Source organism: Apus apus, chromosome 16, assembly GCF_020740795.1.
Source record: "Apus apus isolate bApuApu2 chromosome 16, bApuApu2.pri.cur, whole genome shotgun sequence".
In the NCBI taxonomy this organism is placed as follows: Eukaryota; Metazoa; Chordata; class Aves; order Apodiformes; family Apodidae; genus Apus; species Apus apus.
The window spans coordinates 348568-488817 of record NC_067297.1 but is presented as its reverse complement, the minus strand read 5'-3'; the positions used below and the strand labels follow the sequence as shown (position 1 = coordinate 488817).

At 53.7% G+C, this 140250-nt stretch overlaps 4 protein-coding genes across 5 annotated transcripts; all 4 read left to right on the top strand.

The window, feature by feature from the left end:
• Window positions 1–68541: 68541 nt before the first annotated feature.
• On the top strand, window positions 68542–80894 carry PRODH (proline dehydrogenase 1). Its single transcript, XM_051634070.1, has 14 exons — window positions 68542–68832; window positions 69258–69466; window positions 75401–75435; window positions 75763–75912; window positions 76028–76092; window positions 76501–76617; window positions 76780–76859; window positions 77090–77171; window positions 77400–77492; window positions 77600–77746; window positions 77910–78085; window positions 78170–78268; window positions 78651–78739; window positions 79911–80894. Exons 1-14 carry the CDS (start codon window positions 68542–68544, stop codon window positions 80096–80098), a joined length of 1821 nt encoding a protein of 606 aa, XP_051490030.1. The 3' UTR covers window positions 80099–80894.
• A 5009-nt stretch (window positions 80895–85903) lies between these two features.
• SCARF2 (scavenger receptor class F member 2) lies at window positions 85904–105331 on the top strand. The gene is given in 13 exon segments (XM_051634121.1): window positions 85904–86040; window positions 86042–86114; window positions 86116–86306; window positions 91454–91512; window positions 93340–93441; window positions 93723–94242; window positions 94352–94570; window positions 94965–95093; window positions 97112–97215; window positions 97299–97416; window positions 98749–98870; window positions 102810–102962; window positions 103348–105331. Coding segments are annotated over 13 exon segments (3087 nt in total). The 5' UTR covers window positions 85904–85936; the 3' UTR covers window positions 104541–105331.
• An 11513-nt stretch (window positions 105332–116844) lies between these two features.
• LOC127391444 (protein DGCR6) lies at window positions 116845–124017 on the top strand. Its single transcript, XM_051634220.1, has 5 exons — window positions 116845–117010; window positions 117079–117239; window positions 117743–117843; window positions 121221–121361; window positions 123196–124017. The coding sequence occupies exons 1-5, from the start codon at window positions 116865–116867 to the stop codon at window positions 123277–123279; spliced, it is 633 nt and encodes a 210-aa protein (XP_051490180.1). The 5' UTR covers window positions 116845–116864; the 3' UTR covers window positions 123280–124017.
• Window positions 124018–131514: 7497 nt separating this feature from the next.
• SLC7A4 (solute carrier family 7 member 4) lies at window positions 131515–137467 on the top strand. Of its 2 annotated transcripts, none has more exons than XM_051634402.1 (4): window positions 131515–131577; window positions 132637–133687; window positions 133796–134472; window positions 135824–137467. In XM_051634402.1, exons 2-4 carry the CDS (start codon window positions 132706–132708, stop codon window positions 136583–136585), a joined length of 2421 nt encoding a protein of 806 aa, XP_051490362.1. In that variant the 5' UTR covers window positions 131515–131577; window positions 132637–132705; the 3' UTR covers window positions 136586–137467. The 2 variants fall into 2 exon arrangements, with proteins under 2 accessions (XP_051490362.1, XP_051490363.1); XM_051634403.1 differs by lacking the exon at window positions 131515–131577 and adding an exon at window positions 135215–135323 and having other exon boundaries at window positions 132616–133687; window positions 135824–136055.
• The last annotated feature ends 2783 nt before the right edge of the window (window positions 137468–140250 follow it).

Below are 140250 nucleotides of genomic sequence, written 5' to 3'. Positions count from 1 at the left end.
CCATTTCAGGAGGACAAGGAGGTGTGTTTGACACCCAGCAGCCTCTGAGGCACTCAGCAGAATTCTCCTTGACATACCATCCACTCCTGGGGAAACCTGTGCCATCCTTGGGGAAGCACCAAGGAGAGACAGACAGAGCATTTGGATGTCTGCCTTCCACTGAGAGCCCAGAACACACACCCGGGCACAATTCCAGGGCACTGAAACAAAAAAAATAAAAATAAATGTTAAAACTGTAAAAATAATAAGTTTTAAATAATAACAATAATGATACCTTCTGCTTGCACAAGGGGAGCTCACTGGCAAAGGAAAGACTTTGTGACAACTGCCTGCAACCAGAGGACTTTAGACTGAATTTGAGAGGCTCCTTGCTGCCCCCAGGCCCCTTGAATTGGACAGCACACTTGAGAGGTCTGCACCAGCCCCTGGCTGTGTGCTGCCACAAAGCTGTCCAGTCAGTGATGGGCCAGAGACAGACCTGGCACAGGTGCTGGGCAAAGCAGGCAGGGTGTAAATGGACCCTGCCACCAAGGTCAGATCCACCTCCCTCCAGCCTTTCACCAGGCTGGTGGGAGAACTGGTCCTTCCAGGAAGTGTGGGGAGGAGCCAGATGAGCTTCTTCGGTAACAGGGCAATGCTTAGAGTAGCTATTTATCCTTAGTCCTGCTCCACTAGGGTTTGCTCTTTCAAATTCCTCACTTCCCTTGTTTTACTCCTCCTTTTCCATTGGTCCTCTCCACTTCCTGACTTCCAGGAGTTTCTATTACAGTTGTTTGCATCCATGTGCTTGCCAGTGCAGGGTGATGTCAGGCTCATCCTCTCCACGCTGGTTTATGACTGCACCACACTGAAGTGGATAGGCTATGCAAATAAAGGTTTGCAAATATTTTTACCAATAAAGTGGCCCACATAAAAATACATCAAACTATTGATATTTCTCCCACAAGAAAAAACAAGGCTGCTGTTGGAAATGGGATTAATGCAATTTCTAATACCTGAACAAATGAAAGCAGAAACTGAATTTTTACATATATGTATATATATATACACTTGTATTAATTTATGTGATAGATATTAAACAATGGCAATGTGTTTGACAGAAAGATGCCATTATAAAATAACACTGATGTGACAGCTCTCAGCAGAATTGTATATTGTGGTTTAATTTTAAATCCTTATCTGTCTTCCACAGTTCTTCAGGGCTACTGAAGTTTGACAGAGAGCATCCTTGCCATGGGATCAGTTTTCTCTGCCCTGGCATGCCATGGAGGCACAAGAGATATGAGCCTGTGCATGTCCACAAAAAGCACAACAGTGTCTGTGCTAGAGCTGCAGGCTCTGAGCTTCCCTGCTGTACATCCCAGCTTAGCTCTTCAGCCTGTGCTTAACCCCTAAGAGGTGTTCAGGTCTCATTGACACGCAACAGCAGAGCTGGCAGTGAGGTCTGGGAGTGGAACTGCACCTTGGGACACTCATGGAAAGGCTGACCTGCTGGCACAGCTGCTCAGGATTGCTGCTGCTTCTCTGGGTTTTGCACAACCACAACGAAGGAAGATTTTTTTCCTCATTTCCTCATTCACCTCACAGCCCATCACTCACTGTCAGCTTCTGTACTCATGTACCTGAATCCCCACACACAAGCATCAACTTGGTGCTGGAGGTGCTGGTTCCACAGGTCATTTTGCCCAGATGTTGTGAAAATGCAGCAAAACAAATGATTCTGGGAACCAAATGACAAACAGAAAAGCCAGTGGGTATAACACCAGCTCCATTGGACAGTGGACCAGGTGCAGACCCCAGGTATTCAGAGGAGCCACAGGGCCAGATCTTTGTCCAACTCTGACAAAAGCCCTTTCTCATCCATGCAGAGTTGGGCAGGGAATGCTTCAGGCTGGTTCTTTCAGGCTCTGCACTCTCCATGTGCTGGGACAGGTGGAGGGAATAGGGAAAACCAGGCTGTGGCTATGGGGAAGCAGAGCCTGGTAACCAGGATTGTTTTAAAGTCTGCCCCAGCTCAACACCAGAGTCACTGGTTGCAGTACGTCTGCATGGCTTGTATCCCACTCTGGGACCTATTTCCAGACTGGTCAGAGGTGGGACATGGGGAAAAGAAGTAGATGTATGACTCCCATCACCGGGGATTGGGAGAGAGAGGAGGGTGGCTTCCTCGTGGGTGGAGTGCTCAGCCTGGCCAAGGATCAGGTGATGTCTTTGTCTCATCATTGCCAGCACCCTAAATCTGCACCACATTTGATTTAATCTCCACAGTGCACCCAAACACTCATGGGCCAGCCCTCCACCTGGCAACTGGTTCATACAACATTGTTCCAGCATCCCTGGCACAGAGCTGTCCCACAAGCAGGGTGGGGGCACATCTCCCTTCCCAGTGCAAAGAACCTCCTTGGTGCACCCTTTACTGGTAACCAGGCTGGGGGGTGGACAGTTCTCCTGAGCTTCAGAGGAGGCACCTGACCAAGCCCCAGGGAGGAGATGCCAGCAGGTTCTGTACCCTGCTCCTGAACACAGCATTTAGGGTTAGCAATCAGGGTTTGACTGTTCTGTATTAATAGAAACTTCTCCTGCAGAAGGTACCCCAGCCCTGCCCTGGTGAGGACTGTGAGGTCCCACAGTGGTGATGAGGTGACACAGTCCAGTCCTACAGAGGAACATTGCTCCTGGACTTCACCTGGGGACTGATTGCAGATCACTGGTGAAGGGGAGATTTCAGCTGTGCATAAAAAAGGAGAATCAGTGCTGAAGTGACGTATCAGTGAATCTCCTGGAGGGACCTCAGCGCCTATCCACAGCCTGCTAAGCCTGGAAGCAGTCTGGAAACCTTATTTTTCAATTGCAGGGTATTTATTTTAGCTATTCTATGTTTCCTGCACAACCTCACTTCTGGCTTTTCCTCAGTTCCTCACACTGCAGTTCCCAGGATCCTGCTCTGAGCATGCTGTCCCCAGGGAGCACAACTGCATATTTGCTCTAGAGCAATGAGGTTTCCTCTCAGCCTCTTCTTCTTCAAACTAAACAATCCCAGTTCCCTCAGCCTCTCATCATAGGGCTTATTCTCCAGATGTTTCACCAGCTTGGTAGCTCCTCTGGACACACTCCAGCAACTCTATATCCCATGCTCCGTGCCTAAAGGTTCATAACTCTGTTATTTATGATATGACTTTCCTCAAACTTGGCAGCAGTTCTTGTCCCATTTGATGTCTAAGTGCATGGCAAACTGAGAGACTCAAAATGGAGCAGCTTTCAAATTATGTCACAACAGAAGGCTACAATCTTCTGAAAAAAAATCTGCCCATTTGTTCACTGCTGCATAGCCAAAACCTGCTGGATTCAGCAGAACTTTTCAGATTTTTCAGTTGGGAGAAAACTGAAGGCAAGAAGCAGGACAGCTGGAGATACAGAGATACAGAGAGAGATGGGCAAGAAAGGGAAGGAGAGGTCACCAAAAAATTGGTCCTGCAGCATCAGTTGTGGAGTCACATCCATCCCTCTGTAATTACTGTTGGTCTTGTCTGGGTGGGCAGCATGTGGCAGCTCCACTGAGAAGTGCTCTGACAATGGGCAGGAGGATCTACATCCCTCTGAGCTCCCAAAGATCCCAACGACTTTGTCCCCTTTGCCTGCCCAGAATGTGTTTGAAAACAGTTAATTTCAGTTAATCTGTCACTGATAAACTGGCAAGGAGGAGGGTTCCCTGCCAGCTGGGACCCACTGGGCACTCTGCCAAATGCCTTTAGGACAATTTAATTTACATACCTGTTATATTTATGATATAGAGATTCCCAGGGAAGTGTCTACGATTCAGATGTGTCTTGGTAGAGATGGGAGCTCTGGAATCCATACCTTCATTTCTCTGGAGACCTCTTGAAAGCCGCAGGCATGAAAATCAGCAAACTGAGGAAGAAAATGGGCACAACTCACCCAGAGCAGCTTCTCCGCTGGTTCACAGACCCTCCTGCATCCTGGAGAGGGCCTTGCTGTTTAGAAAGATTTGACATCATTTTTATGAGCAATTTGCAACCTGTGGGCTGCTGCAGACTGCTTTTATTGCTCCCTGCTAGCAGCTCTGTGCCATTGATGTAAGGGTGGACTAGTCCAGCCACACATTTCTGCTCCTCACATGTCACCTTCACCTCAGGCGAGGTGATGATTATGTAGAAATTCATGAAGTTTATGGGACTTTAAAGCTTTTTTAATCAAATGTTCTGCACCATTATAAACATTCTTCAATCTCATGGCCCTGTGAATTTAGCAACCCCAGAGTGTCCTGTGTTATTTGCAGTCAGAGTGTTCCTGTGTATGCAGTTGCAGCTCACCTTCTTGCTTTACCAGAGTTGTGGCCATCTTCAACCTGACAGAAGTTAAGGAGAAAATCCTTAACCCAGCCTGGCCAAGCAAACCTGCAAGAGGAGGGAGAAGGTGCCATCTCCTGCCATGGGAAGCATCACCACTTAAATAACCAGGGTACAAGTAGGAGCAGGTTGTACCCAGTGCACGGGGGCTTCCCTGGCACAACCACCTTGTGCCAGCAGGCTTTTCAGGGATCTTCCTTATCCGTACCCACCACATCAAGGAACCACAACAGGTCTCTCCTGTGGTTCCTGCTAAAAAACACAGGGAGAAAACCTAGTTTGTTTTTTTGACACCGATCAATGTGCAGGTGCAAGTGAGAGGAGCTGAAGCTTGGCACTGCAGAGGTTTTGGACCCAGATATGTCTGGACAAAGCGAGTAATAATAATGACAACAAATAAGGGAAGGAAGGTGCTGCCTGGTAAAATGTGGTGAGTAAGGCTGAGGAACCATCACCTGGTCTTTCCTGGCCCTGTAGAGTACGTGACCAATGGCACTTGGCACATCTTTCATCTGCCATCACTTCATTATAACTCCAGCCAGACTGAGCAGACCTCCCCTTCACCAATCCAGAAGATACATCTGGTAAAAGAAGTGGCTCACTAGGGTCTGCTAAAGAAAATGCAGAGTTACAGCACAGCACCACGCTTCCAGCAGAATGAAAATGCTGCCCTCCTTCCTTTCTTTTCTGTATTTTTTCCCTCTCTTAAAAAATTGCTTCATTTTCACTTCAGTGAAACTGGAGAGGCAGGAAATAATACAAAGGCTCTTTACAAAGCCTGACTTCTTTCTTCCGTGGCATCTGTGCTGAACTATCTGTGATGGTAACAGCCTCTGCTGTCTCTTAACAGAACTCAGCTTCATCAAACATTCCCTCTCTTGAGGCTGTGCCAGGCCATGGTGGGATTCCCTCTCCCAGCTCCATTGTCTTTCCAGTCACACTCGGAGCTGCTTACAGAGCTCAGGCAGATAAAAAGGAGAAGCAATTCTGCTTTCCTTCTCCTAGAGAGGGAAGGAAGGGGCTGTGGTGGTGGTTTCCCCCCCACTCACCAGGCCCCCTGTCCCCCCAGGAGGCCAAGCCTGAGCAGACCACAGCCATGGGCTACCCAGAGCAGAGGAGACCCTGGTGACCACGTTATCTCCCTCAAGTACACTCAGCAAGGCAGCATTTTCCAGGCATATTTTAACCCCGTTGAGAGTACTCTAATCGAAATAATTAATCAGCACAGAGTTCTTCTCTCCTAAGTTGCCAGGAGTGGTGGGAGGGCAGTGGGGGCTGGCTCTGCTCCCCCACAGCCCTGCTGCAGGCACAGCTCCACCAGCACAGCCCCTGCTCCCCTTGGGCACCCACAGGTGGCTGTGCAGTGCTTGGCAAGTTCATCCCAAGGGATGCAGGGGCTGGCAGATGTGAGGGGGCAGCACTCACTGTCCCCCATGACCACACCCAGCTGGTGGCTCTGCTTTACCTCTGTGGCAGGTGATGATTGCATTGGGCTGGTCAGCTTGGAGGTGAACCACCCCACTGTCCCCACAGCCAGCAGCTCTGCAGTCAGCTCGTGACACTGCCCTTATCTCCAGCCACAGTGAGGGCATGAGGACAGCCAGCCAGGCACAGACGGGCACTGAGCCATTCTGCTCCCTCCCTGTGAGCCCTTCTGAAGGGCAGGGAGCTCATCAGCCCCCAACCAGCACCCCTTGGGAACTTCTTCCCAGTGAAGAGCACAGACAAGAGACTAGGGATGACACGCAAGAGAGGGGAGTGTTCCAAAGTGTCCATCTTTCTAAGGGAGGGAATATAGCAGAAGAGTGGGGAGGGCACCATGTCCTGGGCACAAGGAGGTTCCACAGGAGCACTAAGTATCCCTGCACCCTTGCTCAGCATGTGAAACCAGACCCTGGGTACTCCCCAGGTCCTGGAGGCAACACCAAAGCCACAGCAGCAAGCTGAAGGTTGATGAGATGACCCTGCAGCAACATGTGCTGGGACTTTCAGAAGGGCAGGCAGTATCATGAGGTCCTGCAGCTGCCATGCCACTTGTGTGCATGCAGGGATACAACCCTGTGAGGGACTGCTCCTGACTGCAGGATCTCCTCCACCACTGATCCAGGAGCTGCAGAAGACTCAGTGAATGGAACGGAAAGGTTGTGACAAAGCTTATTGAGCATGGGAGGCTGAATGTGGGCTGCAGGTGGACCAGCTCCCATGGAGCTCCTGCCCCAGGGGGATGCTCTTGCAGAGCTGGCAGTGAGCACCAGGTCCTCCCCGAAGGCAGCTGAGGTTACACAGCACAATGCCTGGGATGATGGCCAGGCTCTCGTGATCTCTCTGCCACTGCTCTGGCCCATCACCACTCTGGAAACTCTTGTCTCTCTGCCCCCACACTGACGCCAGCCCCCCAGGAGATCGCACTCATGCTGTTTTCTTGCAGCAATACCATTTTCATAAGAGAAGTGCTGCTGTTTTCACCTCTCCCTGGTGTGGACACTCTCTGTTCTTCATGTTTTAATTAAGTCTCAAGTTCCTCTAGTATTTCCACTGTAAAAATTAACTCAGAACAGCACATTTCACTTCTTCCCACAGCACTGCACAAGGGCAGGTTCCCTCTTCAGGTGATGGAGGAGGACTTCCCATAAACCACTCACTGTCCCTGCCCTCCGCCAGACCTGTTCCAGCCATGCTCACGTTACCCAGGCAAGAGTGAGACAAAACTGGAGCATCCTACCCCAGGGCACCCCTATGCACACCCCAGAGACCCTCTGCTTGGTCCAGGGAGAACTAGTAGTGGGCCACATAGATGAAGAAAGGTCAGAAGCCACCTGCAATCTGCAAAGAGGATCCTCACGCAGCTGATGGCAGAAGAGACACAGATGGGGGTTGGCATGTCCAGTCCTGTCCTCATAGCTCCTCCCTGCACCTCTGCAGCCCCAAATGTGACTTTATCCCCTGGGAAGTGTCAGCAGAAGTCACATAGAGCATGGCTCATGTCCAGCCCCACTGGCCCAGCAACCACTCCTTTGTATTCCCAGTGTGACCCCACATACGTGAAGGGCCAGACTGGCCCTGGCAGAGCTGGGCAAAACATGATGAGAGGGTTTCAGGGTCAAATCCAGCTTAGAAAAAACTGACTGAAATAGAAGCTTTTAAAACTATTCACCTGCTTCCTCATTTACCAGTTCTGCCCTATTTTGAATCACAGAATCACAGACTGGTTTGGGTTGGAGATCACCTTAGAGATCATCTAGTTCCAAGCGTCTGCCTTGGGCAGGGACACCTCTCCCTAGACCAATCTGGATTATTGAAAATAATCTAAGAAAACAAGTCAAGAAAAAAGTAAAACTATTTTTTTTTTTCAGGACAAATATCTTGGTTTTTTGCTGTTGTATAAAATCAATGGGTTCCTGCTCACAATCAACCTGTGTGGGATCAGTCTGTCCCAGGAAGGCCCCAGGCTGCTTTGAGGAAGGAGCAAAAAGAGGAATTGACCCCACAAAAACAGCTGGACTGGATCCAATGACCCAACAGCAGTGGACCCAGTGACCCTCTACTCCTCTAGCTCTGCACCCTAGACCCCACCACGATGAGCTGCTGGTGTGCCCAGCAGGAGCCAATGCCACAGCCAGGACACACCATGGGGCCTGACCCCACCAGCCAAAAACAAACAATTACAAATCAATCAGCTGCACAAACACAACGACTTGCACAGTGAGCCCCTGCCTGGCTCATCTGCTGTAATTAAGAGCTGCTAAGCCCTCACCTTCTCACCAGGAGAACAGGGCTATGCAGGAGTCTCACCTGTACCATTGACCATGTCCCACCATGGGCATCGGGTCCCCGAGGGTGTCCCCATCTCAAAGCCTGTGTGGGGTCCTGTACCAGGCAGCACGGCTCTGCCATCAAGCTGACATAGCAAGAACACAGGCACACACCAGCTCAGGTGGGAAAAGTGGATGCAAAAGTTGCAGCACAGGAGAAAGTGTCTCATGTGTCCCCCGAGGGTGGGACTCCAGACACTAGGAGCCAATGCAAGAACCAAGATGACCTCCACCACATGCTCAAAAGAAACAGGGCCTCCAGGTGCAATCCTGGCTCATCTGTATCACACACTGCATCCTCCTGCAATTACCTAATGCAACAACATTACAAGGTATTTACATATTTATGGAGTATTTACCCAAAACCTCATAATACCACAAAAACACCCTGATCATACAGCTAGTAATTTAAATGAAAAATTGTTATTCATACGTTTTCATTGTAATGTCACATGCCACAAAATATTACAGGTTCACAAGGCAACCTGTGCTCTGCTAATAATTAGAATACATTATCACTTTGATAAGGCATTTCACACACAACTGCAAAACCATCTCAGAACTGCCAAGATGCTCCCAGCACCCCAGTTAGGATATGTCAGAGGTTTTTATTTGTTCTATAGGTCGTGCAGCATAAATCACACCTTTTGCCTAATCCCAGATGCTTTCCCCACTGCAGAATGTATGCACCATCGTCTCCTGGTCCTCCTGGGGGTGCAGGGGCTTGGGCCATGAGGGGTTGACAAGGCTGGCTGCTCAGACAGCAGCCATGGCAGTACCATGAGGGACCCTTCCCCCCAGGAGGTGCAGAAGGTCTGAGTGTGACTGCAGACCCAACCTGGGAGCTCTGCAGATGGTTTCTGGCAGATGGATGGGCAGGACTCACAAGGGTAGATGTGTCCACACCTTCCCTCTCACCTCTGCTCCCTCCATCCCCCTGTACAGCCCTACTGCCCCCTCTACCTCATTTCCCAGCTTACCCTGTGTTACAGCCTCTGCTCCTAGTACTCACCTCCTTCCTGTATCACCTTCTGCAGCTCAGTCCATCCTGCTGGTCCCTTCACATAGCCATCCCACCTTCTTCTGTTCTCCAATCAGCCTTCCAGTCTCTGCAGCCCTATCCCAGCTGTATGTTCCCCAACATTTGAACAAAGAATCACAGAATGGTTGGGGTTGGAAGGGACCTTAAAGATCATCTAGTTCAAACCCCCTGCCATGTTCAACCTGGCCTTGAACACTTCCAGGGATGGGACATCACAGCTTCTCTGTGCAACTTTGGCCAGTGTCTTGCCACTCTCACAGCCAATAATTTCTTCCTAGTATCTAATCTAAATCCCCCCTCTTTCATCTTAAAACTGTTCTCCCTCATCCTGTCACTAACAGCCCTTGTAAAAAGTCCCTCTCCAGCTTTCTTTTAGACCCTCTTCAAGTAGTATATCACTCCTCCTGTGTGGAAATGAAGATCCAGGATATCAGGTCCAACTCTGCCTGATCCCCTCAGTGATGGGGGTGACAGACTGGGGCTTTCCACTGGGAGCTGGTGGGGTTAGGACACCCCACAACACACCAGCTCTCTGCTGACTAAGCAGATATCACTATGCTCACCACAAGCAAAGGCTTACAGACCATTTCTAGGCAAACTGACCTGTCACATATTAGGCTTGGTTCTTTTGGTAGAAAGGGAGCTATGCATCCTATTTACCTGGCCACCCATCCCCAGGGCATAATCTCATCATCAACTTGACACAGTTTGCTTGCTGAACCCAGCTACTGGGGTCACCTTCTGTATCAAGGGGTGCCCAACCCAGCACCCATCCCAGACCATCCTCCCAGCAGTGCAGCCAGCTGCCAGCAATGCCACAGTGCAGGGAAGTGAGATATCCGGTGGAGAAATAGATTTAAGTTTAGTCACACCTTGAAGGAGCAATTACAGCAACAGATAGTGCAGCAACGAGCTGTGAAGTGATGACAAATGCCCCAGCAACACCCCTCTAATAAACAACCAGAACGTGAGAAGCAGCAGGGAAACACCAGCTGAGAAGAGAAAATGTGCCTGGAATGTCTCTGGAAAGCATCTTTCACGCTGCGGGGTTCATTCTGGTGTTGGCTTTTCTTCACACTGCTGGAAGCCAACTGAGCTGACCCTGGGGAGCTGCACACCCTGCTCACCAGCTGGCAGCACGGCTCTGCTCCTTCTGTCTGCCAAGTTCATGCTCACAGCAAGCCTGGGGTCCCTGAGCAGCAGGGACATGGTGGTGCACAGGAGAAGGGATCAACCAGAAATAAAAAGAAGGAGGAAATAAATGGCCAGAGCAGGACAGAGCTGAAGTGTGTCCGAGGCTGCAAAGCCAAGAGATCCCACAGTTGATTTCAGCTCACCTGGTGGCTTTTCGTACCAATCTCTTCTAATTTTAAATACTGATTCATTAGGAAAAGGCTCTTCACCAAGATGGTGGTTGGTCACTGGAAGAGGCTCCCCAAGGAAGTGGTCACAGCACCACCCCTATCAGAGTTCAAGGAATGTCTCAGCAACACTCATAGTCATATGGTTTAGTTTTAGGTAGTTCTGAAAGGAGCAGGGTGTTGAACTCGATGATCCTGATGGTCCTTTCCAACCAGAGACATTCTATGATTGCATGATTCTACAATTCACATGGCTGTAAATGAAGTCTGCAGATGTGTTGCCTGCTGGCAGCAGAAACAGTCTGCCAGGAGTGGTGGGCAGGAGCCAGGAGTTCCCCACGCTGTGTACACTGTGCAAAAAATGGGCTGAGAGCCCAAAGCCCACATCTCGTTGCTGGGGTGGGATGGGGTGAGTAGCAGGTCCCCTGTGTGATCAGATGCAGAGAAGAGATGGTGCTGGAGGGGCATGGGGTGAGGGACAAGTACATGAGAAGGCACAACCTTGGGGGACCCCCAACAGTAGGAGCTGGATTCTCTCCACCCACCACTGCCAGCACGTCCATGGCACTGCACAGCTCTCCAAGGCCCAGACCCGGAGTGTGGCAGGTCTTGGGGAACACACCAAGGGTCCACCACCACTTTGCCCCTCCTGCATTTCCAGGGGCTGCCTGGTGCAGCACTTCCCCCAAGGCTGTCTGTCCCCTCAGCCTCACCAGGGCCTCAGGAGCCAGAGCCACTGTCAGAGTAGGAGACAGCCACATGGTTGTGATCCCACCACAGGTGACAGTGGGCAGGGCAGGTGCTATGCAAGGGCTAAAACAGGCTGGACCTATTGCCTACCTGAATTGTGGATGGGACAGAACCAAAATACACCCTATGGGAGACACCTGAAGGGAATTGTGAACTTAGCACTGAGACACTGGGTGATACTTTGCCACTGCCAGACAGGGACACATCCCCTCGAGGGTGGATTCTGTGCCAGTGGGTTTGCCACAGCACAGCCAGTGAACCCTCAGTCTCCACAGTGTCATTCCCCTCTGGAATCTACCCAGGGTCTACAGTTCTGTTTTTCACACCTCCCCCTTGCTGAAGCCACACATCCTGCTGCCTTTTGTGCCACAGTTAGAAAGCAAATGATCTCACATTGTCATTAGGAGTAGTGCCTCATGCAGAAACTTTTATCAGAGGTCTTTACTTGCATGTTGTAAATGTACCTCCTGGGAGTTATGGCACCACAAGAAACATGGGGTCAGAAGGGAACAGTTGGATGCTTGCCCTCTGAAAAGCAAGATGCCTCTCAGACACAGAAGCAGCACTATTCCAAGAGAAAATATTTCCCAGACATTTAAGGTTTAGATGAGTCTGTAGGAAGAGAGAAGTGTTTTATTTAGGATCAAAAAGGATGACTCCAGAGATCCTTTCCAGAATCTGTAAACTACATCATAAAATTGAAATAACTTTTATTCAGGCTTGAAAAAAAAAATATATATAGGTTTCCTGTGCAGCTTAAAATGACTCTTATTAAAATGAATCAATTTCATAAGCATGTTAACACCTTTATTCCTCAAATGTTAAGAGGAACATTTAGAACTGGAGAATGTATAGAAGAAAACCTTTCTTACATTTAAATTCATGTTTCTGCTTAAAGGTAAAAACTTTTCTGGTTGTTCTTCCCTTGATAAGTTCCTTCAGATGTGTCTGTTTACAAATGATCGGCTTCCATATGTAAGCCTCATATAAAAACTCCCCTTGCTTTTGTTCTCAGTGCAGGAGATGGATGTGTACAAGTGTAGCAAGGCTATTTGGTGTGATAATTGGATCTCAATGCAAGCACTGTTTGAGCACAGGAAGGAGTAGAAGTGGGTCCAGCCCACTAGTGCTGTGAATGCTTCACCTGGCACACAAACCTGTGGCACCCAGGCTGCTGCACACAGTTGGCACAAAGTCCCCCCAGCCTTTTGGGGACCTTCCTCTATTGGTCATAGATGCTCTCAGGAGGAAAGGTGCTGCAGGACAAGGGTCACCTTCAAAAGTTTAAATAGAAAAGACAACAATGTCTGCCAAGAGTGATGATCATTTTGTTTCAAAACTCTCTAAGAATTAATTTTCTCAAAAAGAGTAGTTATCCTGAAGAATCAGAGAGCAGAGATTTCCCAGGAACGCAAAATATCAGCTCCTTTTAATTCCTGATGAATTCAAGGAACGTTTTAGAAAAAGGACTAAATCAGAGAAGTGAAGATGCTCTGGGACTTCCCCACCACAGCACAGGTTACATTGCACACATACAAATGTGCTCTGTGTCCATGAGCCAGGAAAGGGGAAAACTGTAAAGCATCCAGCCAGTGGAAGGGTGACAGAAACTACATTTTCCTTCTAGCTCAAGCAGTTAAATTTGTGCAGGTAGCAGTGGTCAGATAGCTAAGGTGGAGAGCGATGAGCAAAGAGGAGTCATGACACACCAGGCTTTAATGCGACACACCACATTATTTCCTCAACAGTGGGAGCAATAGGAAGTTGTCAATATTCTGGCAAGGAATCAGAGTTAATGTCTTCTCATAATTAATTTAATGGGATAATGAAATGCTGTTGTAATTGAAGGTATTAACAGCTTCTCCTGTTAAATACCAACTTGCTTAGACCATGTGTTTCTTGAGGAAAGACATGAGCTAATCTTGATAAACAGACAGAAAGAGTGGGATTTAATTTGGATTTAGGTCTCTCAGTATCCAGTCATTTGCTGGTTTTCAAGGCTACTCTTTTGAGTGACTTCTTTTAAGTAACTGATTTAAATGCTTTCTTTGGTTGCACTGGATTTAGCTAAGATTATTCAACTTTGCATATGCAGATACCATTAAGATTATGTGAGATATGCAAAGAGGATTCACCAACCCTTGAATCCAGCTATTGTGCCCAACTCTCTGCTCTTTTAATTGTCTAAAAAGGATGAGGGAGGACTCACCAGCAGTTCTGGGAGAGAATGTGCTTTGTTCTTGGCTTGCAGGAGGAGATGGACCCTCTGGGCACACGTGCCCTCTGCCCACACATCTCAATTATCAGCTCCCAGCAGAGGTAAAGGCTGCAGCCACTGTTTGCCATTCCTGTTCTGTCTCTTATTCTCTCCTTTCCCTGCTAATCAAATGGTCATGCTTAATAACTGTGATTATAGTACCTGCCTTCAGCTGTGATGGATAACAGGGACCAACTCAGTGTCTTAGTATAAGCAGAGGTACTGAGCAACCTTTAGTCTTTGGGCATTCGAGTTTCCTTTGGCTTCTCTGAAATTTCTTTCAGCCTCTTTTTAAAGGCCACTATTTGTCAGCCAACAATGTGATCCCAAATTGCCTCAAGGGCTTCCACAGGTGGGATGCACGGGGAGGTCTTGTAGATTTTGTCTTCATATAGTCATACACAGCTCTGCCTCATGGGAGCAGGTAAGTGACACTGCCTGATGTGTCACTATCATCCAATAACCTGGGGTCAGTCCTGTGTAACATCTTCCTCTGTGTTTTGTCTCATCCTCCAGAGCATCTGAGGTCTGTGACCTGCAGGTATGGTCTGAGCCTCTACATCTCTATGAGAACAGCATGTGATCCAGGACTCCCTCCAGCAACATATTTGGAGTGACAGATGCCCAGGTCAGAAGGGATAGTTGTGCTTGTCAGATCTGACCTCCTGTGCACATCATAGAACTGCACACAGTCACTTCTGCCCCATCACCTGAGATGCACCTGAAGCACATCTCTTGGAGAGGTACCCTAGCTCCATGAGAAGCACCTCACTGCTGGGGAGCCCATCTTTTCACTGGGTGCCTAAGGGAGAGCCGTGTCCTCTAAGGAGTGTGAGTGTCACAGTGTCACTTGCTTTGGGCACAGTGGGTGTGCTGGTCTTCTGAAGGAGGCTGCTTTAGAGGCCGTGGCACCATCACCTGGCTGGAGAAGCAGAAATTTGCTCTTCCATTTTCCTGTGACATTGGATTTCCATTGGGAGAGGTGGGAGTGTTTGTCATAGTTTTCTTGGAAATGCTTAATAGGAGCAGCTGGGTTTGTGTCTCCAAGGACTCTTGCTATAGGGAGGCATGGACAAGGGTGAGCCAGGCCAGGCAGGTTGAGCAGCTGGATGGAGACCTTTACAGAGGACTGGATTTCTCAGTTTCACTGTTGGAGGATGATATGATTTCCAGTCCAGTCGTGACAGTGTAGCCCGGGCTGGGAAGAGGCACCTGCCAAGTGAAAAAACAAGCATTTTTTGTAAAAGAATATAAAAGTGAAGACTAATCTTAGTTAAGACTTAGACTATTGGGACTGTATGTCCAGTTCTCACAGGGACATTCTGGCTCCTTCTGGGGAGTTGCTAGCAGAGCAATCACAGCAGATTCCCATGGCAGCTTCTTCTCCATCCCCCAACAGCTGGAGCCCAGGAGGAGAGAGAAGGGCTCAATGCACAGAGATGGGAGTTGCTCCACAGCCTCCCCTGGTCCCTTCCAGCTGAACCAGTCTCCTGGCAACCAGGAGCTGCTGAGGCAGCTCAGGGATAAACTAGATGCCTGCACCTCATTTGCAATTCCATAATTACTTGTTTGGGTGGCAGGCATACAGGCCATTCACTAGAGCCTGGCATTGGTCTATTATTCTCTCTTCAGTTTAACGCCATATTCTGCTAAATTACGGTATTTGTATAGATCTTTACTTATATAAATAATATTTTTTTTAAAGCTGGAAGACCAGAGAGCTGCAGGAAAAGCTACAAGTTGATTTAAGGGCCAAGAAGAACACCTTCCACACAGAGATTTAAAGGCTTCAAGCTGTTTAGCTTTTAAAAAAGAAGACTGAGATGTGACTTTGTCATTGCATCTAAATACCTTCAGGGGGAGAAAATATTGTGCAATAAAGGCTCTGTGACTCCGCCACAAAAGGCAGAACAAGAGCTGGAAGCTGGAGCCAGCAACATTCGAATTATAAATTAGACACTTTCTGAGAAGGAAAGCATTTAACCACCACTGAAAGTGGCTTTAAGAGATCTTTCTGAAAGATGTGTTTCAGTCAAACTCGAGTCACTGGCTGCACTACACGAAGAACCTGGTGAAATGTAATGGTCTGTGATTTACAGGAATCAGGTGTGATGATCTAATGCATCTCTCCAGCTTTACAGCCTATGAATCTGTTAAATAAAACCATTACAGAAGCTGCAAGGAGCAACAAATTATTTTTTCTTGCCACACACCTAAAAAGAAGGAGGTGTCTGGAGGCTCCTGGGAGAGGCAGATCAATGATTGTACGTTCTGTGTCCTGCAGCCTCTACCTGCCCTCTAACAACACCCAGAAGGGCAGACTGGGTTGGGGGGAAGTATTTTCTACTTTGTGTCAGCTTAGTGCACTCTGGGACAGATAAGTACATGGCTGAAATCAGAGATCAGGCAGGTTTAGGAGGTTTCACAGCACCTGATGCTGTGGACCCTGGCAGGGAAGGGCATAGAAGAGCTGTAGGTGCAACTCAACAAGGCAACAGCCCCATTCCAGAGCCATCCCACAGGCAGAGACGAGGTGGAAGGACACAGATATGGCATCCAGATGTGCCATTCACTTAAGGATAACCCTGATTTGCTGGTGGTCTTTCTGGGGACAGCTGAGCGGGAAGGCTGGTGCACACCCCAAGATCATTGCATTTGAAAAAACACAAGAGCTGATCCTCACTTGGTGAAGACTGATCCCCCCACCTCCCCTCTTTTCTGCACCCTGGGTGGAAGAACACAGGCCAGCTGAGCAAGCCACATCCCTGGGCAGGTGGACAAGGATTGCTCCCCATTAACCCATCCTCCGAAATCCACTGGTTGGCTTAATATTCACAGCACAGCCCAATTATTTATAACAGAAATTATTCATTTTGAGTTTCAAGGTATAACAAGGTGGTTATAAAACTGATTTAGGGCTAGAAAAGTCTGATTCTAGAGGGAAATTATTGGAAGGTTTCAATGGAAGGAATAAGATGCTATGTAATAATGGTCCTGTTACAGGGGAGATACGCACTGAATAAAAAGCCCTCTAACTGTTCCCTTGCCCTATGCTCTGCTGTCCTACCAGGAGGCTTGAGGCTTCCCAGGGGAAGCTCCATGCTCCTGCTACCTCTGAGGCTGCTGGGGGGCAGGAAGAAACGAGCTCAACACCCAGGAAAAGCAAACCTGTGCAGCAGGGTCTGGAGGGCCAGTTGGAACGAAGCAGAGAATAATTGTATGAACTTTATGATGCAACACTTTGCCTCGGAAATGGGTATAAAAGTGATGGAGTGGCCCCTGGAAGCAGGTGGCAAAGCAGATAGAGAGCTCAGCCTCCCAACAGATGGGATGGGAAGGAGGGGGCTGGGATGCAAAGCCAGGAAAACTGATTTTTCACTGTGACAGGACCTATTTTTTCCACACCCTGGAGCACATCACCAGGTGCTCCTCCTGAAGGGCAGAGGGGACAAGAAAGCCATCCCCACCCCTCTGCAGAGCAAGGGTCCCTCTGCTCATTCACAGCCTGGAGCAGTGGGATGGCTGGCTTTGAATCCAGGGCTGGTGGGGACTGGGAGGCACACTGTCCCCCATCCACAAAGGAGTCCCAGCTGCTCTTCTCCCAGCCTGCAGAGCCTCCCACACCTCGTTCCATCCACATCACTGCTGCAGGCACATTGCAAGTGATGGGTCAGCTTTGTTTTACTCCATAAATCAAATTTTCAAAATTTGTCATTAAATAAATTTCCCTTTCAATGGAAAAATGTGTTTGCTTGCACTGTGCAAGGTATCAACATGCCATTTCACAGCAGACTTCATGACTACCTTCCTGACATTAGCAAAATCCTGGATAGGGGAGACCTTTGCCCTCCTGCTGGGAGAAGCCCAGTGCCCAGAGCCCTCATCCAGAGCACATTTGCTCTGCAAAGACATAGCCTGTACTCCTGTCTCTTCCCAGCCTATGGTCATGCAAACCCTGAGGGAATGCATCCCAGAGGATGGAGAGACCTTTTAAGGGCTGAGGCCAGTGGTGGACAAGGGAATGCACCACAGCCAAGGACTGCACAGCCCCAAGACCCTATGGCCCCCATGGCCCTCCCTTGGCCATGGGCATCTGCTGGAGAGAAGAGGAGCTGGGTTCAGCTCAGCTCCTGCCAACTCTGATCCCTGCAGCAGCTGCTCCTCTATCTCCTTGGTCTGTGCAGAGCACCCAAGCCTCAGAGCCCTCCCTTGAGCACTTTCTTCCAGCAGTCTGGTCCATGGCAGCCACAACAACCACCTTCATGTGTGCTGGGATGGGACCAAGCAGTGACAAGGGACAGGAGGGGGCAGGAGGAGCTGGTGAGCAAGACAGCAAGCAGGACTGGGGGGTTTCAACCCCTCTGCAGGCACCTGCTCTGGGGGTGGGCTCTGGAGATGGAAGCAGGCACAGGACTGGATCTGGGACACGTCACTTCTGGGAGCAGCTCTCCAGCTCTCAGGGATGCAGATAACCACAGCCAAACACTTCCCACGGGAAGGGAAGCAGAGTATTCATCTAAGAATAAAATTCAGGAGGACTGTTATTAGACAGAGGTGATAAAATTGCTAATAATGAGGCAGGGAAGGCAGGAGCAGAAATACTGATGTGCTGCATAGGAAGGAGCCTGGGGGGTGCCAGGGAGTGATTCCCCTCCGTGCCTGGGGGGGTTCAACACAACCTCCTGCTGAGAAGCACTTCTGAAGTAATCACACCACACCAGCAACCCCCAGCATCTGTGACCTAACAAGGAGATATCTGGCCTTTATTAATCTCGACTACCTCAGAGACAACAGGGAGCTGAAGGAGATGGTGAGAACACTGACATTTCACTTTGCTGTGCCTCAGGAAGGAAGCAGGTCTGGAATCCAAAAACAGTCCTGGAAAATTATAGGAAAACCAATGCAGGGGTTTTCTGATAAAGAATTAAACTACATTATTAACACCAATTAACTTCACTGCGTGCAGGTAGCTTGTTCATGGATGGCAGCACAGATCAAAGCTGCTTTAAAGATAAAATACACCAGCAGCACCAGGAACCAGCACAAGGTCTCTTTGCTTTGAGACAAGGGCAAAGTGAGCTGTGCCTGAGTGTGATCCAACGTCCCCAGCACCAGTGGGCACCAGGGACGCTTCACTCACCAGCAGGTGGAGTGGGTGCAGGGCTGGAGCAGCTCCTCACCTGCCCCTGCCAGGCTCCTCCAAGGGAAGCAGTGGCTGCAATTGCCACAAAAAAACCAAAAGCTTTATGTGAGTTGGAAATTAAGGGTATGTTAAATTCACTGTTTAAAACAATCAGATCTCCAATTCCCTCTATTAGACTCAACTGAAGAGACAATGAGGACTCAGGTTAATGTGACAAATCGGCCATTTTGTGGAAATGAGCACATTTGTTTTAGCTGTGCCATATAGGCAAAATTCACTTTAAATTACACAACGCAGCAATTTGTCCTCATCACCCATTGCCTGGGAGTTCATATGTGAAGATCTGTCATCAGAAGTTTCTTCCTACACTAGTCTGGAAGTTCAGGGCAACTGGCTGGTTCTGTGCTACAGGAGTGGGTGTTCTCTGCAAGGATGCTGGGTGAAGTGGCACATGGGGAGGCAGGGGGTCTGCCCTGCTCGTTGAACACTTCTGCTTGACTTGCCTGAAAAATATGGAACTTTTTAGGAGCTTCGGAGGAAGCAATTATCAAGAAAAGCTGCCTTCACATTTTCCCTTTTTTCTGGTAGCTGTTTCTTGAATCAAAATGAGCAGGAAATCAGGGCCTGAGCATTCTCCACTTATTTTGAAATTATTCATGCAGTTTTAGCTCTTGTGAGGCTCTTAACTGCACATAGTTTTTGGTTTTGCTCCTGATCCAATAGGAGATCAAAGATGGTGAGTGCCAAAAAACTGTAAGTTCAGAAAAGGTCTGAGTCTGAAGTCCAGCAAAGGTTAAACTCTCCTGGGTCTCCGCAGAAACCTTTATATCATCTGAAGAGAAGAGTGACGTCTTTGGACCCGTGGGGGTAGCTGTTATGCTCTTTCCCCCCCTTTTTACCTCATCTTTCCTATTCTTTCTTCCTCTCTATCACAAGCTGCTTTGTGGGCAAGACCAATCAAGTCACTGTGTGTTGATAACTTAACTCCCTGGGCCTGTTGCCGTTTCATTTCTGCACTTTGGGATCACAGCTGAAATGAACCATCACGTGTCCACTGAGGAATGGACCGTGACAGCACTTTGGATGGGGGATGGATACATGGGCTCATTTTGCTCTCACCCTATTTTTCTGCGTTCTGTTTCAGATACCGAGAGAAGTTTATAGAGTCCCTTTGGACATGTGCACCCACAGACAGAGTGCTCCAGCTCTACATCTGCCTACACTGAGCAAGTTTGAGCACAAATAATACCAAAGCAAGCTCAAGGTGCTCCATCACTTCCGTGTCATGCAGTGTTGATATTTCATTTGAGTCAAAGGGACACAGGTTGGCAATGACCCTCCCTATGCAGGCCCCTCACTGCCAGCAGGATGTAGAGTTGCTGGAGTGTGTCCAGAGGAGCTAGCAACCTGGTTAAAAGTCTGGAGAATAAGCTCTGTGAGGAGAGGCTGAGGGAACTGGGATTGTTTAGTTTGAAGAAGAAGAGGCTGAAGGCAGACCTCATTGCTCTCTACAACTGCCTGAAAGGAGGTTGTAGGGAGCTGGGAGTTGGGCTCTTCTCTCAAGTGAATAATGACAGGACCAGAGGAAATGGCCTGAAGCTGCACCAGGGGAGGGTTGGACTGGATATTAGAAAGAATCTCTTTACCCAAAGAGTGGTTGGACAGTGGAACAGGCTGCCCAGGGAGGTGGTGACATCACCATCCCTAGAAGTGTGTAAAAGAAATATACATATAGTGCTTAGGGACATGATTTAAGCACTGAATGGGTAGATGAGGTTATGGTTGGCGGATTTAGGTTATAGTTGATCTTCAAGGTCCCTTCTAACCAGGTTGATTCTGTGATTCTATGATTTTATGTGCTGGCCCTGGGGGGCTGAATTTATTTCAGGGACCTGGAAGGAGAACAGTGGCTGCTCCACACCCAGAGCTGCCTGGTTGTACTGCCAGGATACAGCCCCAAACAGCACCTTCCACATTGTCTTGCTTCCTGATGGCAGCCTGAAATACTAGCTCCAAAAGAGCTGTAACTGCCTATTAATTGGCCAGGGCAGTAATTGTGAAGGCAAACAATATTAATCATTCCTAGTTGATTTATCCACCATAAATGAAGTGTCCTTATCTCAGCACCTACAGTAACACACATGGATAACAAAAACTTTCTTGTTGCCTTGTGCTTCCAAAAGAAAATTTTCTTATGCATCCTCCAAAGTGAAAAAAAAAATAATTATCTTTTCAGTACTTTGCTTTTCTGCTTCTTTTAATATATTGCAGTAAATATTTCCCAGGTCTCTGCCTTTCCCTTATTCCCAGTGCCTATTAATGATATTTTCCCTGCTTTTTTTGAGACTTCTGAGGATTTTCCTGCTTGCATAACTTTTAATTGCAGTAACTTCATTTGCACACTTAATATAGGTGTTTTTACTGTTCATTGCTAAGACAGATTATTCTAATTGGAGAAACAGATATTTTACCTTAGCTTTTAAACTTCAGCTTCACTGCAGTCTTACCAGAGAACTAATAAAAATTTATTCCAAAGTTCACAACCCCCAGCTTCCCAAGGCTGGGGAATTAGGGACAGCCTGATGTGTTTGAAATGAAATACAGACACCTATTGGAGCAGAATGCTTTCAGGTGCCAGCAATAAATACACTTTTATCATGCTGGTTGCAAAACCATACCTGCTAGAAAAGCAAAAATCAAAGAATGAAAAGAAAGCAAGTGGCTCATTGCATGCATCAGGTTAACCAGTGACCTACTTGAAGAAAGCCAGGCCAAATGGGATATACTGATTTGCTAAAATGCATTGACAGAACTTTTACAAAATCCACCTGGTTCCCCCCTGGATGGCGTGAATAGACCTGAGCTTGGCTTCTTTCCTCTCCAGGCTGTAGTTGTTTACAGAGTACTTGAGGTACCAGCCCTTCTTCTTCATCGTTGAATAAAAAGGTCTAATCTTTGATTTCTGATGACTAGGGCTCATTACTACATGCCCAATGACCCTGCACCATCACAAAGCCCTTAGCCTCTCAAGACCAGTTGGTTTGAAGTGCCTTTTCACACCACACCTCTGAAGTCCATTTTGCCTTGGCACCCTGTTCCTTCCAGCTCTCCCAACAGCCTAGATTGAGCCAAAACTGCATCACATGATTTGGGTTTCAGGGATGTTCAGGCCTTCCCAAATCCCCATGCATGCTGGGGCTTTGACAGAAACCACAACCCTTGTACTGGTCCACACTGGTCGTGTCCTCCCCAGCCTTGGACCAAGGAACTACTCTGCTCCAGCCACTCTTGCTATTGCCAGCTGAGAGCTCTGTTCCACCTCCTCTCATAGCAACCCCACCACATTTGTGCTCTCTGAGACAGATTTAAGTTCTTCCTGCTGAGTCCTTTCAGCATACTGTGTTTGTCACACAGAGTCCTTCCCTGTTACATGTTTTGTGCTTCCCAGGTGTTTCTCTCCTACTTCTGAAGGGAAGGAGGAGGATGCTTGGGACCTTCTAGGTCCAATCTCCCTGGGTCACCTCCATACGGATAGTCTCAGAGGGTCGTGCTGGGTTAAAATTTGGGAGGAGTGTCCTCTCTGAGGAAATTCAGCCTCTCAGCACTTTCAGCTTAGTTTGGGACAACCTCAAAGATCTATGTTTCAGCTTGGGAGCTGCTTCCCCTTCACAGACCAGTCAATGCATGGCCAAAAAGCCCATGGCCACTATGTCTCTTTGTCTCAGCCTCTCCTAGTCCCCATGGCACGTGCACGAGGACCAAAGGCTGCTCTCAGACAGCTCCTATAGCACCCAAATTCAAGAGCTGCTGATCACACTCTCTCTGCCTAGCTGGCGGTTTCTTCCAGTCTTTGTGCCCCAGACACATCCATGGGTCCATCTCCCAGCTGTGGAGGATCATTGGTTGCCTCTCAACAACCTGACCAACAACAGCCCCTGCAGCCTGACAGGCATTTCCACGGCTCCTGAACCCCCCTCAAGTGGTTCTGTAGCACAAACTCTGGGATAACCACACCAAGGAGGCTGGTGCTCATCCTGCCTGCCCAGTGAAACCCAGTGGAATCCATCCCTGTGCAGAGCCCAGCTGGCTAGCCCTTGGCTCTGGGCAGAGTCCCACTGCTGCTCCTCTCCAGCTGACTGCACAGCCCTCAATCCAAGGACGTCTGGTGCTTTGCCAGGAAAGTTTTGTGAGCTTTTCTATCAAATATTTTACCCAGCTAGGGTTCAATACGTTTGCTGCAGTCCCTCTGCCTCCTGACTCCAGAATGGTGCTGGGGAAGGAGTCGAGACACAGGCTGATTTCACAGGAGAGTCCAGGGCTACCAGAGGGTGCAAGAAGGGCAGTGGTCCCTGGCAGAGGCAGGGGAGATGCAATCAGCTGGTGGGATGAGGGTGAGAACAGACAAGGAGAATCTCTGGGGGAAACTGCTTATGAACTGCATCACTGTGAGTGATGGGCTGACAGAATAAAGACCTTTCTAGAAATACATGTGTGTCACTGTCAGATCTGCCACGGTGATTATCCAGCACAGTCATTGGGTCATACATTGCCCTTTATTGTCTTCATCTGGGTGGAGAGGAGGCGTGCTAGCAAATAATTGGATTTGCATATATGTGTGCAGGTTCACAAGCCTGTATCAACATGAAAGAAGGGTGGGGAATACTCTGGAGGAGTGGAAATGCTTTGCTGTGCACTCCATGATCCTGTCAAAACTTATAATAAAGGAGTTGGCTGCATCTGGCAGGCTTTGTTCCATGTGCAGCCTTCTGCTTCCTGCTTTGGGTTTCATTATGATAATGGGATATTGATATGATAATAATGCCTGGCTCCATTATGGAGCCATATGTCTGCCTGGAGCTTCACAGACACCAAAAAGGACCTATGCTGGGCAGAGCAGCTTTGAGTGGAGACAAGAGGCATAAGTTGGTGATTCCTCTAGGCACAGCTGGGTGGGCAGTGCCTGAAAGTCATGCACAGATTCCATCCCTTGGAGAAAGGCCCATGGAGTCCACAAATGGAGGCAGAAAAACATGGAGGGAGCAACCCAAGAACAGCCAGGCTTGTGCCATGGCACACAGGTGCTTTTGCAGCAAACATCACCTTTGCAGGGACAATGGTGGGCACTGGAAAGCACAACAACAGCAAAGAGCCCCAGCCAAAATGACAGAGGAGTGGGGCCAGGAGGGGTCACGGGAGGGCAGCTTCCCAGTTCTTCAGGCACTTTGGAAAGGAACAAAACTACACAGTAAGTTAAGCTGCTGCAAAGGTCTGTGGGATCACCCCAACCATTTATCACACAGCTCAGATAGTGTCCACTGCTGTCACCCATCAGAGAGAAAACACAGGCTCAGCTCCTTCCTTGCTACTCTAATCCCTCAGGAGGCAGCAATAAATCCCAGGATTTGGCTTGTCATGTAACTTTTCTTCTTCTTTTTTTTTTTTTTTTCCTTAATAAACAGAGATGCAGACTTATTGGATAAACTGCCTTGCCAGGATGTCCATTGTTGCCTTTCCAGTATAACCTGAACCATTACACACTCAGAAGAAGGCAGGGGTTGGTGCAGACACTGCAGGTGCTGGTTGAGCTACACATCTGTCCCCTGCCATGGGACACCACAGAGTGGGGATAGACTCTTGGCCCATCTCTGTCTGCTGGTACAGCTGGGGTCCAGAGCACACAGGCCCCTCCCTGGGCTTGGGCCCCAGCAGATCTGGAAAAATCAGATGAAATCTTCATCCCTACATTTTTCTGCAGTGTATCAGGAAGGATTTTGTTGCCCTGTGTTACAAGGTCACTAAGGAGAAGTTAACACAAACTCCTGAAAAATGCAGCAGCCCCTAACCACTGCTGTGGTTAGAGGGTATTTCATAACTCTGGAGAAAAAAGGCAGTTATTCACCCCTGTGAAGTCCTAATTCCAGCATCCCTTGAATTTGGAGTGTTTGACTCTTCGGCCAAGGCAGTCATAGAGTCATAGAATCATTAAGGTTGGAAGAGATCTTAAAGGTCATCAAGTTCCAACCCCCCTGCCATGAGCAGGGAACCACTAGACCAGGTTGCACAAAACCTCACCCAACCTGATCTTAAAAACCTCCAGGGATGGGGCATCAACAACCTCCCTTGGCAACCCATTCCAGTTCCTCACCACCCTTAGAGTGAAGAATTTCTTCCTAGGAAAGGGGTGCTCTGCATGGATCACACCTCCACCAAGTAACAAATCTCCACCTGATTAAGCAGGATCAGCAAGCAATTGGCTTTGCACCACGCTCCTCTGGAAGCTGAGTGGTCTGACTTATAAGACCCCTGAGAGGTACATGATTTATTCCAAACCCATTTATGGCTCACATAAAGCTTTAAGATGGGATGGGGTTTCATCATTTGTTTTTATTTCATTTTATCATGTCTGCCCACTGTAAATGTAAATGTTTGGGCTGAGCTCTGGGGTGTAAATCAGGGAAACCCCTTGGAAACTGGTGATGCCACTCTGACTTACACCCAGTGAGGACTTAGCCAGTTCCCTTTTAATATACATCCTGTTGCACACAGCTCTTTTTTTTTTTCTTTTTTTTTTTTTTGTGGTTATATTAACTGGGGTTTGCAAGGTTTCCAAATAAAGAAGTGCTATTTGGGGAACAGCAAAATGCTGTTCCTGGCAAGATTGTTTTCAGCCCCCAAAGCTACCTTCCTGGCTGTGAGCAAGCAGAGGCCAGAGCATGAGGGGGAAAGAGGGAAAGAAGAGTCACCCTCTGAGGGGCCACACTGCAGAGCAGGTTCAGCTGGGCAGGGCAGTGAGGTCAGGCTGAGGGTGACTCAGGCACTGGTGGAGCACGGAGCAGGGCAGCTGCAGAGAGGGGGTTGAGTGCTTCAGCCTGGAAAACAAATCAGAAAAGTCAAGAGGTGCTTTAAAAAGGGGGTCCCATTAGACCTTGTCGTTCCTGGACCACTGGCACCCCATTCCAACCCTCTCTGTGGAGGTCAGGTCCGTCAGCTAGGAGAGGTCTCCGCCAGGCTCCAGGCTGCCTGGAGGCATCAAGGGCAGCTTTTTACCAAGGAAGGTCTTCCAAAAAATCAACCACTAAACTAAAAGTCTCTTTGCTTTGCTCAGTTGTCTGGAGCAGCACCTGTTTTGCCCTGGTAAGGGGTCACCCACTGCACTGCATACCCAGCCCTTGCACATGGAGAGGCACCCTGTGGGAAACTCTTCTTTTCTTCCCCACATAAGTCTAAACAAAATGCCTTTTAAGCCAGTGAAGGCCTCTCCTGATTACCCCCAGCTAACAAACTCAAACAGACTTGCTTCTCAAGGGCAACGGAACCCAAAACAACAGATGTGGCCCGGGACAGAAAGGATGGGCGACAAGCCCTCCTGTGCCCCTGGCAGTCACCGCCCTAACTTGGGGCTCATGGACGCTCATTGGCTCTGGACAGTGACACTGACTGGACAGGTGGGTCAGGGGGTATCAAAGGGGCGAGGGCAGCAGGTGGGCCCTTCCCTCCTCCCTGAGGCCCGTTCGGACGCTTTCTGCCTGGGACACCCCCCTGCTGCGGATGCTGGTGCTGGGACCCTGCCTGCCTGCCTGCCCCGGGTCCAGCCTGAGCCTCAGCGCCGAGCGTGCCGGGGTCCCGAGCCCTGGGGTCGGGGCCGGAGCCCCCTCCCCGTGTTGCTGCTGCTGGAGAGGAAACCAACGGCTGCTGCACCCGCTGCCGAGAGGCTGCCCCTCCGACACCACGGACCTGCCGTCCTGCTCTCCGGCCACCGACCGACGCTGGACAAGTCGCCGGAGGGGAACATCACCTCACACACACACACACACACACACACACACACACAAAACGCGCAAAACACACACACACACACACTCCTTTCCACATACTTGCACACAGAGCTTGACCTCTTAAGGAGGACCGGCGTCGGGCTTCCTTCCCTCCTCCCTCCTCCCTTTGGTCCTTAACCCTCTCCCTCAAAAGCTCAGGACCTCTTGCATTGCCTCCCTAAAGGGCACTTTCTCACTACACACATATTGATATCCCTGGTAGCCATTCACATTTGCATTGTTCCTAAACATCATCCCTGGGTTTGTGTTAACCCTTAATAAACCGATCAGTTTGTGGAGCAAACCTTGGCTTTAGAGGCAATGTCTGAGCATGGTGGGGTGGGGGGGCTTTCTAACTCCCCCCTGAAATACGGCCCCGCGGTGGCCGTTCCTCCATGAGAGGCAGCGCCGCGTGTGACCCTCGGGCTCATTCACAAACCCCTCCACATTGAGAGGGGGAGTCGCAAAAGCACCTGACAGCCGCGAGCCCTCGGTACCGGCTTGCGACACACCCCAAGAACCACAGAGTGTTGAGCATGGACACGACCTGAGATTTGCCTATGCAGCAGTGTCCCAAAGCAAAAATAAAGGGGTACTCTGGCAGGCAAAGGACAGTGGGGCAACACTAAGAGCAGTGACAGCCCATGTGCATTGACTCCATCTCTGGGGTAACTGCTGAGGCCCTGCAGAGAGACTCAGAGGCTGAAAAGTCTCCTAGTGAGATGCCTTGGGGCAGGATGCAGTGCTTCAGGCCCACATTTGCATACAGGATGGTCTTTTTCGACAAAGCTCTCAAGCAGCTGCAGATATTCTTCCATCCTGAACCACAGCCTCTCCTGGAGGCCATCAGAAGCCCATCTGATCCCTCTGGGAAGTCTTGTTAGCAAGTATCTCCGCTTCCCTTACTCAGGACAAGGTGTGGACTGTCACTAGGTTGAAATCTCTGGGATGTTTTCAAAGACTGATAAGGAAGTGAGAGGTCTCAGCTGAGCAGCAGACCCACCAGAATTACCCTGGGTGGGGTTTTTGGGACCGCTTGCTCTGCTGACAGGTTCTGCAGCCAGCAGCAGAACACTACTGTGATCTCCAAACTGGCAAGGTGAGCTGGTTGCACCACACCACAGATACCAGAAGGGAGGTTTCTCTCTTTGACTTTGGCACTGCAGCATGTTAAGCTGCCTGGTTGGATAAGGAGTTGCTGTTTTTCAAATAAAAGCTAGAAAATAGGCCCTGATTTCTCATGGGCATTGAAGTAATCATGATGGGACTTTTTGTAACAGCAAAACTGCTGTTTCTGCTTACTGGCCATATTTAGTCGAATTATTGAATGCTGTCTGCCTACATTTCCTCCCTTTCAGCTGGATGTAGTGCTCTTCATTCCCCTTTCCAGATGAGCAGGAGCAAAAGGACTCTGTGTCATGGCCAGGAACACTTGGCCACCTGACGAATGGTAAGGTGATGTGCATTGCTGTTGTACAAAAGAGTCTATGCATTTGGCAAATGTGAAAATAAATACTGCTTGTTGGAGGCTGGAAAATCAATGTCACAATTTCTGCTACAGGGATCTCAGTAAGGAAAGCCCATCTGAGATCACTTGTGCCTGCGTTGCTGTAAGCAGCTACACGGTGGTTGCACATTCCAGCAATCCATCACTATTCCATTAGAGAGAAGGAACAGAACTTGGCAAGAAACAAGCTGGCGAAAGTAGAAATAGAGCTGGAGTCCACCATATGAAATTCAAACAAAACCCCTGCCTTGCACTGCAGTGCACCTGAAACTGTACATCTCCTGATCCAAGTATCTTTCATCTCAGCCAGCTCCAGCATATTCTTCTCTGCTGGGAGCGGTGGAGTCTTCTGCTGGGCTGGGCTTTGCAGAGGAGCTCAAAAGAATCCAGCACACAAATCTTACCACAACATGTTGCTAACAATGCCCAAATATGAGGTTTACTCATGCCTGTCACATTCTGTATCTCTTTTCTAGGATTCTTCTCATTTATTATCAATCCCCAAACTGTTTTCCTTTTTCTATATATTGATTTTGTAATTTCTAAATCAAGTTCTTCCCAAAGTGCATGAGATTTCATTTATTTGGGCATCAGCTTCTGGACACCAAAACCGCTCTTACATGACTACAATTTCTGTTCACATTTTTACCTTTGTTTTCCCTTTTACTTAATTTTGATCACACTTTTGTCCTCTGCAGGAACTTTTTGTTTCTTACCTAGCTCCATCTTGAGCATTTCCATCTGAGCCATCCCCTTCTGGGCCACACTGAGTGAGATGAGCCAACAGTCTCCAAAGAGCGGTGACTGTTCAAAGGGCAATGAATACAACACATCTTTATTCTCACAAGGTGGTCTGGGGTACAGTCACATCAAGCAAGCTGAAGTCTCCCTTGTCTCTTGGGACTCTGGCCAACCACACCAAGGAAAGGACAGCTGCAGTCCTGCCTGGCTGGACACTCTGCTCCTCTCCATCGCCTCCATTGACTCCCTTCCATCGGCTCCTCTCCATCCACTATTCCTTGAGGAATGATGTCTCAGATCTCATCAGGAGCTCTGCCTCCCACTGACCCCACTTATAGCCCTGATTTTTGGAGTGCACTCTCCTTCATCAGCAACTCACAGCCCTGCTCTGAACCTTGGACACCATCTCCAAGCAGTGAAGAAGTGATGCCTCACCCTTGGCTATGCAGAACCTCTTTGAAGCTACAATTCCCATGGAAATACAAGGTTTCTCTCTTTGTTTCTTCAAGGTGGCTGATGGGTTTCTGGTCTTCTTCCATGTGGATGTGGTGTGTATCCAAAAACACATGGAAAAAGAAAAAAACAACACAGGAAATAACCACCCAGTCTATAGAAAACAGACAGAGTGACTGTGCGGTGGCCATGACAGCTCAAGAACAGAGCGACAGGAATGCCAGCTCTGGGGATGTGGGAGGCAGAACTCAGCAGCAAACCCCCTGCCAGGTTTCTCCCACTGGGAAGGTTTGCTGGTGTCCATGGAGAATCCTCATACACGTGCCACTTTTTCATATTACTAAAAGAAAAACAACAATCATGAGAGAGTGTCAGAAGCCATAAGGTATAAATTCCAGGTAGATATAAAACCTTCTGTAAAAAGTGAATCATTACTTCCCTTTTTTGTTTTCTTTTTCTGGGATGACATAGTAGGTAACTGAAGATGGTATGGACATCCCTCAATTCATAGCCAGTGGATGCTCCCTTCTGCTGACCATGGCACCCTCCAGGGTGCTGGGCAGGAACACAGCATTTGCAAGATGTCATAGTCTAATTGGATGCACCCAGTAGGATGGACTGAGGGTTCTTCCTTTCCTCAAAATCTGCTCATCTTACTTGCTTCTCCATGCTGGACAGAGATACTACAAGAAGGACACTGAAGGGCTGGAGCATGTCCAGAGAAGGGCAAGGGAGCTGGGGAAGGGGCTGGAGCACAAGTCTGAGCTGGAGCAGCTGAGGGAGCTGGGGGTGTCCAGCCTGGAGACAAGGAGGCTGAGGGGAGACCTGCTGGCTCTGCAGCTGCCTGAGGGGAGGTTGGAGCCAGGGGGGTCGGGCTCTTCTCCCAAGGAACAAGTGACAGAACTAGAGGAGGAATGAGAAGCATTAATTATGTGAACTGCTTCTGGGGTTTATGATGTTCTGCTCTCCACACCAGAGACTGAGACACTTACACACGCTGCATTTATTCACACACTGAACCGTTGCCCTGCACCTACATGCACACATCAAATCACGGAATGGTTTGGGTGGGAAGGGGCTTTAAAGATCACCTAGTTCTCACCACCCCACCATGTTCTGTGCATGCACCCCATGTGCAGCAGCCCTGGCTCCAGGATACCACAATGAGAACCCAGAGACTGCCTCATTAGGGCAGTTCAAAGCCAAACCCAGCACTGCACATTCAGCCTTTTCCTCAGCACTCCATTTCCAAAGCACTCCTTCTATATGTAAGTTCTGGAGAGGCCAAAGCTTTGGGGAAATGGAGTGCAGAAGATATGAGAACCGTGCAGCATTTTGAAAGGATTCGGGCTTGTTTAAGCTGTGCTTATCCAGAGCTGTCCCAGGAAATCAGTGGATCTGCCAAAGCCTCGTTGTGATGTCCCAGCTCTCTCTTGACCAGCTCTAGCTGGAACTCAGCTGCTGAGTATCTCTCTATCTTTGAATGACAAGACATTTCTAGCTGAAATACTGAGGAATCCCCACTGTAAGAAGAAAGCAGAACTCTTCTCCAGATGTTGCAAGACACCTATCCTTGCATCAACCAGCTGGCTCATGATGAACACTGAAGATCTCAGGACCCCTGGCACCCTGCTGCCACCCCTGCTCCAAGACCCTTCTCCAAACACAGCAGGATCTTAGAATCAAAGCCATGGAACAGTTTTGGTTGGAAAAGACCCTTAAGGTCATAGAGTCCAACCATTAACCCAGCCCTGCCAAGGGCACCACTAAGCCATGTCCCTCAGCACCACCATGGCTTTTCAGTCCCTCCAGGGATGGGACTTCCGCCACTGGGCCAGGGCTTGACAACCCCTTTCATTAAGAAACTATTTTCAGTATCCAATCTAAACCTCCCCTGGAGCAACTTGAGGCCACTTCCTCTTGCCCTGTCTCCAGTTTCTTGGGAGAAGAGGCCAACCCCCCCTGGCACCAACCTCCTCTCAGGCAGTTGCAGAGCCAGAAGGTCTCCCCTCAACCTCCTTTTCTCCTGGCTGAACAACCCCAGCTCCCTCAGCAGCTCCTGAGGAGGAGGAGGGAGGGACTGCCCAGGTGCTGTGGTCACAGCTCACCTTGGAGAGATGTCACCTAAGGATGGCAACGCCGAGCACTGTCCCAGGGGAGCAGCTGTCTGAAGCACAGGGCTGTCAAAATGAGGATGAGGATACCAGCCACCATCTAAAACATCTCCCCAGTCTGGCCACTTTCGCTCAGAGATTTCTCAGATCAGCCAGGATTTATTCCTTTATTCTGGACAAGCAGCCCTGGAGGCTTTTCCTTGGTTAGAGGGAGGCAGCCTGTCCCGGTGGGAGGCGATTTGTGCTGGTCACTGCTCATCCCCACCGTGCAAGGGAGGTGGTGGGAGGGCAGCCGGGTCCTGAGACCACCGCGGCCTGGCCCAGCCCTGCTGAAGGAGCCAAGCATAGAGCACCAGGCTCCTCTCCTCTGGCTCATCACCAGAGGAAGCTGGTGATGGTGAAACCTCCACTCTGAGCTGCAAGAGCTGGTGGCAGCCTGGCTTTGCTAACAGGAGGGAATAAATGACAGAGGTGCTGCAATTTCCCAGGGTTTCAGAAGCGCTGTTTTTCCCTCTATTACAATTGTGAACAATGGTCAAGTGTCTCACTTCTCCATCCACAGTCCTCCCAAATGAAAGGGATTACAAGTGTATCATTAATATCACAGCGGCCTGGCAGCAAGGTGACAGATTTAATTTGGTGACAAGATGAGTGGCATCAGAATTCTCCCATCTCCCTGGAAAATGAAAAATAGGCTCTGCCTGCTACTAGTAAATATTGCTAGTAAGTGAATAAAAATTCAAAAGGGAAAAAGCAATTTTCCTTCTGCTCACATTGTGCTTAGTTCTCAATACACTTCATGCAAGAGGCTCCTCTGGCTGATGGATTCCTCCTAGATTATATCATGCCTTTAAATTTATATGCCCCAGCTCTTTAAAAGACTGTTTGCCAAGGCCTTTGCATTCTGTGTTAGTCTGGTAACTGCTGACATTTGAAAGATGCCATCGAACACAAATCCAAAATGTTTTTTTAAGTAAGAACATGAGACAGACCTAGCAGGTAGAGGGAGATTAAAGATTTAGTCAAGAGCTGAAATCAAAGTTTTCATGAAATGGTAATGTCAGAAAAAGTTTACAAGGCCTAATAGAGGGCTTGTGTGCCTTGAAAACCCAAATAAAGTTTGGTTTTTTTCTCCTCCTAGAACTTCACATGAATTTTGCAGGGCTGCCTCGTCTGACACAGCAGAACAGCAGCCCAACACACAGCAGGCTGAGTGCTGGCAAAAGCTGTGGCTCTGCAGGCATTGGGGGCAGCAGTGGGGAGGAATCCTGCTTTGAGCTCAAATCCACATCTGTCCAACCACCAGAGGCAAGTCCCATATGTGGCCAATGACTTTGTATAAATTATCTGCTTAGAAAGACTGTTATCTACCACCAAATGGAAAAGCACAGCAAATTGTCTGTGCTCCTCAAGTTTGGAATCCATATCTTTGTAGCCCCAGGCATTGCTGCAGTCCCACAAACCATCTTTTGCTGTTCCTATTTCTGGTGTCAGGCTCCAGCCCCAAAATCAGGCTGTCCCTTACCCTGGGAGCTTTTATGTTAAAGGATGGAGACAACTAAGCAGGACTCTACACCACCTTCCACAACCTCTGCTGAGTCCATAGGGCTGAGGGGGCAGAGCTGGGACAGCACCGTGGGATGGGACAGCCACCAAGGGATGGTGAACATCCCTTGGCACAGCTCACAGGCTTCTACAGACAGGGCAAATGACATGAGACTCCACATATGGGAGAACTGCTGAGTGCTGCATGTACTGGTCTTGGTGGCCCAAGAGAATAGGGCAGCTGGCAGTGAAAGGAAGGGGTGGTCATCCACTCTGGGGTTAGCCAAGTGGAGCTGGGCTGAGCCTGCCCTCACGGGAGGTGATATGGACAGCTGAGACACTGTCATGCTGCTGTGTCCTTGGACATGCAGCTGGAGGATGGATGGATGGATGTGGGCCCCAAGTCTGTGGTGCCTGTTATCAAATAGTGGGTGATGTCTAGTTGAGAGTGTCCCTCCGATATCCCCCTGCATGGATCAGCCCCATCACCAGCACCAAGGGTGAGCTCTGCCTCACCCCAGGCACAGAGCATCTCCACACATGTTCCATTCCTTGGAGACACCCGCATTTCACACAGCCCCTTAGTCCACAAACCATGGTCTTCACCCACCCAGCCCAGCTAAGGCCACCAGACACCCAAACGTTGGCTCATTCCTCATCCTTCCTCTGCAGCAAAACTCTGCCTTCACAACACATCACACTCTGCCTGGTCACCTCCCAGTCCTACTCCATCCACCTCTCTGGCTCCAGAGAAAGAGGGAGTCAGAAGAGAGATGAGAGACAATGATCAACATGATCTAGTGGGAGGTGTCCCTGCCCATGGCAGGTGATTGGAACTAGATGATCTTTAAGGTCCCTTCCAACCCAAACCATTTGACGATTCTGTGATCAGCACCAGGTTTTGCAGTGTCATGGGGCTGCCTCACAAACATCTCCCTGCACTGGAGTGCAGCACAGAAGAAGAATGGAGTTCTGTGTCTTCAGCTGCCCTTTGTTTAATAAATAGATATTAAAAGCAAATCAGGATCTTTTCACACTTGTGATCTCAACACTGAGCATGACCTGCAGAAGGTGTGCTTCCAACTCATAACTAAAAACCTCATTAGCAGCAGTGCTTTTTCACTACTGCTCTCCTGCCTTGGCCTGGGATGTCCAGTGGAAAACATGAAAGGTTTTTCTACTCAAGATTAATTAACCTACTCAAAAAACTACGGTGAAAGGTGCAATTCCAAACCTGAGTAATGCCCCCTGACCTGGATCTCCTGTAACAATTTGAGCCATTCAAGTCAAACTTTGCAAGGAACTTCTAATTAGCTTCCAGAGTATGGTCATCAGTCTTGAGAGCAATGCAGCTGGGGGAAAAGTGAGAAATAAGACTTTCACAGAAACCTCTTTTAGCCCTTATGGTGAAGGGAGGTGACATTGATTGCAGTGTGTTCTGCTGCATGGGGCCTGGGGGGCAGGACAATGGATGTCACAGTAAAAACTGTTGTCAGATAAATTCCTAAAGACAAGGTTGTATGAGCCCATCACTGGGTCATTCTGCCCAACTAAGAGGGTCTGATCTCTGTAAAGCCAGGTCCCACCTGAACCGCTGGCATGAGCCCTGCACATCCCACTGTGCATCCTCTTCTTCAGAGGGGAAAATCTGCCCCATGCACAGTGGTACTTGCCCCTGACATGTGCTGAGCTCCCCCCTAGGCCTGGGGCAGAACATGGGCTCTGCACCACATGTGGGGCTGAGCTGCCTCTTTCCTGAATGCATACACAGGTTTCCTCCCACCTTCCTTCACCCATCCCTGCCAAATGAGGAATTCACTCTCAGAGCAGTAGTCACCATCCTGACTTTTCATTTACAAGCAAAAGATCAAGACAACAGTGTGGACAGATTAGTGCTGCCATGTTCTAAGCAAAGGTAGGAGGCAACCAGCATGCTCCTGCCTATCAGGTGCTGTGAATTGGTCATAATTTCTGTGTGCATTTATTGCCATTTTTTTCAGAAGGGAAATAAATGTGTTACTGGGCTAGAGAGTCACGGGCAGCAAAGCCATGTCTGCCAGGACCATGAGGCAGCCGTGGCACTGATGAGCAGTGCCTGATCCTAACCGCTTTCAACAAAGCTGTTACACTTAAAACTCAGCCAGCCTATTCATGTAATTCCCCATTAGGCTCAAAGAGCTGACTCTGTAAACACTTCCAGGCTCGGATGATGTCCATGGGGGCTGCTGCCTGTTCAGCATTAGTCTTTCTCAATTATTGGCATGACAGGAAAAATTTTGTGTGACCCTTGGGGTGAGCAACTTGCCCTCCCTACCTTGCCCAGAGCCCTGGCATCAGGGCCTCCATGCCCAGGGATGTTCAGAGTGGTGATTTACTGTGCCCTGTAGAAGCTGATTCATCACCTGCCTTCCAGATTCTTGAATCACTTGTTTCCAGATGGTAATTTTCCTGCTCTCAGTCTGTGGTATTTAAACCAGTGGCAATCTTCATTACAGACACGGAGATCCAGCCCAAGGACTCCAGTGGACCTTTCCCGAAGGACGTTGTTTAGTCCATGACCTCCACGGACTCCATCTGCAAAAGAGCCCCACCTGGTCTCCAGATGAACATGCCCACTGCTGGGGTATGACATGGACAAAGGATGTGCCAGCCCAGCTTCCCCAGCAGCTCCTGCAGCCAGTGGGCACAGCCTGAGGCCACTTGAAGGGATCCAGCTCTTGGATGACATCAGAAGCAGGAGAAATCACTCTTGTTGAGACACAAGAAATCAGTCTAGCCCGAGGGTCAGGACCATGGCAGTCTTGAACAGTGCAGAGTGGCACCTGAAGGTGTGATCAGCCATGTGGGAGAATAACTGGGAAAGAAAGAGATGGAGACCCTGGAATGTTTGTGCTTCAGCACCAGAGGCCCTGCAGAGGAGATGGGTCTTTGCTATTCAGAAAAAGTGCAGAATATCCCCAGGGGAGGGACAGAGGCAGAGCCCAGCTGAGAAGACATTGTGGGACAGCCAAGTCAGGGTCTCAGAGGGGTCTGAGTGACCTGTTGAGCTGTGCACCCAAGAAAGGCCAGCTGCCACCTGCCTACAGCACTCTGCAGGGGGGGTGTTCTTGGCCAAACACACATCAAACCCAGAGAACCCCTCACTCCAGCAAAGGCAGAACCAGAGCACATGGTGGAAACCAACCCCAGCCACATCAGGGCTAGAAATAGAAGGCTTCAACAGAGGCCTTCAAGAGTGCTGAGACTCCAGTCCCAGCTCCATGCTGGACCTGCTGATGGCTTGGAGGAGAGATAGTGTGTGAGGCTTATACACAGTCAAATGTCCTCCTGCTGCTACCCACTGGCACTGAGCATCCTCCACTGGTCCCATGTTGTGGACCATGTTATCCTCACCACACCAAAGGCAGCGCCATGCAGCTGAGAGTGGCCAAGTCTGTTTCAGCCAAGCTTCTGACAAACAATTTCTGGTGCTGCCTGATTGTTTCTCTGCTAGAGACCCCAATCCTCCTCCCAGTTTCTTCTGGGCCACTGAAATGGAGCTGCCCCACTGACGTTCCTTTCTTCCTGCAGCTGGGTAATTGCCAGCGACACTTTTCAAATCACTTCAGGGAGGTTTGATGAAACAAACTGGATGAAAATCAAATTTCAAGTAACTGGGAGGAAATTGAAACGAAAAATGTTTACGGAACAATTTTCTTTTCTTCCTCAAATGGTGGAAAATGTTATTGTCACTCATAAATTATTAATTTCCATTTACCATGTTCTCTTTTCAGGGTTGCAGGCTCCAAAGGAGCAGGGGCTTTCACGCAGGTGTTCACCAGGAGTGCTCCAGCTTGCTGTAGATGGGCATCAACTCACCAGAACAGGGAATCTCTGCCCTTTGGAGGGGTTCAGTCCTGAGGGGTTTTTTTATCTGGCCACTCTGATAGAACCAGTCCTGGGAAGAGCAAACAGTGCATATTGGTGGCAAAACACATGCAGGGTGGGAAGAGTTGGTCTTGGGACCTGTAGTGATGGGAAACTCACATCTAGAGCAGTTCAATTGGTGGGGAGGAACTCAGCAGGAAGGTGATAGGGAAAGTAATTAGCAGAGTGAAAGTGGTTCAAGGACTCCTGTAGTTATCAGATTTGTAGAATTACCAGAAGAGAAGCTAAAAGGGGCTCTGGAGAAGCAGATAGAGCCACGCTTCCCCCCAGTGCTGTGGCAGACAGAAGGACACACAACCGGAAGTGGCTCTCCTGGTATTACAGAAGTGGAACATCCCGAGCAGGGGGGTGAATTACAAATAGAATTGAGTGGGAAGGACAAAACATTCACAGAAAAATGGGAGTGTTAAAGGGCATTTTTTTCTTAGAAGGCAAAATCCATAATTCCATAATCAAGGAAAGGAATGTGTTTGGCCAGATGCCCATCCTCTCCAGTGATGCAGTGGAAGCAGCTATTATAAATAATTTTAAAAAGGTAATATACAACAAAATGGAGTGTGGAGAGGGAAATAGATAACCATTGATTTTTAATTAGAAGTTATGAAGTACAGAAAATTGATATGAGAAGCTACACTCATCAATTAACAATGCATGCCTGGGTGAGTGAGTGGGCATCAGAAGACAACTTAAATGCTCAGTGAGCAACAAAAAAAGCCAAACTGTAGAAGTTTTCTTTCTAGAAATGACCAAACTCTTGATAGGGAAGAAATGCAATAAATGTTTCTGGGCTGCCTTTGTGTCTGTATCACAAGAGAAGCTTGAAAAACTCCTTCCAGCATTTTTAAGATCAAGGATGGTGTTAAACAGCACCAAATAGGGATATGTGACCTAATGGGCAGTTTTGGAGAAGGTTGCTCAGGAGCATCCCCAGGACCACTGGGGAACCTAGAGCAGACCATCCCAAAGGAGATGGCTGGGTGAGTCTACTGAGCTCAGACATGGGCAAAGCCAACAGAGAGTGATACAGGAATCAGTTGGAAGGAATTAATGCCAATGAGCATGAGTTTATGGAGAAGAGTTCTTGTCAGCCTTCATTTCATTCACAGAGATGATTCCATGTGTGGTTGATAAAAGTAACTGAGATGTGATTTACTCCAGCTTGGGGAAGGTGCCTGACTTAGCGCTGCATGGCTGATTAAAAATGAGCACTTGGCTGCCTCAGGGAGAAACATGTGACACAGACTGAGACTCAGGAAAGAGCTCAGACAGCAGCCACTGATTGGGAGCTGTTGTCAAATCTGCCTTTCTCATCATGTTTGGTAGCAGGAGGCTTAAAGTACTCAATATTTTCATCAATGATTCCAGCATACATATTAAAACCACAAAAAATGTGTGGCTGACACAAAGAATGGGGAGCTTGATCTCCCAGGAAATTGGACCCTTTCACCTAAGTATTACGTTACAGCCCTGGTCTTCATTGAGGAGTCCCACAGATCTACACATGTGTGGTTGCAAGTTGTCTGTGGGTTGTTGTGAGTCCTTGCAAGACCCCTGGGCAGTTCTCGCTAGGAGATAGAGGAAAGCAGTGACTTCACCTGAAGCAAAAGAGAGGTGTGTGCTGCATCAAGCCAGGCTGTGCTGAATGGAGGCCAGTCGGTGGTGAGATGGATAGGAAAATGAGGGACTTGAAAGAGCCCAACACATCTGGCTTGACAAATAAGAAGTCTGCAGGATGAGTTAACCAACTTCCAACCAACCAGCAGCTTCCTGTAGAAAAGACACTTGGTGCTGCAAAGAGCTTTAACTAGCAGAGGAATGAACCAGTGAGCAGGCAGGGGCAGGAGGTGCCTTCCTCAGGTCTCCACATCTCCTGGACTGGGATGTTCTCCTGGAGATGCGTGAACTGAAGGCAAGTGACACATCTCCATGGGAGGGCTGAGTGGCTGTGATCAGCTCTGATGTGCCAAGACTGGAGACCAGACAGCCACAAGGATTCCTGCTTGAACTTGTGTGTCACTTGGTTCTCCCCCCCCTGCTCAGAGTACTTTGCTTACAAAGATTCTCACCCAGCAAAGCCTCACCACTCTCCCAGGATAAACCCCTTGGAGAAACCCCAGTATCCCTTGAAGAAAGGATCTTTCACCACAGGCCAGAGGCTTGTTGTTCATAATTACCTTTTACTCCAAGAAAATGTCACACCTTGTTCAGTGACAACATCAAGTAGGTGTGCAGTCTTCTTGTTGGCTTACTGAGGGTAATGGCAGCTGAGGGAAGAGCTGGCATTGCAGAGCAGAGGGCTTGTCACCCCACACTCTCTCCCCATGGATGAGCTGCCCCACACTCAGGGTTTCTGCAGGTGGGGAAATGTCCCCAGATAGTACTATACCCCAGCTGCCACCAGAAACCTCCAGCAACAAAATGCCTTCACCAGAGTACAGCAAAACTTAGTGTTCCCACCACGGGATGGGACATCACTGAGAAACCATCTCTATAGACAGTATGCATCCCAGGGTGATAGATCGAGTCAGGGATCCATGAGGTCAAAAGCTGTACCTTGAGTGAATTATCTGGAGAGCTTGAGAGCTGCAGGACCTCTGGGACCACCACAGCTCTCTGCAAGCCACCCAGTGTCCTGTAGGTCCATCACATGAGACACCAGTTTGACTAACAGAAGGGCAGGAGAAACAGTCTGAGACAGGCTGGGGGGTGAGAAGGATATGTGCCTCTGGAAACAGCTCTCCTCACAGCCAGGGTGATGCTGGAGAAGACCCATTTGAAACAAAGCTTGAGCAAGGAGTAGGGTACACCTCAGGGGTCTTATGACACGACCATGAATGCCCTGTGCCCTGCCCTGGGCTCCTGGGCACTCCTCTGCTTCCACAGAACTTCTAGACCAGACTGGATCTCCACCACATCAAAGGCACAGCTTGTAGCACTTCTTGTGACAACAGATGGATAGGATAGAAGAGGTGTTTGGCCCTTAGACAACCCTACTCCGAAAACAGAAGTCCTGTGGCAAGGGCACCTGCATCTGATGCCGCTCCACAGTCTGATAGCAAATGTGGATGGTTGAACATTTCAGTTTGTGTTGATGTCATGGTTTAAACCAGGCAAATGGAACCATCAGAAGAAGACAGTAGAGCTGAACCCCTCCTGAAGAATGTCAGGCTGAAGCAGGAGCTCAGCAGTGGAGAGGCATTGGACAGCCTGGGGGTGCTTCTTTGGAGAAGGAACAGGCAAGACGGGCATGATGATATGGTAAGTGACCTAGAAAAGAGCAATTGGCAGTGTCTGTTCTTCCTGCCTCATAATCCAAAGGCACCAAGTGAAATTGGAAGCAGCAACTCCCGTGAGGAGAGGCAACATTTTCTGTGGGCCTCCCCAGTACCAGAGGACAATTTGGTCTTGGAAATTAGCAAGACTGAAGCAGGTCTTGTACATTTACACAGATAACAAGATCATTCACATGCTCACTCTCTTCTGCTCTTCATTTCTCAAACAATTCTGAAACTGCATTTAGAAAATCAAATAATCACCCTGGCCAGGCAGGTCACAGCTACCCCACTGGAGCCAATCCAGCACCACCAAAATCTGCTGAGACCAAAGTCCTCATGCTGTGCACCTGCTCTCTCAGGACGTTTCTCAGACTCTTGGCCTGCTAGCAAGTTTTATTTCCCAGTTCAGTAGCATCCACTGCACATGGCTTGCTCTCCTCCCAGGTGTAACCTCATTGCTGGCTGCACAGTCATGTGCACAAATAATCAAATCATTTGGGTTGGAAAAGACCTTTCAGATCATCAAGTCTAACCATTAACCCAGCACTACCAAGGCCACCACTGAATCATGTCCCTCAGCACCACATCTGCATGGCTTTTCAGTACCTTCAGGGATCGTGACTCCACCACTGCCCTGGGCAGCCTGGGCCAGGGACCTGACAACCCTTTCAGTGAAGAAATTGCTCCTAATATCCAATCTACAACTCCCCTGGCACAACTTGAGGCCATTTCCTCTTGTTCTATCATTTGTTCCTTGGAAGAAGGTATCAACCCCCCTGGCTCCAACCTGTTTGGCAGGTAGTTGTAGAAAGCCTCCTTTTCTCCAGGCTGAACACCAGCTGCTCCTGGGCAGATTTCTGCTCCAGCCCCTTCCCCAGCTCCTTTGCCTTTCCCTGGACATGCTCCAGCACCATGCAGGGCACATACAGAGATACATCACTGCCTGTGGCCTTGCTTTGGTATGCAGGCATTTTGCTTCTCCCCCGTTTCAAAAAAAAAGAGAGGAATTTGCTGCCAGATCTCAGGCCAGTTCATGCTACACCCCATCTGAAGCTGCCAAATTGAAGCCATGCCTGATCACACCCCTGCACCACGGGCCTCGTGCACCCCCACGGCACTGCGTGAATAACACATCACATGCACCAGACCTCCTCTCTTTCTGTTCTCAAATTAGCCACCAGCAGATTGCACCTATCTCAAATGAATTTGTTACTTGGAGCCATTCCTGTGAACAATTCTTAGGCTGTAGCTCATTTGGAAGCAGTAAATAGCTACAAAACACAAATGCTGCTTCACTGGCCCCATTACACTCACTCCAGGCTGCTGTGGAGGGACATCCTGCCTTCCTACCCCCAAGGTGCTGCCCCAGGTTATGGTGGTCCTGCTCCACACCTTGGGCTCAGAGCAGTGCTGGGGCCTGGCAGAAGTGTGATCCCCCACTAAGCTTTCTGTCAGAGGATTGCAGGCAGTGAAAATCCATTCATGAGACTCCCAAAACCACAGCAGCTCCACCAGCCTCCTCAGCCTGCTCCCAGATGGGCACATGCAAGGAAAGAGTATTTATGGGCAAAGTGTGAGGTGCCAGTGCAACCTGCAGGATGGAGGTGGCAGAGGCTGCCCAGAGGTGCTGCTCCATGGTGCTAGCAGAGGACCTGAGCCCAGCAGATGTCATACAAGATTTTAAGTAGGCTCATGGCTGGTGACGTTGGGCTTCATTTTGTCCTCCCCATGCACCAAGTAACAGCAGCTGCACCTTTGCAAAAGTCTGGAGAGAGGAATAGCCACCTGCTCCCCTGCGTCAGGCACGTCTTTTCACAAAATGAGTCCCATGCAAGGGTGACCTTCAGGGCTACAGGCAGGAGGTGAAGTTACTCTGGGCAGTAACAAGAGGCTCCTGGGCTGCTTGCAGGCTGCTGCTGAGCGCAGCATGTGGCTACACACCCTCTGCTCCACCAGTGGGTGACAAAATTCATGTCTTAATACAACAGGCTTTCCTCATGACTCATCAAAGGAGCAAAAACCACCTGTCATAATAATGCACTAACCTGTATATTTATTTCTGATATCTGACCTATCAGGCAACTGCTGAATTACTTCTCTAATTAGATTTCCCATTTGTGAAGGATATGACCTTCCTCTCCAGAGAGAAACATACAAATGAGAAGCTATTTCTTGAAGGCAATACCATGAAAGCAGCAGTCATATCAAGGATAAACAGGGATACAACGTTCTGCTATTACAGCAGAAATAAAAACATCTTCCTTCAAGACTTAACAGATTTTCTCCATTTCCAAAATGGGAAGAAAGTAAAAAGGACTTTGAATATAGTCTGTTCTTGCTCCCAGCCTGGGCTGTATAAATCAAGGGGTTCAAGCAGGAGTGTTTGACTCCAACTTCTTTCACCAATGTTGTTATTAACTCCAAAGAAATTCCCAAATCTCATCTCTTGATTGCCCCACTCATATCCTGCTGCTTGTGGATGTCAGGGCTCAGCCATGTGGCAGCCCCATGCCAGCACCAGCAGTCGTCTCCAGCTCAACAACCACCCTCCTGCTGCTCCTGGCCATGCCAGCTGCATTGGTGGTGGCTGTTGCTGACCTTCATGGGCAACCAGAAAAAGCTCTTGAGGGCAAAGACTCACACAGACTGCTTTCCCCTTCCTCAGCACTGAATGTCGTGCTTTCCAGGCCTGCTGCGAGTCCACACCTCGTGTCTCCCAAGTCTTCCACTCTGCAGACAGGCTGAAACAGCTCTTGTGTAGGGACACCTGGTTGAGATGATTCTTTGGGTGGCTGTACTGTGTGCCACGGGGCAGCTGCTCTTCCACCCCTTCCCTTGAACCATCCTCACACAAGCCATTATTTTGTGCAGGGTAGCAAAGCACTGTAGTGGCTGTGGCTGTGTCCCTGGGAGGATGGGGACAAGGACACCCTGTCTGCCTCCTGTGAACAGTCCAGTATTTGCTACCTGTTGGGACAGCTTTATTAAGGAGTCTCCAAACAGGCTCCATTCCATCCCTGGCCCAAGGTGTCCTGTGACACAGAGCAGTCTTGCCTTGGGCGGGGATGGAATTGCCCCCACAGCACCCAGCTGCTGTCTGGGACCTGCTCTTGCCCAGGCCCAAGGACTCAGGGACTAGACATTTGCAGAGGTACAAACAGTCTGTGCTCCCACCAGAGGGCATGGGAAGGACTGAGCTGGCAACAGCACGGTGTGCTGGGAGGATCATCTCAGCCTCCCTTCTCCACACAGAGGAAATAAAATAACCCCTTTGATGAGAAGAGGGGATAAAATAATTCCCCAGCCAGGCTGTCTCCTCACTCATCCCAGCAAGGACACCTGCACCACCCATAGCCATCAAAAAGACCTTCACTGCCCAATTTTGAGAGGCAGCCAGAGCTGCTGTGGGGGGAATTCATATTTCCATAGGAGCTGGACACTACAAAGAAACCTGCACTGGAGAAGAGGCAGGACTAGGCTCTATTGGGTTATGCCAGAGAGGTTTATAGCCCAGGCAGCAGTGCCGTGGGGGTGAAAGATCTAGTCTTCTTCTGTCCCAGGTCCAGGGTTCCACCCCTGAATCACACAGGGAAATCTCAGCGTCATTCCTCTTGCAGGAAAGTCCCCATGGGAGCACAGTGGATGCTCACACCCAGAACCATCCACTTTGCCTTGTTTTGCTTCTGCCAGCCAGGGAATTTCCCAGAAAGGAGGGAGACTTTTGCTGGACCCTGCAGAGAACCAAAAAGCAACTTCTCCCTGAGGCTTCTCCAGATGCAACATGACACAGCTGGAACCAGCAGCTGTGACACCATAGCAAGAGCACCCAGCCCCACTCTGGATCCATCCCTGTGTCACAGAGCCCCCAGCAGCTCACAGGTTGACACCCTCTGACAACTCCAGCAGAAAAACATCATCAGCTGTGTTTATGCAGGGAAACTGAGGCTCAGCAAAGACACATGGCTTCAGCACAGCACGTCAGTCTGAGGGTGTGGATGCTGTCAGGATGTGGTCACCTGCCTTTGTCTTGTGCCTGCCCAGTCCTGTCCCTTGTGGCATGTGTTTAGATTCACCTTTCCAAAGGCCTGTCAGGACGTGCAGAACGTTCTTCAGAGAGAGCCCTGTACCCAGCCTAGTTGAAGAAAGTCAAGCCAACTCCCATCTTGTGCCCAGAGACAGGCCCAGGAGTACCTACATGTCTGGCGTGCATCATGTCATGTCATGTCATGTCATGTCATGTCATGTCATGTCATGTCATGTCATGTGTCTCCCTTGTCAGGGAGCAAAGGCACTGAGAGACCTGTCTCTGGGATAACCTGCAAGTACAACAGATGAGGACTATCTCCTACCTGGTAGCTCCCACAGCAATGGTCTCAGGACCCATCCCCGCCTCCCCAAGCTCCCTTACTGCCCTCCAGCCCAGTACCACTCAGCTCATCAGCCTCACCCACCCTACCCAGTGTGCCCTGGCACTGGGACAGGTCCCTGTTGAAGGATCCCATACACGAAACCAAGCTCTGGAGAGCTGCCACATCCCTGCTCCAGCAATCTGCACACCTTCAGAGTCTGCCAAGAGGGGTTCTCCACACAGCTCTCCAGAGACCAAAAGCACTAGGTGTGGGCTGAGGGCACAGAAGAGGTGTCTGAGCCTAAGCTGGGAAAAGGGTGACCAGCATGATGGAGGACAGCTGGGAAGGCAGCACAAAGCAGAGCTGCAAAGGAGCTGACCCAGCTCCCATCTGCTCTGCTCCCTGCACTCTTCCACAAGCTCTGACATCACTCCTGGATAGCTTTTTTATTAAAATGTAAATAAAACCATCCCTGCAGCCTGGAGACTTGGCTATTTGGGTATCACCTTTGCACCTTCCTGAGCAGCATGGCCTACTAGCCCCTGTTTCTATTGGGAAGATACTGCCCAGACTGGATCATGTTCCAAGCACTGTAATTGCCCAATAAAACCATGCTTCTTCACAATCCAGTTGAATTAGTGTCTGCAATATGCTTGAAAGCTTTATAGCCAAGTTAATTGTGAGGCAGTAACAGAAAGGGGCATTATGGCTGTAGAGAACACAAGTTGCATGGTATTTAATGATATTAAACCATAAGAAGCCTCTATTGGAATAAAGTGATGGCTGCTGTAGTGCCCGTAAAAGTGAGGATCCCTGTTCAGCAGGGACACTTAGCCAGGGTGCACTGGAGACACTGGGGCAAGGGCATCAGGCAGCTCCTGTGGCTGTTCCCAGAACATGGGGTGGAGAAGACACATCCCAGCGCCCCAAAAAGGGGTGCCACCAGGGCATAAGGGCCTGGAAGCTGTCTCAGGACCAGTGGTATCCATGGAGAGAGAGCTACAGCCCCATAGCAAAGCACAGGAGACAAATCCAGGGACACAGAGAAGGTCCTGGCCCAAGCCACTTCTTCTGTCCAAGTAAGAGAAGAGCAATCCTCCTCTTTTACAGGCTTGACCACCCTCAGAGCAAACATGAGGCCAAGGACACCAGCAGGTTGCTGCGGTGTGGCACCAGCTCCCAGAGACCCACACCTGTTGATGGTGGCCATTTGTGATGAGCCTAAGCTTTCTCCAACAGGACTTTAGTGAGTGGAGGACCAAGAGCCAGAAGCCAAGGTCAGGCCAAGAACATAGGCTGAATGACAGAGCAAAAGCATCAGCCCCTTCCTTTGGGCACAAAGGGTGAGTGTTCAGCACCTGCTTCAATGGGTGACGTGCAGGTGACAAGCCTGTGACTCCGTCAGCTTTTGTGTGAGCAAGTATGTCAGCTGTGGAGATTAACTAAAGGGGCAGGTAGGGAGGTGAGATGCCAGGGAGTTCATTTATAATGAGATATGCAATCAATGGAAAATTAATACAATTACGTTTCAAATTGTCATTTAATAAAACACGTTTTGTGAGTGGAATAATAAATGCGGATCAATGCTGGGAGGCTGTGTCTGCACCCAGGCAGTGAGCACACACCCCCCCCCCATGCTGTAATTCATTAGACAGGCTCTAATTATATATTTATAGTTTACAGAAGTTTTAGCTAATTACACAAGTGCCTCTCAGAAGCCTGCTGCAAGGTTGGCTGCTCAGGGCTTGGATCTGCACATGCTTTGCTGGATAAAAAAACTGGTTGGATGGCTGAGCCCAAAGAGTTGTGTTGGATGGAGTGAAATCCAGTTGGGGCTGGTCACGAGTTCTGTCCCCAGGGCTCAGAGGTGTTTAACATCTTCATTAATGATTTGGATGAGGGGATCTAGGGCACCTTGGTCTGCTTAAGGGCAGACTCTCTGCCCTTAAGGGAGGCTCTGCAGAGGGACCTGGACAGGCTGGATCGATGGGCTGAGGTCAATTGTATGAGTTTCAATAAGGCCAAATGTTGGGTCCTGCCCTTTGGCCACAACAACCCCTGGCAGCTCTACAGGCTTGGGGAGGAGTGGCTGGAGAGCTGCCCAGCAGAGGGACCTGGGGCTGCTGGTTGACACCTGTTTGAACATGAGCCAACAGTGTGGCCAGGCGGCCAAGAAGGCCAACACCATCCTGGCCTGCACCAGGAATAGTGTGACCAGCAGGACCAGAGAGGTGATTGTGCCCTTCTGCTCGGCCTTGGTGAGGCTGCACCTCGAGCACTGGGTGCAGGTTTGGGCACCAAAGGATAAGAAAGGACATGGAGGTGCTGGAGAGGGTGCAGAGAAGGGCATTGAGGCTGATGAGGGGTCTGGAGAACAGGTCTGATGAGGAGAGGCTGAGGGAGCTGGGGCTGTTGAGCCTGGAGAAGAGGAGGCTGAGGGGAGACCTCATTGCCTTCTACAGCTTCCTGAGAGGAGGTTGTGGTGAGGTGGGTGTTGGGCTCTTCTCCCTAGTGACCAGTGATAGGACAAGACAAATGGGGTCAAGTTGCTCTAGGGGAGGTCCAGATTGGGTATTAGGAAAACCTTCTTCACAGAAGGAGTGGTGAGGCCTTGGAACAGGCTGCCCATGGAGGTGGTGGAGGCACCATCCCTGGAGGTGTTAAAAAACAATGGGTAGATGTGGTGTTTTGGGAGATGGTTTAGTGGTCACAGGGGTGTAGGGTTGATGATCGGACTTGATGATCTTGAAGGTCTTTTCCAACCTTGATGATTCTGTGATTCTAAGGCCATGCTGGCTGTTAACAAGGCATTGCTTGTTTCTGCATTACCTGTAGCTGTGTTTGAAAGAATTGACTGGATCTGCTGAGGAGCAGAAGCCTCAGATCTCCTCATATTTCCACTTACAGCACAGCCAGAAAGTGGAATGGAGAAGTCCCCGATTGCTGGTTTATGTCAGAAAATTTCCTCATTTCCCAAAGTGATGTGTACAGGCTGAGCCTGAAGCCCAGCCATGAGAGGACAGTGATGGGAAACCACCAGCCCCCAATTGCTCCCAAAATGGCTTTGTGACCCATTCCCAGGGGGTTCCCTCAGGCTGAGTGGGTACCATGAGGCATGTGCAGATGGAGCCTGGAGCTGCACGGGGACGTGTGGTTTGAGGGAACAAGGAGACAGGCACGGGCAAGGGAAGGGGATGCAGAGCAACAGCTGCAGCACCAGCAGTCCTCACATGCCCCAAGCCCACAGGGTTTAGCTGGGACCATCTCTCAGCCTCTTTCTCCACTCACCTCGTAGCACAGATGCAGTGGGGCAGAGATCCAAGGCTCCCTCATTAATCCCTGGTGGAAGACTGTCAGCGACACCAAATCTGACAGATCCTTAATCAGGCTGTTCATGCTCTTTTTGGTTTCCAGTCTGACTCCTCATCTGTTTCCATCACTGGCTCTTCTCTATGTGCTCTGTTGCTCATCAAGTACCTGTCTCTTATCAGCACCCTTCTCCCAAAGAGAGGATCCCTGAAGTGCAAGCAGGTCAGCTCGCAACCTCACTTCTAGCAACCCTGTCCTTCCTGCAGCTCATTTCTGATCATCACAGACTGTTTTGGGTTGGAAGGGACCTTTAGATCATCTAGTTCCAAGCCCCCTGCATGGGTGGAGACACCATCTTCCAGTTTGTCAACGCCCATATGGAAGTGGGGAAGCCATCCTTGGCTGGTGAATCCAGATACCAACTCATTACAGCAGAGAACAGCCACATATGGGAACGGACTTTGCGTGAAGCTGGAGACCAGCACAGCATGGAGGTGAAGTTAATGAGCAATAGTTTGCTTGGAAAAATGAAACACTGAGCATCACTGGGGCAGCCTGCACATGGCCTTGAGCTGGCAGGAAGGCTCCTTGGAGTTAGTAGGAGAATAAACCCACATAGCTGCTAGCAGAATGGGATGTCTGTGTATATAGAATCATAGAATCATAGAATCCTAGGGGTTGGAAGGGACCTCAAAAGATCATCTAGTCCAACCCCCCTGCCAGAGCAGGGTCACCTAGAGCACATCACACAGGAACGCATCCAGGTGGGTTTTGAATGTCTCCAGAGAAGGAGACTCCACAACCTCTCTGGGCAGCCTGTTCCAGTGCTCTGTCACTCTCACAGTAAAAAAATTTTTTCAAATATTTACCTTGAACCTCCTATGCTCCAATTTGATCTCATTACCCCTTGTCCTATCACTGGTCAACACTGAGAAAAGCCTAACTCCATCTCCCTGACACTCACCCCTTACATATTTGTAAACATTGATGAGGTCACCCCTCAGTCTCCTTTTCTCCAAGCTAAAGAGACCCAGCTCCCTCAGCCTTTCCTCATAAGGCAGATGTGCAACTCCCTTAATCATCTTTGTGGCTCTGCGCTGGACTCTTTCCAGCAGTTCCCTGTCCTTCCTGAACTGAGGGGCCCAGAACTGGACACAATACTCCAGATGCGGCCTCACCAATGCAGAATAGAGGGGGAGGAGAACCTCTCTTGACCTACTAACCACACCCTTTCTAATGCACCCCAGGATGCCATTGGCCTTCTTAGCCACAAGGGCACATTGCTGGCTCATGGTCATCCTCCTGTCTAGCAGGACCCCCAGGTCCCTTTCACCTACACTGCTCTCAAGCAGGTCAGCCCCCAACCTGTATTGGTACATGGGGTTTCTCTTCCCCAAATGCAAAACTCTACACTTGCCCTTGTTGAACTTCATCAGGTTATTCCCCGCCCAAGTCTCCAGCCTGTCTAAGTCTCTCTGAATGGCAGCACAGCCTTCTGGTGTGTCAGCCACTCCTCCCAGCTTGGTGTCATCAGCAAACTTGTTGAGAGTACATTCTATACCCTCATCCAGGTCGTTGATGAAGATGTTGAACAACACCGGTCCCAGTACCGACCCCTGAGGGACTCCACTAGTCACAGGCCTCCAACCAGATTCTGCCCCATTGACTACAACTCTCTGACTTCTTCCTTTTCAACCAGTTCTTGATCCACCCTCACTGCCTGATCATCAAACCCATACTTGATCAACTTATCTACAAGGATGCTGTGGGAGACGGTGTCAAATGCTTTACTGAAATCAAGATAGACCACATCTACCGCTCTACCATCATCTATCCACCTAGTAATTTCCTCATAGAAGGCTATAAGGTTAGTCAAACATGATTTACCCTTAATAAAACCATGTTGACTGCTCTTGATGACCCCCATGTCCTTGATATGCCTAGAGAGAGTGCCAAGGACAAGTTGTTCCATCACCTTTCCAGGGATGGAGGTGAGGCTGACCGGTCTATAGTTACCCGGGTCCTCCTTCTTGCCCTTCTTGTAGACTGGAGTGACATTTGCTATCCTCCAGTCCTCAGGCACCTCTCCTGTTACCCATGACTTACCAAAGATGATGGAGAGTGGACTAGCAATGACCTCCGCCAGCTCCCTCAGCACCCTTGGATGCATTTCATCCGGACCCATCGATTTATGGATGTCCAGATTACTCAGCTGATCCCTAACCCAATCCTCATCTACCTGGGCAAACTCCTCCTTTATCTTGACTTCTTCTGGGGCTATATGAAACTGGGGCTCATGGAGAAAGCACGCAGGAGTAAAGACAGAGGCAAAGAAGGCATTCAGCACCTCTGCCTTCTTTATATCCTCTGTCACCAGGGCACCCACCTCATTCAGCAGTGGGCCTATATTGCCTCTGGTGTTAGTTTTGTTGGCTATGTATTTGAAAAAGCCCTTTCTATTGTCCTTAACCCGACTTGCAAGGTTAAGTTCCTAGGAGGCCTTAGCTTTCCTAATTGCCTCCCTACATTCTCTGACAACAGTCAGAGATATCTGATATCTGAGATCAGTGATTCAGAGCCCTCTGTGGAGTCTGTGGGGGCATCACACACCCCGGCCCCAGCACGCGCCGAGGGACCAAGCAGCAGCTGGGCTGGGGCCTCGGCAGCTTCCAGAAGGGCAGCAAAAATAGAAGCTAAGGTTCAGGGAAGCGTCACCACTGCTGTGGGTTTATGTACAGATATCAGAAAGAGTTGCAGATAAACATGTTATTAGGTTAAATAAAAATTAAATGCGTTCTAGAAAATGTTTTTAAATTTATCACACAATTAAGCTATTAATTTAATGGTCTCTATTATTTGCATTGGAAATTCATGTGGGTCCTCATCTCATGCCCCTTATTGAACAACAAGCTCATCACACGCAGTCATTATGCATTTTCATAAACATTTGATGAACGATAACTGTGAGAAACATAAAATATTGTTTTTGTCCTTCAACTGTAATGACCATATGGAGACGCCTCTTGCATTGGAGTCAGCAGTGGTGGTACATCCTCGTTAATAACAGCTCTTGCTATTTTTACTGCTTACAGCACAAATGCAGCCCTTTATGGCAGGGAAGAAGGATTTAATCTGCAGGGTCTTTGCAATGATTTGTAAGAGAGATGTTGTGCCCACATTCCTCTGTGACTCAGTACGAGCAGTAATTACTCAGTATTCTGGACAGCTCTCCTACAAGATGTCAATTTATGTGTAATCAGAGCAAGCGCAGTGGCTGGGGACGTCCCAGGCTTCTCACCCCGCACACACACTCACTGGTTTCTTACTTTTGCAATGAAAATATTTGACAAGGTGGTGGAGCGAGGTCTCTCCCTGGAAGCTGCTGGAGGGCTGGTGGTCAAGCAAGAGCGCAGCCCCCTTGGTGCCCAAGGCGCCCTGGACACTTGTTGCTGGCTTGTTCTGCCTGTGCTCACCAGGGTGGGGATGGAGTCATTCACTTGCTCCAGCTGTCCTCTGGACTCAAGTTGGGCCAAGGGACGTTCTTCACTGAAAGGGTAATAAAACACTGGAACGGGCTGCACAGGCAGGTGGCTCAATCACCATCCCTGGAGGAGTTTAAGCACATACAGATGTGGTGCTTTGGAACATAGTTTAAGCACTGGACTTCATAGAGTTGGGTTAATGGTTGGTAGAATTAAGTTATGGTTAGAATCAATGATCTTAAAAGTCTTTTCCAACCAGAATGATTCTGTGAGGCTGTGTTTATCCTTGCTCCTTGGCTGACACGGAAAGGACCCTGGTACTGCACTGCTGAGGGTGCGAGGCTTGGTCATGCTGTGTGGTCACCATCATGCAGCAAGGCTGATGCACACACAGCTCTGGGGTGGCTGTCAGACTTAGAGGAGATGGCTGGCTCCAGTTTGTACCATCTCAGGAGTGCACCAGGCACAACAGAGCCACAGACAGCTGCAAGCACTGTGTCTGGGGTCCCTTCTGGCTCCTTCAGTCCTCTGCTGGGATTCAGCTCCCACTGTCCCAGGCGGTTCCAGCTGTGCCCAAAGATGGGACCAGGGACACTGCCATGTTGCCTGGAGCAACCTCCCCTTGGGCAGGATCTCACTGCAAGCCTGAAGCACAGAGCTGGGAGCCTTCCCCAGCAGGTCCCTATGGCAGCAGTGCCTGGCCCCACCATCTGCAGAAGGAGTTACAGTGTGAAAAGAGACCCCTGAAACCATAGCCACCCCTTGAAGGGGCTTTTCTCCATGTCCCAGAGCATCCCAGTGGCTGAGGCAGAGAAGCTTCATCTAGGGGACAAGTGGTTCTGCACAGGGGACAAGTCTGGACCCGATTACTCCACCCCCTTCCAGGTCCAAGAAGGGGTGGGGCTTGCACCAGAGCTGCTCCACAAAGCAAGGAGACAGGAAGGCAATGGAAATCACAGTAAAATGTGCCACCCCCTCCCAGCAAAATGCTCAGCTCTCCTGCCCAAAGGAGGATTGGGAGCGGAAAATCACCCGGCAGGAGCTCCAGGCTGCAGCAGGAACAGGCAGAAGAGCCTACAAAATCCAGAGATGGATATCCCAGGGCTTGGATGTGTCTGGCTCAGTGTGCGAAGCATTAATAAAGTTTCTCCCAGGGCAGGACATGGATTCAGACACAACACTTCCCCTTCAGCCCCGAGCCCAGGGTTGGTGTCAGCCCCGCATGGATTTATGGCTCCCTGCGCTCGTAAACGTCGGCACCACCAGTGATGGATGTGGGAGTTGGGAGGAGCTTCCCCCCCCATCCCCAAGCTTCAGGAGATTTTTTTTTTTTTCCTGATCTTTTACAACAGCCATAAACCAGCTGCTGATTAGTGACGAGTCTTAAAACTTTAGGCAAAAGCTGTTGAAATCAGCTTTAAGTGCTAAGCTTCTCCGAAAGCAGAGCGGCTTAGTGTTTCCCTTTTGAGGTCACATCTGTGACGTGTGGCCCCCTGAGCCGTGGTCATGTCAATGGCAGGTCTGGGCAGCCCTCACAAGTCAGGTACCATCCCTGTGCTGCCCTCCCTGATGGCCCAAGCAGCTGATGCCCCCAAACAGGGCCATGTCTGTGGCCCCAGATCTGCATGGCCTAGACCAGGCCAAGGGAAGGGCAGAGCCAGCTATCCTCTTGAACCTGGGGAATGATGTGAGGGGCAAGACAGCATGTGATGATGGGCATCTCCAGCTCTCCAGCAGGGCAGAGGGTTTCCCCATCACTCTCGGCTGGCATGATCCCCATGGGGACTGGTCATTGCTCCCCAACCCCAATCCAGTGGTCACACATGATGGGCAGCATCAACAAGGATGTGGGGTGAGAATGGTGGTGCTAGGAAGACCTTCCCAGTGGGACAGTCCTCACTACCCTGAAGACATGACAGGGCTGGTGGTGACCCTTGTTTCTGGCTTATCACTTTTTCCTCATAAGTTCATTGATTATCTTTGACTGCAGAGGTGACAAATTGTTTTTTGTTGATGCAGAACATGGCTTCACATTCTGGGGAGAAAATCATCTTCTGGTGCCTCTGACTCCTCATTGTTCGTGGCTTCCTTCCATCTCCCAGGCCCTGGGTGAGTCCTTGTCTTCCATCCCAGCCTCCATTCACTGGTGTTGACCTTTTCCTGGCTGCCAGCGCTGGGCTGCACCTCAGCCTGGGCCAGGCTGCCAAAGCACCTTCAGACTGTCCTGGATGGAATGGATGGATGGATGGATGGATGGACGGATGGACGGATGGACGGATGGACGGATAGAGAGTTAAGTGGACAGACTGACTCTGGCTGGAGAGCAAGTGTGGCATTTTGGGAAATTTTTTAGTATATTTCTTCTAGGTGATAGCCAGTTTTTAGTTCCCCTCTCTTGCATTCCCATTCCCCCTTCCCATTACACTGTTGGGCTGAGCAGACCATGAGACAGGCTCCCATGCTCAGACCTGGCAGGTCCCTGTTGCTCTTGCTGGTGGGGATGAGGCTTCATTCCTGAAGGATTATTCCTGGACCATCTGTCCCATACTGAGCTGGGCACATTCCCTCCCTGTCTGCTGCTTCTCTCAAGAACAGAAGTTAGTGAAGATTTATCATAGCACTGAAGCTCAAATTGAGCACATTTGAAAGAAAAACAATTTATTAATCAAAAATATAGCTTCATTTTATCTGCAATTATTCTCCAGTTAAGGCCTCATTCAGCAAGCAGTTGGCTGAATAAACAGCAACTTTTTATGTCTAAACCATATCATTTTGACATTCAATCACAAAAATAAATAGAGGAGGACATAGCCTACCCAGACAACATTTGGAAAGTTCCTGAGTCCTTTTTTTTTTGCCAGAAGATGGTGGGACTGGGCAGGTAGGGTGAGGGCAGCTCTTCCAGCCTTCCTTCTGACCAGTATGGAAGGAGCAGTTGTGTGTCATGGGGGGCAACAATCCCAAACATTGTGGTTCATTGGTTTTGGCATTAAAAGAAAGTGAACATCCAAAAAAAGACAGTTGGCTGCTCAAACACAAACATAACAAACTCATGGGGATGCTTTAGCACCAGCAAGGGTCCCTCAGGAGGGAATCCTCAGGGCAAAACATACAGAGTGTGGGAAGTTACTAAAGGAGAGTATATTAGGTGGGCAGCAGCTAAATATCCTGATGCAGAAGAACCACAGGACAACCATAAAAGACCAATATTGCTGCATCAGGAGCACTTTAGTGTCCTGAAAAGCAAAAAGGAACGCTATAAAAATGGGAATGAAGGTATAAGGATGAGCATAAAGGGAAAGCTCAAGCATGTGGAGGTAGAATGAGAAAGGCCAAGGAGAGAAGTGAGTTACAGCCAGACAGGAGCATAAAAACAGTAAAAGAAGTTTCAGAAACACAATGGAAGCATAGTAGAGAGAAAAGAGAGTCAACACTCATGTCTCATGAGGCAGAGAAACAGCAAAGAGATTAGAGAAGTAACTAGTGCCTCCTCACTGTGGTTTTCACAGCATAAGGCTGTAACCAGTACCTAGGGCAGTTACCATTGGCCAGGGAACAGGAGCTGAGGCCAAGGTCAGGAAGGAAGCAGTTCCAGGATGCCGAGATACACTCGATGTATATGAGTGGTCAGGGGTCAAGAAAAATCACCCATGAAAATTTAATCCTTATTTAATCCTAAATAAAAATTAAGAATAAAAAACAGCCAACACAGTTTTATCAAGAACAAATCCTGCCAGGGCCATATAATTTCCCTTTGCCAGGGTCATTCATCTATGGGAAGCTGAGGCAGCAGCAGATGTGACACATCCCAGGCAGCCTCTGTTGCTGTCCTGTGGGGTGTCCTTGTCAACATCATCAGAAATACTACTTGAATGAGCCTCCCACAGAGGGTAAAACTGGGTGTGAATTGGTGCTGGAAGGGAAGCCAAGCACAGGCTGGGAGGGGGCTGTGGTGCCCATCTCGGGGCTGGCTGGATGTCTCTTTTCTCCAGCAGCACAGATGATGGACATGACAAAACATGGGGGGGACGGCCGAGTGGATCCAGATCCAGAGCCAGAAACACTGGCCCCCAGCCGACACTCGGGGCTACGTGTGCAGAAAAGGAGTCATGGAGGCACATCCTCCTGGGAGGGGCTGGTGGGATCTGTAGTGAGACCCCCACCACGAGGCTGGGGGATCAAGCACCAAACCTTCAGAAAGAGGCAGCAAGCAGGAGAGCCCCAGGATGGCTGTGACTGGCCCTGCTGTCCCCTGCTCAGCCCTGCACATCTGTCTCTCCAGCACCAAGCCCCCTCAGGAAGGCTGACACCCTTCCCCAGCCCCTTCCAAACATCCAGGAACTAAAGCAGTTCCTCGTAACCAGACATTTCAGGTGATGGGAAATGCAGGGCGCTGAGTAAAGCCCTTTTATATATATATACATATATATATATATATATATATATATATATATATATCACACTAAAATAATCTATTAATATTTTTTAATTACGGTTCATGCTCTAAATTAAAAATTCAAGTCTTCCTCCAGCCCTGTCTTGAGCCTCCTGGCTTTTAAGCTCCAATCAGCAGCAGCTTCAGCTTCACCTGCCTGCTCAGCCCCCAGGCAGTGCCAAGATCTGTGGTCCCAGTGGCACCGTTGGTCCTGAGCAGAGTCACAAGCCCCAGGCAGCCACCCCACTGCAAAGAGGGGTGATAATTCCAGTTTAAATTTATCCAGCACAAAACAACAGGAGCAGTCTAGGGCTTCCTCACGAGTGGAAGAGATGGGGCAGGTACTGATCTCTTCACTCCTGTGACCAGTGACAGGACTGGGGGAAATGGCAGGAAACTGAATCAGGGCAGGCTTAGGTTATATATCAGGAAAATTATTTACACCCAGTGGGTGGTTGAGCACTGGAACAAGCTCTTCAGGGCAGTGGTCACAGCACCAAGCCTGCCTGAGTTCAAGAAGCCTTTGGATGATGCTCTCAGGCACATGGTGTGATTCTTGGGGTGCCCTACACAAGGACAGGAGTTGGACTTGATGATCCCGATGGGTCCCTTCCAACTCAGCATATTCTATGAGTCTATGAATCATCCACAACCCTACATGGGTGAGCTTCAGCCCCACCTCCTCATCTGGGCAGATGGTTTCCAGAGGGGCTCCCAAAAAGCTCTTCTCCAGGCAGCTCCAACAAACAACAAGTGTTTGAACCTCCCTGTGACCTTTGCTTCCTAGTTTCCTCCACTACTGCCAAGACCTGAAAAATTTTCCCATTCTCAGGGTGAAATCTTGCAGAAAACCAAAAAGACACAATCTTGGAGCTCAGCATTGTGCATGCAGCCCCTCTACCTGAAGAGGCTTGACCGTTTGGACCAGGAGGAAGGTGTGATGCTGTAATGCTCCCTCTGAGGGAAAAAAAAAATGTTTTTAAAGAAAGAAAAAAAGAAAAAAGGGTGGGTTTTATTTTTAGAAGTTTTAGCAGCCAAATTGTTGTCAGGCCGTCTGCTCTGCTGAGCAACACACAGCATTGGGCACAGCCAAGAAGAGTTTTCTCAGAGCAAAATGTCACGACAAAACCAGGTTTAATCACAATCCCAGCACCTTTCACAGAAAAAAAAAAAAATGCCAAGTTGGGCACAATTTGTTTATTGTTTATAATCTCTTTTGTTACCATGATCCAGTAACAGGCTGGGAAATCTGTCACTGGGCCTGAAGTGTTGTTTTCTTAGGGAATGTGCCAAGTTCCTCATTGATGCCTTCTAGTGATGCTGAACAGCCAAAAGAAGGTCTGGAAGGTTAGTTCTTTGTCTCCATCCACCACCATCACCTAGCTTGGCCTTGCTGTCCAGCCTCTGCAACTGAAGATGCTTCTAAAAAAATAAAGCAACTAACAATAAAAGGTGTGTGCCATCTTACTTCCCTTTGTTTTCTGGTCTTGTGCATTTGCCTCATCTTTCTAGCATTCAACCATCTCATTACAGACTCAAAGAACTGGATGGAGGAACCTCAGGACATGGTCACATGCAACTGTCTGCTCAGGCAGGGTCACCTAAAGCTCAGGGCTTTGAATATCTCCAAGGATGGAGAGTACTTCTTCTCTCATTACAAGCTCCAATGACTTAATCATCTTCACAGCTCTTCATTGGACATTGTCCAGTACACCATCATGTTGCTCGTACTGGGAAGGCCACAACTGGCTGCATTGCTAGAGATGCCAACTCACTTGTCTTTAAAAGAAAACTAGTTCTCCAGTAATTGCTTGTATCAGAGATCTGGGCTGTGGGAGAGGAACTTGCCCTGGAAAGACGCTTGTAACCATGGCTGTCCCTGCCTCTGCCCGGTCACCAGCACGGGGCTGCCTGGTGGGCTGGCACACTGCAGCACGGTTGAGGGGACACAAACCTGGGAAAGGACAGCACCCTCAGCCTGGGCCAGCCCACGGGTGGCCCTGTGGGTGTTGGGAGGGAGCAGGCAGCAAGCGCAGGCTCTGCAGCACTGGTCACTGCGGGGGCTTTGTCAAGCCCACTGGCTCCCAGGCACATCCCAGGGAGAATTTATTGCTTCAGATCCCTCATAAATTCCCAGTCAGTGTGCGATGGATGGTCTGGGAGTTCTTCCCAGGATGCTCTTGCGCAGCAGCTCCAGCAACTGTCCCCAGGAGCAGCAATAAAATGCCATTGCCATTCAGACCAGGAGAAGGCACACAGAACAGGACCTGGCAAAGCTGCATTTTGGGGGGAGCCCCAGATCAGTCAGGCACAGCCGGGCCAGGGCAGTGTGTCCCCAGAGTTACCTGCCTTGGCCTTGCTGGGCACTGCTCCATGGACCTCCACCCCCGACACCCCTCTCCCTGTGGGAACACCCCTCCCACACACACCCCCATAGCTGCACACACACTCCTGTGCACGGCCCTGCGTGTGCTCACACCACCACACCTTCATCCCACGCACATACAGACACACTGCCGGAGCTGGCCCAGGACGTGCTCGGGAGAGGGTGCTTGTTCCAAGAGCTGCCACACGCGGCAACAGGGACTGACCCAGGGGTCCCCAACCCACCTCCCCCCTCCCAGCACCCTGCAGGAGCCAGGCAGGGAAGAGCAGAGATGGGGAGTAGATGCCACCACCGAAGTGGCATCTCAGTGCCACCCGGGACACCTGCCCCTTGGGGTGCTGGCCAGGTCCCTGCCATCTCACCATGGCTGGAGTGAAAGGAAAATTTTGCCTACGGGAGAACTGCACGTACCTTCCCCCGTGCACCGGACTGCCGGTAGCGCAGCGCTCGGCTGGGGAACGGGCACCGGGACGCACCGGGACGCACCGGGACGCACCGGGACGCACCGGGACGCACCGGGACGCACCGGGACGCACCGGGACGCCGTGGCTAGAGCACAGCCGGAGCACTCACTTGGGGTCTTTTAAGAGAACTGAAGGGCTATGCTGGGGGAAGGAGGCGTGGGGAGGCCAGGGCAGGGGCTGGGGGAGTCTGAGGGGCTGCAGCGGGATGAATACAAAGGAGCAGCCACTGCAGGAGTGGGCAGGCCCTGCTCGGGGCGGGGGAGGCAGCGCGGAAAGCAGGACAGGCCTCCCCGATGCTGCCCGACCACGGGCAGGTCCTCGCTGCCGAGCCCCAGCCCGGGCTGAGGTTACGGCTGAGCGGGTCACCCGGGAGGGAAACCAAGGAAGTACCGGAAGGCACCGGATGCTGCGCTGGGCCGTGCTCGGCTGCAGAGCGGGGGATGCTGCGGGGAGCCGGGCAGTGTTGCCGCACCTCCACCATGCATCCACCGGTGCCGGCACCGCCAGCGCCGCTAACACCGGCACCGCCAGCGCCGGCACCAGTAGCAGCGGGCAGGGAGGCGGGCCCGCAGCGCCACCCAGCGGCGGGAAAGCGCCACCGCTGCCCTCCCGCCGCCCCCGTATCCTCCCCTCAGTCCACACCCACCCCCAGGTCCGCACCAGCTGCGGTGCCCGCTGCCCGCACCCCGCCCCTACCCGCACCCCGCCCCTACCCGCACCCTGCCCGTACCCGCACCCTGCCCCTGCCCGCACCCTGCCCCTACCCGCACCCCGCCCCTGCCCGCACCCCGCCCCTACCCGCACCCTGCCCGTACCCGCACCCTGCCCCTACCCGCACCCTGCCCCTACCCGCACCCTGCCCGTACCCGCACCCTGCCCGTGCCCGCACCCCGCCCCTGTCCGCACCCCGCCCCTGCCCGCACCCTGCCCCTACCCGCACCCCGCCCGTACCCGCACCCCGCCCCTACCCGCACCCTGCTGCTGCCTCCGGTGGGCGCTGTGACCCAAGTATAGCTGGGAACATCTCCTGAAGGCCATGTTTGCATCGGGATGGTTTCATGGAATCCCAGACTGGTTTGGGTGGGTAGGGACATCCAGTCCCACCCCCGCACGGGCAGGGACACCTCCCACCAGCCCAGGCTGCTCCAAGCCCCATCCAACCTGCCCTTCAACACTGCCAGGGATGGGGCAGCCACAGCTTCTCTGGGCAACCTGGGCCAGGGTCTCACCAGCCTCACAGCAAAGAATTTCTCCCCAGTATCTGATCTGAATCTCCCCTCTTTCACTTTGGAACTGTTCCTGCTCACCCTGTCATGCCATCCCCTTGCAAAAAGTCCCTCTCCAGCTTTTGTGTAGCACCTTCAGCTACTGGAAGGTTTGACTTGTCCTAGTGCAGCTTTGGCCTTGGGTCAGCCCCTAGGTGAAGGACAGTTGAGAGGGTGGGAGACCTTCACAGGTGGGTGGTTGGAGCTGTATTTCTGTTTCTAGGTAAGCAACACAAATCTGTTCTCTCCAAAATACAGGGGAAAGGCGGTGTCCCAGTGCTTCCTAGAGGGAAGGAGCTGAGAGCAATCCCACAAGAGGTGTGGGGATGGAACCCCAAACTTCCCTCAAAGCAGGTTCATCTATCATCTTCCATCCGCTGTTTCTCACCTTGAACTAGCTGCCTTGTACTTGAAATAAAGTACCTAAAGACAAGTTTTTTTGGAAAGCAAAAAGGGCTGTAACACTTGGAATGACTCAGGTCCAATTTCTTTTCAGAACTGCTCCTCTTCAGCTGAATTTGGTCCCTTGGCCCCAGCACCTGGGGTTTCTATGGAGGGGGGACTCAGTCACTGTGGAGTGCTGGTGGGGTCCCTCCTGCTGTAGAGGAAAACAGGGATCAGCACAGCCCATGAAGGTTCTTCTGCAGAGCTCCTCAAGCCTTGCATGGACAGGCTGACTTGTCCTCCTGGCAAGAGCTGAGAGCAAGAAGACACAGGAGAGATGGAGTAACACCAGTTTTCCAGCATGTTCCTTATTAAAAGCAATCTCATTTGCATCCAAGAGCCAGATTGCAATGCACGGGGTTTTGATTAGCTGCTTGCTCTTGGTTGCCCATAACCAGAGCTTGCAATAGGATCCCAGCACTTGATTTCTGAAGTTCTGGAGTTCTGGTTCTGGAGTGTGTCCAGAGAAGGGCAATGGAGCTCAGGAAGGATCTACTAGCCTTACAAGGAGCAGCTGAGGGACCTAGGGGTGTTCAGCCTGGAGAAAAGGAGGCTGAGGGGAGACCTTCTTGCTCTGTACAACTACCTGCAAAGAGGTTGGAGCCAGGGGAGTTGGTATCTTCTCCAAAGGAAAAAGTGATAGAACAAGAAGGAATGGCCTCAAGTTGTGCCAGGGAAGTTGTAGATTGGATATTAGGAGCAATTTCTTCACTGAAAGGGTTGTCAGGCCCTGGCACAGGCTGCCCAGGGCACTGGTGGAGTCACCACCCCTGGAGGTACTGAAAAGCCATGTAGGTGTGGTGCTGAGGGACATGGTTTAGTGGTGGCCTTGGTAGTGCTGGGTTAACGATTGGACCTGATGATCTGAAAGGTCTTTTCCAACCAAAACAATTATCTGATTCTATGATTTCCACCAAGTGGTTGATCTGAGCTGTGTTAGGGTTGTTCTCAAGGAGGATGGATGGACACCACCCACTGCACAAGCAGCCAGAGGAGCAAAGCCCTTCAGCCACCTCTGGGCTGGAATGGGGTGACAAAACAGACGTTCCCACAAGACATGAGACAACTACAGTGTCTGTTTCTGGAATATGAACAAAGACAAAAAAACTTGGGAAAATTCAGAGCAAATCATATGCTGTGGTGGCAACATCACCCCTTACACTGGCAGAACATGACTCAGCCAGAGCAGAGCTGCAGAGTGACTCTCCAAAACCCGGAAGCTAAAAAGTCAGCAAGAGGAACAACCTTTGTTGGCTCTGTCACCAAGTCCTGCCTAGATTTTGTCCAACCTTACACTTTAGGGCTGAAATTTTCCACCTCAATGAGTCTTTTCCTTTCTAAGTTTCAGCGCAACCAGTTTCAGCCAGAGGGACAAGGAGCGCTGGAGCTGGGGAAGCCAAACACTTGGAGGGCTTCTGAGGGCACGGTGCCCTTCCTCAGAGCAGCAGATGAGCTTTCAGAGGACAAGCTTACCCTCTCCAGCTGTATCAGCATCTCTAATGAGAGAAAATGGTTTTGTTTGCCCTGCATTAAGAAGAAAAAAATAGTCACTCCAGTGGAAAGCTGTCACATCGCCAGCTTGTGGAATGGGGGAATGGGGACTTGGAGTGTTGCCTTCTCCTGTCCCCAGGAAAATCTGCAGAAATTTGGCTGGTGATGTTGAAAAATTATCTGAGTTCTCATACACTCAGGGTATGTGTTTTGGTGGTGGCTGCCAGCACTGCTGTCACAGGCCTGGGGTCCTCTTGCTGTCCCCAGTGGGAGCATCCTCCACAGCACTGGGGTGGCTCCACCCTGGGCTCTCCCTCGTCCTGCTGCCCTGGGATGGCTGTCACAGTGTTGTGACAGTGGGAGCAGGGCTCAGAGATGGCAGAGCTGGGGGGGTCTCTGGCAGCTCCAGGTCAGCCTCCCCCTTGGAGAAGCAGTAGATCAAGCCATGGCTTGAATCCCTCTGAGAAGGGATGCTCCCTTTGATACTCCTTTGGGGAAAAAAAAATATAAGAAATTACATATAAAAATCCAACCAGAGGGAACTTTGAATGTGCAAAATGGAGCCACACAGCAACCAGACTGAAGGATGGGATTCAGCCTCAAAAAATACAGCACTTCTGAGGAGTGAAATGCATCTTGAGGCGACACCAGCTTGTTTTTCTCAGGCTGAGTTCATCACATGGGGCTGGAAAGGAAGGACCATCATCATCTCTGCACTCTGCTCCAGCTGGTGTCAAAGCCTGAAGGCAGGCAGCGAGTGAGGTGAAGAGGCAGTGAAATGTCACCCTGGAGCAGCACCTCAGTTCTGCCCTTCCTCTCAAGGGGGCTGCAAAGGCCAACTGCAAAGCTGTCACCTGGGGAAAGGTGAATCTGACAGCAAAGCCCCTGGGGGACCAAAGAGCTGGTTTGGAGGGGTGGAGGGCACAGAGGTGGTGGCTACATGGAAGGTATAAGAGCAGATCAGCAAGGATACATGGCCCATGTGGGCTCTTTCCTACGACCCCTGGGTGTCAGAGGTGGAAAAGTGGAAGAACCTGCCCCAGCCAGGAGAATAACAAAAGCATGAAGATTCCTACAAAGTGTTTGCTGGTGAAAAGGAGGAAGGCAGGAAAATAAGACAAAAATAAAGAAAACAGAGTGGCTTTTCCCCTTTCCCTGGGGACATCTCAGGAGTGCAAGGGGAAAAGGAACATTTTTCTTTCTACTTTGTTCCACTGGAAGAGAAGTCCAAGTGCAACTCGGTGCTATTTGCTCGCAATTAAATAAAGAGAAGAAGCAAAAATAAGTGATACTTGAAAAAAAGGGAAGGATCAGTCGGGTGCTGAGAGCTGAGAATCGACCCGTCCCCTGAACTGCCCAAACCTGCCTGCAGAGAGGAGCACGCTCTGGGCAGTGGACATCAAGGTTCTGCGACCAAAGGGGCTTTGCTAGAGCTGCAGCAGCCCTCAAATCGATGAGGTTCTGCTGCAAGACACTTCTGCTTAGTGAGTCACAGTAATTAAAGAGCATATTTTTAGAAAAACGAGCCACCACATCAATCAATAAGAGTAGCCAGGTTCTCAAGGGTGAGGGTGGCTTGAGCTAATCCACAACAGCCTTCAGAGCACTGCTTATACCAAATCCCCCCATGTCTGGTTGCCCCCAGATGGCTGCAGGGAGCCTTGCCCCGAGCTCCCAGCACACCACGTTCCTGCACACAGGGGATCTCAGGCTCATCCCAGAGCAGGGACCTCAGCACCCTGGGCCTGGCCATGGTCTCCTCAGTAGCATCACCTGGGATGAAGCTGAGACATTTGGGAAGATGCTTGCTGGCCAGCTGTCCTCAGAGGCAACTGGACCACAGGGGCTGGCAGCCCTGGGCACACACCTGCCTGGGTTCACATCTCAGCAGCACCTCTTGACAGGGGGCAGAAGGGGCACAGTCCCCCACCAGCGCTGCTGCTGTCCCTGCCCAGGGCTGGCTCCTTCTGCCCTCACCCACCTCCCAGGTCCTGCAGCCCACTCTGCCAGGGAAGCAGAGCTGAGCTGCCCCTTCCCTCTGCCCAGACCTTTCTCTGCCCTGCAGCGCTCCTCTTCCTCGTCTTCCCCTCCCTGCTGCTATCCCAGGAATGCTCCCCCAGCATGAGGTTTTTAAACCATTTACAAAGGGCTAAAATAGAGCTGGCTCCCCTCCAGGTGCTCTGGCACGCAGGCTCCGTAAACAGCGTGCCCGCCAAGGGAGTCAGCTTGGAAAAAAGGTTTTATGTCTATTCCCAAGACCCCACTTCGACAGAAACCTTCTGGCATGATCCCTTCTCAGCTGTAAGTGCAGCAAAATTGTTTCAGGCATTTGCTGAACTGCCTTTTCCCCCAGGAGCACTGGTGGACATTTCACAGGACCCACCTCTACAGGCAGAAAACCAGAGGGATCCTCTGCACACACACACACATACACACAAACACACACACAAAAGTCCCAGTGCAGGAATTCTGATGTGCCTTTCCCTGCCTTGGATATATCCTAGGTGCCCTTTTAGAGGTAACCACTTTTTTTTTTAATGGCTTTGACCTTTATGGAGATAGGAATTCTCCTGAGTATTTTTTCTGTGGCTGCTGAGCCACACCAGGCCTGCAGGAACTCAGAGGCACAAGCAAAAGGATATTTCTTTCTTAGGCTGCAAGTGATTAATGGAAAACCACTGGGATGCAAGCGGAAAATGCCAAAGATTGGAGCCCAGTCCAGCCTCCCAAATTCCGACCAAACTGGAGTAGCAAGGTCCGAGGCAGCCAGGAGATCAGCTGCAAGAGGAGCCCCTCCAGCATCTGTTTCCACCAGCAGGGGCTGTGGCAGGTCTCAGCAGCTCTTGCCAGGGCTCCCAACCCCAGGAGCTGGAGCTCTCACCCTGCAACTCCCAAGATGCCCACCAACAAACCCCCCAAACTCCCTACTCCGGTGCCACAGCCTCATCCTGCCTCTGCCATGCTGGGGTTGGCTTCATCACCCCCCTGGCTGCAGCAGAGACACATCCAGGGGCCTCCAGCACCCACGGGAAGGATGCGGTTCCCTGGCTGTGGGAGGACAGTGGAGCAAAACTGGAGCAACTCTTAGGACAGTCGATGCAATGGCACAAGCCACAGCCACCCACAGGGAGGGAGTCAGGGCTACTTGGAGGGATTAGGGAGAACTAACCCATCACCTAAACACAACCTGTCCTAATGCTGGGAGCTCCTGTGCCCCCACAGGAGGTTTATTCCCATCAGTGTAGGTATTAGGGGCTCTGGGATCTCCCTGCAGAGTGGCATGACAGGAGATGAAGCCTCCTGTGAAGAAGAATAACCCTCAACCAGATGATGAGCTACAAGCAGCTGCAGCCCAAGAGGTGCCATCCCTACCTGCACCTTCTCCTGGGATTTGCTGGTGGGTCCAGCAGATGGCTGCCCCTGGCCTGTGCTGGGGAAGGGCTGCAGCTCCTGGCCACTCCATTGTGTCTGGCTCCAAGAGGCACATTTGGCAGAGCTGGATGCCAGCTGAGAGTCTGTACCACTACCCACAGCCCTGCCTGCTCAGGGGCAGGGTGTACGTGTCCCTCCCGGCCTGATGGCCTGGGGTGGAAGTAGTTTGGTAGCACTGGTGCTGGGCACGAGTAGGGCGTGTGATCAGATGGAAGAGAATCTGAATCAGCACTCTCCAGGGAAACCACAGAGGCTGGATGCTGGGAACAAAGCGCCTGGTGCAGCAAGGGCTGCTGGAGCAGGCAGGGCTTGAGGGACAGTGAGGATCAAGTCCAGGTCCCCAGGATGGGGCAGGTTTGCCCCTACCCCAGCAGGGGCTGGAGGAAGGCAAGGGGGCTGATCACTGCACCCCTGCAATATGGCCCAGCCCAGCAGCCCCCAGCTGTACAGCCATGCCTGCTTCCGAGGAGAGGAAGGAAGAGGGAGGAGTTTCCAGCTCCCAGTTCTCCCTCTCAGGTGCCACCAGCGGCTGAGCTACTTGTTGCCATCTGTTATTTTCATAGTGTCAAAAATGTCTTGTCTGCTGGGTGCCTGCCCATGAAATATGTGATGTGGCCTCCCCTTTCCAAACAGAACTAAATCCCTCTTCTCCCTTGTTTGTCTTGTATTCAAATGTGTTTCTTTCCACCTTGTGGCTCCTCAGGCCATCAATAACAGCCTCTCCCTGGCTCAGAGCCATCACCAGTGAGGCCAAGTGTGCCCACTGAAGGACTCGATGCACATGCTCAGGAGCACCTTCTCTGTATGGGATACAGCAGCATGGCTGTGTTCATGCTGTGGGTACCCATGCCATGGGCTGGACAGGGCTTCCAATGCCACACCTGGGGCAACTGCAGCCACCAAGCCAGGCTGAGCAGACCTGGAGCACGTTATCATCCCCCTCTGTGCCTGCAGCTTCTGCCTGGACATGGTGGGTATGGGGACAGTGGCCTAAATGGCATAACATCCCAGCCAAGGGGTATTATTGGGAACTGGGGCTTGGTGCCCTGCAAGGCCATGGGGCAGTGATCCATGGTGGCTTGGCATGGTCCCCACAGTAGCCTTAGAATCATAGAATCATTTTGGTTGAAAAAGACCTTTCAGATCATCAAGTCCAACAGTTAAACCAGCCCTGCCAAGGCCACCACTAAACCATGTTCCTTGAGCATCCACTGGTGTCCCAGCTATCAGTGGGGCTGGCAGCTCAGAGATCCCCTCTGCTTCAGGAGCAGCCATCCGGAGATGAACACCATTGGATTCTGCTTCCATTTTACTTCCAAAATTACATTTCATCTTTGTGTTTGTACCTGAGATTAAAGTTTATCTGGAAACTCAGACCTGGTTGTGCACCACAAATGCCCCCAACCCCCTTCCTGGAGGCTCTACTGACACAGGGTCTGGCTGTGGCTGTGGGTTAATATGGCTTGGTCTAGCACTGCAGAGACTAAAGAAGCAGCAAAAGTTATAGCTGATTAAAAGGTTTTAACCACAGCAGTAGCATCTGCTCCTCAGGCTTAAATGCAGCTCAGTGGCTGTTACTTCTTCAACCGAAGTTTGAACTGCAGCCTGGGACTTCACATGCACAGCCTCATCACAACAAAGAACTTCAGGTGAATTACTTTGCTCTAAATAGCACCAAAGAGTTAATGCAGACCAGGAAATATTTAGAAGGAAATGGTTGCATTGCCATAGCTGACTTTTTACTCAGCTCTGTCAGGGAGGAATGCCCTTCTCTGGCTCTCACCATGGAAGGACAGGACATCGCAACGGGAAACCTCCCTGGTTTCCCTGCTAATTACAGAAATGCCAGTGCCAGAATGTGGAGAAAAAAAAAAGATTTGCTGACACCCTTTTTTCCTTTCCCATTGGCCCGCAGCAGCCAAACTTCATTCAGACTGGGTCAGACTTTCACAGTGGTTACAGTTTGCTGGATTCGAGGTGGATTCAGGAAAGAAGGTTTTACACCACAGCTGCGGGAACCTTCTCAAAGCTTTAAGCTCCTCGTCTCCACCCCATTCACGACGTAGTTTCCCAACCTAGCAAACCTCCTGTCCCACTTCTGTCTCCTTCCTGGCTGCTGCTGCCTGCGCTGAGCACCCCCACGCACATGGTGGCACTGAGGTAGAGAGTTTGGGCACGTCTGTCCCCACCTGGAGTCATCCTCCGGGAGCCACTGCAAACCTGGGGCTGGAAAAGCTGGCATGGAGGGGGAACATGGACACAGAGAGGGGATGTGAGCACGGAGAGACGATGCTGCTGATACTTGCTGCTGTGAAAAGGTCCTGCCAAAACAAAGGGAGGTCCCTGCTCTCTGTTCCCCTGCTCTCTGTTCCCTAGGCCAAGAGTCGGAGCATATCTGGCCACGGGATGCCAAGGAGGTGTTGGGTGATCTCTGGAGTTCAGCACTGGGTGTGCCTGGCAGACACAGCTCAGGCAAACACCTGCCAGAAACAGCATGGGCACTCAGCCTGCCTGGGAGCCTCCTGCCAGTCCTCTCAGTAGTGGGGATCCATGGGGCAGGCAAAGTCCAACTGCCCCAGCTCATGCTGAGGGTGCAAGTACACTGGCTCAAGGTGTCCCAAGCACCTTAGCACTCTTGAATCCTGACCAAATGAATGAAGATTCAGCCAAGATCCCCAAATCCTTCATGCACAGACCAGGAGCCAGCACAGGAGCTTGTACCAACATCGCTCCCATAGCAGGTCCCCCAGGTCTGAGATACCTTCCCCAAGGGCCTCCCAGCTCTGTGACCTGCACACACCACTGCCTGCCCCGGGGACTGTTCCAAGGGGACAGGGACCTTTTTGGGGCACCCTTTGACCCTCCCTTGGGCTGCTCTAAGGGTTCAGGAGCCCCTTGGCCCCAAAGGCTTGGCCCCAGTGCTCCCCTCAGGGCCTCTCCAGCAGGATGGGGACCACTTCAGGGCTTCCCTGGGACCCCCAGAGCTCTCCTGGGGACTTCTCCAAGGGCATGGGGGTCTCTCTGCCCTTTCCCCCCTCCTACCCCTCACTCTCTGCTCTCCCCTTCCAGGGCTGCTCCAGGGGAACGGGGCTTCCTACAGGCCCACTGAGGGATCCCCTCGGGCCATACCTGTCCCTCTATGCCCTCCTCGGGGCTCCTCGGAAACGATGCGCCCCCGGGGATGGGAAGGGGCAAAGCACAGGGGGTGCCGAAGCGGACCCGCGCCGGGCGGAGCGTCCCCGCTGCCGGTGCCCGGGCCGGGCCATGGGGCGGCCCCAGCGGGCGGGCCAGGCCGCGGCCGGGGAAGCCCCGCGGGGCGGTGCCGGCCGGGCCCTACTTAAAGCGGCGGTGCGGGGCGGGCGGCCCCGCCGTGGCCATGGCGCTGCCCAGCGCGGCTCGGGCGCTCTGCTCCGTCGCCCGCCTGGGCGTCCCGCGCCGGCCCCGCTCCGCGCCCGCCGCCGAGCCCCGCGGGGCCGCCCCGCCGCCTGCGGGCAGGGGGGCCCGGCCCGCGCCCCCGCCGCGGGGTGCGGAGCGGAGGCCGCCGCCCGCCGTGGATTTCGGGGACCCGCGGGAGGCGTTCCGTAGCAAGAGCAGCGCCGAGCTGCTGCGGGGGCTGCTGGTGCTGGGGCTCTGCACCGTCGGGCCGCTGGTGGAGCACAACCGGGAGGTGAGCGGCGGGTCCCCGGCCGGGGGGCTGCCTCGGCGGGCGGGCGGAATCCCGAGCAGGGAGGGCTCCGCTCCGGGATGTGGCGGTGCGGGGAGGCTGCCGCTCCAGCGGGAGTGCCGCTCCGAGGGCGGGCGGGGTGGCTGCCGCCCCGCGGGTTGCCGGTTCGTGCTGCGGGCCCCGGGCCAGAGGTTCTCCAGCCCGGGACTGGGGGTTGTCCGCTCGGGGGGTGCTGGTCCCGGGCGAAGCTTCCGCTCCGGGGCAGTGGAGCGGTCCTGGGGGCAGGGGTTGGGTTCTGCTCTGGGGAGGGGGCGCTGGTGGTCCCGGGGGCTGCCGCTCCAGGGGGATGCCGATCTCCAGCCGGGCAGGGGGGCCCTGACCGCTCCGGGGCGCGGCGGGCGGGGCGCTGAGCTGCCGCCGTCCCGCAGCTGCTGCAGCTGTGCCAGCGCGTGCTGGGGCAGGCGCTGTTCGAGCGCCTGATGAAGATGACGTTCTACGGGCAGTTCGTGGCCGGGGAGGACCAGGAGGCCATCAAACCGCTCATCCGGCGGAACCAGGCCTTCGGCGTGGGCGCCGTGCTGGACTACAGCGTGGAGGAGGATCTGAGCGCGGCGGAGGCCGAGCGCAAGGAGCTGGAGTGAGTGCGGGGCGGGCGGGGCGGGCGCGGGCCTGCGCCCTTCTGCTATTGGCTGCGCCGGCCCGTCCCCCCGCTCCCATTGGCTGGGCCCGCCGTGCGTCACGCCCCGCCGGGCCCCGCCCCGCCCCGCCGGGCCCCGCGCCCGGGGCCGCCGCCCCCGCCCCGCCCGTTCCCCGCCCCTCTCGCCTTTGCTTCTGCCCCTTCTGCCCTCGCTGTGGTTCTGCCCCCCTGCCCCCCGCATCACTGGGGTGGTGCCCGCCAGTTCCCGCTTCCCTTTGGGGTGCTGCCCCTCCTCCTTCCCCCCCCTGAAGCTCTGCCCCCTCCGCTCCCTCCCCCACCGTCTCCACCACCCCCAAGCGGGGCTGGTTCCCCAGTTCCACCCCCCAGCCAGGTCGTACCCCCCTCCCGCTGTTTCTTCCCCGCCTCCCGCCCTGCGCCGCGGGCAGGCGCCGGCCGAAGCTGCCGCCAGGTTTCCGTTCCTGCGGCTGCAGCGGCGGGCGCTGTCATCGCGGGGCAGGCAGTGGCACCTCAGGGCAGATGAGGGTGTCCCTGCCGGAGGGCACAGGCTGGGGATGCCGGGCTCCCCGTGCAGCAGCTCCGTGTCCTTCACAGCTGAGGACACCAGCCAGCTGCTTGACAACACGCGGTCAAGAACACAGAGGAAGCGGCTTTTTGGGGTGACTTGCAAGTGGAGCTCTGGGTCGGTGCGGTGATGCGGGTGCTGCTGCTGGGCTCCTCCCAGCCTTATCTCTGCTCCACACCCGGGTGCTGCTTTTTGCCCCCTCCCCCCCCCAGCTTGCCATAGGGGGTGGCACCACTGCTGGAGGTTCCTGGTGGTGGGAAGGTGGGAGGGCAGTGCTGGTGCGGGGGCTGCACCAGGGCAGCAGGGCTGTGTCTAGCCCCACCATTGCAGATTGAGCTGCAAACGGATATTTTTTTTTTTTTGTATAAAAGCTTAACCATAACCCACTGGCAGCCTGCAGGAGGGGGTGGCTCTTCCTTTTAGAAGCAGCTGGTTTCTTCCCTGGGCCCACAGCCATGGTCCAACATATTGTTCAGCATCCCTGTGGGATTAAGCTGGACCCTGGTGTGACCCTGGTCTATCCCAGATGGACTCTGCCTGTACCAGTGTCCTGCCTCCTTCAGAGTGCTGGTGGTTTGTGAGCTGCCTGATCTGTGTTGGTCTGCCCCCCAGATCAGATCTGGGGGGCCCATGTGTGGGTGGGACATTCCCACCCAGGAGAGCTTGGCAAAGCCCCATGCTGGACCCCATCCCCTCTGTCCCCCAGTGCCACTCTGCCCGAGCCCCAGTCTTGTCCCCCCAGCAAATAAGGGGGGAAAACACCATCATGACTGTCCCCCAGGAATGTAATGGAGTAGGGACAAAGCACAGGATATGGAATTGGAAGGACTGTGCTGGACCCTTGCCCATGCCAAGCACTGTCCCAGCTGTTTCAGGGCCAAATTCCCAGTTTGCCAGTGTTTCTGCTAGGGATGGTGCCAAACTGGGCAGGGTGGAAGGTTCAGGGCTGGTGGTTGCTAGACTGAAGAGCTGCTTCCCTCCCTCCTGTGAGCACTTCAAGGCTGTTTCCTGCTGCCAGCTAGGAAGCAGAGGAACAGAGCACATGCAGCCAGTGAGGGTTTTTTTGCCTGCTGATGCTGTCTTTGGGTCACAACAAGCCCATGCAATGCTACAGGCTTGGGGTAGAGTGGCTGGAAAGTATCTGGGGGTGTTGATTGACTGCAGCTGAATATGAGCCAGCATGTGTCCAGGTGGCCAAGAAGGCCACCAGCATCATGGCTTGTGTCAGCACTAGTGTGGCCAGCAGGACCAGGGTAGGGATTGACCCCTTGTGCTGGGCACTGGTGAAGGGGCACCTCAAATCCTGGGGTCAGTTCTGGGCCCCTCATGACAAGAAGGACACTGAGGGACTGGAGCATGTCCAGAGAAGGGCAAGGGAGCTGGGGAAGGGGCTGGAGCACAAGTCTGAGCTGGAGCAGCTGGGGGTGTCCAGCCTGGAGACAAGGAGGCTGAGGGGAGACCTTCTGGCTCTGCAGCTGCCTGAGAGGAGTTTGGAGCCACGGGGATTCAGACTCTGCTCCCCAGGAACAAGTAACAGGACAAGAGGAAATGGCCACAAATTGTGTCAGGAAGGTTTAAATTGGATATTAGGACCAATTTCTTCATGGAAAGGGTTGTCAGGCACTGGCCCAGGCTGCCCAGGGCAGGGGTAGAGTCACCATCCCTGAAGGGATATAAAAAACATGTAGATGAGGTGCTGAGGGACATGGTTTAGTGGTGACCTTGGCAGTGTTAGGTTAATGGTTGGCCTTGATGATCTGAAAGGTCTTTCCAACCAAATTCTCTATGTGCTCTCTCCCCCAGGCAGAGCCATGCCGGCCTCACCAGTGCAGGCAGCTCCTGTGGAGCAGACTGGAGATAAGAGCAGGAAAATGCCCTTTCCTCCCCTGCAAGGGGCTATGGCTGCTCCTTGCCACAGGCTTGCTGGTTGGAGCAGCATGGCACCATGGGCAGGCACTGGCTTATCCTGTCTGCTGCCAGCTTGGCTCTGCCCTGCCCGGGCTGGCATCCAGACCTCTGCCAGCTTGTCCCAGGAGTCCTTGGCCACGTGCTGAAGGCTGCTGCCAGGTTGTGGTGACACGGCTGGAGGAAAGTGTCCTGTAGACAGCAGAGACTCAGGCTCTGCTCCTGGGGCAGCATGTGGGCTGGGGGCTTCAGAATGGGAGCAGCCCCCAGTGGGGCAGGGAGAGGCAATGAAGGATGGGCAGGGACTTACATTCCCTGTGGGATGGAACAAGGAGCTTTTCCCCTCCCCCACAGTGGAGGTTGTGGTGATCCTCTTGCAGTTGTGGGGCCATTGCTGGCCTGTAGACATCCAGAGCCAGTAGATGGGTTGGTGTTATACTAACATGTGGAAGGACAATCTGCCCTCAAATAGTGTCAGTGCTCTGAACAGCTCTGCCACACAGCATATGGACTTCACTTCCTCTAGAGGTTTCTTGCATGGAGACCTGATATCTGCCCCTTGGATTATGACCCAGCTCGGGCAATCTGCCTCCCAGAGCCGCTTCCTCCCTTCCCTTCGTGCTCCCAGGGCCAGTGGTGCCCATGCCCAGTGCTCTGCCTGCATGTTCTGCAGGTCCCCATGGTCAGCAGAGGCTTGCTGTTGGGCTTCAAGCTGTGCAAGGAGGTCCTGAGTTGTCCAGGGCTGGGATGTGCTGGAAGCACTTGCATGGGGCAGGCTTGAAGGAACCTACCAAGAGCTTTGCTTTATTTCTACTCACAGATTTTTAAGCGTCATCCATAGTTGCAGGCTGGGCTTCATGTGGCATGTTTTGCCTTGGATATGGTAATTCCATGACAACATCTTCCGGCTGCATCCTCCTTCCCTCTGCCAGGCCCAGGGGCAGATGAGCCTTGGCAAGCAACACTGTGCTCGTGGCACCTTCCAGGCACCTCCAGGGCAAAGTGGACTCTTGCCTGCTTATTTCTGACAGGGTGGACCTTTGTGCTGCTCCTGAGATGGTTTATTTGAGCTTGATAAAAAACTTCCTGAAAGCCCAACTCCGCTGTGTCAGCTGGACTGCCCTGCCCAGTGATCCTGTGGGAGGCATCAAGCATTCCTAACTGGCTTTGCAGCACTTGGAGGGCCTTACCTGTGCTTCCTTTGGGTGAGGGTGAGCTCCCAGGACTTTAACGTGCCTCGCAGGTGGCTTCTTTCTGGTTACAGCTTGCCAGAAGTGTTTGGGCAGTGCCTGGTGATGTTTCCTGATCTGGGAGGCTTGCTGTTGGTTTGCAGAGGGATGACAAGGTATAAGCTGGATCAAGAGCCACTTGCTTGGTGTAGGAAGGGTTTTGCTGGTCAAGATTGATATTGCAAAGAAAGTAGATGATGCCCGGGAATGCCCAGGTTTCTGCAGCTGGAATGAGCTTCCTGATTTTGCTTGATGCAGAACAAGGACCATGGCATTGCATCACATGTCCCTCTGGAGGAAGGGCTGGGTGCAGTCATGCAGCAGGAGTGCTGCTGGAAAGGGTGTATTTGTCTCCAAGAACACAAACTGCTTCCATTTCCAGGGTGCTGTTTGCTGATGTAGTTGTGGGCATTCCCTCTGAGGTGGTGGGAGGCTCTGCTCCCTGCTGCATGTCATCAGACCTTGGATTCAGAGGTGTCCTGCTGTGCTGCAGCTGGGACCTGCTGCAGGACCCATCTCTCTTGACATGTCCACCAGGTCCTAGCAGCATGTCCAGCTGAAGCCTCCACCACACTGCTCACTCCAAGGGGACCTTCCAGCTGCTGGGGGCTTGGCTGTTGCATCCCCTCCCTGGGGGTGTGAAGTTTCACAGAATCATAAAATCGTCAAGGTTGGAAAAGACCTTCAAGATCATCAAGTCTGACCATCAACCCTACACCCCTGTGACCACTAAACCATCTCCCAAAACACCACATCTACCCATTTTTTAACACCTCTAGGGAAGGTGCCTCCACCACCTCCATGGGCAGCCTGTTCCAAGGCCTCACTACTCTTTCTGTGAAGAAGTTTTTCCTAATACCCAATCTGAACCTCCCCTGGCACAACTTGACCCCATTTCTCTTGTCCTATCACTGGTCACTAGGGAGAAGAGCCCAACACCCACCTCACCACAACCTCCTCTCAGGAAGCTGTAGAAGGCAATGAGGTCTCCCCTCAGCCTCCTCTTCTCCAGGCTCAACAGCCCCAGCTCCCTCAGCCTCTCCTCATCAGACCTGTTCTCCAGACCCCTCATCAGCCTCGTTGCCCTCTCCAGCACCTCAATGTCCTGTCCTCTCCTTCCTTTCTTCCACCCTCCATATTCTGTGCAGAAAGCTTCTTGCCATGCTGTAGCAACAAAATCACAGGGCCAAACCTGCCAGATGTGGTGCCTGCTGCTCCCCATGAGCTTCAGCAACTCCTGCCCCGCTTCATGGTGGGCTTTGCTGTGCCTTGAGCTGTTCCTGGCTCTGGGGAGCAGGAAGGAAGGGCTTGTCTCTGCTTGTTTATGCTTCCAGCAGCCTCTAATCCCTGTCACAGGGTTTTCTTGTGGGAGAACATGTTCTGGGACTATGCCATGTGCCGCTCTGCTCTCTTGCATTAGTCCTTTGGCTCTGGACAGGTGGAACAGTGACTGAAGGCAGAGATCTCCTGGAGGAGATGGCTCTGCTGTCACCTAGGGCTGCTCTCCAGGAGCTTGTGGTGTTCCTGGGTGAGACCCTGGGTCTGTGGGTGTCAGCAAGAAGGTTTAGTTGCTCAACCTTGGGGATCTCATGACTTGGCCAACATCCCCCTGGGCTGTCAGAGTCCTGTTATCTTTGTGGCAAAGAGCTTGGGCTCTCTGACATGTGAGGGCAGCTGGAGTTGAAGCTGAGACCTAGTTTGGAAGCTGCTGAGTAATGCCAATGTGCAGAGGAGCGTGGGATGGCTGAGCTGCAGCAGGACATCCTGCCGTTCTCCAGCCCTGGCTCTGCAGAAACTGCTCGTGTCATGGTTTGGCTGCGGGGTGGGGTGATGTTGTATCGAGGTTTGGTTCTGCCACAGTGAGGACCATGGGGTGGTTGGAGGCAGAGCAGGCAGCCCCACCAGGCTTGTCTTTCCTGTGGGGTGGGCTGTGTGAGAGCAGCTCTGGACCCAGGCACAGAGCATCCTCGGGGTGCTCCTGCAGGGCCTCCTGGGAACGTCTGCCTGGATGTTGAAATCTTGTTGCCTTCCACGAGCAAGTTTTGGGCATCCGACCTGCCAGTGGAGCTCATGCTGCTCAGTGTCTGATCCACTGGCAATGGGAGGCGAGGGAGGAGCAGGGTCCAGTGCCAGGGCAGCCTTGGAGCTGGCCTGGCCACTAGTGGGAGCTGTGGCGGTTGCTGACCTGGCCCTTATCTTCCCTGTTTCTCTTCTTAGCTCCTGCACCTCTGCAGCCGAGAAGGAGATGGGAGGTGAGTGACCCGGCCTCTCCTGCTGGCAGGAGATAGTCTGAAGGTCCAGCTCATCTGGGCACTGCAGGCCTGTCGTGTGTCCAGCTCCCACAGCCTCAAAACACAAGCTGGATTATGAGCATCTTGATTCTTGGCCAACCCGGCTCCTCTGCGAAGGCGCTGCCCCTGCTCAGGCAGCAGAGCAGGCAGGGCACTGTGCAGCCCTGGGGGCTCTTTGGAGGTCCAAGCTGGAGCCTGTCTTCCCTGCACCCATGGCAGGAGCTCCCAGGGAGGCTTGTAGGAGCTTGGCAGGGCTGTGTGGCCCATCTCAATCCTCTTCTATCCCAGGAGCAGAGCAAAGGGAGAAGCAGTACCGAGTCCACCGGGGATTTGGGGATCGCCGCGGTGGGGTCATCAGTGCCCGCACCTACTTCTATGCTGATGAGGCCAAGTGTGACCAGCACATGGAGACCTTCCTCCGCTGCATTGACGCCTCAAGTAAGTGCTCCATGTTTCCCTTGGGGATTGCAGGGGCCATGCAGCCTGTGTCTCTGGTGCCTCCCTCCAAGTGTCCTGTCTGTTGGGCTAGCACTGTTTTTGTGGCTCCATCCAGGTGGCAGCTCAGAGGACGGCTTCTCGGCCATCAAGCTGACAGCACTGGGCAGACCTCAGTTCCTGGTGAGTGCCAGGGCTGTGCCCAGGGCAAGGTGGATCACAGCTAGGGCCACTGATGATGTGTCTGGAGGGACAGATGCTTTGGGGTGCCAGGCTTGCTGCAGTGGCATCTCTACTGATGGCAGGGAGGAGTGGACACCAACAGGTTGTCCCCTTTGTGGTCCAAGGCTGCCCTGGAAACCCTGCCTCAACTTTTGGGGACACATGAAGAGCTCAGAAGCTTAGAGGTGCCAACATGAGGGTGTGGGGGACCTGTGCTGCTAGGCTTGGCTCCTGCCTGGCCAAGGTCCCCTGCTATAAGGTCAGGGTCTGCCTCAGGCTGGGCATGATCCTGCAGTGCCACCACTGAAGGATGGTCCAAGCTGTCTGGTCTCCAGCCTGGGTGTCTCACTTCAAGCTCTGTCCCCACAGCTGCAGTTCTCGGAGGTGCTGGTGAAGTGGAGGAGGTTCTTCCACCAAATGGCTGCAGAGCAAGGCCAGGCTGGGCGGGCAGTGCTGGAAATGAAGCTGGAGGTGGAGAAGCTGCAGGTGAGGCGGATGATGGCTGAGGGAGGAGTTTGTGCTGCTGGGAATGTTCTCTTGGCAGCCAGTGGCCGTAGAGGTCATGAAGCAGCTCTGGCCTCTGACACCTCTGAGCCTGGAACAATAAGACTCTGTAGGCCATTGCACTGATGCTCTGTTTGGTGGCAGGAGGCCCTGGCCAACCTCGGTGTCGTGACAAAGGCAGAGAGCCAGCACTGGTTCACAGGCGAGAACCTAGGCATGAGCAGGTAAGCTACGTGGGGACACTGGGGGACCTTGTCCCCATTCATGGGACAGCAGCACAGGGAGGTCTCCAAAGGTCAGCACTGGCTCAGCATGGTGATCAGGCAGAGAGGAGGTTTGGGTGGAGGTGGCAAGATGGGTCAGGGTGACATGTGCTATACACCTGGCTTGCTGGTGGGGGTCAGGACCCCTGCCCCTGCAAGACACCAGTAGGGACCTGGCTGTCTGCTTCCAGCACTGTGGACCTGCTGGACTGGAACAGCCTGATTGACAGCCGCACGAAGCTCTCCAAGCTGCTGCTCATCCCCAATATGAAGGTAAGTACCCACCTCTGCCACCCCTGGCATGGCCCTGCACAGAGGGCAGTCCATCCCTGTCTCTTGTAGCTCCTCCAAGTTTAAGGTGCGACAAGGACTCATCCCTCTGGGGAGTTTGCATCCTCCCTACCTTTGGCTGCCAGCATGGGTCTTCCTAGTGCAGGTTTGTCTCCTGTGGGCAGTGGTGGCTGCGGGTGGACAGAGTGTCATGGGCTGTTCTCATTTCAGACCAGGCAGCTAGAGCCTCTGCTCTCACGCTTCACCGAGGAGGAGGATCTGCAGATGAAGCGGATGCTGCAGAGGATGGACATCCTTGCCAAGGTCAGGGGGTGCTGGGGCTGGGGGCTCAGGCACTGGTGCCACTGCAGAGAGGGAGGATGGCCCCACCAGACCAACCTGCTTGTTGTTCACCTCCCACCACCCCCCAGAGAGCCACAGAGAAGGGCGTGAGGCTGATGGTGGATGCGGAGCAGAGCTACTTCCAGCCGGCCATCAGCCGGCTCACCCTGGAGATGCAACGCCGCTTCAACAGGGATCGGGCCATCATCTTCAACACCTACCAGTGCTACCTGAAGGTGAGGGCCAGCAGGAAGGACCTGCTGGAGCAGCTGGATGGAGACCTCGCCCCTGCAGCCATGGCAATGCGATGGCACAGTTCTGGGGCTGGCTGCCTGAAGGTGCAGGGGAGATGTGACACTGGTGCCATGACCTTGTGCCATCTCTTCCCTCTGGTCCCAGGAGGCTTATGACAATGTGACTGTGGATGTAGAGCTGTCGCGCCGGGAGGGCTGGCACTTTGGCACCAAGCTGGTCCGTGGTGCCTACATGGAGCAGGAGAGGGAAAGGGCAGCCAAGATTGGCTATGAAGATCCGATCAATCCCACCTATGAGAAGACCAATGAGATGTACCACAGGTATAGAACAGCCACGCTCCTCCCTCCGACCCCACAGCACACAGGCTTGGGCAGCCTCACCATGCAGCCCCATGCTGTCTACAGGTGCCTGGACTATATCCTGGAGGAGATCAAGCACAGCCGGAAAGCCAGTGTGATGGTGGCATCTCACAATGAGGACACAGTGAAGTTCACCCTGCGTAGGTGGGTGCTGGGAGGGTGATGTGGCTGGGGCTGGGGGCTTGAGGAGGCCCAGCTGAGCTGTGGGGAAATAGGCCATGGTTTGTCAGGTCCTGTGCTCACCTGATGGAATCCTGGCTTCCACCTGGTGCTCAGGGTTTCACTTGGGGCTTGGAACTGGGGCATGGCATCACAGCCCACAGTAGTTGCAGACCTGGCTCTGTGGCCCAGCCCAGAGACTGTTTAAAAAACAAATCCCTCAAGTCCTCACATCCCTGCATCCAGCCGGGACATGGTCAGTGCCATGCACTCATACTCAGATGATCCCTGCTCCTCTGGTGGGACGTGTTGCCCCTGTATGCTCTGCTTTTTCTGCTGTTCCCTAACACTGAGGCTTGGCTTGCAGGATGATGGAACTTGGGATCCATCCCTCAGAGAAGAAGGTCTGCTTTGGGCAGCTCCTGGGCATGTGTGACCAGATCACCTTCCCCCTCGGTGAGTGCTGGGAGCACAAGGGACTTGGCAGACCTTGTCCCCTGGGGTTTCCCTGGGCAGCTGCTCTGTGGTCTGAAGGATGGATGGAGCCAGGTCCTGGGTCTGACAGATTGGGACTGGCTGAGCATGGTGCCTTGGTGCCTGTTCCCCAGATGGGTGTTGTAGCCCCTGCCTGGGGTTGGGGGACGATGGAGATGGAGAATCATGTCAGTCTCCTGAAGACTGATGGCTGGGCAGGAAGATTCCTGCTTTGGCCTACGAGCTGAGATGGTGCTCCTAGATGGGGCAGAAGTGGGTCCTGGCTGCAGCAAACCCCTCTTGCACTTCCTTGGTTTGGAAGCATCACTTTGACCCTCTAGAGGTGCACACTGAGTACTGGGCTCTCCACTTACTCTTGTGTGACCTTGTCCTCTTCTCTGCCGGTGGCCTGGGCAGTGGAGCAGAGCTCCCAGGGGCCCAGACAGAGGGACATTCAAGAGTCAGTAGCCCAGCTCAGGTCAGGAGTGATCCCCCTGCCCACACTGGTGTCTGGAGTGGAGATTTAAGGCCAGCAGGGCTGTGGGAGGCAGACCAGGCAGTTGTCCAGCATGGATGCTGCTCTGTTCTGGAGCTCCCCTTGCAAGTGGGGTTTGGCTGCCTGTCCACAACCTCCTCTGCTCATGCTGGGAAAATGTGTTAACTTGATGTTTCTGCTTGAATGCTTCTTGAATTGGCCCAGCCCTGTCTGTCAACATTCCCAGGGCTCCCAGTGACCTCAGCCTGCTCCCCTTGGTGCATTCCCAAGCTCCCCATGCTGACAGGAGAGGGATGTGCCTCTGCTTCCCCTCCTGGGTGCTGGAGCACAGCCTGAGGCCCTGCAGCCCCCCTGTCCCCCTCCCTAGGCTCCACCAGCACAGCCCGAGGCCTGTGGCAGAGCTGGGGGTCACCATCCCTGCAAGTATTCCAAAGAAACACAGGTGTGGTGCTTAGGGACAGGATTCAAGCACTGAACAGGTAGATTACGTTATGGTTTGTGGATTTAGGTTATGATTGGACTTGATGATACTCAGGGTCCTTTCGAACCAGGATGATTCTGGGGGGCAGCAGCGAGGCTTTTCCCCTCTCTTTGTTCTTTCTCTCTGTGGTTTTTCCGCTTTCCTGTCCCTTCCCTGACTATCCTGCCTTCCTGCAGGCCAGGCTGGTTTCCCTGTCTACAAGTACGTGCCGTACGGCCCGGTGAACGAGGTGCTGCCCTACCTGTCCCGGCGGGCCCAGGAGAACCGGGGCTTCATGCAAAGGGCCAACCGGGAGCGGGACCTGCTCTGGAGGGAGGTGAAGAGGCGGCTCCTCACCGGCAGCCTCTTCAGTCCCAGCCACTAACCTCAACCATGGTGCCCTGCCCAGGGCTCTTGTGCCTTCACCAACAACCCCTTTTGCTGGTCCCTGTCCTAGTTCTGCTTGTAGTTCTCCCACCCCTCGTGCCCTTTGTCCTGGGAGGAGACATTTTTGTCTCCTTTGCTGTTTGAACCTTCTGGAGGTGACTGCTGTAGGGTTGTTCCAGAGCTGACACTGCCCCTAAGGATGTTCCTCTGCTGTCCCAGGGGCTTTTGAGCTGCACTTGCCCTGGGCTGTCTCAGGGGAGATGCTGGGGCTCCTCTATCAGTCCCCCCACACCTCCTTGAATGCTGTCCTGGGGTTTTGCCCTTGCAGGATTGTGCAGGGAGATTTGGCCTCCTCCTTTGTGGATGGCCTGAGGTCCAGGGTGGGATGAGGAGCTTGGGGACAAAGTAGTCTCAGGCAGAAGCTCTTCCAACCTCTGTCATGGCTGGGGCTTGGTCTCTTCCAGTTCCATGGAGGCAGATGCCAAAGCAGAGGCCACAGTGAGCTGAGGAGGGTCTCTGGGCAGGGGCAGTGTCGGTCCCCACCGCCTCTCCCAAGGCAGCCACTGCCACTACTCACCAGCAGGCTCTCCTCGACCCCAGGGTCCACCCTGGGGCAGGAGGGGTGAAGGGGAGCTGACTGGCCTCTTCCCCATGCTGTACGTGTCCTGGTTGTGGTCCCCAGCTCTGATGCTGGACCAGGGGTGGTAAAAGCACCAGGAGCCAGACCACAGCTCCTCTCTGTCAGACACTGGATTTGCTGAGAAGGTTGATGATTAAATCATAACTGTTCTTGCTCCTGTGTTTCTCTGGAGTTACTGGGCAGCTTGTTTGCCTGTCCTGGGCTCCAAGGGGGTTAGTGTCAGCTCTCAGCCCTCTCCAACTGCACACTTTGGCCTAGACCAGGACTTGGGGAAAGGAGACAGAGTGTACCAAGTGAGGCCAAACTTCCCCAGGTCTAGGAATGGAGCAGCTTTGAAGCCGTCTGGGATGGACCTGGCAGGAGCTGGGAGCCCTGGAGCATCCTCAGCTGCTCTCAACACCTTCCTGCCTGCAGAGGGGGTGTGTGTGTGGCCCACACCCTAGCTGTGTTTCCTGGGGACATGCACCCTGCAGGCTTTTACTGCTTCAAGTTAGGGTCAGTTTCTCCTGGGCTTGTTTTGAGCTCAGCAGGACCACAAACATCTCTGGGCTTCCCTGCCTGGCAGATGCAGCAGCAACACCTTTGTCCCTAGGTTCCCTCTGCTTCTGGCAAATCACTCAAGCCAAAGGGATAAAGTTCCAGTGCCTGAAAGGTCTACAGGAAAGCTGGGGAGGGGCTTTTTACAAGGGCACGGAGTGATAGGACAAGGGAGAACAGTTCCAAACAGAAAGAGGGGAGATACAGGTTTAGACATTAGGAAGAATTTATTTCTGTGAGGGTGGTGAGGCACTGGAACAGGTTGCCCAGGGAAGCTGTGGCTACCCCATCTCTGGAAGTGTTCAAGGGCAGGTTGGATGAGGCTTGGAGCAACCTGGTCTAGTGGAAAAACTAGGTGATCTTCAAGGTCCCTTCCAATCCAAACCATTTTATGAGTGTGAGTTTAGGCTCTCCAGAGATGTTCACCTGCTGCCTTCTTTAGCTAAGACTCCCATGCCTTAAAAAACATCTGGAGGAGCAGGGAGCACAGCTGGAGCATGGGACCAGGGCTGATGGTGTTTGAAAGAGGGCAGCAGCCAGGCTTTTGATATTTTGGGATGGAGCAGAGCTGCACTTTGCTGCCTCTGCAGCCCATAGGGGATGCTGTGGCCATGGTGAGCGCTGTGCCCACAGCCTGGGCTCTGCCCTGTACCTGCAATTGGAGCGGGATGCAGGAGCAGCCATCGCCTGCTGTGGGCTTCTGCAAAGACCCCCAGGTGCATGCCTTGCTGTTGCAGGAGCAGATACTGTAGCTTTCATGGTAGCAGCTTCATGTACCTGTACATGGCCCCTCTTGATCCCACTCCTTTGGACTTAAGGCCCTCCCCAGCCCTCTTTCCAGGACAGGAAGGACTGCAGCTCCACAGCATGCCACTGCAGGGACTGTGTATGAGTGCTCTTAGGGTGCTGCTTTCCATCTACCCGGGGCCCCCCAGATCCCTGTGTTCCCAGCAACCTTTATCCATACTCAGCCAAAAAACAGCAACCACACCTTTTATTTCTGGGTGCATTGACCCAATACAACCCTCTCAAGCTTTCCCCACCCTGCTCAGCATTGCCTCTTACTACTGGAAGCTGTTTTCTGCTTGTCCTGAAGGAAGGGGTGGCATGAAGTTCTTGCCCCTGCTGTGGCATGCTCACTTGCAAGGCTGCTGGTTGCTGCAGCACGGGGAGTTGGAAGAGGAAAGATCCCACATCCTTGCAGCAATCATCTCAGCAGCCTTGTTCTTAAATGCCATGAGCAGGGGCTTCTTCCAAGTGGCAAAGCCTGGCCATTTCCCAACAGGATGGTGACTGGTACCTCTTATCATAGGAATCCCCACTGAAACTCCTGCCTGCTGAAAGAGCTGCAGGGATTTCTGAACCATCCACAAAACATGATTTTCCTTAGCTTCATGTGCAGAAATACTGTGCTGTTGGGTTTCTTTTTTCTTTGATACTTTCCAAAACATGGTTCAATAGGAGACAAGGACCTGGCAGGGAATTTCCTGCCTGAAGTCTAAAAAAACAAAGTGCAGTGTTGGGATGGAAAGCCTCAAGCCATGCTCACAGGGTGCTGGCATGGGCAGCAGCCTCACTGGGACCTGAGGCTGGATGGGTGACTGACACCCCCAGGATGTGCAGTCCCCCAGCACTGGCAGCACCAGCTGGCCCAGGCCATGCCACCACCTGGACACTATAAATCCTCCACCTGCCTCCTCCCTGTGGCATCCTTATTCTCCAGCCTCTGGCTACCAGCTGAGGGATCAGCTTATCTCCCTGGCTACTAGCCAGCCCAACTGCTGCCCTGGTGTGGGTTTGACCTGGTGAAAATGGAGCAGCCCAGGAAATGCTGCTGGACAGGAGAGGAGCTGTTTATGGAAGACAAGAAAACACCCAAAAGCAAACACATCCTTGTACAAAGCAACAGTGTGAGATGTACATGGTGGTGCTCTGGCTTGTTGGGAGCAGGGTGGAAGAGCACCAGGTGGGAGGTGATGGAGACAGCAAATAGGAAGGAAATCCTGGCTATGGAAACAGCTGGAGCTAAGCCAAAGCTCCAGGTGGGCACAGCTGCGGCTGCAGAGAGGCACACAGGGTTAGGACCCCAGCCCACTTTGCTGCCTAACTTTAGAGTTAACCCTTCCACATCCAGCTTTCTTAGAGGGAAAAGGAGGCTGGGCTCAGCCTGGGACTGAGGATGATCCCGAGGGAGCTCCTCATGCTTCAGCACAGCCAGGCTACCATGGTATTAGCATTTCTGCCCCAGCCATGGGATTCTGGGCACCCTCCAGCCAATTCCTGGAGCAGGACAGGGTGAACTGGGAGGCAGGGATGTGGAGGCAGGGGAAGGGATGATGCTTCCTAATGCTGTTGCAAGCACGTGAAAGGAGACCAGGGGCACATAAAAACTGCCAGGGCTGCAGAGGGGAGCAGAGGGGACTACCCGATGATCACAAGCCCATTTGAAAGCTCAGGGCTGCAAAGGAAACTCTGGGGGTTACACTAGGTAAACCAGCAGACCTCTCCTCTGCACCAAGGATGCTGCCAGCTGGATGCTGGCCTCAGCCTGCGGATACACCCATGACACAGGGAATGGGCAAAAGGCAATCTCCGGCATAGTCACTGCCAGCCAAGCCCCTGCCGGTGGCCGATGTCAATGTCACTCAGCGGGAAGGAGGAGCACACTTGGCTTTGCCTTCCCGGCTTTTGATAGCCACGGAGGGGCCGGCTGCTCCCTGCTGTGGCATCCCACATGCAAAGGCCACCTCGGCACACTGCGCCCTGCTGGACAAGGCACCCGACTAGGGTGTTACAAGTCCAGACCGTCAAAACTGCAGGTTGTCGGCAGCCTCTGAAAGCCAGTGTAAAGAATACAGGTTTGCAGGGGCAGTCCTGCAGATCTGAAACTGCCTGTGCACTTAGCACAAACCACTGCCCATGGCTGGGTGTTGGGAGGTCGGTGAAACTCTTGCAGGCACATTTATTGGGAGGTAACTGCAAAAAATAATAATTCCCACCAGTAAGGCCACCGGAGACTTGCCCATTGGGAATCTCTTGACTGAGCAGGAGAGAAACCTTCCCTGCACATCAGCCCCATATACTACAAACACTGAAAGATGTTGGCGGCCACAACCCACAAAATTCATTTACTTCTTGCTCTGTGAAGGGATCCCAAGGCTGGGAAGATGCTCAGGACAGCCAGGACTTCCTAATCCTCTCCAGAAGGATGCTGCCCAGCTCATGGTTAGTGTGCTGGAGGCTCCACATCCACAGGAAAGTCCTGCAGGTGTGTGGCCCTCAGACCCAGCTCCACAGGAGATGCACACTGTCCATACATCCTTCCACAGCTGGAAGCTGTGGCATCCCTGGATGCCACCAGTGCTCAGCAGGAGACTGATACAGCTCTTTAGCTGTGTTTGTGCTACCACATGGGAGATGGCTTGATGGTTGGGGTGTCCTCCATCCATGCTTTCTCCATAAAGCCGTCAGGTGTCTCTGGAGCTCAGACAAGTTTGGGCCATCCCTTGCAGTGAGCATTAAGCTGAAAAGTTGGCTGGCATGGGCTGGTAGCCAGGACAGCCCTGGCCCATTCAGCACTGCTGGCCTGTCATGTTGAGGAGCTTTATTGCCCAGCCACTTCTCTGGGCTAGGGACATGGGACCGTGGGTGCCTGTGGGTGCCTGGCATGTCCCCTTGAATCCCAGCTGTGTCCTTATGGTGAGTAAACCAGTGGCTGCTCTGAAGCCCTTCTGTCCCTGCTGCCCCTGTTCAGGGTCGTGCTCCTTCATCCTGCCACAACAGGCACTGCTTGACTCCTTTGCATCCCTGCTTGACTCCTGACAGGCTGGTCCAGAGGCAGCTAGGCATCCAAAACTGCCAGACATCCAGAACAGCCAGACACTTGGAGCTGCCAGGTGACCAGGACAGCTAGACCACCAGGACAGCCATATCTTGAGGCTGTCACACACCTGGGGCTACAGGGACCCCAGGACAGCCAGTCTCAGGGGCTGTCACACACCCAGGGCTGTTGGGCAGCTGGAGCTGCTGGAGCTGCTGGATCCCTGGGACAGCCAGATCCTGGTCCTGTTGCACATCTGGGGATGCTGGGATCCCTGAACAGCCAGACCCCAGGGCTGTCAGGAACCCAGGACTGTCAGAGCCTGGTGACAGCGAGACCCGGGGCTGTCACACACCCAGGGCTGTTGGGCACCTGGAACCGCTGACTCCTGGGGTCAGACAGATCCCGGGAATGTTCGGTATCTGGAGCAGATGGACACCGGAGGCTGCCAGACCCCTGGGACAGCCAGACCCCAGGGCTCTTGGGCACCCAGGGCCGTCGGGCCAGGGGCTGGATCCTTGGAAATGCCAGATCCTCGGAACTGCCAGAGCCCAGTGCTGCCGGATCCGGTGGCCAGCCAAACCGTGGAGCCACTGGCCTCCCCGGGCTCCCGGGAGCTACTGGACCCCCGGGCTGAACTGGCATCCAGGACTTCACAAGAGTTCCCCCACGCTTACACGCCTCCCTCGCTCCGGGTGACACCCTCCGCCGGTTCCACGGGGCTGCCTGCCCGGCAGAGACCCCCGGGACCGTCGGGGCCGTCGGGGCGGTGCTGCCCCGCGGCTGGGGGAGGTGGCGGCCGGCGGCCCCCGGAGCCTGGCCCGCCGTCAGGGGAACCAATGCGGAATTTCCTGGCTGGCGGCGGCGCCCCTCCCGCCGCTGCCGAGAGGGGCGCGGGGGAGGCGGCGGCGGCGGCCGAGCGCTCGCACTGGGGCTTCCGTCCGCCGAGCAGCAGCCGGGGCCGGGCGGGTACCGGGCACGGCGGAGCCGGGGCGAACGGGGCGGGCGTCGGAGCCCGGCTCCGTGTGGGATGGGCCGGGTCAAGCCGGGCCCCGCCGCTCCGACGGTGATGGCGGCCCGTGGGTTGCGACCGCCCCGCCGCGCCCGGGCCGGGGCCGCGCTGCTGCTGCCGGTGCTGCTGCTGGTGCTGAGCCGCGGAGCCGCGCAGGAGCTGAGCCCCCGAGGCAGGAACGTCTGCAGGGCCGGCGGGTAGGAGCGGTGGGACGGGCAGGTGTGCCTGGGCGCGGGGCACTGTGTGTCCCCGAGCCGCGCTGCGGGCCTGGGGCGCGGGGGGTGCGGCGGAGCTGAAGGGGGACGGGACGGGCGGACCCGCCGCTCCCCTCCCCTGGGCCAGCCGCGGCGCTGGGCGCCTTCCAAGACAAAGTCCGGTTTGTGCGGGGCTGGGGCGGGGGGAGCCGGGTGCCGGGAAGGAGGCGAGGAGCCCAGCCCGAGAGGGGCCGGGAGCGGGGGCACCGGTTCTGATCCCCGGGCGTGCTGCGGGAAGCCGGTTCTGCGCACCCCGGGGCTGGTCCTGGTCCCCCTGGGGCCAGTCCCGCTGCAGGGAACCGGTCCTGAGTGCCCCAAGGCCTGCACCCGCCGGGGCCGGGCGTGTCGCGGGGATCCTGTCTTGGATGCTTTCGGGGCCGGTCCTGCTATGGGAAGGTGGTCTTGGGTGCCTCTGGGGATCGAGACGTGCTGTGTGGGCCAATCCTGCATCCCGAGGGCCAGTCCTGCTGTTGGGAGCCGGTCCTGGGTCCCACCGGGGCTCGCGTTGATGGGGGATGGAGACGGTCCTGTGTCCCCGGGGCCGGTCCCATTGCCGAGCCTGGACTGGCAGGATGAGAGATGCTCTGGGTCTCCTGATGGAGCTGCCCTGCGCTGCTCGGGATGGTGAAGTTGGCAGCTCCAGAACCTCTGGATTTGGCTTCAGAAAGTGGGTGCTGGCACTGCCTGGCTGTCCTCGGGGATCGCATCCTGCCTGCTTGTCTGGGGGCAGGGCCCTGGGAACTGGCACTGCCTTGTCCCCTCTCCGGTGCTCTCCATTGTCCCAGCTGTTTGGCAGAGCATCACCATGCTTGGCCTTGATGCTGCCCAGGCTCCTGGGCCAGGCTGGCCTCATCAAAGAGGGCAGAGTGGCTGCAGCCTTTCCCTCCCAGCTAAGAGAGCGGGATCCTGGCCCCGGATGGGGGGCCCAGGCCATAAATGCACCTTTACATCTCGCCTGTGAGGTCAGATCAGTCCACAAGGAAAACATGTGCTGCAAGTGAGAGGGGCCGCATAATAGCTCCATTCAGCCGGGCCGCAGGGCGCTGGTGCCCCCTCCTCAAATTACAGGCTGCTTTCCTAAGGAGGCATTTCAGGAGCCAGAGCGGCTGCAGCTCCCAGCCCTGTGTAGATCCTTGTCAGGGGAGGGTGCCAGAGAGGGCTGTCCTCACTGCCTGGGATCCCAGCAAAACTGCCACCACATCTTGGGGTCACAGAGGGGGGCATGACCAGCATCCCCCCGTGTTCCTGGCATCCTGCCCCAGTTGTTGAGGATGTGGTACCTGGGTGCTGCTTCCCCTTGCACAGGCATCCCCCATCCCTGCTGGGTGGAGGTGGGGGAGATGCTACCACCCAGCGCCACAGGGCTCATACTCGCTCCCTGTACCACGCATGGTTGCTGTGGGTGCACAGGAGGCACTCGGTGATGAGCAGGAGAGGGTGTATGGGATGGGCAGGTCTGTCCTCCCACGGCAACCAGGGCCTGGAGGCAGCCAAGGAGACAGATAGGGTGGGACAGGGATGGTCCTGGGTAGTAGCTAAGGTGATGTTTGCGTAATTTTCCACCCCTCACCCTTCTGCAAACTCTTCTTCCCTCCCCACTCACGTGGCTGGCACCCACCCCTGTCTTTACTGTGCTCTTCCCCTCAGCATGGAGGACACTCCATGTGTCACCATCCAACCCCACCTTGGTGGCCCCAAACACCAAGGAAAGTGGTGTGAGTCCTGCTCTGTGCTGGGGTCTGGGGGCAGCTGGCCCAGAGGTGGCTTGGGGAGGAGGTCCTGGTTTGCGTCCCCCAAGCTCAGTAAAGCTGCTGGTTGGATTCTTGGGCAGGTAGTTATGCAAGTGCCAGGCTCTACTGTGCACATCCAGATGAGGGTTTTGGAGGACTTGAGAGGGGGATTCTGCTTCTGCCCCTCCTGTAGCCTCCTGATATCCAGCTAGTGGGTAGGAGAAAAGGGCATATTTGGGGTTATTTGGTGTGAAAAGTGTGTACTAGATGCAACTTGCTCCGAAATCTGAAGCTGTTATCAGCAGTTACAAGTGGGTACGACCCTCTCCAGAGCTGCCATTTGGGATGCTGGTTGATGAGAGCCCTGCACTCATGAGCATTGCTTTGTCTCTGTCCTGCTCTCACTAATGCTCTCCCTTGGTACTCTGTTGAGTTTTAACTTATTTTTCTTCTCTTTCTCTGCCCAAAGGGTTTCCCTCTGCACACGTAATCCTATGCCTGTCTGAACCAGGGCTCTCTGGGTCTGCCTGCAGCCTGAGGCTGGGTTCGAGTCGGGAAGCTTTGGCTGGCATCATCTGGGGTCCATGCTTCTGGCTGGGACCTGGTGGTCCTAAGAGCCCTGTGTGCCACAAGGGGGGAGCTGAGTGGCACTGAGTGATAGGTGACACCAAGAGAGAAGGGGCTTTGTGCCAGGCTGAAGCTTGGGAGGAGCAGCAGGGTGGAGAGCATTAGGGATGGCCATGTGGCTGAGGAAGGTGACCACGAGGCTTTGGACTTCGGCAATGTGCTGTGTACCCACAGGGCTCCTCTGCAGCTCCATCCAGCATGGAAAATATGCTGGCTCCCCAGAAACCCCCAAAGCATTTGTGTAGGTCCCACTAATGCTTGGCATGAGCAGGATGCGGCCATGTGTTGGAATCAGTGCTGGCATCAGGCACCTGTCCATGCAGGTCACAGCTCTGGCTCTGCCCACAGCTCTGCTCCTTTTCCTCCCAATCAGCGCAGCTCCTGAGCCCAGCTCAGAGGCAGCTTTACTTTCTTCTTTTTCCCAGCATTTGTAGCACTTTGAGGAAAAGAAGAGGAAAAAGGAGCAGTGTTTGCACTGTGCCTGTCTGCGGTAGCATGTCTGTGCAGGTCGGGAGTGAGCTTTTGAACAGGTCTCCTAGTTATCCCAGTCCTAGTGGTCACAGAGGAGATGGAGTGAGCCCTTTTGGGAGGAGCTGAGGCCACGAGAGGTGTGTCAGACCTGCACCCCAGTGGGTGCCCAGCCCTACTTCAGGGACAGGCGCACCTGGAGACCTGTCCCTGTGCCACACTGGGAGCACCAGTTACCCAGAGCCACATCCCGGCTGCCTCTCCTTGCAATGGGAGCAAGTTTATTTGCTGTCAAAGTCACTGATAAGGGAGGTGGGGGGCGCCCTGGGAAGGGCGGAGTAGAGATTAGGTATCAGTGAATAGATAAGCATGAATGCTGCATCCAGCGAGGCAGTGGGTGGGCTGGGGTCCTGGCTGGTGGTGACCAAGGTCCTGCTTGCCTCTGGCTCGTGGCAGGGGAAGGGCTCCCAGCTCCCCACTGTTGGGTCTCTCAGCAGGGCTGATGCTTCCTGGTGCATCCTCTGCGATGCCCCTTTTGGTGGTCAGTTTGAGCTCTTCCAGGGAGGAGGGTTCCCATGGGGAGGGGTTTCCCCTTGCAAGCCTGCAAGAGTTTCATCTATAAAGCACCAAACACTGAATTTCTAAAGGGTGGAGCAGTGAAAGCAACCCAGGGTGGGACAGCAGAGGCTTTGTCTGCACTGTGTGGGGCTCAGGGCACTGAGGACTCTTCCCTGCCTGCACCCAAGCGTCCTGGCACTGCTGGTGAGGCTTTTCAGCAAGGGCAGCCTGAAGTGGCTCAAAGAGTAGAACCTTATCTTCAGGACATGGTTTGGTGGTTGACGCCCTCCACCGTTAACACCATGCATCCCCTTGTGTGCTTGGCCAGAGCAGAGTCCCCTGCTCCAGCCCCAGGGTCCCGCATGGGGGATCCATGCTGGCTGCCACCGCAGCATCTCACGACCACTTTGACAGGCTGAATAGATGGAGCTATTTTTGGGCTCCAGCTGCAAGGCATTTTTTCCAGGCCTTGAATCATTTTTGTGGTTCTTTTCTGCCTCCTTTCCAGTTTTTCACCCTCTGCCACAAAAAGGGGGACCTGATGCTCCCAGCTGGGCTGTGTGGGTGCTGCTGGCTGTGGAAGTTGGGTCTAGCCTCCCCGGTACCTGCGTTGGGCCAGGGGCTGCTGGCAGCTCCCTCCCCAGCCCCAGGACAAGGCTGTCTGGCAGCCAGACATGGTCCTGTGACTGTGCTGGGTTTTGAGCAAATACTTCCTCGCTGTCTCCTCCTCCCTTTCTGCATTTGTTACATATAAAGAGGAAAAGGGAAAAAAAAAAAAAAAAAAAGCAGAACACATTCCAGGCTGCACTGCTAGACCAGCACAGGGAAGTTTTCCTTGACTGCAGCTTCCACTTGGACCATTTCTAACCCTCCAGCATCACTCCCATTGCTTGTGGGGACCAGGCAAGGCAGGTCACTCTGGGAATGAGCACATCTCCATAGGGATGAGCAGGGTTTCCCACCCCAGGGGTCTTTGTGGTGTCATTGCACGGGAAGTGTGTTCTCCACACCTGAGTTGAAGCATCATGAGCCCCCGGCCATTGACTTGGGGTGGTCATTGAAAAAGTAGGGGTGAGCTGTTCTTGCTTAGTCCCCACATGTCCCACCCCCATGGGGTGTCCCTGGCCAGGCCCCCATGGGGGTCTTTGACACCATCCTGGTGTTGGCCAGATAAAGCTTGTGCCAAAAATACATCAGCTTGTGTTGATGATCCTCTGCATGATGATTCCCAGAGCTGGAGGCACTCCAGGACAGACAAAGTTTCAGTGACCCATCCTGCAGGCAACGAGGTGCAGGCAGGGTGTGGCCAGAGAATAGTAGTGTGGGGACATGGGTGGTGCAGACTCTGCCAGCCCCTGCTCACCACAGCACCCTCCTGAGCACCCAGGGGAAACTCACCAGGTTCCAAGCCATCCCCACCTGGGAGCCAGCTGCTGTGCCAGACCCTCAGGGGCACAGCAGTTGGTCCTCCCCTGGGACATGTAGAGCCTTCCTTTTTTTCCCAGCTTTTGGGATACTCAGTGGGATTTTTATTATTTTTTTTTACCATAATGGCTGCAAGTGCAATTCATGTTTCATTGCTCCTGATTAATAGCAGGAACTGGTCCTGTCCTCTCCCTCACCACGTTGGTGCTCCTAGTGGGTTCTTGGGAAGGACCAAGACCTTCTGAGAATCATAAACACTTTTGACGTTTTTTTTCCTTGCAGCTCCTCAGTGCTCGTGTGCTGCCCAGGATGGAGGCAACAAGGAAGCGAGTGTTTACTAGGTAAGCACCAGCCTCTTGCTCCACTGGACACTGTCCATCCTTGCTGAGCACTCCTGGCCTCAGCCCCACTGTCAGGGGTGCCCTGATGTGCCCCATATAGGGGACGTCCTGTCCAGGGGCTCTCTGCCTGCAGCTGGGCTCCCCTGGACACTGGAGGCTATCCTGTCTCCCCGCAGTGCATGGAGCCAGCAGCGTGTGGCTGGAATGGGTGCTCAGCACCCATGTTGGGGTGCTGGTCACAGAGCCCAGCCCTGGGGCATCCCCTGTCCCCAAAATGATGCCCTGGAGTGCCCCAGTGGGCTCCTCCATAGGGAGCATCACCTCTTTCCTGGGATGGGAGGTTTCTCTCCATATTGGCCAACTTTGGGTCTAAGGATTTGGGAGTGTTGCTCTGGGACCCAAGGGACAGTGAGGTGTCCTTGAGGTCAAGTGTGGGGACAGGAAAGGTGCAGCTGTGAGGATAGGACACAGAGAGTTCCTATGAGTGCTGCAGCATGGGGAGTCGACCCAAGCTGCCGGAGGAGCAGAAACCTCCAAGACCAGGCAAGTGTCCCCATTGGGGAGTGGCTGTGGGGGCAGGAGAATGCCAGGCAGGGGCCACTGAGCCAGCAGGCAGGGCAGCCCTGGCCACACTAGGTGTTACGGCTCTCACCAGGGCCATGGCAAGCCCAGCATGGGTGCTCAGTGTGAAGCCCCAGGAGCTCATCCCCGCCGTGATGCCAGGATGCCGATGCCTGTTTTGAGATTCCTGTGCTCCAGAGTAGCTCCGCCGGGGGAGCCTCATGGCAGCAGTTTGCAGCCAGCAGCACAGAGCACGTAACCAACTAACCCACCATGCATGAGCCCTCATAACCGCTCGCTGCATGCGTTGGTGCCGGCGCACCGGGAGCAAGACACGGTCCCTCCAGCGTGCCAGCAGGAAGGGAGAAGGACAGAGTCTGCCAGGACAGTGTGGGGGACAGTCCCACCAGTGAGCTGTCCCCATTTCCCCGCCCCCCCAACCTGCTCTAACCGCTACTCACTGCTCCTAACCTGTGCCATCTGTCTATTTTAGGGCTTTCTATAGTATCCATCACCGTAGGTCTAAGACCTCCCAGGTAAGGTGGACGGGATGGGTGGTCTGCTCTCCCTCCCCCAGTAGCTAAGGAGGCTTGTCCATGTGGGATCTGCCTGTGCCTGCCTGCACCACAGTGCTGCCTGTCCCACGTCCTGCCCTGCTGAGGGCCTTGGCCCCAGCATAAGGTCCCCTTGGCTGGAGAGGCTCTGGTGGCCTTTGGGGGCTGATGGTCTGTGCAGGAGATGTGGTGGTGTGGCTGGCAGTGATGCTGCTACTGTCCCAAGGTGTGCAGGGAGGGGTACAGGGGGACTGTGCTTGTGGCTGCCCCAAACCCCCTACCCCATGTTCCCATCCTCCCCCAGCCCCTGCCCAGAGCTGCCTCTGCCTGCAACGGAGTTGAGCAAGGGACACGCCTATGGGTGCATCTGGTGACAGGGACAGAGCTGAGCTGGGTGGCAGGAGGCTGGTGGCAGGGATGGAGCTGAAAAGGGTGGCAGGAGGCTGATGACAGTGACTGGCTGAGCTGGGTGGCTGGTGTCAGGGGTGGAGCTGAACAGGGTAGCAGGAGGCTGGTGGCATTTCTCTGGTGACGGTCCCATTCAGCCTGCCTGGCTACTTGCTACGCTAGTTGTGGTACCATAGCTCAGCAGCACCCAGAGTGCCACAATGTACCCCTTCCCCTGCTCTGTGGTGCTGGGACAGGACTGGGGACAGCAGGGACAAGTCTGGTGGCACTCATGCTCACACCTGCCATCTGTCCATCCATCCAGCTGTGTGTGAGGGAAACTTCACCTGCAAGGAGAATGAGGTGTGTGTCAGGCCTGGCGAGTGCCGCTGCCGCCATGGCTACTTCGGTGCCAACTGCGACACCAGTGAGTACTGGGGAGCACCCAGGGGTGGGAGGGGGGTTGGGGTCCTTCTTGTCCCAGGGTTACTTTCCAGAGCAGAACATCAGGGATGAGGCTGCAGGTGCTCTTGCTCTGCCCTTGTCTGTCCCCTGGCTTTGTCCCCAGGGCATTGTCCCTTTAGAGCAGTCTTCTCTGAGATCTGGTGTAATGGCAGGAGGTGGGGAGGGAACTGCAGTTGAGAGGTCCTGTGGTTGTCTTGTGGGTTCTTCTGTGGGCAGTACCAGGGCTGATGGCTCTGCCCACAGAGTGTCCCCGGCAGTTCTGGGGTCCCGACTGCAAGGAGATGTGCAGCTGCCACCCCAATGGGCAATGTGAGGATGTGACGGGCCAGTGCACCTGCAACCCCAACCGCTGGGGCCCCAAGTGTGAGAATGTCTGCCTCTGCAAGCATGGCAAGTGTGACCAGAAGACGGGCAAATGCACCTGCGAGCCCAAGTGGTGGGGACCCCAGTGCTCCAGCTCCTGCTATTGCAGCCACAACTCCCAGTGTGACCAGCAGACGGGCAACTGCCTGTGCCAGCCGGGTTGGTGGGGCCGCGGCTGCAACAACCAGTGCTCCTGCAACAATTCACCCTGCGAGCAGTTCACCGGGCGCTGCCAGTGCCGGGAGCGAACCTTCGGGCCCCGCTGTGACCGGTACTGCCAGTGCTACAAGGGCAAGTGCAACCAGGTGGATGGGACCTGCACGTGTGAGCCGGGCTACCGGGGCAAGTATTGCCGCGAGCCGTGCCCAGCTGGCTTCTATGGGCAAGGCTGCAGGAGGCGGTGAGTAGCTGGAACCCATAGGGCTGGGCTGGCAGCATGGGCTCAGTGGGAGAAGGCAGCAAGTTTCAGGGTGCTGCAGAGGGTGACTGGCTCCCCTGGGCTATTTCAGGTGTGGGCAGTGCAAGAGCCTGCAGCCGTGCACTGTGGCCGATGGGCGCTGCCTGACCTGTGAGGCGGGCTGGAATGGCACCAAGTGTGATCAGCCCTGCTCACCCGGCTTCTACGGAGAGGGCTGTGAGCAGCTCTGTCCCCCCTGCAAGGACGGTCACACCTGCAACCACATCAATGGCAAGTGCTCCCATTGCAACCCAGGTTGGATTGGAGACCGGTGAGTGTGGCTGGGTGCTGGGTGCAGGGCTGGGTCCTTGTGAGCGATGGCCACCCTCCTGCTGCTCCCTGCCCAGGACCAGGGCTGGCTGTGGGTCTCCCCACCTCTCTCTCGGGAGGTCAGGGATGGGTTGAGCCTGCTGGTGCTGCCGTGGGACCAGAGGGAGCTGCAAGACCCCTGCCACATGGCCCCAGCTAACGCTGGGTGCTGGGTTTAGGGCTCAGCTCTGAAGCCAGGCTGTGTTCCTGCAGGCGCTTGTGGTCAGGATTGGGTCCAGGGCTTTGCAGCACCCAAACAGAGCTGGTGACACACAGCCCCATCTCCCTGCCTGCAGGCAGGAGGGCTGGGGGGATGCTGATGGGTGCTCCAGCTGCCTGCCCTCATCTGTCTCCAGGTGTGAAACCAAGTGCCGGAACGGGACGTACGGGGAGAACTGCGCTTTCGTCTGCAGCGACTGTGTCAACGGGCAGTGCCACTTCGAGACTGGCCACTGCCTCTGCCACCCTGGCTCCCATGGCACCTTGTAAGTGCAGCATGGTGGGAACACCTTGGGGTGCAGGTACATGTCAGGTTTCTCCTGCCCCTTGGGTCCCCACCACTCCCTGGCAAGAGGTTTCCTGCAGTGGAAGCACTCAGGGGCATCAATTCTGGTGCCTTTGGAGTGGAGGGGAAAGGATGCCCTGGCAGAGCCGTTAGCACAAGGGAACTCAGCAAGAGAGAGGGTTTGCTTTAGGAAACTGCTGTTTGGCAAAAACAAATGCTGTCGACAAAACAGTGGTTTGGGTTTTTTTCCTTAAATCCAGGGTGGAATTTCTAGCTGAAAAGAGAGAAAAAACCACATCCCAGAATAGCAAATAGCATCATGCACATGGCATCCCTGGGGTGTGCCTTCTGCGAGCTGTGGCTCTGGCCAGTGTCTTCCTCACCCTGTGAAGACCCCCCTGGGCCCCTCCTGCTCTCCCTGCCTAAGGAAGGGGCACAAGAGATGTCAATGACCTGCTCACATTGCCTGGTGTTTTTTTCCAATTGTTTGAAAAGGTGAGGAAAGTGTTTCCCACCTGGCTGAGGTGTTGCAACCAGCTCCCCCAGGTCCTGCTGGGTGTTGCTCAGATTTTCCTGGGAGTTAACCACGATGCTCAGGATGTGGGGGACCAGGGATGCTTGGGATGCTGTGACTGGAGATGCTCAGGATGCAGGTACCAGGGATGCTTGGAATGTGGGGGACCAGGGATGCTCAGGATGTGAGGACCAAGGATGCTCAGGATGCAGCCCTGGCCTGAGTAGCATTCTGGAGCTGAACCATGGGATGAGCTGTGCCATTCATTTTTGATGAAAAGGGGATTATCTCTGCAAGGAAGGTGGAAGGGCTGCCCTCACCCTGCAGGGGTGTCCTCTCAGCTGTGTGCTGGGCAGATGCACATAATGGGTTTATCTTCTCTGTGTCATTCCCAAAAGCGCCAGGACTCTTAGGGGTAATAAAATAATCCCCCTCTGCTCTCCCAAAACCTCAGCCTGGGGCAGAAATGGGGGTCCAAGTGGTGGGGTGAGAGGTTTGGACTGGCTGGGGAATTATCCCTGCTTCTGTCATGCTGTGTTGGCTGCCCCAGCGCAGCTGCTCAGAGTAGCCATGGGGCTCAGCACCCGTTGTGGGGCACACGGGGGCACGAGGCTGCCCTGGGCAGCACTTTGCAAGTTGCTGTAGCGTGAAATGGGCTGAGCTGCCTCTGGGCACAGCGCCGAGGGCTGAGGGGAAGCTGTGTCCCCAGGGGAGTAGGTTTGGGCTGGGGCCTGCTGGCTTCTTATGGCTACAGCCACTCCAGCCAGGATGCTGCTGCCGGTGAGCAGCTGGCAGAGGGATCCAGTGCCCAGATCCATCTGGGTCCAGCACTGCCGTGCCTGTCCTGTGGCTGCGGTGGGAGGTCAGATCTGTCCCACCAGCACCAAGAGCCCCAGTTGCTTTGACATGTGCCTGGCACAGGTTTGCCACATTCAGACCCTTGATGCTTGCGGGTTGGTACCTGTTCATGCACATCCCCATTGCCTTGGTGACACCGCCAGGTGTCATTTTACCAGCAGTGGAGGTTTGATGGTGGGCTGAGCCGAACCAGAAGGATCATAGATGCCTCAGGGCTGCTCAGTTGTTTTTTCTTCTTGGAAGCCAAAAAAAAAACAAACCAATCTGGGTACTGTCCCAGCTCCTGCTCACTGAAGCTCTGCCTGGCTTTGGGGCGTGGGTCTGGGGGTGCCGCAGCCATGTCACCACTGAGCTAAGCTGGAAACCCTGTGTGTGACACCAGGGTGGCTTCAGCTCTGACTACTGGGTTAACCACCTTTCATAATTACTGTGCCTAATTGCGAAGCCCCTTGCAGGGAGCAGTGAGACCATCAGCTCCAGCAGGGCCAAACCATTGCAGGATGTTGGGGGGTTGTGCCAGAGCAGGCTGGAAAGGTGCCTCCTGCTTTTCCCTGGAGCAAGGGTAGGGTTTGGGAGGAGGCAGCAGTCAGGGTAGCAAATCCTCTCACCCAGCCCCTTCCCTCCAGCTGTAACCTGACTTGCCCACCTGGCCGTTATGGAGCCAACTGTGCCGAATCCTGCAGCTGCCATGACGGCACCTGTGACCCCCTGACGGGCGCCTGCCACATGGGTGAGTGCCGGTGGGCATGGTGCGGGGCAGCGGGCAGCATTGTGGGCTGGCACCGGGCTGAGCTGGCCGGGCTTGTCTTGCAGAGGCCAACCAGCGGATGGGGGTGATCGGGGCAGGAGCACTCCTGGCCCTACTGCTCATCCTCTTGCTCTCCCTGCTCTGCTGCTGCTGTGTCTGCCGCAAGAAGGATGAAGCCCATGGGTGAGTGCCAGGTCTGGGTGTGTTTGCGCCAAACTCTAGGGGAGATGTGGATCTGGGGACAGCTAGGACATCAATGACCAGTGCAGGCAGGGCTAGGACCAGTGGGAGGATGCAGGGACCGCACTAGGACAGTGGTGCTGAGGGGAAACTGAGGCAGAGCAGCACTGCCGACCTGATACCGGGTGCCCTGTGAGTCCCCGGGCTCTGAGCAGGTCCCATTGCATCCTTATGGCAGCACTCATCTGGGGGACCTAGGGTGAGCCCTGCCTGGGGACCCTGTGACCCTCGCCCTAACTTTTTTTCCCTCTCATGGGCGATCTCGCCATCTCTCATGGAGACCCACCAGGTCCCCTCCAGTCTCCAGGGAACTGCAGCTGATCTGCAAATGGAACCCTAAAATACAGCAACAGCATCAAGACATGACCAAAACCCCCAGAACAAGCCCCTGGGCCATGGTGTGAGACTTGGGAGGTGATGGGCTATGACACTGCTGGCAGTCCTGCATGGGAGTGTTGGGATGGATGAGTTCCTGCAGCGAGGTCGGGATGCTGGAGAAATCCTCCCCCTGGGCTGCCAGCTCCTGCACGGGAATTTTCCAGAAGCCTCCCTCTGCAGCCCTGCCAGCTCAGTCCCAGCCCAGGACATCTGGCTCAGGAGCCTGGGGGATGCATGTAGTTATCCAAGAGATACCATCCCAGCCTCAAGAGGGGAAGTATCACACTGGGAGAGGGGAAATAGCTCAAAATAGTTTCCTTTCTCCTGGAGTGCCCGGACTTCCACAATGTCCCCAAACAGCCAGGTCACCTGCAGTGCTGTCTCAGCAGCAGGCCATTGCTGAAGCATCCCAAGGGACCGTGGGGACACTGCAGGTTTCCTACCTCAACACACAAAGCCGCTCGCTCCTGCGGCCTCTGATGATTGCTTGGAAACATGGCCCCAGGAAGCTTCAAAACCAGAGAGCAAATAAAGAGAAGCCACGTGTTTGTTTTTGGGTTGGGATGATTTTATTTTCTTTAAAGATTCAGGGTCTTGGCTGGGTGTTGTGGGTACTTTAGGGCCAGGCTGCCAACAGCTGTGGCCAGATATGGCCTCGCCACCACCCTGTGGCTCCACTCAGCATCCTGGGGCCGGGGCTGGCAGCAATCCTGGCAGGTCCATGTCCCACTCTTGCCCAGGACAACCCCTGCTGTGATCTGCCCCATTATCTTTCCCCAAACTCCTCTGTGTTAGCACCATCCCTGATCTCCTGACTCTCCTCTCGGCCCATGAAGGCTGTCCCACCCGAGGCAGATGCTGGTGCCTTTCTGATGGGGCTGTCACCTTCTCTTGCAGCTCCAGCCAGGACCCAGCAGCAGCCAAGAAGCCACCGAGACGCTTGTGCGGGCGTTTCAGTCGCATTGGCATGAAGCTCCCGCGCATCCCCCTGCGCCGCCAGAAGTTACCCAAGGTCGTGGGTAAGGTGCTGGGGTTTGGGGAGGGGGGTGGAGAGCCAAGCCCGGGGGCTTTACTTGTGGTCCACAGCATCCTTTCCAGCCCCAAACCCAGGACAGTGAGCGTGGCAGAGCAGTGACGGGGACGTGTGGGTCCCTGGGGCTTTTGCAATGCGGGGTGTGAGCTGCCTGGCTCATGCAGGCTCAGCCCTTTCCCAGTCTGAGCTTCTGGATGTCAAAGCACATCGTTTTGCTTCACGAGGGCAGGTACCTGGTGCCTGGAGCTCAGCTGAGCTGTGAGTTTTGGAGGTTCCCCTGAAAGAGGAATGGTCGCAGTAGCCAAATGCCTTGTTTGCCCTTTTGCTCCTGACCAAACCCTACTCCACCTTTGTGTGGGGCAGAAGCATCCAAGTCAGGGCTGGAACCCACCCCTCTGCTGGGCACAGCAGCTGAGGATGGAGGGGCAGAGATTTGGGGTGAGTTCCCTGCCCTGCCCAGGCACCAAGCACAATGACAGAGGAGCTGCTCACAGCCCAGGAGCTCCTGATCTGGGGATGCTGTGGCTGTCAGGGCCCCCCAGTGAGGCAGCTGAGGGACACTGTACCCTGCACGTGCTGAAACCTGACTGCACTCCTCCCAGTGTGAGGATGGGGATCTGCTGCTTCAGAGAGGAGCTTGTGGAATAAAGTGGGGTTGAAGGCAGCACTCCCCAGCCTGTGCTGGCTCAGCCCCACATTCCCCCACACCTCCCCATGCTGGCCAGACACCCCAAACAGCTACATCACAGACTGGTTTGGGTTAGAAGGGACCTTAAAGACCATCCAGTTCCAACCCCCTGTCATGGGCAGGGACCTTGAAGATCATCTAGTTTTTCCACCAGACCAAGTTGCTCCAAGCCCCATCCAACCTGCCCTTGAACACTTTCAGGGATGGGGCAGCCACAGCTTCCTTGGGCAACCTGGGCCAGTGTCTCACCACCCTCACATTAAAAAATTTCTTCCTAATATCTCAGTCTCCCCTCTTCCAGTTTAAAACCATTCTCCCTTGTCCATGCCCTGCTAAAAAGTCCCTCTCCAGCTTTTCTGTAGCTCCTTCAGGTACTGGATCCTGGCATGCAGCAGCTCAGTCTGAGGCCCAATCCCCCACCCTGGGCAGGGAGATAGAGGTAGCTCCCATCCCAGCACACAGTGCCCCAGCTCTAACATCAAAGCGGGGAGGACTCGAGCTCCACACAGCAAAGCCCTGCTCTGTGGCAAGGTGGACCAGGGACAGAGAAATGTTCCTGCTGCAAGGATAACAGAGGTTGTGTTTGTGGAAGGGGCTGGGCAGGGCTCAGGAAGGACAGAGGCTGCCTATATGTGGTGAGGGCAGGGGGCGGGTCAGGGGGTCCAGAGGCTGCTGACGCCCACCCAGCTGCTCTAAACAGGGCAGAAGTGGCTCTGGGACAGGCTGAGGATGCAGCGCTGGTGCCGGGGGGATGCTGGGGATGGCTGCAGGTCCCAGCTGGGCTGGGTCTGTTCCTGGAGCCTGTTGATGGGGTTGTTGTTTCCCTGGGGGAAAGGCTTTGGTTGGCAGTTGTCTTGTGTTTGTGGTGTTATCCCATGTGGCACAGTGGAGCTGGGGTGGTCTTCAGCCACTGCTGATCCCTCTGGTGCACAGTGCTGTGATGCCTCTGGCCCTCACTGGGTCTGGGGACACCCCAGGCGAAGGACAGCTGCCTGGGCTTTTCCCCTCTGGGCTCAAACATGACCATGGTTACCACCAGTGAGCACAAGCCCATATATGGTAGAACTTTCTCAGATGGGGGCAGCAGGTTTTGAAGCCCCACCAAAGCTCATCAGGTGCCTGGAGCCCCAGCTACCACCCTTGAAAGCTGCTGCCCCACCTCAGCACCAGCTTCAGATCTGCAGCATCTCCCTGGGGGTTGCACCTGAGTGAGCACACTGTGGGGCCACATCCTGGTCTGACGCCAGCATCTGCGATGCTAGGGTTTGGACATCCCCGTGGGTTTCACGGGGTTTTCTTGCCCAGGGTGTCAGTGATGCCAGTGTGGGTCTCGGTTGTGTGTCACCCCACGGGTGCTGGGGAGCTTGGGGTGAGTGGTAGGGGGTAGGCAGGAGGGCTCCGGGGCCACCCTCCCACAGCCTCTCTGTGGCTCCTTGCTGCTTCATCCCAGCCTGGGGACCAGCCAGCCACCATTCAAGCAGGACTGGAATGGGCACCCTGCTGCTGTGGCCCTGGGAGCTTTCAGGGAGAAGCAGCAGGAGGGGACCTGGGGGAGGTTGGCACATTTCTCCCAGCCCCTTCAGCCTGTGATATATCAGCCAGGGGGAATAAATCCCAGGGGGCCAGGCAGGAGCCCCTGAGCCCAGCTCCAGGTGCACAGCACACCCTTTTTATATTTTGGCCACGTCTTGGGTCTCATCCCAGTCCCAGAGACGCCTCGTGGCCGTGAGTCCCAGCCACTCGTCACGCTCCCTCTCAGGAAGCACCGCCCTTCATCCGCTTCCTGCTGCCTGCTTTTAATTTTCCCTTTTTGGTTTTTATTACAAGGAAAGCCATGTTGAAACTGCTGCTTCCCCCTCTCCAGGCCATTTGCTCTTTAAATCTTGCTGCTTTTCTTTTTTTTATTTTTTTTTTCCCCTTCCTCCAAGAAGCCAAACTACGCAGGGGTAGGCGCACGTCACTGCCATCACTTCATGTCCCCAAGTCTCTGAAGCCAGATTATTCTACTGAAGAATAAATGTTTGGGTGGGCATCCCAATAACACTTGGAGTAATTTTATTGTAAAACAGGAACGTGGTGCAAGAACCAAACAGTCCAGCAGTGTGACTTAGACAGTTGAGGTGTGTGGGCAGAGGTGAAAAATACCTGGCAATATTGATGTCAGCTGCTGCCCAAGGGGGGACCTTAACCTTGGGTGTTTGTTGCCCTTGCTGCACAGCAGGGCTCTGCCTGGGCTGCAGCTCTTGCCACCACCTCAGGGGACAAAAGCCAGCAGGCAGGAGATGGGGACAAGAGCATCTGATGGTACCTGGCTCTCCAGGAGGGTCAGTGCCACCCAGCCAGCTGGGTGCTGCCTCAGTCCCGTGGCAACCCTAAGGCAATGCCAAAGGTGCAGGTACCCAGTGAGCACCACAGGGTGGGCTGTGACCTGAAGTTATCCAGCAAAAAGCCTTAAAAATTATCACAGAAAAAACAGTCCCTCCTGGCCCGGGCAACTGTCTTTGCCTGTTTTCTTTGTCTGTTGAAACTGAAAATACTTTTCAACACCAGGATTCTCTTCTCCAGTGTTTTTTCTTTTCCACTTAGCTTCTCTGTGGGCATCTTCCTTGGCTTCAGGGTGGGAGAAACAGAAATGTGGCAGACCTGGGAAAAACAGTGCTGTGCATCCCCCTGCCACCTCTTGTCATCTGTCTCCCTCCTTTTGCAGAAGCAGAGGAAAAGAAAAATGCAAACAATGATGCTGAAGTGGAAATTCATGTAATTTCCACTCATTTCTTTCCCCAGGAAAGGGGACAGTCGCAGCACCAGGTCTTTGTGGGGTGGCCATGCAGGTTGTGCAGCTCATGGGTGACCACCAGGATGCTCACCGGGTCCTCATGGGACCCAGGACTTTGGGTGGCTCAAAGGGACTTTGGTCCCTCTGCCATTCTCGCTCTAGGCAGCTGAAGCCCTGCTATGGAGAGGAGGGGTAGATGGAGAGCATAAGGCTTGTGTGGGCTCTGCTGTCCACAGCCATTTGTCCCCAGGCATGGGGGATGCTGGTCCCCACCCCAGCACGTTGATGGCTTCTGTCAGTGCTTGGCTGGGGCAAGAGCTGCCCCCATGCCTGGGATGTTATCCCTGTCCCCACCAGCAAGTTGGGCACAAAGGAGCTGTGCAGCATCCCACTCCTGGCTGGTGCGGGGGCCAAGGGGAGCTGCCAAGACAGGCACTAACAGCAGTTCCTTGCCCTCACAGTGGCCCACCATGACCTGGAGAACACCTTGAACTGCAGCTTCATTGAGCCACCCTCCGTGGTGGAGCAGCCTTCCCCATCCTGGTCATCCCGTGGGTCCTTCTCCTCCTTCGACACTACGGATGAGGGGCCGGTGTATTGCGTTCCCCACGAAGGTGAGCTGGGGATGGGGTATGTCCCCAGGAGACTCTGGGGCAATCACCAGGGGCCATTTCCTGCTCAGTGAGGAGATGTTACCCTTGTGCGGTGTGGACTATGTCACCCTGGCTCCTCATGCACTGGTAAGGGACACGGGTGCTGAAGTTGCCTCCTGTGTGGTTTCAGAGCTCCCTTCTCCAATGTTTGCTGCCCTGGGTTGTTTTAAGAGCCTTCTGGTGCTGGGTCCTTGACTGGGAGGAGGGGATGGGGGGACCTGGGGACACACTGGATGGAGAACCAGATGGGATGCCATCCCTCCATGCTGCAGAAGCATCTCGGTCCTTTCCCTCCACGGGGGTCCTTCCCCATCCACCCTTACAACTGTGTGTTCTCCTCCTACAGAGAGCGTGGGTGATGGCAGGGACAGAGGTACACCTGCCAGCCCTGGGGACAAGCTGATGGCCCCAGCCAGCGGGGAGGAAGCAGGCGAATATACCTTCCTGAAGGAGACAGGCTCAGTCAGAGCCTTCCCGGCTGACAGTAGCGAAACGCCGCTGCTCAAGTCCTCAGACAGTGAGCGCTCCTCCTGCGGCTCGGGCTCGGCCGGTGCTGCACTCTATGCTCGGGTGGCCCGGCTCTCCAAGCAGTCCAAGGAGGAGGAGGATGCTGGCGTAGAGCCCCGCAGCCCTGGGAAGCCACCGTCTCCGGAGAAGACCAAACCTCGTCCCCCAGACCCGGCCACAAAGCCCAAAGTCTCCTGGATCCACAGCAGGTACAATTCTGGCCATTCTAACTCGCTGCCAGCGCCCAGCCGGTCCCCAGAGCAAGTGGCCATCCAGTTGGGCAGCCCCGAGCAAGGCCAGAGCATGGCCAAGAGGAAGAGGAGCCCAAGTGAGACATCGGCTGGCACACAGGGCAGAGCAGAGGAGAAGGGCAGCACGCGAGGCAAGAAGCAACCAAAGGAGCCCGGTGTCCCCGAGGGCAAAGCCAGCCTCTGCGGGGAACCCCAGTCACCCTCCAAGCCCAAGCAGAGGAGCAAAGCCGGCTCGGAGCCGATAGAGAGCATCAACGGGGCGGTGCAGAACGTCTTCCGAAAGATGGGCACCTTCCAGCCGGAGCGGCGGGGTGGGGACAACAAGGATGCTCCCCGCAGCCCTGGTGTCAGCAAACCCCGCTCCGAGCCCCTCCATCCCCACCTGGCCTCCGAGCTGGCCGCCCAGCTTAAGGAAAAGACTCAGAGCCTCAACAAGGGGGATGGAGGCACTCGGGCCAATGGGGTGGGGTCCCAGCGGGAGAAGCCCACCCCTCCACAGAAAGCCAAGCGCTCGGCAGCTGCCAGTGGCCAGAAGACCAGCAAACCCTTGCTGCCCACTTCTCCCCATTTGCAAAAACTGATCCCTGGGGTGGCTGAGCCAGCGGCTGGGGAGCCCAAGCAAGTGGAGAAGCCAAGCACCAGCAGCGGCCAGGACCAGGCTCTCCCTAACGAGCAAGTGGCCAAGAAAACCCCCATTAAAAAGCCTCCCAGGAAGAAGAGCCGAGAAGCCAGCTTGGAGCAGCCGAGGCCAGCCGCCATGCCCACTCAGGCCGTGCAGTGACCGGGAGCCAGGCACCGGCCCCGCACCAGCTGGTCGTGCACCGGGAGGCAGGACATTTGCCAGCATAGCCATGGACTGGGCAGGGGCACTGGAGGAGCCTTGAGCCTCCATTTCCTGCCTCCATCTCTCTCATCCCTTTTTTTCCTTTAGTCTCCCCTGCCCCAGGACTTGGTCCTCCCCCTCCAAGCCCTGCTGCCTGCTCCCTGCCTGGGTCTGGCAGCTCACCCTCCCACACAGGGCAGGACCACAGGGAGCTGGCCTGGCCGCCAACCCAGGGTGGTCTGTGCGTGGCATATTCCCCCCCACCCCCTTTTTGTAGCAGCATTATCTATTGCATAAGCAGCGCTTGTTGTACTAGACGTACCCACGGTATATTCTGCAGTAACGGAGACGCTCACTTCCCAGCCCACTTGGGTCCGTCGGGCTCGTGGAGCTTGGGAGAGGGAGGGTGCAGCTGCCTGGTGCCCAGGGCTTTGCCAGGGATGTGCCCCCCATCCATCACTGGTGGCAAACCCCTTCCCCAGCAGCCCAGGCTCCAGGCATGGCTCTCCACAGCTGGGCCTGCCACAGCCATGCAGTGCCTGGTGTGGGGTCGAGCTGGTTTCGACCGATGCCTCCCTGCCCTCGCCCGGGGCTGCCTCTAGCCAGCAGGAAAGCACTGGTTACAGCCAGAGCTGGGCACCCTGTGGGCTCCCACATCCCATCCAGCAGAGTTGGAGGGATTAGTTTGGTACGACAGAGCCTGGCACATCTGCAGAGAGCTTTCCAAATAAAAATGTATTTCTTCTGTAGCCAGGTGCCATACCTCTGTGCCCTAGACTGCCACAGGCAGGTGACAGGCTGGACATCACCTGCTCTGGCTCACCTGGTCCTGAGCAGGATGCGGGGAGGTGGGCGACCTTGGGGCAGGCACAGGCAGGTGGTGACAGGCAGTGTGGGGAGGGAGGTCCCTGCCGCGGCTGCTGCTATGGGCTGGCTGGGCAGCAGGGACCAGCCCTGGGGGAAAGATTAGGAGCTGCTCAACCACCATCCAGTACATCCCCTTTTCCAGCACATCCTGCTGTATCCAGCACATCCCCTGTATCCAGCCCCCTTCCCAGCCCAGAAGAGCCCCAGGGGGTGCCAGTCTTGTGGTCAGACTCCCCCCGAGGATTAGACCCCGGGGCTTGGGAAGGCTCTGACTACTGAGCAGAGACCATCCAGCCCTGGCTGAGTGCTCGAGGGGCTGGGACACAACTGGGAGGGTGCTCACAGTGGGGTGTAGGGCTCTGACCCCACCTTCTCACCCATGCCAAGGGACTGCCGGCCCTGGCAGTGGTTGGGCTCTCCCCCAGCCCTGGCCAAAATGCTGCCATGTGCAACTCTGGGGCAAGCCCAGGTGCAGCCGAGATGGGCTTTCTGCCACATGGCTTCTGCTGAAGGTTTCCGAGCAGTCCCGCCTGCACCCTGGCTGCACCCTGTAGGGCTACACCCACCACTCTGCCTGGCTGTCCCTGGAGCCACAGCCTGCAGGGACCCTCCTGGCCATGAGAAATGAAGCAGGGCTCTCCAATCCCATGCCCATCATTGAGCTATCCTGAGCTCTGCCCACAGTGGGGGACAATGGCCCAGAAGACTACCAGACCAAATGGCCACCCACCAAGCAATCTTATTGGAGGAGGCAGCTGGTGGACACCAGGGACACACGGACACCACCGTGGCACTCAGGAGGGGACAGGCATGCTCCCTGGCACCCCTCAGCATCACACAGCTGGAGACAGGGCAGCAGTTGACAATGACTGGAGAAGCATCATCTCACAGCAAAAAAGCTGAAGAACTAAAGGAATCAGACATCACACAACGTGTCCGTGTTGCTTTCCAGACTCCCAGCCACCTTTCAGAGTTCTCTTACTCCTGCTCCACTTTCCTTCAGGTTTGACTTGGGAAGATGAAGGACAACAGCGTATATGACTCCTAGGATGTCACACAGTGCAGTAATGGGAGGTGATGAATCAGTTCAATGTCACCAAAGTCAAAATAGACAAAATCAGTAGAAAAATGAGTGCACTGAGCCTATGAGACCTCAGATGACACTGAAGGCCCTCACCCTCCACCACAGGGGCCATCGGAGAAACGAGGTTTCCAGGAGGGTCAGAAAGATCTGGGAGAAGGAAAGGAGTTGAATTCAGACAATAAAAGTGCAAAAATTAATACAATTAAGGAGGACAGAGGTTGTCACAGACATCTCATGGTCCTGTACAAACCTCTTCATGGCAGCACTAAAGAGCATCTGAGGGAAACCAGCCATGATACTCATGATGGTGACCCAGCACGGTGAGTTTAGCAATAGCCCCCACCCCTTCTTAGGGCACTTCCTCACTCATGCAGGCAGCAAAGCTGGGGCTAGCGCCCCAGGAAGATTGGGCACTGCAAGCTCACCGCATTCCTCAGGCTATCCTGAGGCTTCACCCAGAGATGAGCCCATCCATGGGCTCCAACCACAGCCCCAGCAAGGCAGAGGAGAACCTGTCAAGTGAGTAGCCTACAGGTAAAGGCCAAAATCCCCCATCACAGATGCAGATGTGCATCCTGGCAGGTCACTGGAGGCTCCAGCCCAACCAGCAGCAATGAACCATGGCAGGGCAGCTATGGTGTTATCTGGCCAAGTCATGGGATAGAGATCCCCCAGCTCCTAGTGACTGTCCCAGGGCTGTTCCCTTCCCCTGGGGAAGAAATTTCTTCTGGGACCCAACCTGAACCTTGCAAGCTGTTGTCCTCCATCACATCATCTGGCACCACTAAGAAGGATTTGACTCTGTCATCTCAGTTGTTGGCTGCTCTCAAGCCCCCTTCACCTCCTCATGACCACACTACCCCAGCCTAGCCCCTTCCACCTCTCCTGGTGCAATGTGGGCCAGCTCCATGACCATGTTGATAGCCTACTTCTGAGCCTCTCCAGTTTCTTCACATCTCTCTTGAACTGGAAGACCCACATCGAGACCCTACTGGGTGGAAAGGCAGCAGCTTAGTTCAGGTGGCTTCCCATGCCTTTCCCAATGTCCACCACTATAGGCTTTGCCTTACTCTGGAGAAGAGCAACAAAAAGCTGATGTTCAGCCTGAGGTCCACCATAGCCTCCAGGTTCTTTTCAGCAAGGTCCTTCCAGCTCAGATGGGTCAGATGCTTCTCCAAGAAATGTCCTATGATGCCACAGGCCATGAAGGACATCACTATCACAATGGACCAGGCATTGCCACACCTCAGCATCACAAAGGACTGATTTTTCCACATACTGTGACCACATATCTCTTTTCCAAAGATCCTGCCAGGGTTTGCAGGCTTTCCTCCCATCGCCACACTTTGGTCATCTCTGACTGACAGCACCCTGTGGCAGGCACCAGTGAGGGGGCTTTGCTTAGAGGTCCACAAATCAGCAGGGGCTGAAAACCATGAAACAATTTCCCTGCAGGTGTAATCCCACCAGAAAGGATCATGCATAGCATAAATGGACTTGCTTTTCATAGCTGCTTTCCGCCACTCTCTTGGACATATAGAAACCTTTGACCTCAAAGAAAGACCAGCTGAACCCCATCACAGGAGGAAGTTGTAATGTGGAGCAAAACCAGCTCTTCTGCTCACCCCCGAACAGACAGGTCAGAGGTTTTTGGTGGCTGTGTGATGGCTTCACTGAGGACATTGCGTTGCCTTCCATGGACAAGGAAAAGCAGTGGATGAAGCTGGCAGGAAATGCTGAGGTATAGTAGGGCCTGCCCAGTGGCCACTGGCTCTCCTCTCCACCAAGACCTCAACCAGGGAAAGCACAGGAGCGTGGAGGCACTTATGGAACATCCTCTGCTCTAACAACACTGTAACACTGCTCTTGTTCCCATTTCATCCCAATTTCCCAAAGTGAAGAAGGAGCTGTTGGGTTGGACAACAGCAGATTTGTTTTGGCTTGGCCAGTGAGCAGCAATAAAAGCAAAAATGTTGCCAACAATTCATTTCCTATTTCAGGCCCTACCAAAAATAAACTTGGAAAGGAAACTCCAATGAGAATTAAATGTGCATGAGACAACAGGGTCCCAAAATTCTATAGGAAATGTCTGTGTCAACACTCACTGGGAGGGCATATGGTGGTATCTGGGGGATTCCATGCTGGATGGGGGACTGGAGGCTAGGGGAGCTCCATCAGCCCCATCAGTGGTACAGGACAAGCCAGGGTAAACACAAGAAGGACCTGGAGCTGTTGGAGCGAGTCCAGAGGAGGAAACGAGGATGATCAGAGGACTGGAGAAGCTCTGCAATGGAGACAGGCTGGGAGAGTTGGGGTGTTCAGCCTGGAGTAGAGAAGGCTCCAGGGAGACCTTAGAGCACCTTCCAGTGCCTGAAGGGGCTCCAGGAAAGCTGGGGAGGGACTTGGGACAAGGGCAGGGAGTGAGAGGACAAAGTAATGAACTGAAACTGGAGGAGGGGAGATTTAGGTGAGATATTTGGAAGAAATTCTTCACTGTGAGACCCTGGCCCAGGTTGCCCAGGGAAGCTGTGACTGCCCCATCCCTGGAAGTATTCCAGGCCAGGTTGGATGGGGCTTGGATCAACCTGGCCTGGTGGGAGGTGTCCTGCTACCAACCCTGAGTACCAAGAGCACCTTGAACCAGCACCTGCAGCATTTCTGTGGGATGATGGAGCTCTTGGAGGGTGTTTGCACCCTTTTCGCCCATAGTGGCTACCAGGGGTGGCTTTGTCACTGCAGCCTTTTCCTGTGCCTGAGATGCCATGAGACACAAGAGTGCTGTATATATATACTAGGAGTATGTAATTTTTAATATATACATACACACACACAAATACTTACATATACATATATAAAAATATATTTACACTCCTACGCACTCCAGAAGTAAATTATTTCTTGGGCAGATATACTTCATATATGCACACCTAGACACACTCTTTCCTGTATACTCCCAGAGTATATCATATGTATACGTATAAAGGTATATAAACATATAGATATATATTTTACATTTATATACACATTTTTATATGTCTACTTATTTTAATATCCATCTATGCATGTATATGTGTACATATATGCACATTTCCACACGTACATATGTATGTAAGGTCCAGTAGCTGAAGCGAGCATGGCCAGGCTGGGCTGAGCCTGTCCCCACTCCACAGCACCCAGGTGCCACCCCCGCTGCCACCAGCCGGTGGCAGTGCCACCCGGGCACCTCCTGACACCCAGGGACTTCGTCTGTGTGAAGTGAATCCAACACGCACCATGCTGGGCATCCCCCAGGGGAGCTGGGGTGCAGGGAACAGGCAGGGGGTCCACAGCATGGTGGGAGGCATGCAGGGGTGTCCAGAGGGGATCTGACTTCCCTGCACCAGCAGCAGCTCCGGGCTCTGCCAGTGGGAACAGGCACCTCCCTAAAGCCATTTTGTCCCCACTAACAGCCCCCCAGGGCTGGGCAAAAGGCCACGGTCCCACTCCCTGACCAGTCCTGGGGCAACCCTTCAGGTGGGCCATGCTGAAGGGTGAGCTTCAGCCTACAGTTGTGCCCTATGCTTTTTGGGGTTTTGATGGAACCCTTCACAACCTGCTAACCTTCCAGCCCGAAGGATGGGGTGCACACGAACATGCAGTTTTGGGGGGCCAGGGCAATGCTGGAGGGGCTGCAGCTGGAGCCCCCTACTCAGCAGCCACCTGCCCTGCCAACATGCTTCAGCTCCATTTGAAGGGTCCCTCACCCAGTGGATCCATGGAAACATTTGTATGCCATCCAAGGCACCAATTAATCCCTCACTGTAACAAAGTGCAGGAAGCCAAGAGCTGAAGCCCGGCTGTGTTCAGGGCTGCAGACTCATTTCTAGCACACAGAGCCATAGCTGAACACACTCAAGAGCCTTTGTTCAAGCCTCTAGAAGCTCTGCCCAGCATAATTTTGGAAAAAACCCTATTTTTGCATTAGGGAAAGCAGGAGTGCACTGGAATCCAAGTGCTCAGAGCAGGAAAGGCAGAACACTGAGGCCGAAGGAAGGCTGAGGCACCTGCACTGCCGTTTCCAGACACATTCCCACATGCCAGCCTGGCCATGGTGGGTCTGTGGGAGCACAAACCACATGCCATGTCCTTGCTCTGCCAGGGCATGGATGTCACCAGGGGCCAGGCCAGGCCTGGCTGTGGCAGAGGCTGCCTGTCCCCAGCTGCACAGGCATCAGTGGCTACAGGCTGGGTGCAGGGCTGGGGCCTGCAGTGGAGGAGCAGAGGCTGCTGTGTTGGGACTGTGGTCGCCCAGTGGGTGCTTGAAGACCCTGAAGAAGTCCTTAGGGGAAGGGAGTGTGGCCTGAAGCAGTCCCCTGCTAGTGTGGGGACTGCTGGGGAGCAGCAAGATGGGCCCCCTGGAGCACCCTTAGCCCAGCAGGCAGGCCCCACAAGAGGGGGTCACTGCCCCTGCCCCAAAAATCAGGCTGCTGAAATAGAGGAGCAGGGCTGGCACTCAGGCAGTGCCAGGCCGAGGGATGGAAGGGGCTGGCTTCAGAACCAGCTGTACCCCTGGCAGCACACTGCACCCTTTGCATTGTTTGCAGCCCTTGCATTCACAGCATTCCTTGCAGCCGTCTGTAGCCTTGCATCCTTTGCATGCCTTGCAGCACACTGCAACTTTTGCATCCTTTGCAGCCTGCTGCATCCCTTCCATCTCTTGCATCCCACTGCACCCTTTCCATCCCTTTGCAGTCTACTGCAACACTTGCATCCCTTGCAGCCTGCTGCAGGCCTTGCATCCTTTGCACCCTTTCGCCCTTGGCTGCAGCCAAGCCTGCACACTTTTCTCTCTCCCACTGTCTCCCTCCCAGGCATGAACACCCTGCAGTGACCCAACAGCACCCACACCAGCCAGCTGGGAGACCTCACAGCATGCAGGGGAAGCAGTTCTCATCCCATGCCTGGGCTGGCCAGGCAGGGCTGCACAGGCAGGACTGGGTTGTCCATGGGGTGGTATAGACCTGTCACCCAGTGTCAAACAGACCACCCCCTATGCTCTGTGGGGACCGAGCACCTGAGGAGCTCCTGGGCTGCTAAGCCACAGAGAGCATGAATTCACCCTGACTGAGAAGCTGTAGATCCTCTCAGTGATGGATGCACAGGCAGGACACGTGTGTGCAGCATCTCTTCCAGTCCCCCAAGGATGCCCAGCCCAGACAACCAAAGCCTGGCCATGTTTTCCAACACATTTCCAACCGTGCATTCTCCACCCAGGAGGTCAAACCCATCTTTTCCAGATCAGTAGCCCTCACTCTGCCAGCTATGTTGGCAGCTGCTTGGGAAGGGATCATGGAGTTTTTACCCGGCATCACCAAGAGCCAGCAACCACCTCAATCCAGATCTTATTTTAGTTGCAGCTCAGATATTCCCGTTCAGATATTCAGCTCCAGAGGCCACAGTGGGGGAAACACATTTACTCCACTGTGTTTAAATTGGAATAAATCTGGAGAGCCTGAGGCTGTGACGCTCTGGTGGTCCCGCCACAAGCTGCTCTTGCCCAGGGGACAAGTGTCAGAGGTCAGACACAAGGTTAAAGTGGCTAAAAAAGGGAGGGAAGGAGGCTGGGGTCGAGTGGCAAAGCCACTGAGGTGGGTGACCACATGCCCAGTGTAGTACAGGGGTGGGGGAGCTGGTGTTGGAACCCCTTGCCCAAGGGTGCAGGAGGATGGTGTAGCTCTTGGAGGTCCAAGGAGGAGCTGGAGAAGGCTCATGGAAACCATCTAAACTAAGGCAGGTGAGGAGGGCAGGATCTGGCCCTGAGGGGAGGCACCCCCCCAAGACCTGGCCCTGCAGGAGGTTTGCTGCCCCAGGAGTGGCCTTGACTCCATCTTTAGCTCAGGGAGCAGCTTGGGGACCAGCTGGGGACTGAACAAGTGCTTGGGCAGAGCTGCTGCTGAATCCCTGGCTTCAGCACGACCGACCCAATCCATGGCACCCATGGTGGGATGTGTGCCAGCTCCCCAGCCCAAGCCCCAGATGATGCCACCTTGTCTCCTGCCCCACTAAAAGCAGCAAAGCCACTTTTGGTGCAAAAGCCGCAGTGAATCAGCTACTTTTTATGGCAGCTGCTTGCCCAGTGACACCATGCTCGCCAAAGGCTGAGCAGCTCTGGGGGTAGATCCTGGCCCCAGTGATTCAGAGCCATGGTGACCTGGTGGCTCTCCCATGGGGACACAGCACTCAGGCAGCCATCTCATGCTGATAGGATTGCACTCCAGTTTCTGTGTATGGTTATTGCTGATTGTCATGTGCTCCAGTTGCAAAAATGAGCTGTCCTGATCCATGCACATGGGTGCCCTGCTCCCATCTCTGCTCAACTCAGGGTCCAGCAAGGCCATAAAAATGCTGGTTTTCAGAGTTTCTGAGCATGCAAATATGCCCTTTGGGGGAAGGCAGTTCCAGGCATCCCTAAACAGGAGCTCTTCCCCAGTCCCTCTTGCCTGGGCAAGCTCCACAGGGGGGATGGCAGGGTGGGGAAGGGCAGAAGGAGCTTCCTTGTTCTTTTGTCTCTCCATAGGTTAATCCCAGACATCATAAGCCAACTACAGGGCTGTTGCTGCTCTGAAATCCCAGGGTCCAGCTGCTGTGATCTCCTCCTGGGTGCCAGCAGGTCCTGGGGAGCATGGGAAAGGCCCATGCTTTCTCCTCTCACACTACGCCACCTGAGCTGCTTGTGGTACCACTGCTGACACCATCACCTGCTCAGGAACTTCCCACCCCAACTTGATCCTGCACCCCAGGAGCCTCGTGTACATCCAGACATATCATGATGTGCTCCCTGCCTGGACCACCTGGGCCATTACAGACCGTAGGAAATCCCTGAGTCATCTACACTCCCCAGCTCCAGTTCCCATGTGTGCCACCTACCTGCCTCTACCGTGCTCACAGACACAACCTCTACCATGCTCCCTCCCCAGCAGGAGTCACAGCTGTGGTTTACCTCATTGAGCTCAGAATCATAGAATTGGATCTTCTGGGGTTGGAAAAGACTTTTCAGATCAAGTCCAACCATTAACTCAGCTCTGCCAAGGCCACCACTAACCCATGTCCTTCAACACCACATCTACATGGCTTTTCAATCCCTCCAGGGATGGGGACTCCATCACTGCCCTGGGCAGTCTCTGCCAGGGCCTGACAACCCTTTCCATGAAGAAATTGCTCCTAATATCCAAACTAAACTTCCCCTGGCACAACTTGAGCCCATTTCATCTTGTTCTTTCACTTGTTCCTTGGGAGAAGGGACCAACCCCCCTCCCTCCAGCCTCCTCTCAGGCAGTTGCAGGGAGTGAGAAGGTCTCCCCTCAGCCTCCTTTTCTCCAGGCTAAACAACCAATGTGCTCCTTGTCCCTCTGTCCCATGGCACTCGTGCAGGACCCTGTGGAGAGCCCTGTTCCCCAGCTCCATCCAAACAGAAAGGTCACCTTGAATCCCTGCCGGCATCCCACCGCATCCTGGCCCGGCACAAAGGCAGCACGATCCCCGGGCAGAGCCAGGCCAGCTCCCTGTGTCAGACACTCCGGTCCGGAGATGGGTCCCCCCAGAGCCCGGCTCGGCCACCGCCGCCAGGCAGCAGCGCCAGGGGCCGCCGGGGAAGGAGCAGCGCATGGATCCACATCTGGGAGCGATTGAGCTGGAGCAGCGCCGGGAAGGGCGGAAGCGCAGAATTCCCGCCGCACAAAAGAAGGGAGAGGAATGTCCGCGGCGGAGCCGAGGCCCCGGGGCCCCCATCCCGCCGCCGGCTGGTCCGTGACGCCTTCGCTACGGGATGCGACGGCACTGGATCCAGCCCTGTGCCTGCACCGGCACTGCTGCAGCTGGGGAACCTGCTGCCCCTCCCCCGCGCTGAGCGCCCCACCCCGGGCTGAGCCCCCCACCCCAGGCTGAGACCACCTCTCCCTGGACTGAGTGCCCCTCCCCGGGTTGGACTTCCCTTTCCCCAGACTGAGCCCCTCCGCCCTGGCTGTGTCCCCCCTCCTCCCCAGCCGCCCCCCTTTCCATGCAGAGGTTCCCCACAGCTGCTGTGCACAGGTCTCATGGCCAGGCCATCCCTCCCAGCCTCAGCCATGGTCTGTCCCGTCCAGTCTGGTGCTGCTCAGGGTCAAGGTCAAGACCCTGCAGCTCCGAGCCTGGGGTCAAGACAACCCTCCCCACACCCAGACACCAGGCTTCAACTGCACCTTGAAACGGCCCTGGGAAGAGAACAGAGCCCCAGTGAGGTGGGGAAGGTGGCAAGATCAAGGCAGGGTCTGCTCCATGCCATGACAATGGGGATGTCATTCTTGGACAGGAACAAGGCAGGCTGTATTAGATCCTCAGCAGTGCAGGCAGCCATGTCAGGACAAGCAACTTGCCTGGTCCTGGGCTGGGGCCAGGTGTCCTTGGCCCCTCCATCCCCAAGCATCCACAGCTGCCAAAGAGCACAGGTGAGGCTATACGTCAAATTATGGATCAGTTTTGAGCCCCTCACAACAAGAAGGGCATTGAGGGACTGGAGCATGTCCAGAGAAGGGCAATGGATCTGGGGAAGGGGCTGGAGCACAAGTCTGAGCTGGAGCAGCTGAGGGAGCTGGGGGTGTCCAGCCTGGAGACAAGGAGGCTGAGGGGAGACCTGCTGGCTCTGCAGCTGCCTGAGAGGAGGTTGGAGCCAGGGGGTGTCAGGCTCTTCTCCCAAGGAACAAGTGACAGAACAAGGGGGAAAGGGCTCAAGTTGTGCCTGGGGAAGTTTAGTTTGGATATTAGGAGCAATTTATTCATGGAAAGGTTTGTGAGGCCCTGGCAGAGACTGCCCATCCCTGGAGGGATTGAAAAACCATGCAGATGTGGTGTTGAGGGACGTGGTTTAGCGGTGGCCTTCGCAGAGCTGAGTTAATGGTTGGACTTGATGATCTGAAAGGTCTTTTCCAACATAAAAAATTCAATGGTTCTGTGATTTCAGGTTTTTACTGTTGGGGAAATACCCTGGGACAGCAAAACCCTGGGTACAGGTGACACCAAGTCAGGACATTTAGCTAAAGCTGCCATCAAATTTTTGTGGCAGAGAATGACACAGTGTTGGGGGTACTTTATCCTGTCCTTCCTATGCCCCCAGCTGGAGCTGAGCAGCTGCCCCAGCAGCTTCAGCACCACAGATCCTGAGGATGGGGTTCTGGTGATTTGCCTGTTTAAAATATGGGGCAGCCATTTCACGGGAATGTTGCTGCTGTTGCAGCTGGGGGAAGAGCAGGCAGGGGACAGGCAGGACAGACAGACACGGCGGGCATACACATTAGTGGTCTAAGCAGCCCAAAGGGATCTGCACTCAGCCCATCCAAAGCCTCTCTGAGATTTGGGGATATTTGGATGGAAATTGGATGGAAATCTGAAGTAATTAAATCAGCTAAAAAAAGAAAAGGAGTAACTTTTTTTAGGGAGATTTTGGGCTCTGTTTGCCTGGAGGTGCTCCATGTTCCTCTCCAATATGGACGTTTCTCCTCCTCCTCAGCACAACTTTTGTCAACTTCAAAGTCATGTACAGATAGGCACTTTTTAGGCACTTTTAATACATTTTAGCAGATCTTTCATTTTGCTCATTCAAGCCAGGACCCTTTTCACTTGTGCCACTGAAACAAATTTGCAACCCAGCCTGCGTTGGACATTGATCTTATCACCTGCACCCCTGCTGCAGAGCAGAAACCATCGCCATCCCCACAGTGCTTTGAGGTTGGAACATGTGTAATAAATCCAGGGGTCTGAGGGGTCAGATGGGACCTCTGCAGCCGCATGGCCTCGTCCTCCTTGGGGTTCCCCAGGGAACCCACAATAGTTGCCCAGTGTCCATAGGGAATGGTCACCAGCTTATGGGTTGGTGTAAAACTGTGAAGTCCAGTACCCGGAGAGTAACATTCCACTGCTGCTGGTGACACAGGGGTCGCCCCATTTTCGTGGCCGTGGCAAAGTGACCATGGGCAGTGACTCAAAAGATGTCAAGCTCCGTCTGAAATGCTTTTAATAACGTCATTTCAAACCTTTTTAACTGCTTCCAAGCCCGGGCAGCGGGACACCCTGCTGGGTCTCCCTGTGCATCCCGTGGGATGCCCGGGCTCGGACAGAAGCCCCCAGGGAAGCCCGGCGGAGGCGCCGCGCGGGGCCCCGCGGCGGCTGGTGCGGGGGGGGCGGGACGGGGGGCGCGGAAAGGGGCGGAGAGGGAGCTAAGGGGGAGCGGAACGGGGGGAGAAAGGGCGGGCTGAGAGGGGCGGGTCGAGGCGCGGAAGGGGCGGGACGCGCAGGCGCGCCGGGCCGGGCCGGGCCGGGCCATGGAGCGGTTCGGCGGCGGGGCCGGGGGGTACGAGGCTGCGGAGCAGCAGCAGCTCTGCCGGCAGCAGGAGCAGCTCTCACGGCAGCAGGAGCGGCACTACCGGCTGCTCTCGGACCTGCAGGCGCTGGTGAAGGCGCTGCCCAGGTGAGCGGGGGGCGGCGGGGCGCGGGGGCCGCGCGGGGCCGGCGCTGACCGGGGCCCGGGGCCCGCAGCCCCTGCCAGCAGCGTCTCTCCTACACGACGTTGAGCGACCTGGCGCTGGCGCTGCTGGACGGGACCGTCTTCGAGATCGTGCAGGGCCTGCTGGAGATCCAGCACCTCACCGAGAAGAACCTCTACAGCCAGCGGCTGCAGCTGCACAGCGAGCACCGCGGTGCGGGGCGGGGGGCGGGGCGGGGCGGGGCGGGGCGGGGCGGGGGGAGGGAGGGGCGCCCGGCGAGGGCAGGCGGGGAACGTCGCGGGGGGACGGGAAGGGGCCGTGGGGCGCAGGCCGGGGTACTGGGGTGAGGTGGGAGCGCACGGGGAGCCCGTCCCGGGGCGCTTGGGTGGGGGACACTGAGGGGAGGCCTGGGGCGGTGGGGACAATGGGGGGGGGGTGGAACTGGGGAGGGGGCGACGCTGGATGGTAAACTGGGGTATTGGGGGGGCACTGGGGTGCGGGGAGAGCACCGGGGGGATGCTAAGGGTGCGGGTCAAGAGCGATAGGGGGGTGCCAGGCAGTGGGGACGCTGCGGGGAAGTGGTGGGGACACTGGATGGGAGGCAGGCCGGAGGCATCCAGGGGGGTGGCTCTGGGGGCAGGTTTGGGGGCTCTAGTGGGGGGGTATACTGGGGGGTGGGAGTGGCCGTGTCCTGACCCGCAGCCCCTCCCTCGCAGGGCTGAAGCAGGAGCTATTTCACCGGCACAAGGAGGCCCAGCAGTGCTGCCGGCCCCACAACCTGCCGCTGCTCCGCGCCGCCCAGCAGCGAGAGATGGAGGTAAGGGGGGCCAGGCCAGGCACAGTCTTCCCCTGGCTGTGTCCTCTCCTCAGGGGGCTCACAGCCCCTTTGCTGCAGGACCCCTCCTGCGTCACAGCAGTATGTCCAGAGGGTTTAACTGGTCACCTCTCCACAGCCTTGGGAGCCACCAGCTGTCCTCTGGTCTTGCTAGCACAGCCCTGGGTTCCCCACTCGGCCTTGGGGTCCCCTTTTCTTGCTCTTCCCTTTGTCCCCCTCCCAAGAGTGGGGAACCTAGGCTCCTGCCCTGTAGAATAGCTGCAGTCCAGGCGTTATTTGGGAATCATGGAACTTCAGGAGTCCACTCCAAAAGAGCGATGGTCTCCACAATGCTTTAACAGTCTTTGTTATTTTACAGGCTGAAGCCTGTATGTGGGTACAGAGCAAGGTGATAGAAAACACAGAGGAGGCATGTGAAATCTGCCATTATGTGGTAGCAAGCAGAAAGCAGAAAATACTTTAAAAAAAAAAAAATCACACTTAGTATCACTGATGAGGAGGAACTGCCTTGAGACATGTAAGCATAGAAGTAGTTTCTTCGAGCATTTGGAGAAAGGCACTTCAGCATGAGCAGCACTTTAACACTGAGTCCCAGAGGACTTATCTGTACACTGGTGATAAGATAGAGGCAGTTTTATAAGGTGAAATAAATTGCAAGTGGCTAGTTATCTTAATGGATGGGGATAGAGTGGAAGTTACTCTACTCCATGAAATGCAAACAGATAACTGCTGAAATACACAGGCTCTTTCCTGACCTTTGCCCATGACAAGCACCATGTCAGTAGTCATTGTTGGATCTTTTGTTTTGGTGTTTCCACATCCCTTGTTTCCTATTGAGGACTAAAGCCAGGCTAGACCTCTAGAGGTTAGTTGTCCCTGTTGCTTCTGTCCCTGAGTAACTTAGACTTGCAGCAAGCAATAAGCTGTACTGCCTATTTTAGAGTGTTTCAGTATTTTCTTTACTCGGTAAGTAGACCACATATGTGCAATTACTCCTTGTCTTGCATTTCCTTCCACCTTCCCTTTGACTTTCTCTTACACTTGTCTCTACCAGGTGTTCCTAGAGGTATTTCTTCCTTTTTGCCCTGATACTTCTGCTGTAAAGCATTTTGAGAATAGATTGATCACTTCAATAACAATTGATACGTGTTGGAGCTGCCCTCTGAGGTCAAAGGCTTCAAAGACCAGCTCCTATGAGACAGCTTGGGATTGGTCTTCATAAGGGCTAATACAAGATGTACTTTTTAAATGTCTGGCTCCCTAATAGAACTCATGGCATTTAAAAGAGGTTTGCCTATCGTACAGGGTCACCAGCCACTGGAGCTGAAGCAAAAACTTGTGTTTAAGCTTTTTTTTCCTCTGATACTTTAGCACTTCTCTGTAGCCTAGAATCAGCTGCTAACCCTAAACAGTGTGTAGGCACTTATATCTGTTTTTTTCCAACCCAAGGAAAGTTGCTCCTCTAGCACAGTGAGTGCAGGAGACCATGGTGTGGTGCCTCCTCCCTCCCCCAAAGTGGCTGGGAGGAAGGTCTTTGGAGACCCAAGGATTTGAATCTTTCATATCTTCCACAGAGCATGACTGTCTAGACTGAAGAACACATAAGGACAAAACTGAAAAACATGTAAGGACAAAGCTTTCCTTGGTTCATTAGCATCCCGTAATGAAGGAGGCAGTTAGCCCCTCTACCTCACCTTTTGCTGAGACTTGACACAGTCCTTGGCCCTCCTTAATAGCATGTAGTTCTGCAGAGCTTGCCCACATCTCTGGACATCCTTAAAAATGTAAGACACCAATGGACTACTGTACATCCAAGAAAGGTTTCATGAGGTGGCTCCTGCTCCGTGCTCTTTGTGTAGGCCAGGGCCAGACAAACCTCAGCTCTTTTCCAGACTGTTCAGGACAGAACCCTCTATTGTTCTAATTCTGGATTTTCCCCAGGATGTGTAGCAGCACACAGGCTTTCTGCTCCCCTCTCAGGTGGATCTGCCCAGGTCTCTTAACCATCAGATGTAGGAAATCCCAGGCTTTGTAACTTCTCCCCTTCTGTACAGTTAGGACCACTTACCTCTGTGAATATTTCCAGCTAAGTGCCTGCCTCTGTTTCCTATGTTGCAAAGGGGCAGCAGTGCCCAAGGAAAATGTTTAAACTTGTGCCACTTATTTCTTGCAAGAGATGTTTTGTATTTAGATGAACTTTGTATTCAGGTGGGATTTGATGCTTCCTGACTTCCCCTGTGTCTTGCTCAGTGCAGCCTGGTAAGGCTGTAGCACCTCCATCCATGCCTGGCTTTTTATTTGAGCTGGGCTCTCCTTGTCCCCTGCCATTCTTCTGCTCTCTTCTCTCCTCTCATACAGAGTTTCTGGTAGGGTGAAGTTTTCTCCAGAGCTGACTGGCAGTACCCCTTCCTGCAGCTGGCAGAGCATGTGAACGCTCCCAGAGTGTGTCGTAGAACCACAGAATGGTTTGGGTTGGAAGGGACCTTAAAGATCATCTAGTTCCAACACTCCTGATTTCCAGGGTGCCTTTGATGTGCCAAATGGTCACTGTGCTCCATTTCTTCTGCAGAGGCAATGCAGAACTTCCTCTGCTGAGCTTTAGTCAGATGTTGGCAAGGCAGGAGGGGCTGCACTCTCCTGGTTGGGCCTGTTTTGCAAAGTTCTTGTTTGATAATGTTCTCACTTTGTCACAAGTAGTGCTCCAGCACATTGTAGTTTCAAGGAAGACTTCAGCTTGCTGTTGTCAACACAAAATAAACCAGCTTTCCAGGTGCCAAGTTAGGTTTTTGAGAAGTTCAGCACCTTTGGTGAATAAATGGGATCTGGTTGTGATTTACAGCTCCAGCTCTGTGTGTTAGTGTCCAGGGAGCAGGGAGGCTCAGGGAAGTGTCTGAGCTGGCACCTTGTTGAGTGTTGGCCTGTGTTACTCCTCCAAGTCTCTCTTCAGCCTCACCAGTCCTGTGAGGGGGATGAGATTCTTGTCCCTCAGACTTTCAAGCCCTTGCTGCTGGAGTGTTCAGCCATAGCCTGCTGCTCAAACCTTGGCTTGTCAGGAGAAATCGTTCAGATACCAATCGGTTGCTCGTGGTCTCTTTCCTGGCCTCCAGACACAGAAAGCTGGCTGCCACCAGCCATTTCCCTGCCTTTTCTGGAGTGGTAGCTCGCTGTCAGGCAGGACGGGTGGAGGAGGTGAAATCTGGAGCTGTGCTTGCTCCCTCTGCTGTCTTGGAGCCTCCAGAGCAGAAGTGCTGCAGGATCCAGTTGCACTTTGGTTTCAATAACAGCCTTGGAGATTAGAAAAAGATAGAATGAAGGCAAATCCTCTACTTTTTTTCCCAGTCTAATGTTACCTGTTTCAGGCTGTGGAGCAAAGAATTCGAGAGGAGCAGCGAATGATGGATGAGAAGATAGTCTTGGAACTAGACCAGAAGGTGATAGACCAGCAGAGCACTCTGGAGAAGGCTGGTGTGTCTGGCTTCTACATCACCACAAACCCACAGGTTGGTGTTTAGGCAGGGAGCATAAGATTTGACAGCACTCTTGTGGTAATATCTTTATTTAAAAAACAAACAAACAAAACAATAAAAACAAAACACCAACCTTGAACTTCATGAATTCTGAATCGCTGGGTCAGAAAGGAGGATCCATCCTTTGCCTCATCAGCTGATGAGCAACGTGCCCTAGGCTGACATGGTAGCAGGTTTATAATGAAGGAGCTGAAACCCATTAGACAGCTTTCTGCAGTGATTATCCCAGTGTAGGGGAATGAAATGCTGTGCCTGCAGTGCTGTGACTGTGCAATGGGTCTGAACAATACTAAAATAAGTGGCTGTGTGGGTTTTTCACTTTTGTACTTAGCTTAGCTGTGCAAATTGCCTTCAAGAAGTCTATCAGGCAGCTCATTAATTCTTGACTGTGACTTAGTGGAGATGATGATCTCAGACTGTGATTAGAAAATTGTTCCTGGTTTCCCCAGTGCATCTGCTCTTCAAAGTCATGAGCAATCACGTGGGTTTTTCTCTGGTGTCTTAATGTCACCACAGGAATGAAAAAGTCCAGCTTCCAAAGTCTCATTGTAATGCCACAGAAGCTTTCAGGGAATGCAGAAACAGGCTGTTCTTAACTCTGTTTCTTCATCTGATTAAATTTCACTTAGATAAAGACCTACTAGTAAGAAAAGACTGCTTAAACTAAGTTAGTAAAACAGGCATTTTCTAAAACCCACACAATTCCTGGCTGTGTAGCCTTGAACAAGCCTTTTATTTTTCCTGTGCTGCTGTTCCTCAGCTCTATAATGAAGGGAGATTTTTCTCTCCCCTCCTGCCCCCTCATTTTATGTTATTTTAGTAAGTAATAACTCTTCACAGGGTTCCTATTTGCTGGGGTTTGTTTATGTTTGACTTTACCATAGCTGGCAAACCAGACCTAGACCTGAATGCCACCATCATGTGTCACTGCTGGAATCTGTTCTCTAGGCACTTCCCATCAGCTGATGCATTTCCCCCTCCAGTCTGCTTTATCAAATGCCTGCTTATGCAGTTGATACAGTTTTTAATTCAGTCATGTAGTGTCTGCAATCCCGAGTCACAGCACAGGGCTCACTGAATTAGATATTCCACTCTGCAGTCCCTGTGCCAAATGGCTTGTGAGCTAAGTGTTAGTAAAGAACAGGCAGATGGGGAGGAAACCATAAGCTGATGTTGGTGACTATAGTAGATGGGGTCTGCACTTGATTACAGTCATGGAAAAGGGAGTTTTTTGAAGGGGAATGAAATACCTAGAGGAGTTTTATGCACCAGCACAGCAGCATGTCACACGTGTTAGACTCCACTTTCAGAGTAGCCCAAGTGATGCCTCCTGCTTCTCACCCTGCGTTTGAGGGGAAGGGACCAGGACACTGGAGATGCTGCTGGAGATGGGGGGGGGAGCTCTGCTGAACCCCAGCACCTCCACTGGGGCCTGTGGCTGTGTTGCGGGGACCCTGCTGCTCTGCTCCTGGAGGCTGCTCCAGAAGGCAAAACCTGCAGAACGGACTGGTCCTCACTGCCTGGGTCACTAAACCATGGTCAAGAAAGAACCTTTCTGAAACCTTAATGTACTGTAAACCCCTGTGGCTCCTCAAACAGCTACAGTTGCAGCAGATCTCTCAAGGTATTCCTGCTTTGTATTTCATAGAAATGCCTAAATGATTAAGCCTTTGTTTTGTATCTCTGTGCTTTTGTTCCCTGAAGATCAGCAGCTCTTGAGTGGGTGGTACAAACCAATTCTTTCTGCTTCCTGTAACAAGGAAAGGGATCAGCTTTTTCTTGCAAAAATGTCTCTCTCCCTTTGCAGGAGCTGACTTTACAGATGAATTTACTGGAACTTATTCGGAAGTTGCAACAGAAGGAATCGGAGTCTGGGAAAGCTTTTTCCTGAAGGAATGAATCTGCTGTTTATTTTCCAGAGTTTTCTTCTGACTTCCCTTTAAAGAGTAGATCATTAATGTCTTTGCTTTATATTGTGTCAGGAAGAGGCTGCTGGCTGTAGAAGATGTAGCTGAAGCCCTTAGATAACCTTAGAGCTAGGGGAGACAGACCCCAGAGCAGGGGGGCAGCATCAGGCTGCCTCTCTGGTCTGCCAAGCATGTCCCTCTGTTACCAGAGACTCTGGAGGGTGCCAAGATGGGCCACCTATGGCCCCACAGCACCGGGGGAACGGGGCTGGCACTGCGGCACCAAACCAGCCCAGCCCCATGTGTGCAGAGCAATCCAGCCCAGCGGGTGAGCAGCGTCATCTCCAGACTGCAGGTTCCTCTGCCGCCTCTGGGAGGAGGAGCGTCCGTGGTGGGGAATGGGGAGGAGTGATGGGAGGGGGAAGCAGAGGGCACTGGCCACCCGGTGCCACCTCACCCTGGCAGGTGGTTTGCAGCTGAGGAAAAGAAAGGCCAAGGCTTATCTACATGAAGATCTTCTGTGTGTGTTGAGGCAGAAACAGCCTCTCCAACAGGAAGCCCCTTTCGCTGTCTGTATTAAAGAATATCTTGGGCCTTTGCCTGCGGGGCTGTGACATTTGCAGTGTTCCCTTCTGACTTGGACAGCAGAGAAGCCTTGAAAGCTTTTGCTTTGTTACTTTAAGCCAGTTTCTAAATGGAGAAATAAAATATTCTGTCCTGCAGCTTTCTAAATGTCAGTGAATCCAGTTAATGGTTGTCCCATTCCTTCTTGATGAGCCTGGGGCTTGGGGTGCACTAGATTAAAGCTGGGGGGAAATCCTGAGTGTTTCTGAGACTTTTCAGCATGGAGGTGATGACCTCCAGAGTCTGAGTCCTAGGATGTGCAGTGTCAGCAGTGTGTTGGTATCAGGCACTGTGCAGTGTTGGCTGTCTGTAGGAAACAGGATGGTGTGAGGGACAGTCTGGAAGCAGTTCTGCTCTTCACGGATGAAGTTTGAGTCAGAGAAGCTGCTGTGGCTCAAAGACTTGGCCCATGGTGTTGGGCTTTGCTTACACCCAGGTCACTATTTAAGTCACTGAAGTTCTGGTGGACAGTAAGTTATCCATGGGACATCAATGTGGCCTGACAGGCCAAAGGAATCCTGGGGTGCGTTACGAAGAGTGTGTTCTGTAGGTCAAGGGAGGTTCTCCCACCCCACTCCGCCCTGGTGATACCACATCTGCAGTGTTGTGTCCAGTTCTGGGCTCCCCAGTTCAAGAAGGACAGGGATTTACTTCAGAGAGCCTATTGGAGGCTACAAGGATAATTAAGGGAATGGCACACTTGTCTGAGGAAAGGCTGAGAGACTTGGGGCTGTTTAGTCTGGAGAAAGGATGACTGAGAGGAGGTCCTATTAATGTTTACAAATATCTGAAGGGTGGGTGTCAAGAAGAGTGGGTCAGTCTCTTTTCAGTGGTGCCCTGTGATAGGATGAAACCTGGACCATGGGAAGTTTCATCTCAACGTGAGGGAAAACTTCTTTACTGTGAGGGTGACAGAGTCTTGGAACAGGCTGCCCAGAGAGGTTGTGGAGTTTCCTCCTCTGGAGACTTTCAAGACCCATCTGGATGTGTTTCTGTGTGATCTGCCCTGGGTCATCCTGCTCTGGCAAGGGGTTTGGACCTGATGATCTCCAGATGTCCCTCCCAACCCTGACCATTCTATGATGCTAAGGGTTTCTCCAGCATTCCCAGAGCAAAGCTTGTATTTGGGAGGCACCTCCTTCTCATTTCTGTTTGCTCTTGCCTGCTGTTACTGCAGCAGCCTCTTCACACCAGAAGGCAGTGTCAGAAGCTGCAGTGCTCTGCTGATGAACAAGGCTGGGAAATGTGTCTGTACCTCCTGCCCGAGGTCCTGAGAGTCCTTGTGTTCACATGGAAGCCGATCACTGGAGCTGGAGTGAGAACCTGCTGCAGAGCTGGAGAACCAGCACATAAAAGGAAACTGACAAAGGTGTTGGAATAGCTTGTGGGTAGCCTTTTGGTTGGGAGGGGTGGTGGTGGAGGAATTGTCCAGTGCTGCAGACAAACACACTGAAGATCAGCAGCTATAAGGACCAACAAGGCTTTTGCAAATTCAGATGAAGAGGAGGAAGGGGGGGAGGAAGAGGAGGAAAGGGGGGGGGAGGAAGGGGAGGAAAGGGGGGAGGAAGAGGAGGAAGAGGGGGAGGAACAGGAGGAAGAAGAGGAGGGGGAGGTGGATGAGGAAGAGGAGGAATTCCTCCGCCCCAGCAGCAGGGCCAGGTCCGATCTGCACCGTGGCCCGGAGCCCCCTGTGAGCCCAGGAACCATCAACTTTCCGGGCTCAGCAGGACCCCCCGCAGGGCCAGGGAGCTCTCTCCTGCAGTTCAGCCTGGGCTGGACACGCCAGTATTAAAAACATTGTGTATGTTTTTTTATGAAATTATATTTTTATTATATACACTTTGTTATAATATGTTCTATTTTGATGTTACATATTTGCATTTGTGTGGCATCACTTAAAACCTGCAGTTTGTAAGTGCCTTTAAACAGTATTAAAAACATTGTATGTTTTTATTACATTTTCATTTTATTTTTATTATAATTTTATTATATTAATAATATATTAACGTATGCTGTATTCTTATTGTATACATTTTGTTATTATATTTTTCTATGCTATATTTTGTTATATTTTATGTTACATATTGTATAATTGCATTTGTGTAGCATCACTTTTAAAACTGTTTTGCTTTTCAAGTGCCTTAAGACAGTATTAAAAAATATTGTCTGTTTTTACTGTTCTGTTGGTATTGTGCTTGTTTTGTTATGCCTGCCAGGAGTGAGGAGAGGAAGAGGAGGGGGAGAAGGGAGAGCAGGAATAGGAAGACGAGGTGGAGGAGGAAGAGGTGGGGACGAGGGGGTCGAGGGAGAAGGTGTGGGGAGAGAGAAGGAAGAAGGAGGGGGGAAGAGTCATCCCCTGTTTCCAAGCACAGGTTGGTATTTCCTCCCCACAGGAAAGTGCTCCTGTGGTTCAGCAGCTGAAGACAAGAGGTTCTGCTCCTCTTGTTAGAAATGAAATGTAGTGTTGTTTTTGCATTCTAGTGTTAGAAACATAGTGTCGGGTTTGTTTTTTTTTATATATATATACCCTAGTGTTAGAATATAATAGTTTGTTTGAGAGAAGTGAGATACCTGCACATTCCAAGGACACTGGGAGTAGTTTGTGGTCCAAGAAACTGAGGGAGTGAATTGGGCTCCATCTGGGGATCCAAACATGGAGGAGGATTTATGGCCCAAGATCAGACCCAACAAAGCCACTTCTATCTTGCTCCTCGGGGCAGGATGACACCAGTAGGTACAGATCATTTTGTTAATTGGGAAGACAGCCAAGGGGGCAAGAATGGTCAAAATTTTACCTTAAAAGGTAAAAAGTAAACTGCTAGAATGGAATGTGTAAACAGGGGCAGGAAACTTATAGGATAATTAGAAGCGTTGGATAGGCTGTAAACCCCGAACTACCCAGCCAGTGAGAAAACAGGAGGGAACTTTGCATCGGGAATAGGGAATATAAACTGTTATTCACCTTGCTATGGGTGTGCCTGCTTGTTTAGGTCAGCCATTCTTGCAAGAATGTAAATAAACTGTGCTTCGCTGAAGGATCCGTGTGGGGCTGTTCATTGGCACGACAAACGTTTCTCACACTCTTGCAGGAAGATCCCCAGCTGGAAAGTGGGTTTATACGGGACCTGCACCACTGCAGGATCCTCACAAACCACCTCAAGTTGTGTTGCCCCTTGCCCCTCTGCTGGGAGCCCCGCACTCAGCTACTGACATGATGAGGAGCAGAGTGGGCCATGGTACCCTTTGGAGACCCTTTTGTCCTGCCTGTGAGAACACACACAGACACAGCAGCCTCTGGTCCTGACTGGGTGAAAAAGGCATCTGTCTTCCTCTGTGTTCCAGAGCCTTTAGTAAGGAATGGCTTCCTGAGGTGGTGATGAGGAAGGCAGGGATGAGCCCTGGGTCCTGTTGCAGACAAAGGGACTTGACACCCAGGATGCTGGGGAAAGGACTCCCCTGTTTTTAACATGAGCACTCTTCTAGAATTGCTCGGGTTGGAAAAGACCTGTAACATCATCCAGTCCAACCTTTAATCTGACTCTACTAACCCAGCTCTACCAGCCTCCTGCCAAACCATGTCCCTAAGCACTGTATCTAAACAATTTTAAAACACATTCAGGGATGGTGATCCAGCCCCTTCCCTGGGCAGCCTGTTCCACTGCTCGATACCCCTTTCTGTAAAGAAGTTCTTCCTAACATCCAACCTAAACCTCCCTCAGCATAACTTGAAGCCATTTCCTCTCATCCTATCACCACTTACCAGTGAAAAGAGAGGGATGCCCGCTTCTTCCAGCATCCTTCCAGGTAGTTGAAGAGAGCGAGAAAAGAGAGTAGAAATTGTTCCCAATATCCAGTCTAACCAATCTAAACTTGGCACAACTTGAGGCCGTTCCCTCTTGTCCTGTCACTTGTTACTTGGGAGCAGAGACTGACCTCCCCTGGCTCCAACCTCCTCTCAGGCAGTTGCAGAGCAGAAGGTCTCCCGTCAGCCTCCTTTGCTCCAGGCTGGACACCCCCAGCTCCCTCAGCAGCTCCTCACCAGACTTGTGCTCCAGCCTCTTCCCCAGCCTTGTTGCTCTTCCTTGGACCTGCTCCAGCCCCTCAATGTCTTTCCTGTATTGAGGTGCCCAAAACTGACCCCAGGACTTGAGGTGTGGCCTCACCAACTCATGCACAGCTGGAGTTGTGGCAGAGCTGTTGCTGCGGCTGGAGAAGTTCTGGGACAGTTGTGAGCAGGTACCACAGCAGCTTGGGATTCTACCACTGCCTTCAGCCCCCCTTGGCTGCTCTCTGCTGTGGAGTGGAGCCCACCAGAGCACAGGAGGGCTGGTCACGGCCATCTCTGCTGCAGGGACTGCAGTGGCTGCTCCAGCACTGCCATGACAACGGCAGCTCTCAGGCTTCCGGCTCCCACCATCTGCTCCACAGCTCTGCCAGGCACCATATCCAAGCTGAATTTTTCCATCTCATGTTTCAGGAAGGCTTTTCATAGGAGATGGAGAGTGGCAGGGTCATCAGGTGGGGTTCATTGATGGGAAAGGTAATCCTAAGGGAATATTAGTGCCAGGGATACCTCTTGGTCAGGGAATATTCAGTCACTATGATTTCAGTGCAGGAAAACTTGCTCAACACCCCCACCCAGCACTGCTGGGCAGCACGACATGGAGCACACACAGATATATTTCCAAGCAAGGGCCTTTCTGTCACTAGATGGTCACACCTTCCCACAGGACTGGCTGTGCCCCTGAGTCTGCCATTGTGCTGCTGCCGGTGGCAGCTGGGGCAGGGTTTGACCCAGTGGGAGGGCTTCAGAGGAGCTGGAAGTGCTCCTGGGAAGGGTTACTGGATTCCAGCTGGCTCAGCTCCTTGGTTCAATGCCCTGTGCAGCTCCCAAGCTCTCAACTGCTGCCCCAGGAACATGTGGCTGGGGGCCCCTTTGGTGACAGCTCAGGTGGCTTCAGCCACTCATGGAGCTAGACCTTTGCCTAAGTCTCCTTTGTGTGCCAGGAGTAATGTGGAGAGGGGATCCATGAGAAGGCCAAGATGAACAACTGGAGAAGTACAGCTCTGTGCCAGCTCTGTGTCAGCCATGAGCTGAAGGAAGGTGAATGATGGGTAGTAGAAAGGCACAAGTCCTGCTTCCTTTTTCTATACTTTGGGCTGATGAGGAGGATAGTGAGGTCTGCTCCACAGGAGGAAGTCCCACCAGCCTGCATAAGGGTGAATTTTTGCAGGTAGGAGAGCACCTAGTGTAGTGTAGGTAGGTAGGCTCCAAGTTGACCATTACCTCTCAGTGGTGACATCTGGGGTGATGACTGGTGCTCTATGAAAACATCAGCTTTCATGCTTGGTAGCCATAAAAAAAAAACAAATGAGATGTTAGGAAAGAAGCAGATAAGAACATGAAAAACAGCTTGCTGCTGTGAAATCACTGATGCACCAGCACCCAAACAAAGGCTCCGTCATCCTGAGAAGAGTGCAGGAGAGCTGGACCAGACTCTTCAAAAGGCCCTGGGGACAATAGAGGTCTGGACCACCTTCTAGGCAAGCTGGACTCCCATAATTGAAAATGAGGTGCCCAAGAGGGAACAGGGTAGAGCTAAAGCTACAGGGAACATGAAGAAGGACTTTGCTCTCTCGCAATGCAAGAGCTGTGGTGTTTCATGAAGCCTGTAAAAGGCATGTTCAGGTGGAGCAGAGGAATGGTTGGGGATTTCCCTGCCACAGAGGCTGGAGGAGAAGAAGTTTTATGCTGTTTCAAGAGGAGGTGAGGCACAGCTTCCCCTTCAGTGTGCCACTTGGAGCCAGGTGGAGTCACTACATGCTTTTGCTTGAGTTTTTGTGCCCTTGCAAAGGCACCAGCTTTGTTTACTCCTGAAGGCCTGTTGAGGAGCTCACCTTCCACTGCTGCACCTCCAGTGCTCTCCCCTACATCTCTGCTTCTTCACAACAAATACCTGAGCACAGAGGACACCCCTGGCATCCAGGCAGCACCTCCAGAACATCAGGGTTAGAGGGAGATTGGAATAGCCAAGGAGAAGAGGAACAGGATCTCAGCCTTTCACCCCACCCAACTGTCTCCATCAGCAGGGATCTGGGATAACCACTCCACCTTCTGCTACTCCCTGTGACACAGGCTGCAGCTCTCCAGCCCAGCACACAGGGCTCCAGGATAACTGTACTGGTGGCATAAAGCTGGGGTTGTCACTTCATAGAATTGGTTTGGCTGGAAAAGACCTCTCAGATCATCAAGTCCAACTGTTAACCCAGAACTACAAGGCCACCACTAACCCATGTCCCTCAGCACCACACCTACACAGCTTTTCAGTGTCTCCTGGGATGGTGACTCCACCGCTGCTCTAGGTAGCCTGGGCCTGTGCCAGGGCCTGACAACCCTTTCCATGAAGAAATTGCTCCTGATTTTCAATCTAAACTTCCCCTGGCACAACTTGAGGCCTTTCCTCTTGTCTTGTCACTTGTCCTGTCCTGTTCCTTGAGAGAAGAGACTGACGTCCTCCCTCCAGCCTCCTCTCAGGCAGTTGCAGAGAGTGAGAAGGTCTCCTCTCAGCCTCCTTTTCTCCAGACTAGAGACTCATCAGACTGTTACATCCTTGCACTCCCAGTGCTCCTGTGATGCTGTACGAGGTGATGCAATGCCCAGTGACTGCTCTCTGGGCCTCACTCTGTACTGGTTTCACCAGGTACACTGCTGGCCACACTTCTTTTGATGCAGCCCAGGACACAGTTGCCTTTCTGGGTTGCAAGTACATGTTGCTGACTCATGTTGAGCTTTTCATTGACCAACACCCCCAGTTCCTTCTCCTTGAGGCTGTTCTCAATCCATTCTCTGGCCAACCTGTATTTGTGCCTGGGATTGCCCCAACCCAGGTGCAGGACCTTGCACTTGGCCTTATTGAACTTCATGAGGTTGGCACTGGCTCACCTCTCAAGCCTGTCAAGGTCCTTTTGCATGACATCCCTTCCCTCTAGGGTGTCAACCACCACACAGCTTGATGTCATCAGCAAACTTGCTGAGAGTGCATTCGATCCCACTGTCCATGTTGCTGACAAAGATGTTAGACAGCACTGGTCCCAGTACCAACCCCTGAGGAACCTGTCACTTGGAAGAAGAGACTGACCATCCCCATTGCTCCAACCTCCTTCCAGATAATTGTAGAGACTGAGATGGTCTCCCCTCAGTCTCCTTTTCACCCCAGTTCCCTCAGCCGCTCCTGGTTAAGACTCGTGCTCCACACCCTTCCCCAGCCGTCCCATTCTGGCACACTCCCCTGGGGCTCGTGTCCAACCTGCAGCCAGAAGGTCGTGGAGACCCACGCGACACCCTCGGTGCATTTCCAAAAATTCAAGACCCTCCCTGTGGGGCTGGGGGGTGCTCCCATTACCCCAACCCAGCTCCGGCGGAGACACCCCTGGGGCGGGGGCTCCCCCGGGGCCCGCAGCCGCGCGGCTCCAGAGCCGCCTGCACCGGCCACTCCCCGCGCCGCGGCTCCCGAGCGGCTCCGGGCGCCGCCGCGCCGGCCCCCGCCCTTCCGCCGGGCCGGGGAGGCGGAGCCGGGGCGGGCGGCAGCGGCGGCCGGAGCCGGTGGAGCCGGGGCCGGTGGCGGAGCTGCGCGGTGCCCCTGGCCGCGCCCGCGCAGGTGAGCGGAGACCTCCGGGGCGGCGGGGCCGGGGCTGCGGGAGCGGCATCGCGGTGGGGCTCAGCAGGGGCGAAACGTTCCCTCCCCATCCCCGGGCAGGGACAGGTCCGGGGGCTGAAACCCCCCTCCCGCCCCCGGATCGATCCTCGCTGCGCGGGCAGCTCCGCGCCCCTCCCGGCGGTGGGTGCGCTGGGGTCGGGCACCTCAAGCCCTGCCGGGCGCGGATGTGGGTGCGGCGAGCGGGGCTGCGGGGGGGCTCGGCCAGCGCGGGGATGCCCACGGGCCCGTTGTCCCCACGGGCAGCGTCGTGCCCTCAGCTCGCGGTGGCCTTTCCGGGACCTTTTGGCCTCCGAGACAGGCGGACCCAGCGGGCAGGGCTGCACCCAGCGGCATCAGCCCTCGGAGAAGGACCCTGGGTTGAGGATGGGGGACATGCACCCCAGGCTGGGGAGGGGGGCAGCTGGGAGAGCATCCCCGAAATCACAGACTGCCCCACAGGGCAGCCCCAAAGCAGTACCTGAAGGTCCCCAGAGCTGTGTCCTCTCGCTGTGGCAGCTGCCAGCTGGGGCTGGTCGCTGGGCACTGGATGTGTTTCCTGGTCTGGCTGGGGATGTCCATGTCCTCACCGGAGCTGCTCTGGACTTCCTGCTGCACGCCTCCATACCACGCCTGAGCATGCCTGAGCAGGGAGATGCTACATAGCCCTTTGGTGGGTCCCTGGCATACCAGAGAGGTATCATCAGGTAGATGTTGAATAAGGTGGAGGAGAAGCAGCAAAGAAACCTTTGGTAGGGCCAGAACAGCCTGGTTTGAGCTTTAAGGCAGCTTCAGCTTAAAAATAAAAGCCTGGGAGATGGTCCCCTGGGGTTGCTGTGGTTTCCCTCCCACGTGGCACACAAGGCTGGCTGTCCTGTGCCACCACCCTGGAGGAGAACATGCTCTGGTGCCTGAGGAATGAGGGGCACCTTGAATGTGCCCCAGTGGCTTTCCCACCCTGTCCCCACCACCTGATACCTCCATGCGGGAGAGGACACTTACACCTTCCTGCTCCTCTGGCAGGTCTCCAGGCAGGGTCTTGCTGTTGTGGACCCCTCTCCCTGCCAGAGGGCAGGGGCTGCTGCCTCCAGGATGGCAAGATGGCTGCCACGCTCTGCCGACCTGACTCGCTTCTGCCAGAAACTCAGCCGGGTGAAGACCTTGGAGGAGGATATGATGGAGACATCCTTTAACAGATGCCTTTCTACCGTTGACTTGACACTGCTGGGCATCGGGGGCATGGTGGGCTCTGGGCTGTACGTTCTCACAGGCACTGTGGCCAAGGAGATCGCCGGCCCCGCCGTTATTGTCTCCTTCATCATTGCCGGCTTTGCCTCGCTCCTCGCTGCTCTCTGCTACGCCGAGTTTGGAGCCCGAGTACCAAAGACAGGCTCTGCCTATATGTTCACCTATGTGTCTGTGGGTGAGATCTGGGCCTTCCTCATTGGCTGGAACGTGCTGCTGGAGTACATGATTGGGGGAGCGGCAGTGGCCAGGGCCTGGAGCGGCTACCTAGATTCCATCTTCAACCACAAGATAAAGAACTTCACTGAGACCCATGTGGGTGCATGGCAGGTGCCGTTCCTGGCTCACTACCCCGACTTCCTGGCTGCTGCCATCCTGCTGGTAGCCACCACCTTCATTTCCTTTGGGGCCAAAGTGTCCTCCTGGCTCAACCATGTCTTCTCAGCCATCAGCATGGGTGTCATACTCTTCATTCTTATCATGGGCTTCATCCTTGCGCAGCCCAAGAACTGGAGTGCCCAGGAGGGTGGCTTCGCCCCATATGGGCTGTCGGGCATCATGGCAGGCACAGCCACCTGTTTCTATGCCTTTGTGGGCTTTGATGTCATCGCAGCCTCCAGTGAAGAGGCCAGGAACCCACAGCGGGCTGTGCCCAGGGCCATCGCTTTCTCCTTGGGGCTGGCCACCGGGGCCTACATCCTGGTGTCAGTGGTGCTGACACTGATGGTGCCCTGGCACACACTGGACCCCGACTCTGCCCTGGCAGATGCATTTTACAGGAGAGGCTACGCCTGGGCAGGGTTCCTGGTGGCCGCGGGCTCCATCTGCGGTGAGTACAGGCAGCGGTGGTGGGACCTGCCGCCCAGCTCATGACAGGGGCTGGCAACTGGGGCGGTTTGGGTCTGACATGGTCCTCCTTCTTCTGCCCATTCCTCAGCAATGAACACAGTCCTGCTGAGCAACCTCTTTTCCCTGCCACGCATCGTCTACGCCATGGCTGAGGATGGGCTCTTCTTCCAGGTCTTCTCCCGAGTGCATCCCCGCACACAGGTGCCTGTCGTCGGCATAGTGGTCTTTGGGCTGCTGATGGCCCTATTGGCCCTTGTCTTCGACCTGGAGGCCCTGGTGCAGTTCCTGTCCATCGGCACGCTGCTGGCCTATACCTTTGTGGCCGCCAGCATCATTGTCCTGCGCTTCCAGCAGCAGAAAGTGGAGCCCCGTGTGCCAGCGGCAGGTGGCCGGCCGAGCCCCGAGGCCCGCGAGGGTCCATCTGCTGGCGAGTTGAAGGAGTACGAGTCCTTCTCTGACAAGCTTCAGCTGGTGGACAGGGACAAGAGCAAAGAGCACCGGGAGCCAGGGCAGTTGAAGGCAGCTTTTGAGCCCTACCTGGAATTCCTCAGCGACTTCTACCCAGGTGAGGTGGTCACGGTGGCTGTGGTGACCCTGATGGTGTCTGCCATCTGTCTCTGCTCCATCTTGGTGTTCGGCAACACACACCTTCACCTGCCCACCTGGAGCTACTCCCTGCTGCTAGTCCTCTTCAGCCTGGTCTTTCTGCTCAGCCTGCTCCTCATCTGGGCGCATGAGCAGCAGCGGAGCACACAGACCTTCCAGGTATGTCCATGGGTCCCTCTGCCAGGGTCAGCGGGGTGGGAGCAGCTCTGATGGACCCATGAGGTGCTCTGGTCTGGTAAAAGCAGCACAACTGCTGAAGGAGGAGGAGGGCAAGGGTGTCAGCAGGCACTGTGTGTGGGAAGGTGATGGTGCCTGTGGTGTCACTCTGCACAGTCACCGGTCCCTGGGAGGGCACATCTCCTGCAGATCCGTGTCCATCCTGTGGGATCACTCCTGCCTGCCCTGGGCTCCCTTCTCCACATCCCCACAGTGTCCCCCTCCTCTCCTGCCCATCCCAACTCCTCTTTTCTTCAGACTCCAAATAACTTCTGTGCCTCTTGTCTTCCCCAGCCCATCAGGGCCCCAGTGCAGTGCTGCCGCATGGACAGTAACACCAGTGCTAACACCACCTCCCTGTCACACCCCTGCCCCAGCTTCTCCAGCAAGGACCATGTTGGCTCTGGATTGTGTTGGGAGCTTCTTTGGTCCCTGTGACGATGTCTCTGGGCTGTTTCCAGAGCCAGTGTCCACCCTGGCAGCCCAGCCTGCAGGCTGCTGGCCCCTGCCTCCCAAACTGGCAGTTGTTCATTTCAGCTGAGCTTTTTCTGGAAAAAGAAAAAAAAAGTCATTTCCAAAAAGCCTACAGTGAAAGTCACTTTGCCCCCACATTTAGCAGTGTTGGCTTTTGTGACTATGGATTTAAGAATGGTCTCACCACCCCTGGGCTCCATCTCTCCTGCAGATCCCCCTGGTACCCCTCTCCCCAGCGCTGAGCATCGTCCTCAATATCTATCTGATGCTGAAGCTCAGCTACATGACGTGGCTCCGTTTTGCCATCTGGCTGCTCTTAGGTGGGTGCTCATGTGGTGGTGGCTGCTTCAGGGGAGGGGGGAACCGGGGGCCAGCTGGTGGCTTTGGCAACTCTTTTCCCTCACTGATGGGTTTACAAATCACATTGTGCCCCTTTCTGCCTCTGATTTCCCTTTGGAGACGAAAGCCGAGGTCTCCCAGTGTCTCCCTGGCCCTCTCTGGTTCCTGGAGTAACACCTGGGGTGTTACGGATTGTTCCTGTTAAGGTTTGGGTACTTGTTCAAGCTCTTGTCTGGAACCATTCCCTGCTCCCAAAGTGGCTCCCTGGGGCTTGAGGAGCCCATTCCAGTGAGGGACTGCCCCTCCCTGGGGACGGGCATTGCCCTCCATTGCTCTTACCACCCTGCAGGGTTCTTTTCCACCTGGGAGCATCTCAGTGAAGCCCCCCTGGTGCCCTGGCTTGTGCTGCTCCGCCAGGTTGCTGGCTGCATCCGTGCCAGCCACCTGCCTCAGGCTGCTGCTCTCCATGTCCCCACTGCAGGGCTGCTTGTCTACTTTGGGTACGGCCTCTGGCACAGCAAGGAGAACCTGCGGGAGCCGCAGCCACAGAGCCTCAGCGCGCGCTACGTGGTGTTCCCCAGCGGCAGCCTGGAGGAGCGGGTTCAGGCGGTGCAGCCCAGCGCCCAGCCCAGTGCCGGCCCACCCGACGCTGAGGACTGCAAGAGATGACACCACCTGGGACAGAGGCACCCAGCTATGGGAGTGTCTGACCCCCCTCCCCATGGCGAGGCCAGAGACCCCTTCTCCTCCTCCCCATCCTTTTGTGTCTCGTGGCTCCATCCAGAGATGTCAAGGATGCTTGCCCTTCCACACCAGCTCCCCACAGAGTTGGGGTGGGGGGGGGCTGGCTCACTCCCTCCCCAGCCCCAAACTCAGGAACTGGGTCTTAGACCCCTCAGCCCAGCATCTGCCCAGCTCACAGGGAGCTGTGGCCTTGCCACCTTCCCCCAGCGCACCCAGGTGCCCTGCAGCAAATCTCCTTCTGCTGGCCCATCAGTGCAGTGGTGGGGAGGGGTGTGAAGAGGTGGGGAGGGGTGAAGAGGGTCTCCAGGACCCCCAGGACAGGGAAGACAGCCCAGCACGGCCTGTCCCAGGTCTCGCCCTGGCTGCAGCACAGGCTCTCGCTGCAGCCCTGCCCAGCCTCCTGCTGAGCTGCCTGCAGAAGGAGGCAGGGCCAAAGGTGCTTCCCCACCAGCATCTCAGTGATATCCCCATTCTCACTCTCCTAAAAGACTGGGGCTGAGGGGGGCCAAGGAGTGGGGACATGAGATGGAAAAAAGACGTGGCCAGAGAGAGTGGCTGGGCAGGGACCCCTGGAGAGCCATTGCAGGTTGGCAGGCCAACTTCCCTGCCTCCAGCACTGGCGGTCTCAGGGTCACCGTGCTTGGCTGGAAGGTCCTGCCGTGGTCCTGCCAGGGCCAGGCTCTTGCCCCAGCCCCATGCTGGATGTGGGCACTCAGGACCCCAGATTTATTGCCCTGTCCCCAGAGGTCCCCAGCAGTGTCCCTGAGCTGCACTGTCTGGAGCTGGCACCGCCTTCCCTTTGCTGCCACCTGCCCTGGCATGGGGAGTTCAGGCCCCTGCAGTGCCCCTCCCCAGGCTCAGGACAGGCTCTGTAGGGGCTTTTGAGTGTTTCCCCCTCCCTGGGTAGCATCCCCATGCTCTGGGGCTCACTCTGTTGTGTCCTGGGTGTGTCTCCAGCAGTGCCTATGAGTAGCCTGAAGTGGAAGGGCAGGGCAGTTTTGGCATGTTTCAGAACAAGTACATGGAAGAAAACAAGGCTGGGGAGCTGCTGGGCCTTGCAGTGTGGACACCCTGCTCCCTGCAGCCATGCTGGACATGCAACATCACCTGCATCCTGCCAGGAGCCAGGGACTGTGGGCAAGCTAGTCCCATTGCTGGCCAGTCCCTGGAAAATCTGAGGGGTCCCTAAGGGGTTTCTGTACAACGTGCTGCTCCCTAGTGAGCCCCTCTGTCTGCCAGCACTGCTCTGTGTCCCACCTTGCCCCTGCACTGCTGTCCCTGCTGGAGTGGCCCGTCTCCACCCTGCTGTGGCCCTGCTTGGCACCTCTGTCTAGTGGCTTGTGAGCATCAGGCTGACTTGGTCACCCACATAAATACTGATTCTGTGATGGCTCTGGTTGTTTGTGCTGTGTGTCGTCGTCATTTCCCCACCACCACCCCCAAGAGTCACAAAGGGAAGGTGCTTTCCCAGCCCTGAAAGCCTGGGGACAGGGAGAGAGGTGCCACCCCCGCATTCCTCCCAGGCTGGGGGCTGTCCCCATGGCTGCTCTCTGGCATTGCAGGCAGGAGCTGGGCACACTGGGTGGAGCCTGGATTCCCAGACACTGGCACATGCTTCCAGAGTTGGGCTGGCACATGTGAGATGCCTGGCCACATCCACCTGGCACCACCTGGAGCAGCTTGGTTCCTCTGGCACCAGCAGTTCTTTCTCAAGGACAAGTTCCAGCCAGACCCACAGAAACTGGGACCCCCAAGGGGCCAGAACGGGCGTGCAAAGGAACTTGAGCTTTAGAGGTGCATAAATGTAATGATATTCACCCAACCCAGCCTCAACTACTTTGACAACAGCAAGGGTGACCCTGAGCAATGCTGGGATGGTTTGCTCCAGCTGCCAAGGGTTAGGAACTGGATGGGTGAGAGAACTTATGAACCAGTGCAAATAATGGGAATTAAAGTGTGAATTACTTGAGGTAACCCATAGATACACCCATCCTCCCTGTTCTTCATGAGGGAACTTCCATTCCTATGATAACAAAGTTATTCCAAAGTTATTTTAAAAATGAAGTATTCAACAGGAGGGAGACAGCTTTAACTCTCCTTATCAAATGTTGGCTTTTAATCTCTGCTATAAACCCACTGTCAGCAGGATAAAGGCAAATAGAAAGGACCGTAAGTGCTGGATCAGGAGCAAGGGAGCCTAGCACAGGAATGGGAGGAACAGTACAAGTCCAAACAGAGCAGGGCAGGCTGAAGTTCCAGTACTTTTCTGTTTTCTTTTGGAGGGAAGTCAATGGAAGTCACATCACAAAATACTCTCAGCTGCCACTGGGGCCAGGCTCTCCCCCCATGGGCTCTGGATCAGCCTTTCAAATTGGCAGAGACCTAAGAGTTGTCAAGTGAGCCTCCTAACCATTGATATTTAACTTAGTTTAAAGCATTTATTTGTAAAAATGCAGAGAAGTTACTGCCAGGCTGCACCATGAAAAGCCAGCATGGATACAGGGTACCCCAGCATGGCTGGGAGAGGCAGGGGGTGATGGAGACACAGCTGGCAGGGAATTAAAGGATTGAAACATGGTTAATGGCAGCCTGGGAGGTGAGCCTGCCCTCTCAAGCACATCTGTAGGTTTTTTAAAAATAGGATTTTTTTTTTAAATGGACAACGCTGGTCTTCTCATCTATACCATACACCATCCTATTGCAGTAACATCCCCTGCACAGGCACAGAACATGAATTAATTGATTTGAAATTGTCTACCCGTTAAGGCACAGAAAGAAATGGTGGGTTGTCAGCAACCACTGCCACCAAGAAAGCCCTCCTACTTTTGTTCCTGAAAATTATGTTGTTAGGAAAAAAAAAAAACAACAACAATCTGAACACTCTCAGCAGTGCTTTGAGATGGCAGCCTGCAACTGCAGAAGGAAAAAAACACCCATTCCCCAGCTGTGCCCCCCTGCATGTGATCCATCCAGATTTAAAAACAACCCCCTCCCCCGTGTAGCTCACAAAACCCCTTCCACAGAGCAGGCAGAGGCAGCTGCTTGTTGCTTTGCTGCAGCTGCTGTTCCACCCATCTGCCACAGGAGCATCCTGCTCCAAACGATTTAATAAATAAATAAAAAAAAATCATATTTTCTGGGGCTTATGGAAATGGCCTAATCAGCTGAGCTGGACTGCATGGAAAGCAGTCTAATTAAAATACACCAGGGATGTATGTAGGTCAGCGGTGCTGGGGCTGCAGAGAACTGCAAGGGCTTTAGGGGCCACAAGGCAGGAGCAGCTCCGGCACTCATGGGATAAGAAGGTTACTGTGATCCCGGGAGGATAATCCCCCTCTGATGGTGTGGGAGTGGGCAGGCAGGGGCAGCCGAGCCTTGGCAGCGTCACGGCTGGTCTGGGAGGACTGGGAACAACCAGGGCAGTGGTGGTTTGCTGTGTCCTGGGAGGAGAGTTCCCACAAAGGGGGTGCAAGGAGAAATGAAAATCCACAGGGGGAATTACATGGCTTTTGTGCTGGGGAGAAAATGGGTGCTAGAGATGCCACCCAGGGGATGCCAGCCAGCATCGTCTAAATGGCAGAGACTGTGATTCAGTCCGTGTCCCTCCTGCCCTAGTCCCGACATGCAGCTCAGGGGCCAGGTATGCCCAGCCCAGCTCCACGGATGACCAAAGGAGACAGAGTTGATGGAGACCTTGGAGTCTCCAGGGAACCAGCTGGCTGCTGCTGCCCAGGCAGCCCTGCGGTGCCAGTGGTGGGAGCTCCTGTGGGATCGCCAGGCTTTGGCACATCAGAGCACTCGGGGTGGTAGTCGTGGGTGCACCCCAACACTGCTTCAGGGCCAGTTTAACTTCAGAGGCTCTAGTGAACTAAGCAGGCACTGACCCAGCTGCAGACCTGAGCCCTGTCCATGCTCAAGGGAGAGAAAGGGGAGATCTGAGCACTGGGAGAGGACGATGGACTGGCACCCAGGAGAGCAGCTCAGTGGCCTAATTAAATCTCTTCCCAGCCTTGTATTTCTAACTTATCTCTCCTGTCCCACCACCCCAGCTCTGACAGCAGCACAGACAGCTGCAGGGTTCATTTAAGGCTGGCTGTAAGTAATCCTCTCATTATCCCCTGCCATCCTCCCCTCCTCCTCCTGCAGCTACAGCCAGAGGCTGAG

Bases quoted from the DNA above. Each gene is read 5' to 3' on its own strand.
- LOC127391444 (XM_051634220.1), top strand. From the start codon at position 116,865: ATGGAGCGGTTCGGCGGCGGGGCCGGGGGGTACGAGGCTGCGGAGCAG. The intron at 117,011-117,078 runs GTGAGCGGGGGG...CGGGGCCCGCAG, and splicing joins CTGGTGAAGGCGCTGCCCAG to CCCCTGCCAGCAGCGTCTCT. The intron at 117,844-121,220 runs GTAAGGGGGGCC...TACCTGTTTCAG, and splicing joins CCCAGCAGCGAGAGATGGAG to GCTGTGGAGCAAAGAATTCG.
- SLC7A4 (XM_051634402.1), top strand. From the start codon at position 132,706: ATGGCAAGATGGCTGCCACGCTCTGCCGACCTGACTCGCTTCTGCCAG. The intron at 133,688-133,795 runs GTGAGTACAGGC...CCCATTCCTCAG, and splicing joins GGCCGCGGGCTCCATCTGCG to CAATGAACACAGTCCTGCTG. The intron at 134,473-135,823 runs GTATGTCCATGG...TCCCCACTGCAG, and splicing joins GGAGCACACAGACCTTCCAG to GGCTGCTTGTCTACTTTGGG.
- PRODH (XM_051634070.1), top strand. From the start codon at position 68,542: ATGGCGCTGCCCAGCGCGGCTCGGGCGCTCTGCTCCGTCGCCCGCCTG. The intron at 76,860-77,089 runs GTAAGCTACGTG...GTCTGCTTCCAG, and splicing joins GAGAACCTAGGCATGAGCAG to CACTGTGGACCTGCTGGACT. The intron at 78,086-78,169 runs GTATAGAACAGC...TGCTGTCTACAG, and splicing joins ACCAATGAGATGTACCACAG to GTGCCTGGACTATATCCTGG.